Source organism: Suncus etruscus, chromosome 1, assembly GCF_024139225.1.
Source record: "Suncus etruscus isolate mSunEtr1 chromosome 1, mSunEtr1.pri.cur, whole genome shotgun sequence".
NCBI lineage: Eukaryota > Metazoa > Chordata > Mammalia > Eulipotyphla > Soricidae > Suncus > Suncus etruscus.
In genome coordinates this window covers 167,407,226-167,551,404 of record NC_064848.1, presented here as the reverse complement: position 1 = coordinate 167,551,404, position 144,179 = coordinate 167,407,226, and the positions used below count along the sequence as shown (strand labels likewise).

The 144,179-nt window shown below is 39.1% G+C and overlaps 1 protein-coding gene, 1 non-coding gene and 1 pseudogene across 2 annotated transcripts; 1 reads left to right on the top strand and 2 right to left on the bottom strand.

The window, feature by feature from the left end:
• Window positions 1-8,581: 8,581 nt before the first annotated feature.
• Window positions 8,582-8,688, bottom strand: LOC125996054 (U6 spliceosomal RNA). Its single transcript, XR_007491207.1, has one exon. It is a non-coding gene; the product is annotated as a U6 spliceosomal RNA (small nuclear RNA).
• Window positions 8,689-33,568: 24,880 nt separating this feature from the next.
• On the bottom strand, window positions 33,569-104,848 carry CPD (carboxypeptidase D). Its single transcript, XM_049789691.1, has 21 exons — window positions 104,076-104,848; window positions 98,089-98,336; window positions 80,156-80,298; window positions 79,115-79,284; window positions 77,795-78,144; window positions 77,199-77,390; window positions 75,274-75,441; window positions 69,468-69,577; window positions 64,363-64,465; window positions 63,232-63,374; window positions 54,731-54,900; window positions 52,409-52,732; window positions 48,033-48,228; window positions 45,798-45,933; window positions 44,267-44,398; window positions 43,196-43,291; window positions 43,040-43,104; window positions 38,954-39,085; window positions 37,668-37,853; window positions 37,216-37,315; window positions 33,569-35,244 (listed from the first exon to the last, which is right to left on the bottom strand). The coding sequence occupies exons 1-21, from the start codon at window positions 104,846-104,848 to the stop codon at window positions 35,018-35,020; spliced, it is 4,164 nt and encodes a 1,387-aa protein (XP_049645648.1). The 3' UTR covers window positions 33,569-35,017.
• Window positions 104,849-105,004: 156 nt separating this feature from the next.
• Window positions 105,005-124,085, top strand: LOC126031395 (SNW domain-containing protein 1-like; annotated as a pseudogene).
• The last annotated feature ends 20,094 nt before the right edge of the window (window positions 124,086-144,179 follow it).

Below are 144,179 nucleotides of genomic sequence, written 5' to 3'. Positions count from 1 at the left end.
TTCCCTTAACACTGAGAAGACTTAACAACAACAACGACCTGCTTACAGGACAGGGCTTCCTGCATTACCCTTTAATTGTGAGGTGAAATGAGAGGACACTCCATGCCCCAACTTAAATGTAGGATATACAGATTCCAGGATCTTTAATACAGAAACATGATACCAACAACAGAGACTGTGTGAAAAATAAAAGTGTGTTGGCACTACAGACAATGTCTTGGATTGGACGATCTAGCTTGCCTGGAGCCTAGAGTTGGTCTTATGCCAGGAAACTTCAGGGGTAGGGTCTCTTTGTATTTAGGCCAAGGTTATTCCTTTCCATGCCCCTCATATTTTGGTGGGCCTATGCAAACAACAATTGCCACTCTAACACCGTTTTTACTGTGCTCCTTTGACTCTAATCCTTAAAAACAAAAAAAAACCACTTAAAATTTGAGGTTAACTTAAGCTAATATGCATGTACATGGAAATGTAAAAAATACTATGCCTCTAATGTTTAAGGAGTTACGTAAGTTTTATGGCTTTAGATTGCCTTGTGTGCTGTTAAGAAATATTATAATGTGTTACAATCTGGGGACTTGAGGGACAAAATAATTGTACATGGATTCTGTTTTATTTATCTTAATGTTCTTTGGCTGAAAGTTCAAAGTTAAGATGTCAGCAAGGGGACTTCTTCTGAGAATTATGTTATGGGTGATTGTCCTTCCACTGTAACTTTACCTTGTCCTCTTTCTTTGCATCTTTGTTCTCATAATTAAAAAGAAAAAAGAAAAAAAAAAGAAAAATTATAGCTTTACCTTAGAAATCATGTGGACTGTGACTCAGAGGATATAGAGTTTTGGATAGTGCTAAACAATGAGGGGGGTCATAGGTGCCTTCACCAATCCAGTGCAAGCCAGGAACACTTTCCAGAAAAACACATGATTGCATAAAAGTGGAAGACAGCCTTTTCAGAAGGATCCTGCAGCCTCGCCAAGGGTCACAGACAAGAATGCTGATAGAGTGTGATCTGTTCCAAGTTCCAAACCAGCAGACCCTTATAAGGAAGTTCTGGCCCCAGTTCTTTCCTATAAACAAATAATCTCAATGAATAGCATTTGAATCTATGAACATTCTAAGCCTCTCAAATTAAATCATGGTGGCTACATTTAAAAATAAAAATAATAACAAAAACTTAGAACTAAAAAATAATCTCAAAATACTTCCCCCAGATGTCAGGATTAGAGATTGATTTAATATTAATATTAAACATGGAAATAAGCAGGTTTCCTGCATTCCCTGCTTCTGTTTGGGGGAAAATGGAGATAGGGCCATGGGAAGAGGAAGTGATAAGGAGCAATATCTAGGGTGCTAACAAAGTGATTTTTAGGGGCCACATAAATTCTTTTGAAGAAAATATTCACTTCCAGTTGCAAAATGTGGCATGCCGAAAAAGGGAAACGTTAGTACCCAAAATAGTTTCAGCTGGGGTGGCTGGTGGAACCCCAGATTTCAAAGCCCTGACTCCAATCAAGGCTGCTCAAAAATTTACTGGAAATCAGAGTCCCGTGAGTGTGAATGAGAATGCAGATAACATGTCTAGGCTTACAGATAGCAAGTCTAGAAACTTGTTAAGAAAATGCAAGAATTGCAAGATGCAAGAATTAATTCTTATATTCAAGAATTAAAAAGCAAAGCTTGATCAAATTATTCTACTCCATAACTTATCATATAGTCAAGACAACAGCTGGGACAAATGGAGCAATGAGGAAAATGACCGATTTCTCCTGTCACTGGTTATACAGGGGAAGGAATGACAGGTAGGCAGACACACTCAAGGACAGTGCTTCTGCATCCCTACCACAAGCACATGTGAGGCTACACACACACACAAACACACACACACAAATGAATGCACACATACATGAATTAATTAGGGAGAAGAAGTCAGATATAGATAAGCCATGGATATACCAGCATTGAAAACAAGGCCTGCTTCACTTTTGGTGGGATAAAAAAAGAAATTGTCCAGATATTAGTAAATTTCTAAACCAAAGCAGATCAAATGTGTGTGTTTTGTATATTTTTTGTATAATTGTGTCAATTCTAGCAATATTTTTACTTCTTTTTATCTCTTGAGTGCTACTCTTTATTGAAAGTGCAGCCATCAGCAAGGCCCTCCTGGTGCCAGAGGAAGAAAGGCAAGAAGAAAGGGAAAGGAGGCCATCCTGAGTTGAGCTGGACACAGTGGATCAGGATAAAACCATTTGTGTTAGAATCAAGAAGCCTTGCAAGAGGTGAGGAATTATGGCCCTTTATTTGGAGTCCCAAGCCACTAGTGACTTTGGTAGTCTGAGGGGCTTCTGATTACATCAGTCCTTTGCTCTGTCTGGGACCTGAGAGATCAGGGGTAGTGTGAATGGAGCTGCTGTCTGGACTCTCCATTTAGATACAATCACTTAGTCTTGAGGACAAATGTACAGCATGTATAAAGATGTTGCAGCAATCTTGGGAGCCCTGGCCAAGACCAGATGTGGTACCATTAGTTCAAGATGATGCAGGGCCAGAGAATTGTACACACTTGAGAAGGCAGTGACAGCAATAATGGCAGCTCAGTACCTCATCTCCTAGCCACTGGGTTAGTTCATCCAACTCAAATTTTGCTTCACACAAAGAAACTGGACAGAGTAGATCCCAAATTTATTAAAAGGAGGAAGGATGGAGGTTCTTACGCACAATTTCTTAATTTCTTCTTAATCTGGACAATTTAAGTTTTTATGACTCACTGAGCATCCTAAAAGAGAGTTGAGATTTCTGTATCCAGAGTTGACATAAGGATTGTGTCAGATGCAGGCTTCGCTTGTTGTGGATGGAGATACATGGAGTGTGTGAGGATCTACTGTGCTCTACTCCTCTTCCAAAGTTCTTTGGAAGAGTTTCTGTGGCCCAACAACGGCAACTTGCCACATGACATTCTGATTTTATGACAAGGAAAAATGCTTGTTTTAAGCTTTCAAAGAATCCTTCCAGGACTTCTGTGCAGTGCATGAGAGATTAAAAAATTGCGGGCCATGGGGCCAGAGAGATAGCACAGCTGTAGGGCATTTGCCTTGCATGCAATCAACCTGGGATGGACCTGGATTTGATTCCCAGCATCTCATATGATCCCCTACTCTGTCAGATGAGATTTCTGAGCACAGAGCCAGGAGTAAACCTTGAACACAGCTGGTTGTGATCTAAAAACTAAAAAATAATTTAAAAAAATAAATAACTGGGTCAAAGATCATCCCACATTAATTGCTTATTGTGTGTTATGACTCACATAGACATGTGCTTTGAATAAGGTCATGGTCAGCACAGACTAGCTCTGCAGATGGGAAACGAATGTTTAGAACTTGACTCCCCAGTGAAAAGTCGAAGTGCTTGGAGGTCATTCAAGGGACCCTCCATCTGAGACCTTTCTTCTCTCTGGATGGGAGGTCCCAAGCAGTGCTGGGGAAGTATCAGGTGGCTAGGAATCACATCCAGCAATACCTGGACAACCGGATTCAAAGTGAGTTGTTCCTGGGTATGCAATGTTACTTGGACCCAGAGACTCTCATATTTGCTGTGGTGCTGGTGGGTGCCAGTGATGGGACTCTAGGTCTTACTGCTGTAACGTGCATGCTCCAGCCCTGGCACTGTCTCCTTAGTGCTCAAGACCCATTTTTGTTTTCTGGTTATTTGCTTTCCCCTTCATTCCCAAACTAGTCTTTCTACCTCATGTCTGTACACCATGCCAATCGAAAGACTCAGGAAGGAATTCAGGAAGAAACAGACACAGAGATATAATGACCTAAGAAGGTGGTTTTCTAATGTCCCTTTCAGATGAATTCATCATCCCAACAGTGCACCCCCCTCACGGTCACACTCTGGACTTTGTCATCTCCCTGAAATTCCTCATGTCATGGTATTCTAGTTAGTCATCATTTTTTTTTTTGACCATAGACTTCCTTCTGCTTTTTTTCCTTTCAGCAACTTTCTTCCTGCATCAGCCCTTAGAGATTCCTCAGTCCCTACCTTTCCATTCAGCCCAGTCCTGGATCACTCAGAATCTCCCCAGCTGACTAATTCCATGATTCTGTGTTCATATCTTCACTCAAATGGTGTTCCAATACAGCTCATTTTGATGGTTCGCTTCACTCTATCCCCTTTCCTGGCCACTCCTAGTCTATTAGACTTCCTGGAAGTCTCACTGTCCCCAGTGACCATGCTAACTATCATTTTTATAGCTTCAGTTAGTTTTTTCTGACTGACCAGTATGGTACTCAGAACCTGTACTCTTCCCTCCTGATTTCTCCAGGCTCAAACTTCAGGCCTCTCAGGAGACAGCATTCTCCCCAGTGAAGGAAGAAAGATGTGAAGTCAAAACCCTCTTGGCTGGTACCTGAACTTATTTCCAGTTGCACCTCTTTTCCACTGACTCACAAGAACTCATTCTGATAGAAACTAAAGGGAAATTGTCGGAGCAAAATTAGGGGTTATCACCCTAAAGGAAGTTGAATCATCTTGTATAGAATGTCTGGAGAGTGGTGCCTCCTGGATGGCATAGGCCCTGCTGGATCTGGACACTGGAAGAGAATTGTCTCAGCATCTTCTTCCCATCTTTTCAAGTCGAGCATTTTGGGAACAAATAAAGAACAAATAAAGAAATTATCACCCACCCTCCTTTGTTAAAATGGTGTAAGAGGAGAAAAGTTTATGCCTTTCTCTGGAATCTATCTTTAGGAAACCCCACCCTGAATTTATTACTGAAATGTATTACTTTCAGCCTTGGAAACCCCACCCTGAATTTATTACTGAAATGTATTACTTTCAGCTTTGATTGCTTAAAGGCAAGAATCTGAGTGCCTGCATCCTCTTCTCTCTTTTTTATAATTAATAAAGTTTTTATTAAATCATGAGATAAACAGAAAGTTGTTCATGATTGAGTTTCAGTCATACAATGTTCAAACACTCATTTTATTAGCATTGCACATTTTCCTCTACCGTGGCCCCAGTTTCCCTCCAGCTGCCCTCTTGTCTTTTGGAGGGAGGCCATACCTGATGATGCTCAGGGCATACTCCTGACTGCACTCAGGAATCACTTCAGGTGGGCTCAGGGACCAAAGGGAGGACTGGAATTAAATTAAATTAAATCCAGCTGGACCACATGTGAGATAAGTGCCTTATCTGCCCCATGAGTTCTATGCCTAATCTCATTCTTCAGGGATTTGCAGTCCTGGTGGCTCATGATGTGGCTCTCCTGCAGACTTTTTCTTTTTGTCCTCTAGTGATTAAAAACAAGTTGATGGCTTGCCCTTTGAATGGGAGGGATATTTCCCAGTTTGAAGTCTGGATATTTGATTTGATCTGGCAGAATCAAATGGGGAAACACTGAGCTTACAAGGCAACCAGCTGTACTTTGAAAGAAATATGCATGTAGGTTGGTGGGGGAATCCCCATCCCTCCCTCTTCCACATTGTCTCACTTCTCTATTATCCAAGTCATCTCCATTCATTCTCTGCATGGCCATAAAAGAGTGAAATTAGCTGTACATAGGTCTGGATTTTTTCTTATGTTCCTTCACGTTTAAAAGCTCGTACTTCAACTTATCACTCTTCAGATGGTCCTAGCTCTGTTTCTAGTCTTTGGTCCCAACATAGTCAGATTCCCTAACCAATGATGTACCTGTCTCCACACTCAAATGTCTCTTACTCAAGTTAGAGAGTAAAGCTCCATCTTTGCATTTTCCTCCCTATCTCCTTTACTATTCATCTGGTTACCCTGATCTGCCCATTACTCGTTTTCATCCCTCCCTCCTCTTTGTTTTTTGCCCATTATTCTTTTGAAGTGTCTCTTCATTCACTTCCTCTTCTTTGTTCCAAATAATCTGCTTCAGTTTGTGTTCTAGGAAAATCTTTTTTTGTGTGTATGTGAAGAGGGTAATGTGAGGCAAACCCATTAGTGCTCAGGGATTAGTCCTGGTTCTTCACTCAGGGATAACCTTTGGTAGGGCTCCGGAGACCATATTGGGTGCAAAGGATGGAACTCTGGTTACCAGAGTGCAAGGTAAGAAACCTTGCTTATGTGCAATCTTTCCAACTCTCAGGAGAACTTTTTAATGGGATTTCCTGCCAAGACATCTACATTCAGCTTATACTACAGATTGATGATAAATCTTTCTAGCTTTTAAGCTGACAGTTTCCTCTGTTAAAAATGTTTCATCACCTATTCACACCTCCTTGTTGAATAATAAAGCCTTATTAAATAATGAGATTTAATAAGCCTTAATAAAGCCATTCAGATACCCCCCCCCAGCCCCTGCACACATTTCAGGGCACATGTCCGGAATTACTTGGTTTAAAGACTTTGACTGAAGTGATATCAGTGAACTCCTCTTTACCTGTATTTGCTAGGACATGTAGCTACCTGGACCTTCTCCAAGAATTCTTTTCAAAATCTTTTATACATGCATTCTTTTGTTTCCATGTGGAAACATGATATGTTTATCATTATAACACCTGATTACTGGATCTCATTATAAAGGACATTTATATGTCTGTCTTCTATGTCACACAACAAGAAAAGCTTAGCAGGAATAACCTATTTTCTTTGATTCTACTCCATGACAGGGCCTAGCATTCACTTGTTCATTCATCAAGTTTCTCCATTCACCTAATAAGTAGCGATTAAATATGCAACCTTGGCTGGAAATGAACTCTTCACATCACTCTTTTGTAGGATGAGCAAATGGAGACCTTAGGGATGGTAGCACCCAGTTACATAAAAGGCTCATAATTATAGCCCAAAAATGTTCTTCCAAATTACTAACCTGAGCTTCTGGATTTGGGCTGTATTTAGACTTAGTCTGAGTTCTCCCAGGGTCCACCCAGAAGACTCATCTCTTGGCTGAGTGATTGACAATTTTATATTCTCCTCTGCAGAAGGGAAATGATAAATTTCTCCTTTTTTTTATCTCATCTGGACATTTATTTGCCTCATTAATTTTTCATTTCCTAAGAAAGAATGGAGATATATCTCACTTCTGTAAATTCCCCTGTAAATTCTGCTCCAGGCTCCTTCCTGGCCCCATGTAGCTTCAAACTTAAAACAACCTGCAATGTGAACAGGTCAGAAACTCTTGCAATATCATGCATAGGGAAAATCAGTTAATCATTCAAGGGCAAAATGGCAGTGGAATAGTATGAAAAGCAGGCCTTTTGCTAGTGTCAGCAGTCCACAGTGGATTCCTCAATCATGCTTTACCAGCCCTCTAGATGAAAAAGTGAACCTATATCCCTAAATCTAATAGTCTTACTCTGACATTATGGTCAAAACCACACATCCTTCTCATTCCAGATTCTCATTGCATTTTGCAATGAAATTCTTATCTTCCCTGCTTTGCCTAAATATCAAAATGCCAGTTCCCTTTTTAGTCATCAGCGTCTGCTGCTCATGCTCATTTTGTGCAAGATATTTTTTCCAGTTCCTCTTTTTTTCTTTCTCTCATTTTATTTTGATCTCCTCAAGAACTTGTCACCATCTGCACTGTGGTAGTTTTGGTTACAATGGACATGTTGAAGAATGGCATCACTTTTTCCAGGAGTAATATGAGTTCATAGTTCTAGGAAAAAGAAAAGCAGAAAAGCATTTTTTTTTCACCTCAAGTTGCACCTGGCCAGATGGGTCTCCCATTTTGCTGAAAGCTACTGGAGACTTAGATACTTGGTGTGGTGGGGAGTGGGGGACAGAAATCAAGAGACTCATCAGAATCAATATATCACCTTACCTTTGCTCTGATCTTTTCTCCAAGACCAGGCCAAGTCCAGAGCTATCAGGTTATGAGACAACTCTGCTGCGAGTGGGTGTAGTACAGGTGCATCAGTTGGTTGACTTGAGTATTACTTCTTTAGACTAAGCAAAGAAAGGCACCCAGGAGATCATGGCACTCAAACTAGATCATGCACTTAAACCAGGAGGAGATCAGGCACTTCAATCAAGTTTTTCAGATTAAAGTTCCCCAAACACAAGTAAGTAGTGACTTGCTAAAGGTCACACACCAAATTAATGAACAGGACTTGGGTGGAAGTTTTGGTCTTTGGCTTCATTTTTTGGGAAGGAGAATTTTCTCTATTCAAGGCTCTTGGGGCATTCAACATTTCCTCGGAGTATTTGAAAAATCACTGAACATGAGTTCTCTTATAATCCTCTCACTTGTCTCTCTTGTTTTTTATCTTATTTTTGGTTATTTGGGGACCACACCTGGCAGTACACAAGGTCGACTCCTGGTTCTTTGCTCAGGGATCACTCCTGCTGGTGCTTTAAAGGACTCTGGTGCTGAGGATCCAACTAGGATCATCCATATACAATGCAAGTGATCTTTCCACCAGCCCTTACCTTTGATCTTTAACCTGGAAGTAGTTACTTGCTCTTCAAGTCTATGTTCTTCCTGAAACACATCTTGCTTGCTTATCTCTGTTTCTTTGTTTTTCCCCACTCTGGAAAAGTCTGTGCTTTCTTTCGAAGACATTTCCCCTTTTCCTTTCTTTTCACATATTTCTTTTTTTTTTTTCAGCCACACAAAAATATGGAACACTTCACGAATTTGCATGTCATCCTTGCGCAGGGACCATGCTAATCTTCTCTGTATTGTTCCAATTTTAGTATATGTGCTGCCGAAGAGAGCACCTTTCACATCTTTCTAAGCAAATTTTGTGCAATAAAAACTACCTTGCTTCTCTATATAAATAAGTGAGCTGCAAGTGGGGAAGGTATCTTTACACTCTGACCTCTCATTACAGGTATAATTCCAACCATCTGAAAAACTGAGGCAGGAAACTCAGGCATGGACATATTAGCATTGGTCATTCTCTATTCCAAAACTGTGAGAACATGGGCCTATACTCATCCAGGTGAAAACTCTCTCTCTGAGGTCACCAAATGTTCAGTTCCCACTGAATATCACCTTGCCTGTTCTGATCACTGTAATAACAGTTATAATGCTTAGAGGCACATGTTTTATAGGTGACCAGGTTTATTTGCCTATTACCCTTCATTTCTCATCCCCACTCTTGAGCAAGAAATTGCTATCAGATTGCCATTCTATTTTCCCATTTTTACAGATGATAATTTATGTCTTTGAGATGTGAGACACATTCAGATAGCAAATGAGAAAACAGAACTCTGACTTCCCTATTTCTGATTTCCTCACACACATTCATAATTCTTCAGTTCTTGTGACTAGTCCCTCCAACCAAATTCCAGCAGTCTTGTACAGATGCCTCACTGAGGTCCCGTGATGAAGCGACTGAATCAATCCACAAATTCTGGTGGTTTCACTGCCTGGTCTTCCTCCAAGCCACAGGCATCAGTCCTATGAAGAAATTCTGATTGTGTCCCTGGGGAGCCCTACAGACAAATCATCAGGAGCAGATAGGAGAAGGGTCTTTCTTGTAAGAGCCATTGTCCATTTCCGAGCATCGTCACCCCCTGGGGCTTTGTCGTCCCCCCCCCCAAAGACATGCTGGGCTGGGAAATGAGCCAATGAGAGGCCCAGAGGAGAATGTATTACTACTCTATTCATGCTTTCACTGATCCTCTCATCCTTTCACAGAAACTTCTTTTGTCCTCTCCAGGTGCTAGAGAGGTCCATGACTTCCAGAAGCTGTATTCAGTTCATCTGGAAGTTATCCTGTATTCTTCTGGCAACCCATATGTAAGCCCCCTCTTCCTCATCCTCACTGGCATTCAATTTATTGGGGGTTCTTCAAATGTTTCTCATGGATATCCCAAGGCTGTAAGCTGGGATTTTACCCATCATTGTCAAAAACCATTCTCCATCTTGAGGACCAAAACCCAAGATGTCTGTCCAATTGTGTCTTTCACTCCAGCATCATCACGGTGTGTCTGAGCTCAAAACAAACTCCAAGCCTCTTGGCAGAATACTGGGGACTTAATTATGCTTCGCCCCTCCCCAGCATCAACTGTCCTCTCTATCCAAGAAACTCTGGCTCCAGAAAAGCCAAATTAGATGCATAGACCACCCTTCCCTTCTTCCACCTGGGACACATTTTGAGTTATTTACACAAGGTATTTCCTTTTCTGGTGTATCTTAACCTTTTCTACCAGATCAACTTTTACTCATCCTACAAAACCCATCTTCTGAGGTCTATTCTTCCTGGAAACTATGAAAGAAAAAGATCCCCTTCATACACATTGATTAAACCAAAATGAGTGTCTGTTTTATTGCATTAATTTTATTTATTGATTTATTCATATTGTTTGTTCCCCAAATTTATGTGTCAACTTTATAGTATATTGGTCCCTAATAATTAAAAAAACAAGAGAGTACTGACTAATTTTTAATAGGAAATTCCAAAAAGAGAATTTATGAATTCTCTACTTCTAAGCAGCTTCAATAATGCAGCCAATTGGCTCAGCTTCGTGGGTGGTTGGAACTCAGAAGAAAGGAATGTCTCTGAGTCTGATTTGTGAGTGAACAATAATATTCCTTTCAATCCCACAGATGCTACAGGATGCAAGAACATATGTTAGTCACAGTAATTGGGAAAATCCAAAACTGTAACTTTCACTCATAACATCTCTTTGTCTCTACTCTGTGGTCAGGTTTCAGCCCTGAGACTTGCTATGCTTTTCAAGAAGGTGCAAAGTGACATAGCTATAGCTAAGAGAACAGGCACAACATATAGGTGCCTTGCAGAATCCCAAATCTGGGTTCCACACACCTGACACCATTTTTTTTTTGCACTCTTGGTTTCCACTTTTATTTTATTTTTAGACATCAATTACTTAAAGACCATGTATTACATAATACATTTGTTCCCAGGTAAGTGGGGGCAAAAAATTTTTTTAAAAAATGAGAAAAGGGGGGCCGGGTGGTGGCGCTGGAGGTAAGGTGCCTGCCTTACCTGCACTAGCCTAGGAGACGGACCGTGGTTCGATCCCCCGGCGTCCCATATGGTCCCCCAAGCCAGGAGCGACTTCTGAGCGCATAGCCAGGAGTAACCCCTGAGTGTCACCGGGTGTGGCCCAAAAACCAAAAAAAAAAAAAAATGAGTAAAGGGCCTGGAGAGATACCACAGTGGCGTTTGCCTTGCAAGCAGCCGATTCAGGACCAAAGGTGGTTGGTTCGAATCCCGGTGTCCCATATGGTCCCCCGTGCCTGCCAGGAGCTATTTCTGAGCAGACAGCCAGGAGTAACCCCTGAGCAACGCCGGGTGTGGCCCAAAAACAAAAAACAATAAATAAATAAAATAAAAAAATAAATTAAAAATGAGAAAGACAAAAAAAGAAAGTTTGATTTATATTTCTTTCGAGAATCACACAACTTAATTAATGTTTACATCTCTTGGAATCCATAGAAAACACCAAATTTTTCAACCAGCTTCTGTTTCTGAATCTATGCCTGCCACACACTCACTTTCATTGAAGATACATTTGGGCAGAGCACTGGGACTCACAGTAGGTTAACTTTCTAGTTTTTTATCTATTAGTGCCTTCCAAGCAGTGATCATATATCCTGGAAACCACTCCTGATATTCAACCAAAACAGATAGTTCAGTACTAGGGGGTGTGCCCGGTGCTGGTTAGACCTAGGGATGAAACCTAGGGCCTTGTGGTTACAATACTCCAGACCTCTGAAATATCTCCTTGGTCCTGATCTACCCTTTTCAATACTCTACAACAAGAAGGTCATTTCTGCTAGATGCTGTACAATATTAACTCTGGATTATAAATTCAGTCTCTTATAGGGCTAATAGAGAGTGTGCAATAGCTCATTATGCAAGCAAGTCTTCTGCTTTGGGGAAGCTCACTTTAAATTTGTCTAATAGCCAAAAAACTCAGGGATATTTATCATCCATGCTTTTTTACAAATAAAATACTGAGGAGGTAAAGTGGCATGTTGGAAGCCACACACTCATCTGGAGTCAGCATTGAAGTTAGGATTGTAGGTTTCTTAGTGTCCGTGTGTGGTCTTCGTGATGCTCTATGGCCTTGCTTCTTCTACCTTATCACCATCTGGGTGCATCATACTGACTCAGACAAATCCCGTGTTGCGGAAGCAGCTGACAGCTGTGGTTCCAAGTCAGGCCCAAATGTGCCTTTAACATTGGCAGTTTTGTCTGCCAGTCTCTTCTCCATATCCCCAATCTCAGATCCCAAAGCCCAAACTTGGTGCTCATGGGACTTTCTGTTCAACTGGCTTTGGGTTTAGTTGATGAAAAAATGTGGGAACAGAAGAGAAAAGTAGTTTATCCATAGTTTATATCAGGCCCTCATAGCTGAGATTCTAAGATGAAAAGAAGAACTCTAGGATCCAAACCCCTCATTCACCAGCTCTTCTTCCTACCCTAGAATTCTCACAGCTGCACTTGTCTCTCAGCTAGAGTTCAACCCCAGGTTTCATGCTATCTTTGCAATTTGTCCCAAACCTTTGTCTATCATGCTGATATGTGCTTCATGGGTCTCTCTACAAAAATAGTTTACAACTGCTATACATTTGCAGCCACAGTGGCTTGCCATAAATATAATGAAAACAGACAGACATTCCTTTGGGCTAGAGAGATAGTCCAGGTGATAAGAGACTTCCTTTGTGTGCAACCAATCTGGGTTTGATCTCTGACAGGCCATATTGTCCCTGAGCTCTGCCAGGAATCATCCCTAACCACCCTCAGGTGTTGTCTAACACCCTCTTCTCCCCTCCTCTTCAAAAAAACAAAAACAAAAAACAAACAAACAAACAAAAAAACAGACACTGCTTTTCCATTTAAACTTGTTGGAAAGAGAAACATTTCAGGCATGTGGAAGGGAAGTTGGCAAGCATTGAGGCTTTCATTCTGATTGCACCCAGAAAGATGAAAAGTAAAGGTGAAATTTTATTCTACCAAGAAATCATTTCTATATGATTTACATTTATCAGCAGTGACATGACGGACCAACAGGGGCCCTTTGACTTGAGTCCCTACCAGTGAGGCCAGCTAAGGGCATACACATGTTTGTGCATTGAGGGCAGCTGGAGGAGGGCCAGAACACCCAGGATCCTGCCAAGTCTTGGGGAAGTATGTTGCAGACAAGTTCTCTCAGGGCCTGGTAAAGGGATGAGGAAGACCAGGGGTTGGCTCACCTTCAAGGTCAGCCCTTGAGGACCTGGGGGAGGGAGCTGACTGCTGCTCCCCTAGTGGAACCTGGGAGATGAGGCCTTATTGTAGACCCTCCTCTAAGAGGAACAACTGTCTGCCAAAGAGGAGGGATTCATCTCAGAAACCACGCACAAGCTGGGAAACTTGACTACATGGGCAAAACATATGTTTTGCATGTGGAAGGCACAGGCCAGTTCCCTGGAACTTCATGATTCTCTGGGCACCACCAGAGTGACCCCTGTCTGCCAAGTCAGAAGTAGGCCTTAAGCACTTCAGAGTGTAGCCCCAAAACCAAACTGGAAAAAAATAAAATCACCTAACCTGTGCTGATAGAATAAGGAAGTAGGAAAGGGCACTGTAAGTATTTTTGGGATCAGGGTCAGTATCTCAGATATGGAGAAGCAAAAGCAGCTTGTAGGGGTGGCCCCTGCACCCTCACCTTGCCATGAACAGAGGCAGAATGTGACATGTGTGAGCACCTATAAACATCATGACTGGGGGTGAAATTTGTGAGTTTCTTCACAATTTGGGGTATTGGGAGTTACAGCAGGACTGAAGGACTGCAGCCTTGTCTGACACCAATATAATTCTTTCCACAGTTCACATCTCAGTCTCCAATGCTGAGTAAATTGAAATAATTATTGTCAGCCCTTAAAGGTATTTTAGTGCTGATTTTTTGGAGTCACATTTAGTGGTATTTGGGGGTTACTTCTGGTGTATAGCTTTTCAGAATAGCCTAAAGGCTTTCTGCTCAGATAGATTTCTAGATGCCCCCATCAAGTGCTTCTCTCCAGAGGGTTGTGGCTGAAATAGTTATTGCGGGTGGGAGAATGTGTGCAGATTGTGCTTGTGATAAAATATTGAAGACAGATTGAGTTATTGAAGTTATAGGGGGGAACTCCATCCACAGTATATAGTCTTTGAATTCTGTAATACTGCAGATGAATCCTATCTAAATTCATAGCCCACTCCCATGGGGTAGGAGACAGCCTAAATCAGCATCTGAAATCCACCCAAAGAAATAAGAAGCCTTCTGGAAGCTCATCTGGACAAGGCTAATGACAACTATCCTTACATTCCCCTCAAGGCCTAAAGATATGCCCTCAGTTGACCCTCTTCCCAAAGCCTAACCCTAACTTTGTTCAGATCTATAAATAAGATAGAGCCTCTGTTGACCAGCCCAGGGGGGAATTTAGCTATCATTCTGGAATCCATTGGTCTTTAAGCCACATTCTTCTTTTTAAAAATGTTCTCCCTGTTTTCTTTCTCCATCAAAATCTCTTTTTGTTGTGGTACAGACAAAATAGTTCCTTTGCAGAAATGAGTCTATCAACTTCCAACCTGCCAGATTGTAATCAATAAAACTCTTTCTCATCTTCACTCTGTTTTTGATGGAATGGCCCTCCAGTGATCAAAGAACTGTACCTTTGCAGTCTTACAATAACAATCTATGATCTCTGACTTTCAAGTTGTCTATAGTTTGATAACTAAAATAAACAAAATGGTTGCTTTCATTTGGACAGAGCATTACAGTTTGTGTATTTGCTTTTTGGCTATTTACTCTACATATGGTATATCCGAGCCATGCAGTAGAATTATAAAAGGGAACCAAACAGACAAAGAGGCTTTTGTTATGGAATTTATGCTGGAGTTGGTTGGCACTATTGTAGTATATAGAATGGACTGTGTTTTCCTGGATGTTGATTATGTATCAGTTTGGGCTAGAGCTATAGTACAGCTTGTAGGGTACTCAATGGGCCTACCTGAATTCAGTACCCAGAATCCCATCTAGTTCCTTGAGTTCCACCAGAAAAGATTCCTGAGCAGAATGCCATAAGTATCACTGGGGTGGCCCAAAAACTGCCCCCCCTAATAACAAAAACATAAAAAAAAACCCTACATATAAGTTACTATGCTAGGCATAGGAACCCAACAATTTCTTGAAGTTGACACCTTTACCAGTCCTTTATCCAGATTGAGAAGCATCCATATGACTAAAATTCAGATGACTTTCGCTAGGAGGGTTAGATAGTTGTTGATGAGTCTAGAAAGAACCCAAATCCTTGGCTCTGAACTGTACATATCCTGATAAGCAGTTATGGGACTGAATCTTGACATCTGTGTAGGATATTGAAGACAAAAAATAGCATTTCAAGAATGCCTAAGAGAAAGAAAGGACTCAGTGCTGGAATTAGATGAAAATTGCCAGTGGGAAAAGATAGACATGAATTGTGGAAGCTTGAATGTAACACCCACAGGTGTTGTTGATAGAAAGGTAGGGTCAGGTGGGAAGAGAATTATATATGATACCAAAGATTCAATTCCTTCAGTGATAGGAAACTATCAACACATTAAAAAGTGATGAGGACCAATTAATATCTCTTCCACAGGAATGTGGGAATACCCCATATAGTCATATCCAAAGGGGAACATGTTTAGTAACATTTGGTAGATATAATGAGCAATGTAATAAATAAGATGAGAAAAAGACCAGAGAGATAGTACTGAGGCTTACCTGAGCCTTGTCCATGGCTCATCCTAGTTAGATCCTCTGTATCATATATGATCCATATGATCCCATAAGCACTTCCAGGAGATACCTGAACACAGAGAAAGTCTTGGGCACTGCTGGATTTGTCTCCCCCCTAAAAGGAAATAAAGGGGTGAGAAAATTTGTTAGAAGTCTATAGTCATTCCTGGCCTCATTCCCAAATGAATAGTTAATCAGACATAGCTTCTCAAACTTTATAGTTTTAGTTGAATCCTAGGAAACTGGCTAAGATGAAGATTCTGATGAAATTGGTCTGAAACCTGAGGTTCCTTTTTTTTATAACAAGATCCCAGGTGACAGAGATGGTGTTTCTCAGGGATCACACCATATGGTACAAGATGAGGATAAGAAAGACAAGGTACAGAAGTACTTATAGCTTCCTAACCAATAGACAAATTGGTTCACGGAAGAGTTGGCTCTTGTTCAAAGCCACAGACACATTTTAGTCATAGTATGTTTTATGCCAAATGAAACAAAAGACAGACAGAATGTCCATTCACTTGGCATACAATTTACCTTCTTCCTGATATGTCAGTTGCTTACCATGAGAAAGACTTGAACATTAGTCACATTCAGAAAGGAAGGAAAAGGCAGTTTTCCATTTTTACCTTATGACCAAGAGGACTTTTTTAAAGGAACAGGGTAGCAGGTGAAGAGGATGAGCCCAAGACCCTTCCAATGTGCCTCTTTAAGTGCTTGTGTTGGTGGCAGTACCTTGGTGCCCTGGGTATGGGAGAGGTGAGGGAGGTGGTATTGAAGAAAGACTTGCTGGCAAGGAGCCATTTGCTTCTTTGTGTAAATTCTCTACATTTAGACATGGCTGTAGCCCAGGAACATCTTATTTCTACTGAGGAGAGTATGGTATATCTTGGGGTGGGGAAGTAGGTTGAAGGAGTCTGCTATGTAATCCAGCAAGGCTCTGAATACATTGCAAAATCTGGCATTGCAACACTCAGTTCTGGGATTTCCCACTTTCTCTGGCCAAATATGAATAAAAGAAGGAAGAAATATTGAGGCTCTGGGCTTAAAAACCCCATGAGACCAGCAAGAAATAGAGACAAAGGGGGGCTCCCTCTGTCCCCCTTTCCTGTCAGAAAAGTCTTATTTGTCATACTTTGCTCTGGCTTGTCCAGGAAGTAAGCAATGTCAATTTAAACCACAGAGAACTAACCTGAGGGTCCCAGTAACTGGGATGTTAGTGCAGACTATTGTAGATAAATCTCTAAACTCAGAACCACCTGGTACTTCTTAAAGGCATCCAAACCTTACTCTGGACCTAGGAGATCAGATTTTGGAGTGTGATGGTGGATCTTCCTTTGTGGGGGTTCCCAAGTGTGCTCAGGAGGCCAGGGTCATTCCCAAAAATATTTGGGCAGTCAAGACAGTAATTAAGTTAGAATCAGATAATGGGATAATGTTCAGGCTCTAGAATACAAGGGACTAGGGACTAGTACTAGGGTCAGGGATATGAATCCATTGTCAGGTGACAATGGGTCCACAAGTGTCTGCTCCATATCAACTGTCCCACAAATACTTTGGATATAGCAAAGACTTTTTCAACTCTCAGTCTTGCCTCTTGTGGCTTTTCTGCCTGCTCAGCACACTGCAGTTGGTGTGTGGAAGTATATGAAGACAGGGAGAGAATTCGGATGATGTAACAGATTTATTCTCATTCTATTTGTCAATCAACAGGTTTCAAATAGATATGAAAATCAAGTCCTCAAAACTTGGGACATTTGCAAACTCTGACAAGTTATATCTGCCCCTTGAGACTAAAGATATAGTAGAGTGGATAGGGTGTTTCCCTTGTACATAATTGACCCAGGTTAAATACCTGGCAACCTTTATGTTCTTGGAGCTGTACCTGTCATGACCCCTGTGCATTCCTGGGTGCAAAAAAAGTCACATCTACCTATGTATGAGGAAAGTCTGGACCTTATACTCTATCATACAGGTTCAATCGGGAGGCCTCAAACATTCTCCCAATGTGCTATCACTAAGAGGAGAAGTGACCTTGGGCTCCATTATTAGAGAATTGAGTGAGTAATGGGTGAATGAGAAACACTTTTCTCTCTGAGTTGGTCTGAAGAATCTGAAGATCTTGCACTGAGTAAAAAGGTGGGAGGGAGCATACTTTACCTTCAAAGGAGTGGAAATTGAGTGGTCAAAAGAACTAAGATCATTCATTTGAAGAATTTTAGGGAATCAGGTGGTTAAGCCTAAATGAAAAGAGGTTGCCCAGTTTCAATACACAGCAAACTTAAAATATAAATCGAAGAAAATAAAGACTCAAAGAATGGAACTGGAAGGCATAGGTTAAACTGGACTTTGACACATTGGTTCAGAAGAGTTTTAGTGAGTCACCATCCCTAAAATCCAAGTACAGTGAAGTACTTAAGATCATCAACCCTCTAGCAGCCTTGCCATGCAAGCATGTCACCATTGTTTATACTACAGGATTTGGAAGTCCAGCTTCATATACTCTGTATATGAGTATATATGTCTCTCTGCACCTACACTAAAGTTTCAGTGCCCTAACATAGTCATAAAGATGCCTCCCTCATTCTTCCCATTCCTATCCATCCCCTTTGGTGGCCACTAAAGTTAGTTTTGACACAGCATGACAATTCATTTTCTCTGATTATTTCTATTATATTTTGTATTTACATTTATATGATTATACATGTGAGTGAAACTATAATTGTCTTTCACTTCCTGACTGATTTCATTCAGCACAATTGCGTCCAGCTCCATTCACATTGATGCAAAAGACACAACTTAATTTTCTTAATAGTAGAGTAGAATCACATTGAGTATATACACCCCAGTTTTTTCCTTCAGTCATGTGTCAATAGACATTTAGTTTGAGTCTATGCTTTGAATATTGTGAATAGAGCTATTGTGCATAAAGCTAGCTTGGAGTGTGAATTTCCTTTCAATGATGTTTGCATAATTTCTGGATAAATGCCTGGGCTAAGCGATTGTGTAATAATTTCAGTTTCAGTTTCTTGTTTTGTTTTTTTAAGGAATATTGATGGAGAATTTAATGGAAGCCACTGAACATCTGCAACTTGTTCTGCAGATTAAATCAGTTTATTAACATTTCACAAAACTAGATAGAATCTGAAGGACTCTGAATATGCTTATGGAAAGTCTGAAAACACCCTGAGTGCTCACTTTTTTCTGCCCTTCAGGCACGAAACAAACTGGCAGTGAAGACATAAATGTTGATGTTAAAAATGTGATGTTAAAAATGTCCTAAATGATGCTGAAGCTATGTACTAGCATATACTCAAGAAGTGGCATATTCTTGGCATGTACTAGGCCTAACTTTGGTCCCCAGACAACCTCTTTCATCAATCACCACTGAGTATACCTACTCCTTGTGACCTCTCAGTACTACCAGGGTTGAGAATGGCACCATCAGTCTCCACTGCAGGACTGACTGTGGGTGTAAATGACCTCAGGTTCCCAGAGCACTTGTGGTGTGTGGCCTCTATTGAATAAACAAGTTTTAAATAGTCAAAGATAAGGGAATCTAAATGATACATTAAATACTACTGCAAGAGAAGAAGAACCAGAAAATAAGAACCTAAGGAAAAAAAAAGCTTTAAATCCTATTTGATCAGTAATATATTAAATGTAAATTAATTGAGTGCTCCAATTGTAAGTCTAAGTTTGGGGATTTTATGTAATGCCTGGGAATCCATGTAGGGCAAACAGGGATGAGAAAAGTAAGCTCTTCACAAAAGATACACAAAGAAAAAAGCAAATGTCCAAAAGTCACATGGACAGAAGCTGAGCACCATTAGTCATTGAATAATGCAAATCTGAACCACAGTACCACAGTGTTCCAGCTTTACAAGAATGGCTATTAAGAAAAAGATGGGGGGCCAGTGAGTGGCACTAGAGGTAAGGTGTCTTCCTTGCAAGCGCTAGCCAAGGAAGGACCGCGACCACGGTTCGATCCCCCGGCGTCCCATATGGTCCCCCCAAGCCAGGGGCAACTTCTGAGCGCTTAGCCAGGAGTAACCCCTGAGCATCAAACGGGTGTGGCCCGAAAAACCAAAAAAAAAAAAAAAAAAAAAAAAAGAAAAAGATGGGTGGCATTGACAAGAACACGGAGAAATTGCACACACTGCTGATCAGAATGTAAAATGGTGCCATCAGGACAGGAACGGTTTGACTGCTTCTCCCATGTCAGACCCAAAGTGGCCCTATTACCCCACAATTCTCTTTGGGGCAGTTCTGTAAGAGAATTAGAAACATGTCCACAGAAAAAGGAATATACATGTGTATCTAGCTACAAAACTCATAATAACTCCCAAAGAAGTACAACTCCAAGACTCTCACTTGTTAGATGCATATGCTACATAATCATCCATACAGCAACTCTGCCTCTGTAGTGAACAAGCCCTGACTGAACTAGCAGTACTGAGGCAGAGATGCTCATCACAAGCACCACAGACAATCCCTGGAATGTCCAGAAGAGGAAAATTAGTAGAAATAGAAGTTAGGTTGGTGGATGCCAGGCCTGGAAACAGACAGGTTAGGAATAGACTGGACCAGACTAATTGATATTTTTATTAGTTAGATATTTGCATTTAATGGGTTAAATTTCACAGTGATAACACATCTTGGAATTAAAATAAAGATAAGAGTTGTACAAAGTTTTAAATGCTAAAATAATTAAGTTATATTATTTATGTATTTATTTATTTAGGGAGGTATGTTGGGCCACACTCTGTAGAGCTCAGAATTACTCCCCTCTCTGTGCTCTGTAGTCACTCTCAGCAGTGCTAGAGGAGCAGGTGTGCCAGGGATAAAATTGGGTCAGCTGCATGCAAAGCAAGTGCCTCAACCACTGTTTCTCCAGCCCAAGTTGCATAGTTTAAAGGGTTACTATTATGGTGTGAACTCTTAGTTTATCCAGAAGTCACTAGATAATAATATATGTAAATTTCATCAATATTGCCCTGTGTATGCATGGTGTTCAGTGAATATTTCTTTTCTTCCCCACCAAAGGTCCTAAATGACCTATTCAGACTTATTTGTGTCACAGATTTTGCATGCAGTGTCAATTTATTGAACTTGAGTCAGTTTTAATCTCAGTTGTCTAACAGTTTCCTATTGCTTTGGCCTCTGACTCACTTCTGTCATTTCATTGCAAATTTCAGACTATCAAACCTAGAAATCAGATAGTCTGTAATCTGATATCATATCAGAAACCAGAGATTCTATGACTTTTCTCTATCCATATATTATTAGTATGTTGGATCACAGCATCCAAACTAAGCAGACATGCCAAAATCAGACGCTGTCACATTTCTGCCTAGCTACCTCTGCTGAATTTCCTCTTCTACTTCCTGTGTGTCTGATCAGATGTGAGATGTCTAGGTGTAGTACATGCCTGAATATCCAAGGGAATCTGCATTTTTAAAATTTGTGCAGTGGTCCAAAAACAAAAATAAAACCCACAAAATCTAGCAAAAACTCCCCTGGAAATAGATCAACATCCTCCAGTTCCATGGAAAAGTAGGAAGCCTGCTCCATTGGGAAAGCCAGGCAGTCTCCATGGGCCAGACCTCTCTAGAAAGGAAGCAGCTCACAATGTAAGAATGTGGAAGGAAACTTCCCCACTTGGAGATGATGGACTCCAGAGACACTTTCTATTTCCTGTGATGAGTGTGAGCACAAGGGACAAACCCTGGGTGAACGAAAGAGGAGATCAGGGAGAGTCTCCATAATGTGGGAGTGCCATGGAGTCTAAGGTGAAAGTTGACCTCAGAATGGAAACTGACATTTAAACTTCTTTATTTCCGAGTGCTGTGGAGGGAACTCAACCATGTCCATGACGGGGCACATGTGGTGCCATGGAGTCACTTCCTCCAGCCGGGCCTTGAATTTCTAGATGTGATTGCTGAGTGCCCAGTGAAAAAAGGCCCAGCCCTAAGCTCTTCTTATCATGGAGAAACTGACTGGGCTAGAGGTCACACTTGGGGTACAGGAGAAAAAAGGAGAAGTGGTAGGAGATGATGAAAGCTCTGCCTCCTCCAGAAGTAGAAAAGCCACAGCCCTCTCCAGCTGGTCATTCTGGAGACTTCCTATTTTCTGCTGTGTGTGGGAGGGGAAGAATCCTGGGCCAGAGAAAGTCAGGGACACACACACTCACCTACACACACACACACACACACACACACACACACACACACACCTTTCACAGTATTGATGGTCATGTGAGAAGAATGAATCATTGGGAAAGAGGGTGTGGCAGGGAGGAGAGACATGTGTCAAAGTGGAGGGCTTGGCACCTGCTCTGGGAAGGATTATAGATTCTTCTGGGATGGCAGCAACTATATTGCAGTGAGATCTGCATCAGCAGACCTCAGGGAGCTAGATGCAATGACCCAGCATGAGGACCAGCTTGGGATGAGGGAGGCCTTCTAGGGCCTGGGCCAAGTGCTTACTCTGGAGAAAGACATAGTGAAGCTGCTCTAAGCACCAGAATGGACATGCTCTGCAGACATGTGGGGACTTGGAAGGATGGGGAAGGTGAAGGTCCATAGGCAGAAGGACCAGAGCCCAAAGAGTGGACAGAGTGCTAGAAAAAGGGGTAAGAAAAGAGTAATGGGGAGATGGGGTGGTCAGCCATTTGGAAGAGCTCAGTAACCGGGATAACAGAAGGTGGGAAAGGGGTAGCAGGGATCAGTCCTTCTGTGACGGGCTTTAAAGTCTAACACTTGCTCACCCACTGGCTCCTTTCCCACTAAGCCTCCTAATTCTGCAGCTTTTTTTGCCTTATAGCGGAGCTGAAGCAGTCTGCAGGTTGCAATTGTTTTTTGGGGTGTGACCCCCTTCCCACCACCCCACTTGAGGCTATGGCGGGTCAGTCTGGAGCAGAGCATAGCTCCAGGAGTTCTTGCCAAGTCTGCAGCCCTTCCTTAGCTGCATGGGAAAAGTTATGCTGGAGGAGCTTGTTCAAGGAGGGAGTGCTGTGCTGAGCCTGACATTGCAGAGTCCTAACTGTGCAAGGACTTTCTTTGGCAGAGGGAGGATGGAGGGATATTACCTAGGAACCCAAAAACACCATGCAAAAAACCCCTCTGAATTCTTATTTGTTGCAGCACTATTTTTAGTAGCCAAGATCTGGAAATAACCCAAGTGCCCCAGAACAGATGAGTGGCTAAAGAAGCTGGTACATTTACACGATGGAATACTATGCAGTTGTTAGGAAAAATGAAGTCATGAAATTTGCTTCTACCTGGATGTATATGGAGAGTATTATGCTGAGTAAAATGGTCAGTGAGAGGGGGATACACATAGATTAATCTCATTCATTTGTGGGATATAAAAGAAATAAAAGATAGCATGGTAATAATATCCAGAGACAATAGAGATGAGGGTCAGGAGGACCAGTCCATGGGAGGAAGCTTATCACAAAGACCAGTGAGTACAGTTAGGGTACAGAAGGGTCTATTCTGTCAATGATAGTTGGAATGAATCACTTTGGACAAGAACTGGGTGCTAAAAGTGGATAAAGTAAAATGCATGGTGCCCCTTCATTAACAATAGAGTAAAGCACAGTGTTAAAAAGGAAAAAAGGAAGAGCAAAAGAGAAGGTGGAGAGAGAAAAGTAAAATGTCTGCCCAAGAGACAGATGAGGGAGGGGTTGGGAGAGAAACTGGGAACACTGAGGGCAGAAATATTGCACTGGCAAAGCGTGGTGTACATTGTATGACTAAAACTCAATCATGAATTATTTTGTAACCATGATGCTTAAATAAATTATTCTTATAAAAAAAGAACTAGAACTGCCAAATATAGAAAATTATTTGAAGATCAAAATAATAAAAAGTGAAGAAGGATGCATGCAGAAGGACAGTGGTTCGAATACCGACATCCCATATGGTCCCCCGAGCTTGCCAGGAGCGATTTCTGAGCATAGAGCCAGGAGTAACCCCTGAGAGCTGCCGTATGTGACCCAAAAACCAAAATAACATAAAGCATTTTTAAAGGAGCTGATGCCCCTGGCCCTGAACATCCCTTTGCATTTCCCCTCCCCAGTCCCTGGACCACAGGTTTGGTAGAAGGAGGCCCCTTTCCTCCTTTAAGGGAAGATATGAAGACACTGAGCCCTGGCAATGTTGGAGCACATCTCTGATGGCTCTGTCTCTTGGGGGTAGGGAACCATCCTGGTTTCCATCAGCCCAGAAATGATCGTCCACCGCACCCCTGTTGTTATAGTCTCTGCATTTCACAAGTCATTGTGAATTCTAACAATAGGTTATTGTTAGAGTCCCGGGCCTCGTGTCTCCAACTATTGCTTGAGATTTTTGCATGGTTTTTGTGCTTGAGAAAGACTTGGAAAATGAGCTTTCATCTACCTTCTATGTTTTCAGACTACAGGATATTCTAGGCCCAGAGAAATATCCCTGAATATTATCCTCTCTAGGATATTCTAGGCCCAGAGAAATATCCCTGAATATTATCCTCTCTCTGAGATATCTAGGCAAGCTAGAAATATCCTCTCTCTGAGATATCTAGGCAAGCTAGAAATATCCTCTCTCTGAGATATCTAGGCAAGCTAGCAAAGTGGTTAGGGAAGGGAGCTTGGGATGGGGGACCTCAAGATTAGGTTTGTGGATTCAAACTCAAGCTTGATTGGACTTAGAGAATTTCAGAAACTCCCTTGGTCTTATGTGTCGGTTTCAAGTCATCTAGGAAATGTAACATTGACATCTGGAAGAGGTAAAAGGCCATAGTTCATGCTATGCACCAGGCATTGATCTCCTTCCTGTCCTCCAAAGACTTCTGGTCCCTTCCATCCATTTCTTCACACCTGCCTTGTCCTGCCCTGCCACTCTCTTTCCTCTTACCTCAACTGACTGAGTCGTCATCATCACTAGATATCAGTATCCAGTAAATAGGCCAGAATTAAGTGAAATAAAACTTTGTTTTCAATGGCTTTAATGATGTGTCTTTATTTGAAATATGTGAGGGGTTTCTGGGGGTGTGAGTTGGGCCACACCCAGAAATGCTTGGAACTTACTCCTGATTCTGTACTCAGTGGTCACCCATGGAAATGCTCAAATATGTGGTTCTGAGAATCAGACTTGGAGTTTGTAGCATGCAGGTAACAAGCACCTTAATCCCCATGCCATTCTCCAGTACCTGGAATATTATTTAATAGAGAAATTCTTTTCAAAAATAAATAAAAAGTATACATTAATCTATTTTTACTTTTTTGGGGGGGTCACACCCGGCAGCACTCAGGGGTTACTCCTGGCTCTACATTCAGAAATCACTCCTGGCAGGCTTGGGGGACCATATGGAATGCTGGGATTCGAACCACTATCTTTCTGCATGCAAGGCAAATGCCCTACCTCCATGCTATCTCTCCGGTCCCCATTAATCTTTTTTTTAATACATAACAAATACAAACATCTACTGAAAGCCCCCCATTGCCCTCCAGCCTTATGTCATCCAGGCCCCCAGGACTCCCCTCTGGTCTCACCTCTTTTTCTTCTTCCAAGTCAAAGCTATAAGCTTCCTCTTCCTCTCTCTCTCCAAGTCTTATATCCAAAGGCTTGAGTGGATGATCCCCTTATTCAGAATGTGCCCACCAACAGGCAGAGATTGGCACCATCGATGTGGGGAGAGGTCATATGTAGAATTCACTCTCTGTGCCTTTGGTTTTGCCCACTGTTGTATGGGCTACTCTGCTCAGCGGAGAGCTCAGTATGCGGACTTCGAGTGGACAGGAACATTCTGTGTCTGGTCTTCAGCAGGAACTCAATAAAATTTGCTTTGCCAGAGCTGGATCAATAGTAAAAGTAGGCAGGATGTTTGCCTTGCATGCAGCCAACTCAGATTCAGTCAATCCCCAGCTTCCCAGATGGTCTCCCAAGCACAGCCAGAAGTAGTTCCTAAACACAGAGCCAGGAATAAACCTAAACACCGCTGGGTGTGACACAAAAGCCAACAAGAAAAAAAAAGTTGCCTAGAAAGGCAGAAAGGGTTGAGTTTTAGGAGTCACTGAAGGGCTGGGGAGGATACCGGTGGTGATATCAAGAAGTCCTGCATGCATGCCTGGATTCCCTAGGAAGCATGGAGAAGGAGAAGCTCAAAGGACTGGGCATTTGAAAAGTGACCAGGAGAAAGAGATGACTCACTCTCTACAGCCAGTAGTCTCTCCACTCTACCACATTTGAAGTGGGCGTCAAGTACATAATGCTGGAAGTCAGGCGCAGAGGTCAGACCAATATCTAGTTTTTACAGGCAAAGAAAAGGCAAAAATGAGTGGACTGCAGACCAGAGACACCTGAAGTCCCTCATAGGCAAGCTCCATCCTATCTGCAAACCTAAATGAAAGAAGGGTAAGGCTTTGGGGAGGGAAACAAGCTGAAGATACACGTCTTAACCAGGCTTTGGGCCTAAATATTTGGCCAGTTTTGGACAAAATGCATGCAAAACAGCTCTAATGCGGCCTCAAAGAATTCTCAGCTGATTATTGACCCCATATGTTGATCATCTGGACCTGCGCATAAGTGGAAAGAAAGTTGAGACTTGGGACTGGAGCAATACATAGGACAGTGGGTAGGGAACACAGCTGACCGGGGTCAATTCCTCAGCATCCCATATTGGTCCCCGAGCCTACCAGGACTAATTTCTGAGTGCAAGAGCCAGAAGTAACCCCTGAATGCCACCGGGTGTGCCCCTCCCAAAAAAAAACCCCACAAATAGAAAATAAAGTTGAGACTCAAATTCCATATCTCTTATCACTCCCAGATAACTAAACAAAAAGAAAACTTATTCTCACTGAGACCAACTGTATATCTTTAGAATAAAGACAATCATGATCACTGTACAGGATTGAAGGTGAAATGAGATAATGGCTATGAAATATGGAGAACAGTGCTTGGGATATATGGGATATATACGTGTTCCCACCATTTAAGTCTCTCCTCTCTTCTTTGTCTCTCGCTGCCTCTTATGTCTATTTCTGCCAGTCAAATTGAAATCAATTTAAGTTGGCATGAGTTTGCTGCCACCTGCTGGATTTAATAGGCATTCTGCTGAGCCTCTGGTGCCACCTTATGGTTTGTGAAGGAAATGCTTATGACTTGAGACACTTGCCTGGTAGGTAAAGAATATACTACACCCTTTACTGAACCCAAGAAATACCCGAGAGAACCTGATTATTTTTAAAGATGGATTTGTTGGCATTTATTTTGTTTGATTGGGGGCCACACCTTATGGTGCTCAGGGTTTATTCCAGGCTCTGCATTCAGAAATTATTCCTGGCAATGCTGAGAAGACCATAAAGGATGTCAGGTATTGAACCTTTCTCAGCCACATGCAAGGAAGCTCCCCACCTGATGTACTGTTACTCTGGCTCCTATTTACCCTATTTGCATACGGAAAAAATTGATTCATTTTAAATCTACATCTGGATGAATTGGGTAAATGTATATAACTGTGGAACCACTGCCCCAAAGTCTACAGACACTTCACACAGCATGTTAAGTTTATACCACTTTAGTTACATCTCAGTCAAACCCCCATCTAATTTCAAGTCATAGTTGTCTGATTTTGTTTGGAGGGGAACACCCACACAGTTATTCTCAAGGCTTACTCCTGGCTCTGCACTGGAGAATTGTTCCTGGTGGTACTTGGGGAACCAGATAGGATGCTGGGGATCAAACTCAGGTTACCTGCTTGCAAATGAAGCACCCTATCCACTTTACTGTTTCTATGCCCCTCTGTTACGTTTTGTTTTTCCCCAGCACTTTATAAGAGAATGGTACAATAGGTACCCTTTTGGGGGGTCTTTTTTCTCTAACACAAAACCATGGAATTTATGTTGTTGTTGTTGTTGTTGTTTTGTCCATCAGGGGCACACCCAACTGTGTTCAGGGCTTAAAGTTGGTTAAGAGATTGTGAAGCAATCATCCACCTAGATGAGAAGGAAACCCTGCAGATTCCCAGATCCTCAGGTCCCAAATCAGGTCAGAATGCAGATCATGCTGATGCTCCTGCTGACAGTGGTGGCCCCGGGATGAATGGCTGGAATCAACACCCCCATTTGCTGTGAACTATACTTGGACTCTTAGCCTAAAAGTGGATGGAGGGTTTGTGGGTCAAACTGTCACCCCAGGATCCCTCTCCTAAACTTTTACTTATGCCATTTGTTTGGGGTTTCTCACTATGCTCCACTGATATAGACCGTTTTATTCAAACTCACATAAATGCAGTTAAGAAGATTGTGCTAAAATCCTAATATGTGCCAACAGATAGGGACAGAGTCAGAGGGATCTCAAGGAGAGTCAAAGATTTGACTCAGGTCCAAGAGAAGAGGAGGGAATGGGAAACCTAAAGCAGAAGAGACTCCATTTTGTCAATCTAAAGTTAAGTTTCTATTTAAGGCTAACAAGGCTGTTTCCATTTAAATGCTAGATTTCTATCCCAATAATGACTTGCAGACCCGAAGGCCTTATAAACCACAATGTACAACCCTAGATATTTAGTCATAAAAGACATGATGAAAAACTCTGGAAACACCCTAGACAATTGCCTAGACCCTAGACAACAGCCAATCAACTTAAAGGTCAACACTTCCTGCTTCAAAAACCCTGTATAACCTGGCTGTGACCCCTGGGTGGAGCACTGATTGATGTTTGTAGCTTGTTGGTAGACGAAATAAAACTTTAATAATAAATAATAAAACTTTGCTTTATTTCAATTGTGTGGTCTCATTCTTCAACTCCAGATCCTGGTGGTGTTCAAGGAACCGTAAAGGGTGCCAGGATCAAACTTAGGGTGGTTGAATTTAAGACAAGTACTCTTCCTGCTGTACTATCGCTGAACCCAATCACTATGTTTCTGAAATTCATCTAAGCTTTTGAATACATTGGTTTATTTTTTTATTATTAAATATATTCAAGCATCTAACTGTCTCCCTATCATGTTCATGCACTCCCTTGGTGACAGACCTTTGCGTTTTCCCCAGTTTTGTACTCAGGTGCAAAAGAATACAGGGATATTTGTGTTTATGCACATTGCACATGCCATTGTGTGGTCAAATGTTTTTATCTTGGGAAATTTTCTAGAAACAAGATTGCTCAATCATTGAGTGCTGCATGGTTAACTTTATGAGACAAAGACACACTTCCAGAGCAGAAACTTTCAATATAGTTATTTCATTTTATATTCTAAACATGAGAATTCTAGCTTGTCACTTGAGGTTCAAAGAAAGGGGTTTTTGTTGTTTTACTTTTAGTTGTTCTGAGGTATAGGAAGTTATATCACATTTTGGTTTCAATGTTTTCACATATAATATACTTAATGAAACTGAGCATCTTATATCTTTTTGAGAAGTGACTCGTTTATGCTTTTTTGTTTTTTTTTTTGTTTTTGTTTTTGGCTTTTGGGCGTACCTGGCAGCACTCAGGAATTACTCCTGGCTCTGCACTCAGAAATCATTCCTGGCAGGCTGGGGAACCATATGGGATGCCAGGATTCGAACTACCATCCATCCTGGGTTGGCTGCTTGCAAGGCAAACACCTTACCCCTGTGCTATCACTCCTGTTCCAGTTTATGCTTATTTTTATTGTTATGAGTTCCTTTGGTTTTGGATTTTTTAATGTCAGATTTCTATTTTCTCCATAATGTGACATGTTTTTTAAATTTCTTTATGTCAAAGGTTTCGACTGGTTCAATATAACAGCTCCTCCCTGCCTCCCTCTCTTCCTCCCTCCCTCCCTTCCTTCTTAGGAAAAACAAATATTGTATCAACAGCTCCTGGAGTGAATACTGTTGTGCTGATATGCACTGTTACTGAGAAGAGGAGGCACCAGGCTAGTTTCCTGAAGTCCTGCCCATAATTCTTTGCATCCCAAATTGTAAAGACACCCAACATTTTGTCCCATCTGGGCGGCTTTTGACTTTGGACCTTTCAGTAGGAATGTCAGTGTGTCAGACCCCTACAGCCTACAGCTGGTGCCTCTGGGTCTGGAAACTTTGTCCACAGTAGTGGGGGAAGGTACCTTGATTGGGTCTCTTGGCTTCATTCCTGGGGCCCTGCAAGGATGCCTCCTCCATGCTTTTTGGATAGGAAAAAAATATTTTTCATCCCCATCTCCTTGGTTTGTTGCATTGGACCTACTTGCTAATGGTGCTGGGGGACTGATTCCAGGCAAGGATGCCTGATGCAATCCAGCCTATAACTCCACATACACCAAATTGTGAGGAAAACCTAAAATTTCACCTCCAGAACAGTGATAGTACCTTTTCTCTGGTCAGTTAATTGTAAGGACTATGGGGCAGGTGGCCAGCTGCCTGCACTTAGTGTCTTTGGTCTGGAAGCTGCTTGGCAGACTGGGGCAGGCTATACTCCCTCTTTCTCTCCCTTCCTTCCTCCCTGCCTCCACCATTCTGTTATTTCCTTTTTTTCTTTCTCTCCTTCTCTCCTCACCCTCCCTTTCCTTCCCTACTGGAGACCACATGCAGTGCAGGAGATCAAATTGGGATCAGCTCTGTGCAGAGCAAATGCCCAATTCCTTTACTCTCTCTGGTTTATTTTCATTTATTTCTCTGTTCTGCATGAGTCACTGTCAACAAAGTCTGTGCTTCTTAGATAACTTGTCCCCAATTCCTACTAAAGCATCATCATCAAATTCTTGCTATTTGAAAAGGGTCTGTTGAATTTATCCCTACTATGTGTAAAAGTGCAGGACTATTACTCTAACTAGCCTAACCTCAGTAAAAAGACCAGTTTTACCATTTTTACAAGTTTGAAATTAGTTCAGAATTCTTTCCAAAGCCATTGTTGTGTGAAATAAATGGATGCACACTAGTATAGCTGAGCTGTGAAAACTGACTACCATATAACATTATTTCAAAATACAGCTTTCTTTTGAGTCGATTTATGAAGACAAGAACATAGCCTGGTACTATTTTTGACCTTAGGATAAATAAAACACCAAATGCATTAACTCTCACAATGAAACAATAACATTGCTCTGATCTATTTCTGGCCTAATTTTCTTAAAAAAAAATTGAGACAAAACACAAAGACAAACATCATAAAATAACTTTTATACAGGATTAGATCTGTTTACATATAAAAAAACCAGAAAGGACTTAATTACAGTTAAGATTTCACATAAATTACACAGATTGACTTTTTAAAACTACTATTCAACTTCATTTAGTCCCTTTTAGAAATTCATTTGAAGGCACAGTGCATGAAATAAACCAGACCGAAGCACTTGAGATGAATCAGTTCAGGGCACCTCATTTATAGAGAGCTATAGATTGTTCTGGAGCTGGGTAATACCATTCTGGAAAAAATAATGGATTGCTGAAATGTTGATTTTAAATCATAGCACACAAAAACACAGCATGTCACACCATCTCCAGAAAATCTGCAGCATGGCCAGCACAGAATGCAGCTTGTATATTCGAGTTATGTCATTTAAATTCATAATCGTAATATTTACATAATCTATATCCAATTTCTTCAAATGGTAGGGCTACTACCAGATTTCATAAACTTTCAAAAAAATCATCTAGGGCAATGTTCTGAAAGTCAGGTGGAGTATTGATTATTGCTAAAAATAAGAGAAATGGGTATTTCCTCATGAACTAGAAATCCAAATTCAGATGACATTAACCCAGAGACCTAAACAGCTCCCTCTCCCAAAGTCCTCTTTAATTAAAACAAATTAGAAACCCAGAACTATAAAATAGTTGCTAGATATAAACCACTGAACATCAATCATAGTGGAATCTTTCTATAATTATAAGATTTGATGCTACTAAAAACAATTCCACCAGAGAACCATAAGAGGGCATAATTACAGCATTCCATAGCCAAATAAATTTTAATACAGCAGGGATAAAATCTGGCATACGAGCACTTCTGGCAACAAAAAGACAGAATGAACTACTGCTGAATGAAGACAAAATGAATACTTACTGCTGAGAAAAAAATGGAAATGGAGGAGCAGGTCATGGTCACTGAGTAACCTGGTATGTTAGCTCAGAAACCAGTAAGCTCAAGCAGAGCATTACCTTTTATTGGTAGGCGCATAATTAGTTTTAAGCTCTTAATCCACTAATTCAATAAGTCTCATTCAGGTGAAAGTTACCAAAGATGAATTCAAATATACATTATGTTTCAATTATGGAGGATGACAGATTTCCAAAGTGGATCCCTTCACTAACATCCAAGCACTCTTCAACTGGATGGGGTCCCAGCCACTACTCAAAGTGTTCAGTAACATACATGAAAACCAAAGGTCTTCTTTCTGAAGTTAACTGTTGTTCAGTTTACTGAATGCATAATCACTACACTTGTACAAGCAGACACTTAAAACATTATCTACTCAATCACTTTTGATTTTATGAAGGAGCTGGGAGGAGAAAAGGCTTACAAACTGTTCACCAAAAAAAAATAAATAAATAAAATAACCCACCAGCATGCCTTTTGAGTAAAGATATAGACACAACTCAAGAGTTGGGCAAATATCTTAACACTGTGATTCTTATGTACCTCCAACACTCTAGGGAAATTACAACATCTTTAGGAGAAACACTGAAGAATTGCATTCCCCCTCCCCTATGGCTTCAATGCCTTAAGCAGTGAATGTGGTCTAAGATTAGAGCCACAAATAAAAGACAAAGCAGGGCTGAGAACACAGTAGTCATGATCCTATATGTACATTCATTTTAATAGTTAACACAAGTGGAAAAGGCCTTGCTTGACAGCACAACACATTGTTTAGAAGTTCATTAAAGATTAAAGATGTATAGCAGAATTTGGCTTTCCCTTCAGCAAAAAATTACTGAGTTATTGTTTATCTATTTAAAAATATACATGCTTAAAAGGCATGACCTCCAGTCACTGATGTACAGCGAAGGATATGGTCAATTGAAGGGAGAATTGAATTTAAAAGGCATCCTATAGTGAAGACAGATGTTAATAAAGTAGAACATTATCACATTAACTATTTCATTTCTACCATCAGTATCCCAAACAAGGCCAGTCATGCACAGACACCATTTTCACTCTGCATTCTTAAAAAATAAAGCTGTAAAAAAATACCACCAAAGCATCCTCTAAAAGAATTATTAGAATCATAAATAGCATATGTGTATGGTATAAACATCCCACAAAATCTCCTTTGCGTGTCTGGTAAAATGAAAGTGGGGTACCATGGGTTCAAAACTTAAGTTGTTACTAACAGGATAAATAAAAGAATAGCTTGACTTTCAACCATCCAGATTTATCACACAAATTAACTAATGATTTCATTTATTCCTGCTAAGCCAATTTTTGGTTTTGGTTTTGTCCTGGAGTCATACACAGTGATGCTCTGGGAGTTACTCCTGGCTCTGCACTCAGGATTTACTCCTAGTAGTGCTTAGGGGACCATCTGAGATGCCAGAGATCGAACCTGGGTCAGCCGAGGATACAAGGCAAGAGCCTTACCTACTGCATTATCACTCCAGCCCTAAACCAATGATTTTTGTTCCTGTTTCAGTGACACCCCCGGCAATGCTCAGGGGCTATTTCCGGCTCTGTGCTCAGAGGATCATAAGTGGTACTGAGTATTTGCTCCAGGGTTGTGGCCATGGAAACCACATGAAAGCAAATGATTCACCTCATGCACCATCTCTCTGGCCCCTAAGCCAAATCTTTTTATGAAGATATTTTAGGTACATTCTTCACAAAGCTGACTTGCATAATCTCCCTGGGTGGTAAACCAACCATTCCCCAGGATGGCTTTGGGATGACTAATAGCAATGGATACCCAATGGATACAGAATACAATTTGAGATGATGAGAGCAAGTGTTTTGATCCCCTGATTTAATACAAGTTCAGCAGCAGCTTGGCCATTAAAACATTCAAAGATATTTAGCCATTTTCATTGGTAACACTTATTATACTTACAAAAAGCATAGTTTCCATTGAAAAGTATGATACAACAGACACAAGAAAATGTAAATCTTCAGGTCTTTGTAGTAACCTGACTGGCAGTGAAAATCACACTCACACCTATGTCCTATCACACAGCAGTCCACAGTCTGCATTTTATTTAATGGAGGGAGCCATATTTCAATGTTTTCAACTCAACACCTAACAAAATGGCTGACCAAAAAGAGACCATCAAATGAAATATTAGGACCAAGAACCCAATCACTTTAGAGGCCTACTATTAATAAGACTGGCCAAGCTATTTTGAAATCAATATGCTACTACTAGGCATAGACTTGGGCTGAAGCAAGAACTGTAGATATTTTTGTGTCCAAAATGTAGGCTAAAATATACAAGTATGTCTCTTCCACATTTAATATCTTTTCAGTAGAATTCAGATCTTGCAGATTGCTGGGTCATATGTGTACGGCACAGGAAAAGGTTCAAATTTAGCAAATCTGAAAGAATTAGGCTTTTCTGCAATAAACTAATGCTTCACAGATAAAAGCAGCAGCACCGGTGGGTTTTTACCGAGTTAAAAGATAGGCAGCATGAATTTTGCCAGGTCTCTCGAGAGCTCCACTCAAATGGACTTTTAGATCTTTTACAACAAAGTCAGTAAGTTCTCCCTTAAAATGGGGATAATTAGAACTTTGCTAAACCTTAGAAGAGAGGTAGTGAAATCCTGCTTGGAGCACAGCTCATCAGTTCTGATCAAGCCCTAGAACAGGCAAAAGCCAAGTGCAAAAGCCCATTTTTTAATTTTCTAACATTCTATACATATATATTTGAAAATCAATTCAGCCTTCATTAAACCTGAATAGCAAGAGAAACTCCAGCTTTTTTAATAATTAGAAAAAAGTACTCTTCAGTAGGTTGAGAAAACCTAGAGTTTTTAAAGCTATATGTCAGATTCTGACTGCTGTCCCTGCCTTAATGTTCATGGATTCTTTTGGCCATTGAAAATAAAAAGCTAAAGTCACTAGTAAACGCCCGATGTGCAAAATACAACATCCACTAGTTGGCTTTATGCAGTTATAACATAAGCTGCAAACAGCTCATCTTAAATTAAAAAAGAAAAATAAATTGGCTGTTCCATCTCCACTGCATAAATAGAAAGCAGATTTTTTTTTAAAGGTTAGAACATTTTAAGGAAGGGAAGTTCAAAACTGCCAGCCAAATTCACAGAGAATAGAAATTTAGCAAGGTAACTTCCCAAAGCTCTTAGAAGAAGCAAGACAGTCCATCTTCTTAACTGTACTGTCTCCCAAAAAGAACTGTAGTTTTGCTTGATACTGTAGTTGGGAGATATGCAAGGTTTGATTCAATGTTTGCTAGAATATAATGTTTCTTCTTCAGTGTCCGTTTCATCCTGGAACTCATGGCTTAAGAGGGATTTCTTGGAGCCAGTTGACATTAGGCGGATTTCATCTTCATATTCATCATGATGTTGCCTGAGGCGATGGAAGCCATCCTTGTGTCTGTTGGACTTGATTGAGCAGATGCACCAAATAATGCAAGCTGTTAAGATCAATGCCGACATAGTGGCACCTGCCAACCAAAACCAGCAAGTGAGTCATAATCTACTTTAAGACTATAAATAATCAGCTCCCTACAATGGCACTTTTTATAGTCTATTTTTTTCTTGCACTTAAAACAAAAAAAACCCTTGCAATCATTATAAAAGCAGTATGTGTACTTTGTGTAAAATTAGAAAGATATAGATAAGCAAAAATACCAATAAACCAGCCCCTAAATCCTTGCATTTCCTTTAAACAACGATTATTTTTAAGGGGCCATCTATCAGGGGCCATGTAGGGCCAGGTTCAAACTCAGAGTCCCACACAAGACATGTGTTCTACCATTTGAGCTAAATCCCTGACTCTAGAAATAATACTTAATAATCCTAGTGCATATTTTCTCAGGTACTTCTTTGTACATATGTATATGCATTTTTGTTTTATCACAATAAGATCAAAGTGTGCTATTATCTGCTTTTTAATCAATGACTTCTACTTTTTCTTTTCAGTAAATTTTCATCTCCTCCAAGTATAATTATTGTGTAAAATATTTATATGTAAGATTGTCTGAATAAGAATCTTAGTTCCGGGGACAGGGAGAGTGTAGAGGGATTGTGTTGCTTTGAACACAGCCAACTTAGATTCAAGCCCTAAACACTATAATCCCTAAACACCTTAAACTAAATAAAAAAATCTTCATTACAGATAATAATGAGAATACAAATTATATAAGTTGACTTGACAACAAATACATGGAGTCAGATTTAAACTATGGCTAAATCGTGCACTTGTGTTCCTAACTTCTTAGTGATTCACTTTTATTTATTTGAGGTTTTGGGAGACACACTCAGTGAGCTCAGGTCTTACTCCTGACTCTGCACTCAGGTATCACTCCTGGCATTTCTCAGAGAAATCTATGTAATGCTATAGACCAAATCCAGGTAGGCTGTGTGTAAGGCAACAGTCCTACCTGCTATACTTTCATTCCAGGCCCCTGATGCACTTTTATTCAGTCCAAGCTAAGATCACTTTACAACACTACAACAGATTCTAAGATGTGAACTATATTTCTTTTTTTTTTTTTTTTTTTGAGGCGGGGAGGGTGCCACACCCGGTGACGCTCAGGGGCTACTCCTGGCTGTGCTCACAGAAATCGCTACTGTCTTGGAGTTTTTTTTTTTTACGTGCAAGAAAAAAATTTACCAGGTCCGTCCTAGGTTAGCGTGTGCAAGGCAAATGCCCTACTGCTTGCACCACTGCTCTGGACCCCTATATTTCTAATATAACAAATCATCTATCCTACACACTAATAAAACTTATTTTATATTGAGTGCCAAATTTCATATGGACATAAACCAAGGTTTACTGTGTCAAAAGATACAATAAATAATTCTATTACATAATCCTATAATTCAATAATATAATATAATATCCTATAATACAGTAAATAATTCTATCACAAAATCCTAATCTTTCAGGAATTCACGTAATATAAGCACCAATTCTAAAGAAAATGATTTCTTTAATCCTTTAGAATCTTGAAGAAAAGAACTTTAAAAGTCAAAAGTCATCTTCCTATAAGACAAATCATTCATTCAACCCACAACTTTTAAGTAAATTCATGGTTATATATGCTTGGAGACGGAGAAAAACTTGTTCTCTCAGAGTTTACACTTCAATGGAAAAAGATGAAATAGCAAAAATTAAATATATACTGTACTGTCACATATAGTTAAGTCCCAGTATATAAAATATACATTACTATTTGGTTTGATATTCAGACCTTTCTGTCAAGGTACTGTTTGAATACAAATCTGAATATGTGAGAGATGAGCATAAGAAAGTCAGAGCAAGCAAGGGTGGAGTCCAGGAAAATTATATTTAGATAAGTGGTGAAAAAGAAAGTGCTGCACTTTCGAGGATAAGGAAAATTTTCTTCTCTCAGTTTGAAATGTCAGTACCGGCTTTAATTAACATCTGCAGAAAATCTAAATTTCTTTACCTGATACAGTTACCACAAGCTCCCGTGGCAAACCAAATATCCGATTATCCGTGTCAAAGACTATTACCACAGAACTAGCTGCATCATGATGCACAAAAACCTGGATGGAGAAGGGGCATGGATTAGGGAAAGGTTTACCAAGGCATAGTAAGTACATTCCTGCTCTATTTCCAGGATCTCTACACTAAACAAAGGAGATGACTACTGTCATGTAAAGCAGTGGTTTTCAACTACCAATCGACAGGCTGGTGAGTCTGCAGGTATAAAATGGTTGAATTCCATTGAACTAATTGTATATAAAAGTGTTCTAAAATTTTTCTTTTGTTATCAAAGAACAGAAGGATAACAAGATATCATACCAAAGAGATGAGCATGTTTTTATTTTGTTCCCTGAAAATTTACTATCAAGATTAAAAAATAGTAAATCGAAAGAATTTACATGAGCTTCTTACCTGTGAATGTTGTTGCTGATACCCATCAGCTATGGCATTGATGTTATGGACCCCTGGGGCTAAAAGAATATGGAAATAACCTCCTTCTTTTGTGTGTACTTTTATACCTTCATTCAGTACAATGACTGCGTTAGAGATTGGTTTTCCCATCTTATCTTTAACAAATCCATGAACTCCCTTGTGAACCTGAAAAAACATTTACTATAAGTAATCAATGTCTTCATAATGCTAGATTGCCCTGAGCCAAGAGTTTGAGACACAACAAAACAAATTCCCCCACAACTGCCCACAAGACTTATTGTTTTTATGATTTTGTTTATTTTTTACTTTTTTATTTAAAGAACCATGATTTACAAAGTTATTGATAGTTGCAATTTAGTTATATAAAATTTCAACACCAATCCCACCAGCTACGTCAACTCCATCACCAGTTTCCATATTCCATCATCCTCTACCCTGCTGTCTGTCACCCTGAGGGACAATTTTCAAAGTTTGGTGGTTTCAACTTAAAATCTCAAACTATGAAACTGCAAGGAACAATGAAATTATACAATTGGTTACAACCTGGTTGGAACTAGAAGATGTCATGTTGAGTGAAGTAAGCCAGAAGAAGAAAGACAAACAGCACGATTTCATTTATCTGTGGTATATAGAATAACTGAAGGAGGAAATGTAACTTAGCAAAGGAGGTATGCACATATCAACCTTGGCCCCAGAGATTACGGAGGACACAGAGGAAAAGAAATCAAGGCAAGAAGGAAAAAGATGAAAAAAGGATAGAAATGGAGGGGGGTGGGGGAGGGTCAGGGTTTCTGTTATATTAGTGATGTGGAGAAGTGATAACTCTCTCCCAACTATAAACCCAAGAGTGGCTTATTACTCTTCCTTCTCCATCAACTTTGACTTTGCTATTTCATTATAGCTTTATTCCCACCACCAATGAGGCAAAGAGACAGACAAATGAGAAAAAAGACTCCTGGTATAGCTATGTCCTAAAAGGGTTAGAACCCAAATGCCTGGAATGGTTTACTTTCCATGACAGCACATTTGCCTCCACTAACTGCAATTTTCAAATAATAGTCCCTGCAACAGCTTCACAAAGTTAAATGACTTTAGTCAGAGCAGATTCCAGATTAGTGAACAAACAGCATCAACTCACACCAACATATATGAACAAACCTCTTCTCCCTTTCTGGTTATGTTTGAAATGACAATACAGAATTTTGGTAAAATATGAAAGAAAATTCAAATTCTTGGACACATGTTTTCATTTAATAAAGACTCACCTCTACCAGCATGCTAAGGAGAGACTTCTTATTTTCTGCCCACAAGGAAGGGAGTTGTGCAGCACTGGGGAAGTAGCAGCAGCTGGTGTAGACTGTGATTTCTGGACAGTGGCCATAGGTGACACTATAATCCTACAATATAAAATTTGAGAACAAATGTAGGAAAAGTAATACTTGTAATAATGAGATTTCTTAATGCAACAAATGAAAAGAAAAACCTGATCTGAACTAGAAATGGCAACATTTTATTCAAATATGAGTGAACCAGCAGGTATTATAATAGTCACCAGCATAGACATGTCTATTTGCCCTTGAGCCTGGGAGAGTATGTATAATTCATTTTTTTTGTACCACAGCTGTTTGTACTTGGGGCCTACTCTCAGTTTTGTACTCAGCATTTACTCTTGGCAGAGCTTAGGATACCAAGAACCAGGGATCAAACCTGGGCCTTTTGAATTCTTTAGTCCCCATAATTCATTTTTGAATCTTCAGTAGGTTGTGTAATACCTAGCAGATAAATGTCATTAGGGCTTATTGAATAAATAGATAAACAAGTACATGCAGAGGTCTGGATGCCCTCTAAACCCTGGCATTTCCCCATAGTTCTCGGGGGTCTGGATGGCGCATACAGGCTGATCCCTAAACTGCAGGCACTTTCAAGCCTGTTGGTGACATTAGCCACTGCTTGCAGTACAACATTTATCCAGGAACGATTCAAGACCCAACTTACCACCCTTTCCCTAATTCAGAACTCATTTTCTTTTTTCTTTCTTGGACCTTGCAAATAGTGTTCAGGAGGCCCAGTGGCCCTGTCTATGATTCCCACAGTGCAACTGGTACATCAATAGAGACTATGAAGTACTGGGGACCAAAACACAGGCCAGACAACACACACTACACTTGCACCCTTATTGACGTACTATCTCCTGGTCCCAACTCATTTTGTTTTTTGTTTTATTTGATGGGGCAACACCTGATGATGTCCGGGGGTCATTCCTGGCTCTACATTCAGAAGTTATTCCTGGCAGGATTGGGGAGCCATATGGGATGCCAGGGATCAAATGGCAAGTGTCTTATCTACTGTATTATTGCTCCAAACCCTCATTAAAAAAAAATCACCATAAGATACAAAGTTATTCATGATTGAGTTTCAGTTATACAATGAACACCCAGCCCTTTACCAGTTCCCTGCTCAGCCTGCCTCTATGCAGTTTTCCATTTTTTTCTTTTTAGGCACTGTGGTTTGTAATAGGGTTATTACTGCGTATCACTTTATCTGCTTTCAGCATTCACTTCTTTTCCAGAGTGATCACTTCTCACTCTCATTGTTATCCCAATTCATTGTTTTAAAGGAATTTTCTTATTGTTGACTCCTTTTGCCTGATATTATCTATAATTAGCCAAATGTAGTCAATTTCACTACATAATTATTTCTGAAACTTTATCCCTGACCCTACTCTCTTGGCCTCTGTCCTATTTAAGCTTTCAGGGTTTTTGGTTTTTATTTGTTACTTTTTATTATCCAGGCTGCTCTGAATCAGGGGCATAGCATTTCTCTTTCCAAACTTTATTACCCACAGTTGAGATGAATTTTTCTGTGGTACTACTCAGATGATGTCACTCAATTCTTTCTCCAAATCTAGAAACTTCCTATTTTAAATCACTAAAGTCCCAATCTCTTTTTACTCTCCTCTTCTATTATATTCCCATAATCTAAACAGACTGTTGACTTCTGCCCATACTACTTCCTCTTTCCACAATGTCATCCCAAATAATACCTAAGTATTACCTTTAATTTATTAATTTTGGTAGTTTTAAACTTTTTTCCACATCTGGTGGTGCTTGTGGACTACTTCCAGTTTCATGTTCAGGGTCTATATGATTCCAGGGCCTACAAATTAAATTTGGGGCTTCCAAATGCAAAGCAGTGTTTCAGACTTTTGAATTATCCCCCCAGCCCAGTAATTACCCTTTCCACTTTTAATTTCTCATGATACAAAGTTGTTTTCATTTGAATAAAATGAATACTATAACACAATTACAGAGTTTACACAACAGGACAGAGAATGTTATTTATCATTAAAACAATAAAATTCCTCACATGCACTAAGTTCTTAATAAATAAAGGCAGTGGGGCCGGAGAGATAGCATGAAGGTAAGGCTTTTTTGCCTTGCATGCAGAAGGTCGGTGGTTCGAATCCCGGCATCCCATATGGTCCCCTGAGCCTGACAGGAGCGATTTCTGAGCATAGAGAATAGAGCCAGCATAGAGCCTGAGCGCTGCCGGGTATGACTCAAAAACCATAAATAAATAAATAAATAAATAAATAAATAAATAAATAAATAAATAAATAAATAAATAAATAAATAAATGAGGTAATGCAGCAGAAATGTTAAGGAATTTAATTTTAAGGCTGTACATGCAAACGGAATGATGATCTAATGATTTCACATCCTAATGTGAAAAAAGTAATAACTAAGTATAATGCTATTAAAATTAAATTAAATACCTGAGTAAACAGAAAAAGAAAACAATCTATGGAGAGAAAAAGAAAACTGTTAAGAAATTAGCACATACATGCATGTGCGCGCACACACACACACACACACACACACACACACACACACACACACACACGCATGCACGCACGCCGGGGATGTGGCTCAATGGCAGAGAATATGTCTGTCTCACATGCCTTGGTTCAATCCATGGCAACACACACACACACACACACACCATTGATGGGATTATTAATCAATTCAGTGTCTGCAAAGAAAACAGTAATGTATATGTCTCAAATATTAAAAAAAATAGATCTATCATGTGAGCTAGGAACTTACACTATTGTGTATCTATCCAAAGAAAATAACATCTCAATTCAAAAATAAATTATAAACCTAAGTTTATTGCTGTAAAAAAATATATAGCTATGGATAGAACTCAACTATGCAACAACAAATGAATAGAAAAAGAAAAACAAAGGCCTGGGATGTAATCCTAACACCACATTATCATCTAAGCACTGCTGGCAAAGACCCCTGGGCAAAAAGCTGAGAGTAGCTACAGAGCACAGCCAGGTATCCTCCACCCAAAAAGTAAAAAGAAGAAAGAAAAACAACCCTTTATTGGTCTGGTGTTTACTACAATTCTTGATAACATCATTTCCCTTGTGTTTAATTTAATCTCTTGCTTTTTATTTTATTTCAGAGCTACATCTAGTAGAGCTCAGTAGCTGCTCCAGGCTCTGTTCCAGTGAGTTTGTGTTCTAATCTTCTGACCTATTTACTCAACTCTGAGTCTAATGCTTCCTAGCAATCAAGGGAACTAAAAAAATTTGAGATGGGATATATATATATGTATATATATATATATATATATATATCAGATATGAAATATTATTTCAGATATGGGGACTGCTTTAATAACATCTGGATTCTAGACAAGACACAGAAGCACATTCTACCAAGTGACAATGACTGAAGAGAAAAAACTACTACTGAAAGAGCTGAGCTGAAGACAATACTGAATTTCTCACTACCTCTGGGTGCTTGAACAAGTAAATGATTACTGTCATTAATTAATGCAAAGGTGACTGTTGATATAAAAGTAGTTGCAAATATTTTATAAACTATATATAGGTTGTGGGAAAAAATTACTTGTCAGAGTAGATCATCTATATGAATGAACCTCTGTATTCTCAAAGCAGAATACCTATGCTCAAAGGTATTCCTACCATTAAGGAGCTAAATCAGTATTACGTTTCAAAACTTGTAATGGCAGTGCAGCCTGGAAGCAAAATGGTAACTATAAATTAAACTCTTTTATCTAGTACAGTGAAAAGAACCTCCACAGTTGGTCACCAAACACATCTACAAGTACAAACTGCCAGTCTCTGCAGAAATAGAAATAAATGATAGATAACCCAACTCTTTCTTTTTTTGCTTTGTTTTGCTTTGCTTTGCTTTGGGGCTACACCCCAAAGGTGCTCAGTGTTTACTCCTGGCTCTGCACTCAGAAATTACTCCTGGCAGGCTGGGAAACCATATGAAATTGCTGGGAATTGAACCCACTGCTATAAAGCATACCTTCATGCTGCCCAGGTGACTGTGCCATTCTGCTCCACGCATTACTCCTCCTGGAATGTTCTCATCTATGAGCACACAGAGCAAGGTTAGGACCAAAAAAACTGACCAACAAAAGCAGCAATATAAACAGTAACAAATGGTAGGAAACATACCCACCTGATTTATTTGGACAGCTGGGCTGACCCATGTGCATAGAGGGATGGTTATTTGCATAAAGAGATGCCAAATGCTTCAGAGTCTCTTTGTTTTCCACTAGAGTAAGAACAAACAAATCAGTAGAGAAATCCAAAAGATTTTTATCCAAGTTCAAATTCACAAATACAAAAGTCCTCTTCCATTGCCCATAAAACGTACAGCCCAATAAGTTTATTTGGGCGTTTTTATAATTAGTTGCATAGTTCTGTTTAGACAAAGTTAATCGGGTGAAGAACAAAAAACATCATTCTTAAACTAAAAGATACTAATAGTGCCTTCACACAACTGACTATACCACACTAAAACACAAATTTGTCTTTATGTTTTAGCTACTTTGGAACAACAATGGACTGATTCAGACTCTTTATGAGATGCTATGCAAACTACACAAACTATTTTCATGTACAGTGGCCCAAGGAAGATGCCACATGCAACAGTTTAAATTATGAGAGATAGTCAGTCAAGAATTTAAGGCAGGGGAAGCAATTCTAAATAACTAATAATTGGTTATATGAGTTTCATGTAAGTTTCATGATTTTCAGATGAGGCAGAATTTGTCTTATTGTTCACTATTGTATTTCCAGTATTATCACAGGCATAATCATTATTTAAGAAATGCTTATGGACTACCTTGAATAGGTATGGTAAGAAAAGTTTATTCAATAGAGCTGGGTCACCACTAAATTTGATCTTCTTCTAAGTAACTATTTGAACTAGTGTGTGTGTGTGTTTGTGTGTGTGTGTGTATATATATATATATATATATATATATATATATAAAACCTACTGTTATACATATATATGTATATATATGTATAACAGTAGGTTTTATATATATATATACATATATATACATATATATACATATATACATATATATACATATATATGTATAACAGTAGGTTGATAATTTGCTCATGGAGTATGCTTAAATGCTCACTATTTGGAAAAAAATATTGAGAGAGACAATATCTAACAGGACTCTCCTATCTAAGCTGAAATAGTATAAATATAAAGTGTCATTCCACATACCTGTTTGTACTGGTTTGTCATATGGGTATGTGACCAACACAGAACCACCATCTAAAGCAACAGAAAGACTGAAGTCCTGTTTTTGAATCAAGTTTTCAACGATGGCTTTAGTCTCTGGCTGGGACGCATTACCTAAAAATAAGAAGTCAATTAAAAAACATAAACTTCAATTTTTTTTTAGCATGAGTGGCTAAGAAAGTATTCCCTACTTGAACTAAAAGGCAGACTTATACAATCTACAGATAGTCTAAATTTTATTATGCCCTAAACTACTTTTTCAAGCAAAAAAGGCGCATTCCAGAAGGTAGTTTATTTTCAGCTTTACATACTTCAAGATAATGTGTAAAGGTTAAAAGCAAATTTTTAAAAACCTAATGAAGAAAAAAAGGATGGTCATTTTCTCCTCTATAATTTAGGGAGTTTAGATAGCAGAGGATTAAAGGTACTGACCTTGGTTCAATCCTCAACATCCTATTTGTTCTCCTGAGCACTGCCAGGAGTAAACCCTGAGCACAGAATCAGAAATAATCCCTGAGGACTACAAGGTGTGGCCCCCAAAAAAAGGTAAAATAAAATTTAAGGAATATCTTGAAAATAAAACAAGATTTTCAGAAAGTAGGGTGTTTTCATATTTGCAAGAACAAAATATTAGAAATAAATTAAATGCCCACGAGTAGAAAAATGGTTGAAGACTTTTGGCATATGTGAATATTATTTTATTTTATTTTTGGTTTTTGGGTCACACCCGGCAGCGCTCAGGGGTTACTCCTGGCTCTACACTCAGAAATCTCTCCTGGCAGTCTCGGGGACCATATGGGAGCCGGGATTCGAACCACCATCCTTCTGAATGCAAGGCAAATGCCTTACCTCCATGCGATCTCTCCGGCCCCAACATGTGTGAATATTAAACTAATTTACCATATATTAAGAATGTTATAAATCTGTAAATACCTATTTGGAAAGATATCAGTGCTTATTTAATAAAAGTTTTACAGAAGAGATATCTATATGATTATTCTATTTGAGTAAGGAACAGACCCCTCTAAAATAATATACACATATAGATAACATGGATGGGAGAGAGTAGAGAGAAACATACATTTCATATATCTAGTAAAGACCCTTCAAATATTATTTCTAAGAAATTTTAATTTGCGAATTAAATTTGAATTATTTTTACAAGTTAAAAGAAGTAATATCCAAAAATTCTGATAGATATCTGTGCTTATTTATATGTTATACCCATAATTTAAATAAGAAAATACTCCTTGGGTGCCGGAGCCTTGCATGTGGCTAACTCAGGTTCGATCCCTGGCATCCCATCTGGTCCCCAGAGCCTGCCAGGAGTAATCAATTTCTAAACACAGAGCCCGGAGTAATCCCTGAGAGCCGCTGGGTGTGGCCCAAAAACAAAAACAACAAAGAAGAAAATACCTCTTTACTCATCTATATAATAGAAACAACCATTCTCCTAACAAAAGGAAACAAACTACCTGCAAAGCATTTTAATGGTCTGAAAAACAAAGCTCACTTGTGAAGTCTGTGTCCAGGTCTTTGCCACGAGCATTTGTTTGCCCCGTCTTAGAACTACAATCTTTCTCTTGTGCTCTCTCTCGCCCATCTGGATTTAGAGAAGGGACAATCACAATTCTAGTCCGGTCAACCAACTAGAACAAAAACAAAGTAATGAGTTTATCACCTCTATGCAGATTCAAAAGGAATCATTCTCCAGTTCCCAGACAATTTTTTTCATTTGTATTAAGCACAGATTTAAAGGCAGAAATAAAATAAATACATAAAGTTCTCTCTTGTTCCAGGTAGGTTAAAAACATAAAAACTATACAACTGACGTTCCCAGAGACTCTGAAATAATTGTGAGCCTTAGATCAAAGCAAAAGCAATCAAGGACAAGCCCAAATAGACCAATGAGGAAAATCCTGATGTGCTTGTTTTAAAATTCCTAGTTGGGGGGCCGGAGAGATAGCATGGAGGTAAGGTGTTTGCCTTGCATGCAGAAGGACATCCCAGCATCCCATATGGTCCCCAGAGCCTGCCAGGAGTGATTTCTGAGTGTAGAGCCAGGAGTAACCCCTGAGCAGGACCAAAAACCAAAAAGAAAAAAAAAATTCCTAGTTGGGTATTTTTTCTAGAATATAGATAGTCTTGAACAATGATATATATATATATATATATATATGGCTAACTATTTGACTAATGTATGGCACTTTTAAAGGAATATTGTTGTTTCTGGGGTGAGTTTCACAAAATGATATTTTAAAATAAACCACAGAGATGCTTCCAAAGTGTAGCCAAAATTGATAAATACAGTCTAAGTTACTCTCACTTTAAAATAGAACCCCTAAAATGTCTTTGAGAAATATCTTTGTTCTCAGGGAAAAGTCAATGGAATTTCCTTTACTGAATACTAAAATAACCTTTAGTTAAGGCTGATTTAAATCAATTTCATTCAACCCTTCTGTTTAGGTCCTGTCTGATCTTAATTATGATCACAATTCTTTCCAAATTATTTTGTATAGGCAGTACTGTATAATGAACAGCATAAATATTTTTTGTTTTGTGTCGCACCCAGTGTCTCTCAGGGGTTACTCCTTGCTCTGTGCTCAGAAATTGATCCTAGCAGACACAGGGGACTATATGGGATGCCGAGATTCGAACCACCATTCGTCCAGAATTGGCTGCATGCAAGGCAAACGCCCTACCGCTATGCTATCTCTCCGGCCCAAGCATAACATTTTTTGAGTAAAACACACTTGGGTTTAAATCCTAGTTTTACCACTTACTAGTTGTATGAGTTCCTATAATTTCAAATATCTTTTCCTCCAGTTTTACAACTGGAGGAATGGAGATAATAAAATAATGGGACTGAGGGTTACATTTATAAAGTGTTGTTGTTATTAAGCAAATATTATTATTTTTTATTAAATAAGTATTATAAACTTTTCCAAGTTGTTTACAGATGATCCCATTTAGTTTCTAGGTAGATACACACTTCTTCCTTTCTCTAGGACAACATAGAGAAGTAGATGTTGCTCTAATTATAAGTCTTTGGATCAGTTTTTTCCTGCAGTCATGAACAGCTGAAGTAGAAACACTTTAGCAAGGAGCAGCTCTGGGCTGCTAAGAGATTGTATTTATTTCATAAAAAATATTACTTGTCTTCTTCCTCTTTTTTCTATGTAGTATCTTACTGAATTATAAGTCACTGGAAGAAGAATGTATAGAACTATGAGTAGGGGCCAGAACAGATAGGGCATTTGCCTTGCATGCAGCCAACAAGGATTCAATCCTTGGCAACCCATATGGCCCCCCAGAACACCTCCAAAATAATTTCTAAGTACAGAGCGAAGAGTGACCACTGAGCATCACTGTGTGGCCTCCAAACCAAAACCAGAAAAAAAAATTGAGATTATACAGCAGCTAAGGTGCTTGCCTTATATGCACACGACTCAACTTCTATCCCCAGAATCCCATATGGTCCACCAAGAACTACCTAAGTGTAGAGCCAGGAGTAACCCCAGAACATTACTGGTGAATGCAATCCTTAGATTCTTCTTCTTTATGTATAAAAATATAACAGGAACACACTATTAAATATATACAAATATGGCCCATTTTTAAGAAGTTTATAATGCACTAAAAGTGTTTTATGAAAAATCTAACAAGAATGAAATATTGAATGATTTAATACTGAAATTTCACTGAGCTTTTTTCATGTAAAACAGGTTAAAATAAGCCTATCTCTTACTTGGGTAACAGCTGGGTTCTTTTTGTAGTTTAAGCAAAGAAATTCTGCCAAAGCCAAAAGCAGTTCAGTTCCAACAGGAGCATTTCCATGGATACCAGCCACAAAACGAATCTTTGGTTCTTCAGGCTCAGATATGTTGGGTTTGTTGGAGATTTCAAGAGACCATATATGACGATATTCAGCACTCTGTCCCAAACTTTCAAAAACCAACAGAAAGTCAGCAAATAATCAAGCACTATTGTTAATGCTAACTAAGAGTTTTAAGAGATAACAAAACATAAAAAGCTTTGAAAAGGCTTTAAAGAGTGAATCATTGTGATAAAAAAGAAAATCAGCTTTTCTTGACCAAAAAGAAAGTCACATAAAGTCTCAATTTTAGTCTCAAATTTACTTTAGCATTTGCCCAAATTCAGTCATTACAACATTATTACCCTAATAGTCTATCCTATTTTCTCTAATTGGTATTAATTAGTTAAAGTATATCCTTAAAATGAACTCATTCAATTCTTTCCTTCTGGGTGAGAGGATTTGGAAGGATCACACCTGGCAGTGCTCAAAGTTTGCTCCTGGCTCTGTGCTCAGCGATTACTCCTGGCAGTGCTCAAGGAGACCTTATGTGCAGGGAACCTTATGTGGTCCTGGAGATTGAACAGAAGTTGACCTGATAGAAGGCAAGTGCCTTACCTCATATCATCTCTCTCCCTCACTTTCAATTCTTATCCTAGAAAAAAATTTAAATGCAGAGAATATAGAAAAGCTTACTTAAAATATTTTGAGCTAATGTAAATTAGACACTTTTTACTTTATTATAAATGCTATGCCATTATTATAGTAAAAATCATTTTAGGGTACAGGCACTGAATTTGATCCCTGACAACAATTCTGTTCCTAGAGTAATAATATAACATTAATTGCTTGGCCAAGAACTCTGAGCTTAATGCCTACTTTCTTTTTTTGATAAATGGGGAGATTTATAATAGAAACAAAAAAACTAAGTTAGTTTTGAGAAAAATTAATAAAGAAAAATATAGCTTTCTCATGATGATATTTTATATTAAATGTCTGTAATGGTAGAATATTAAAACTGCCCTGTGTTCCATCATTGGCAGCTGTTGCACATATATATGCATATAAAATTATATTACAGTGATTAGTGGCACTGCTAATATTAATGTTTCAAGATTACAAAGTTGCCACACCACATCTATCACAATTTCAGCTTCCCCCCACTATCTCTAGACCCTGTCTTATCCTCTGGCCCCACACTTAGTGAACTCAGTTCTATTTCTTTTCAAGGTCTGTCATCACCATCTTACTATGTTTATCCTTACTGTTTCTTTATTTTTCATTTATGAGGTGATTTGGTATTTGTTCTCCTTTTGACTCATCACTTTTACTCAACTTGATAACCTGCAATTCCATCTAAATAGCAGTAAATTACAACTTTTTCTAGTACCTATGTAGTAATCAATTGTGCATATAAGCATAACTTTATCAACTTATTTGATCTTGGTTACTCAGTTGTTTCCCCAGATCTTGGCTACTGTTAACAATGTTAAATAAACATCGGCATGCAAGTATGTTTTTGAGTGAATTTTTTGTGCTTATGGGGTAAACATCCAGAAGTTGGATCATATGAAGTCCCCAGGCTGTTTTCCATATTAGTTGAATCAAATGGCATTCCCATGAACAGTGGGGCGAACATTCATTTTTCCTCACGTACCTGACAGCACTGGCTGTTTCTACTCTTTTTTGGGGGGAGAGAGGTGCACAACCAGTGTTGCTCAGGAGTTACTCCTGGCTTTATCCTCAGAAATCATTCCTGGCGGTGTTCAGGGAACATATGGGATGCCAGGATTCATATATGATTAGCTGTGTACAGGGCAAATGCCTAACCTATTGCTTTAGCCCCTTATTTGATTATTTTTGCTTCTACTTTCTTCACTAATGGTATGACTCACTGACAATGTTGACTGACAAGTCAACATAATGAATTAAACCTATGTTTACCTCAAAATGTTTAATGAATTTAGGTAAATATCAAGGCCTTTAATTAATTTTGAATTAATTTTTGTGTATGGTATTAGATAGGGGTCTAGATTAATTTTGCACTGGCTAATCACTTTTTTCAACATCATTTGTTATCGAAAAGAGGCTTTCCTTATTCCACTTCATCCACCTATCTCCTGTATTGAAAATTATCCAGCCATATATCTGAGCATCTGTCTCTGGGCTCTAGTTTTATAATATGTTTTAAAGTCAAAGGGAGAGAAGCTTCCCATTTTCTTTTTTTCTCAGGTATTGCATATTTGGAAATATTTCATGAAGAAATGATTTGTGAATTGGAAGGCTTAAAAAACCTAAGTAAATGGATAGAAAAATAAATCCATTTTTCATTTATTTTTAAATAAATATGTCTATACATTCTATATAGCACCAAGATGCACAATATTAAAACATGAACTGGACAGAAATATCAGAAAATTAGCTATGAAGGCCAGGAAGATAGTATGTTTTATAAACTGGATTCCTGGGTTTGATCTCCAGTATCTCATGGTCCCCTGCATATTATTGAGTGTGGTCCAGATTAAATTAAAAACAAAAAAATTAATCAATTAAAAAAGATAGGTAATTGATACTGTCAAATTAAATATGACTCTTTCCATTATGGACATTATAAACAAGTATTCAAAGAGTTGAATTGACTGTCAAAATGAAAAGACCATGGGGCCGGGGAGATAGCATGAAGGTAAGGTGTTTGCCTTGCATGCAGAAGGATGGTGGTTCGAATCCCGGCATCCCATATGGTCCCCTGAGCCTGCCAGGAACCATTTCTGAGCATAGAGCCAGGAGTAACCCCTGAGTGCTGCCGGGTATGACCCAAAAACCATTAAAAAAAATTTTTTAAAAAGACCAATGAAGACAATAAAAGAAAGGCTAGTAAGTATTACTTAGGTGTGAAGTAGCATGAGTCTTCTTAAACTTTTCACCTGAAAAACTTTGACAAGACACTAGGTATTTAAGTATATAAAGTGTATAAAGGGGTTGGAGTGGTGGCACAAGCGGTAAGGCGCTTTATATATAAATCAAACATTAACTGAATATAATCATAAAATTATTTTGAACTATTTTTTGTTTTGGGCCACAGCTGATGGTGCTCAGAGCTTATTCCTGGCTCTACACTCAAGGATTTCTCCTGACAAAGCTCAGGGGACCATATGGGATACTGGGCATCAAACCTGGGAGAGTGCAAAGCAAGCACCCTTCCCACCATCACTCCTATACCATTGCTCCAGTTCTGAAATATTTTATGTACCCCAATACTCAGTCAGTTATGATCCACAGTTTAGGAATATGTTCATATTTACATTCACATTCACATATGCGTGAAATGTAAAGGTTCTCCAAAAAGGAAAAAATAGAAATCAAGTCATTTGACTGTAATTTGATAGTAATAAGAACTAAAGAGGACTTAAAATAGTGAAAGGAAGGCATAAAAGCCCTTAGAAAATAAGGTAAAAGCTGTCTTAGTGATCAGTTTTATGTTAGTCAATACCAAGTGTTTTCCCATGACCTTCAACCACACTGGTTCCAAAAGCTCGTGAAACACAGCCTTAACAGAACAGAGAATTAACTGGAACCAGATTTCAACTTCTTTTTATTTTAGGGTGTGGGCTTCCATGTGCTGCTCAGAAGACCTGGAGACTTCAGGGACAATTCTTTGCCAATCTAGCTTGTGGTTCAATATAGGACCCAAAGATGCAATGCTACTCAGGTCCTGTGGTGCAGTGCCTGGGATGCCCCTGCTACCTTTACCTGGGATGTGCTGAGGACCTCCCAGAACTCTTACCAGGCAATGTCTGAGAGAACCAGGTGGTGCTTAGACCAGAACTCAGGTGAATGGCAGGCTAAACACATGCCTTAATTGCTGTACTATCTCCCAGCCCCCCAAATTTCATTTCCAATTAAAAAAAAGGTTATCTAATATCTTCTAAGTGAATGCCTAGCTCCAAATTCTCCCATTACACACAATAAGCAAAGCAATCTTAAATAAGAATATGAATTTACAACTGAGAAGTGGAAATGGTGGTTTTGAAATCAGCAAGGGAAATCACTAGTAAACGTAATTTTACATTTCATGGAGACTTGGGTCATACACTGCTTATTTAACAATTAATTCTCCCTTTGTGGTCCTTGTAAATGTTTCCAAAACTTAATATGTTAGGTTTCCAAGCAAAGATGTTTCAAAATAAAGTTCATTCCTCTATACATTCAATTTCCAGTATTTCTAAAAACTATAAAGATTACTCAGTACAGCTAAAGCTAAGTACAACATTTAAGAACAGGGAGAGAGTAAAAAAAAGACAAAAACTTACCTGGTAAGATTTGTAATATGTGGATAGTTCATCACCAGTCCTCTCAGAAACTCTGATAAATCTTTGTATGAATGGTATCGGTAGAGCGCCAGATTTGAGGAGGAGTGTAACATGAGAGTTTCCAAGCCATTCTCAGCTGAAAGATCTTTTATTAAAGTTTCAAACTCTTTAGTATTTGGATCACTGGCATCAACACTGTGGGTGCTTTCCCCCTTTCCTTTCTTTGATTCATTGTTTGCATCTGTTGAAGATCGCACAAGTGTGAAGTTGACCTGAATGGCACCTTCACTCTTGACAGTCACATTCTTGGTAAATGGATTATACCTGTAATAAAGGAAACAGGTCAGCCACACTTCTTCAGCCAGAGATCCTAGGCACTGGAGGAAAAGAGGTGTGCAGATATGTGTGAGTCCGTGAGAAAAGTAGCCCATATTTTGGTGTAACATTTTAAATTTATGATAACTGAATGTGATCTTATTCTATCAAATTTTCTTGCCACACTAGTTTTTCTCAAACTCCTCCAAAATCAGAAACATAGAGAAAATCAGAACAGACACACCATTACTCACTGATATGATTTTCTACTATATCCTCTTATCAGGGGTCTCAAACTCGCGGCCCATGGGCTATTTGCGGCCCGCCATACAACATTTTGTGGCCTGTGGCCAGTTTTCAAATATCGCAGTATTCGCGATTATTCACTTACCGAATAATCACAATAAAAATCGCATTAGTAAGAAAAAAATCGCATTAAACATTCGCATACCCCGAGCAGTTCTGTTCGGGGTATGCAAATGTTTAATGCGATTTTTTGCGATTTTTTTTGTTACTAATGCAATTTTTTATTGCGAATATTCGGTAAGCGAAGTCCCTTATGTGGCCCTGCCTCACCCCGACTTTGCCTCCTGCGGCCCCCAGGTAAATTGAGTTTGAGACCCCTGCTCTTATGAATCACAAAATAACTAAAATTCACTTTTTTTAAAAGATAACAATAAGTTTGTTCATGTACATTACCTTACTTAAATAAATTCAAACTAACTCTTGAAAAATAATGTGCTAATGAAAGGAGGAAAACAACCTATAGTAAATTAAACTTATCAAAACATAAAAAAAGAAACAAAAGCAATGAGTTTCAGATTATACCTTCAGATGGTTCAATTCTAAGCTCTTTACAAAGGAGAAATAAATTCATTTGTTCCCCTAAGGAAATTCTATTTTTCCTTTTTTAATAAATCTCTGTGAAAATAAAATTTATTTTATTGATTTTTTTGAGGCACACCCACCAAAAGAGCCACACCTAGCTCTGTACGCAGAGACCATTCCTGGAAAGAATCAGGGGATCACACACGTTGGGTACCAGAAATTGCTTTTGAATTGGCCACAAACAAGGTAAGTACCCTACCCACAATCATATCACTATGACCTCCATACATTTTTTTATTTTAATATGGAAAATTTTAAATAGAAACAAAAATAAATATTTCACTTATGTGACAAGGCAAACAGAGTATCAGTTTATGAACAAACTTAAAGGCTTGTAAAAGGATGAGCATGTGCAACAGCATTTATGGGTCAAGACTAGAAGTACACAAACTAGGAGTCTTTATTTTCAAACTAATCGGGGACTTCTCAGAGTTATTATTCATAAGAAAATAATATGGTGGGGCCCGAGAGATAGCATAAAAGTAGGATGTTTGCATTGCATGCAGAAGGATGGTGGTTCGAAACCCGGCATCCCATATGGTTCCCGAGCCTGCCACGGGCGATTTCTGAGTGTAGAGCCAGGAGGAACCCCTGAGTGCTGCTGGGTGTGACGAAAGGAAGGGAGGGAGGGAGGGAAGGAGGGTGGGAGGGAGGGAGGGAGGGAGGGAGGGAGGGAGGGAGGGAGGGAGGGAGGGAGGGAGGGAGGGAGGGAGGGAAGGAAGGAAGGAAGGAAGGAAGGAAGGAAGGAAGGAAGGAAGGAAGGAAGGAAGGAAGGAAGGAAGGAAGGAAGGAAGGAAGGAAGGAAGGAAGGAAGGAAGGAAGGAAGGAAGGAAGGAAGGAAGGAAGGAAGGAAATAATATGGTCAGAGATGTCTTTACATCTGCCAGGAGATCTGAAGGAAGAGGGTACAAGAGACTACTGTCCAAACTGTGTAATTTTATATTTCTTCCATCTAAACATTCATTAACATGCCACTAAGGGTGAGTCCGGTGTGTCTCTAGCATTTATTTAATTCAAGGTTGCTTAGCAACTCTTTAGGGCTTTTTGACAATCATCTTCCAAAGGAACTACATTTGTCTTATCACCAGTACATGATTTTGACTGTACTGAATAACTCACCCTCGAGCAGATGCTGTGATTTTATAAGTTCCTGGAACCAAAAGACGCCAGTAATCTCCTGCCTTGTAAGTTGTCACCGGATGGTTAATTTCAGCAACGCTAATGGTGGCATTTAATATACCCCTGCCATCAGTGGCATCCAAAACAAATCCTTTCACACCTTGATGAACCTGAAAAAGTAAAAGGGCACCCAGATTTCAATAGGAAAGTTCATTTAATTGTTTTAAATGTTACCTGTTTGTAAAAAAAAAAAAGTTAGAAATTATAGACATATCTAAAGAGTATTCAGTTGAACATCTGCTAATTTAAATAGTTGTATCAGTTGCAGATCTCTTTGGAGTATAAAAAAATATATGCTGCTGAAGATTTTACATTATTTGAATTGGAGATTTCTGAAACTTCTTGATCACCAAATTTAAACCAATGTTGCCTTGTATTTTTATAACAGTCTGGGGTAATGACTTTTCCATTTCACCATATTGGTTAAAAAAAGAGAATTAAGTTGTATTTTTGGCATTGTTCTTTGTGTTCATAATGTAAACCTTCATTAATCAAGGTTTTCTAAAGAAAAGTCTACATAGGTTTTTACATAGTTTTTTCACCTTGCCATCTTAGAAAAAGCATTTCAAGTGTATTAAGAGCACAGGTGATAATTTCCAATTTTCTGTCCTTTTTGAGGAATCGTGTTGTGTATTGCAGTGGCTGCAATATATTCTATTATTTCTCAGTTATCTTCTTTAAAAAACACTTTATGGCAACCTTGCAACATGCAATTATCTGTAGATGTCAAAGGTAAGGAGAAGAGAGTAAAGATCTCTGATGTCTGAGGTTCTTGGTGGCAGATGAGGCATTAAATTGTACATTTTACCTGGCTTTGAAAAAGTGTAGCAATTATAGACTCAAACTGCTTGTGTCTCTGTCAAGCTTATTATATGGCTTTTAAGTTAACCAGACGATCACTATTTTCCTCTATATGTCTAGTAAGTCTATCATCTTTATTTAAGTCCTGATGAAGATCATCCATTAAGAATAGAACTAGTTCATGTGGATCCTATTGACTATCCTGCAAACTGGTCATTTATCTTCCCAATGGTCATCTTAGTCTTTTGGATTTATATACATGTGTTGTCCTGATCACAAGACTTTTATAATCTTAGCAAACTCTTCTGCCACTTTTTCTTTATATCCTAAACTTGCAGGGGTCCTCAAACTTTTTAAACAGGGGGCCAGTTCACTGTCCCTCAGACCATTGGAGGGTCTGACTATAGTAAAAACAAAACTTATGAACGAATTCTTATGCACACTGCATATATCTTATTTTGCAATGAAGAAACAACAGATACAAATGCAATATGTGGCCCGCGGGCCATAGTTTGAGGACCACTGTCCTAAAGGATTTGACCTGTTAATGTCATCCTTCTAATGGTTCTGGTAAAAGTGATCAATCAAACTTGGAATTATACAGGCATTGTAGTACTGAGTTCATTTAACAAGTGTTTCCTAAATTATGAAGTCTGGTGAGAGCAGGACCAATTACCTCATCTATAGAACTGATATTCTGGTCATTTCCACTCCTGATAATGTCTACCTCATTGTGTGATGTAAGGTTATTGACCTGGTTACCTGTTGAGGTCGCAGTTTGTTTCCTGCTCTCATCCTTTAGAGTAATCTGTGTTGGTTCTGAAAGGGGGTTGCAGTATTATCAGTCTTATCATGCATTTGTGTCTGAGTTTATTCATTTGTGAGAAACTGGCTTCTGACAAGACATAGTGGAACCCAGAGTTTCTATCAGGGTTGTCATTTGTAGTAATATAAGCATATCCTTTTCTTCAAAAGAGATTACCAGCTTTATTATCATTATCCATTTTTACTCTAAGAGGTGAATTGTTGGTTTTTTGGGTTTTTTTTTTTTTTTTTTTTTTTTTTGGTCCAGAGCATCTTCTTTAAAGTGTTTTTCTGCAGCTATATAAGGCTCTCCTTGTGGTAACTTTAAGAAATTTAGTAAAAATGTAAAGAGAAAATGTCCGTGGGTGGCATTTCCCTTTTCCTCTATTTTGATAATTCAGTTTTGAGGGTTCTGTGAGCTCTTTCAACTATGGCTTGTCCCTGTGGGTTACAGGGGATTCCAGAGATACGTTTAATTTGCCATTCTTTGCAAAATGATTGAAACGTTTATCTCGTGTAGGCAGGGCCACTGTCCATCTTTATGGATTGTGGGATTGTTTTCAAAGAAAAAACATTGTAGCATGAAGGTGCAAACAGCTTTAGCTTGTTCAGAAGTCACTGGAACTCCCCCTGTGAAATGGGAATAAATATCCACCACTAACCATCACCCCTTCTTTGGAAAGTCAACATGTATAATATCCATTTCCCATAATTCAATAGTCTGTAATCCTGGGGGTTGGCCCCAGCTACATTCTTCTTTTATTCAAGGGCTCTAAAATGGTACATGTATCAACTATTTGGCTTGCCTCCATGGAATATAATAGTTCACATGCAAATGGTGAGTGTTGTATCATTGCATGTTCTTCTGCAGGTAACTTAAATATTGGCATGGCCGGGGCCGGGAAGGTGGCGCTAGAGGTAAGGTGTCTGCCTTACAAGCGCTAGCCAAGGAACGGACCGCGGTTCGATCCCCCGGCGTCCCATATGGTCCCCCCAAGCCAGGGGCGATTTCTGAGCACATAGCCAGGAGTAACCCCTGAGCGTCAAACGGGTGTGGCCCAAAAACCAAAAAAAAAAAAAAAAAAAAAAAAAAAATATTGGCATGGCCATACAATCAGCAGTTTCATTCGCAAAAGCCATCAGCGCTGGGAGGCCAGAGTGGGCTTTTATGTGAGTAATAAAAATTGGCTTAGAACATTTTTGCAGAAGGGCTTGTAATTGCTGCAGCAAGCTTGAACAACCTAGTTATGAGCATTTAAAGAGGCTGTTACTTTAACTGGGAACAATTCTACTACATAAGCTAAATCGTTTACTACGTTGCATGGCTCTGAAACATGTGATAGTAATTTAAAGTAGCAAGTTCCACTTGTTGAGCAGACTAGTAATTAGTATATACTGTTTTGGTCAGTGAAGGGCCAGTGATACTGCCTTTTCCTGATGATGACCCGTCAATGTAAAACACAGGGGCATTAGGTATAGGGGAGGAGCAAATAAAAGAGGAAATCACAAAGTGTGTCCTTTAAAAATATCCCAGGCCTTTCCAGTAGGATAATGGGAGGAAATTTCTACTGAAAAATCAGGGCTCGTTGAAAGGGGTCACTGAGAAGTAGTTTGCATTCTATTTCCTTTTTTGGAATTGACAGGACAATTATTTCAGGATCAATACAAAATAAAAAAAAAAGAAAAGAAATTACTCTGAGCCTTACTTTTGATGATAAGAGCAGCAATCAATTCCAAATAAGGTACAGCTAAGCAATATCACCATAGAAGAATGAGGGGTTGCGAAAATGAAAAGCCACACCTTCTCTCCAGGTATGAACCTGGAAAGAGGACTTTTGAAGTTAGTCCATGAAAAAATCCAATTCCTGTTGGGCCTTTTGAGTTAAACATGTATGGCTATTTAAATCTAAATTTCCCTCCGAAGGACTAAATAAATTTCTGAATTCTGAGTTTGGAATCCCAAGGGAGGGACAGATCCAATTTATATCGAACAAGAGTTTTTGAAAGTCATTAAGAATGCTTAGATTTTTTCCGATAAACAGAAATATTTTGGGACTGTAATAAAGTACACTCCAATACAAAACGCACATATTGAAATGGAGGCAAAGTCTAAATTTTTCTGTGGCTATTGTTAAACCAGCACCCTGCAAGCAGCTAACAACAAATTCATAAACACATTGTAATTCTCTATAAGTAGGGCTGGTCATTGAAATGTCATCCATGTAATGAATCAAATATGCCTGTAGAAAATTTTTACAAGCTGGACATAAAACTGCATCAACAAAACATTGACACATGATAGGTGAGTTCACCATGCCAAGGCAAAACTGTTCATTTAAACTGATGCATAGGGGCCCTACTGTTGAGAGAAGAAACAGAAAAAGCAAACCACTTTCTGTCTTTTGAGTGAATGGAAATGTTATAAAAACACTTTTAAGTCAATTTCTCTACTAAGTTTCTAAACACCTCTAGTTATAAGCTGTTGATGGGCCACAGGGGAATCCAGATTAGAAAATTGGACTTGCATTCGGTTGGGATGGGTTCTGGGCGCTTTAACCAAGTGGCCCCAATTAAAAAGGAAAACTCTGAGCTAGTGTGATGGCAAGGGTTTGGTTGAGGGATATTCAGCCCTCCATTACTTATGCAAATCACACCCCCATAGGTTCATTAAAACCAGAGCTATGTATAGTAAGAAAACAGTTTGTTGATTTTCCAGTCCTATATACTTCAGGAACCTAGCACTCTGGCTAACATAATTTGGAGATGGGATACCTCTTACTGTTTCAAAACTATAAGGAATGTCTTGCAATGCCAAGTTATGCAGCCAAAATTTTGATACAATTACTGAGACTTGGCCCCCCGAGTCAGACATCCCTTCAAACTTCCTGCCCTGAATTTCAAGGGTTAGCATTGGATTTTCTTCTTTAAGCTTAGCAGTAAAGGCTATAAATAGATTAGCAGAAGCCTCAGGGTTTGTTCTTCCAAAATCCCCTTCTTTGATGCTTCTAATTTGCAAGGCAAAACATAAGGAAGTTACAAAATTTGTTTTACCCTTTTAAAAGTCTAAACTAAAAGTCTCTCACCCACTGAAATCCCTTGCCACATCTTGGGCAAGGTCCAGGTGGTTTCCTCGGGTGAAAGTCACTGATCTGATTCCCTGGAGTTTGAATCTGAATAGCATATGTAGTTAAATGTGCAGTGACGGGGTTTGTGTGTGGGGGGGGGGGGGACAATAATTGTAAGGTCTGTAACATCTTCTCTCTGAAGGGACATATTATAGCCTGACAATTTCCATAGGCATTATCAAAGGCAAAGATTTTGTTCTGGAGTTTTTTGAACTCCTGTATTTTTAATCTGCCTTTTGATAGCATCTGTCAATTTTCCCAGAAAGACTGCATATGGCTTGATAGCGCCCTGAAAAAAATTTTATATAACTACCCTTGTAATTGGTGTCAGAGTCAATTTTTTCCCAATCCTTCAATGCAAGTTCCCTGACAAGTCTCAAAACAGGATGGGGTAGTCTTGCCTGCTTACTTATTTCTGTGAAATTCCCTTCTCCTATCAGTATATCTCATAAGAAGTGACTCCTGCAACCATTTTTCCAGAGTGATCTAGGCTATTAGTTTTATTCTTAGAACCATCAGGGAACCACATTTTGCACTGTAACCATTGAGAAGCACTCAAACAGGTTTTTTGCTACAGTGTAAAAATTCTGGTGGGTCCAAATTCACCATCACTCCAGATACCAAAAATTTCAACACAAAATGGAGAAAGAGTAACATACTTCAAGCATGCTTTCTTAAATCGACCACATTAATCCATATTTAAATCTTTGTAAGTTCAAATTTGATAGTTTTCCTGATGGGGGAATTTGTTTCTGATACTTGTTAGTGCAATTTCCCTAAGACTTAACCATTGTGGTTGATTGTTTTCTTGATGGGGAAGATTTATTTCCGATTCTGTATTAATGTCAATCTTCCAATAAGTAGCTGTTGAGCGGGGAGTGGATCCATTCCACACTCTCTAAAGAGCTGTGGGGGAGGGGGGGGAGAAATGGGTGATAACCTTTACATTTGCCTTCTAATTCAGCTTCTGATTGGGCCATTTTAATATTGTTTTTTAAATTTGATTCACTTTGTAAGCCAATATCTTTGGGTGAAGCAACTAGAGGTTCTTCTGGCCTATCACTGAAGGCAGAATATCAACCTTGGGGTTCTTGGCTTGACCATGAGTAATAACCAAATATGCCTTTCTATTTTTCAGTTTTATAGGCTTTTTAGAAACAATAGAAAGTGCTTCAGAAACTTTTAATGCTAAGTTAGAGTATTCAGCCCACAATTTTCACATCTCATGAAACATATGAACATAGTACTAGAACCACCAATGCATAAATTACTACATCAGTATGTTTTATCTTGACTGTTGGAAGAAAGAAAGCAATTTTCATGAGAAAAGGCCAGGGTCCCTCAACCAAAAACCAAGCCATTGTCACAACTTTGAACCAAATAGACACAAGCTGAAAAGCCCACATCAGTGAAATCCACTTAAAAAGCCACAGAATTAACATCTCACCAGTAATTGGCTGAGGCCCCTGTTCAAGCGCCAACTGTGATGGAAGCCTTGTATTACAAGGCCAGGACACTGAAGACACAAGGGTTTGGAAGCAAACGCCGATGCAGGAAATAATCCACACACACTGAAGGGGGTGAAACAGGTTCAGGAATTCCAACACACAAGCTTTCTGCTCCTAAGAAGCAGATAGCTCAGTGGTGGAAAGCCAGAAACGCAAGAGAGCATTTTCCTAAGACCTGGGACTTTTTTTTATTAGAAAGAATCCATACCACACCCTGGAGTGGATAATAGGGAGGGACCTGGGGTGGAGAATAGGGAGGAACCTGGTTAATCCAACAAGTTGTCAATAATGTAAACATATGGAACAAATAGAAATTCTAAATATTAAAGATAGCTAAATGAAACGTGTCTAATAAAAATTTCAGTTTCTGAAAGGCTAGTTTTCAGAGGAAAGGTTTGTGTTTAGAATGAGGAATATAAGTAACACTTTAAACTTTACACATTGGACAAGTTCAAATTACAGAATGTTCTACAATAAAACTGTCCTGGTTTCTTTTTCTTTTTCTCTTGTTGGTTTTTGGGTTATACCCAGCAGCGCTCAGAGGTTACTCCTGTCTCTGCACTTAGAAATCAGTTATGGCAGGCTCAGGGGACCAAATGGGATGCTGGGATTTAAACCATCCTGGGTCGGCTGCATGCAAGGCAAACGTCCTACCACTGTGCTATCTCTGGCCCCTGTCCTAGTTTCTTTTAAAAGGAAATGTCATTTAAATAAAACTAGAAAGACTAGTCTAAATAAAATGAGCAAAAAAGATATAATAATCAAATGCAATATATGAACCCTCATTAGATCTTGGTTCTAAATCATAGCTACACCAAACATTTTGGGGACATAAAGGGAAAATTTGTTATGTTTTGTTTTAAAGAATTTTAATGCTGTGCAAAGTTTTATTTAAAGAATCAAAGTATCTGGACACAGAGATGACTGCTGTCTTGCAACCAGAAATTGGGCTCTTACTTAGAAGTCAAAAAGCAAATGACTTATTATCTTCTACTAAGCAGGGTAAAGGGTATCAAAAGCAAGGGAATGATACTGGTGCTCCATCTCTTCCACCAGAGCCTCTGGCAGATCCCATTTCATCCTCATCATAAGTAAGAAATTTGAGTATGTACTAGATACTAGAAAATATTAGCAAATTATAGTTAATTTTCTTAGATGAGATCTTAATATCTGGACATGACTTGTATAAAAATGTTCTTATTTTCAGAAGAGCCATTCTAAAGTATTTGTCAGGATAACACCTAGAATTTGTATTGAAATAGTTTAGCAAAAAATATCTTTGCATGTATAATTCATATAGAAATAAAGCAAATTTAGCAAAATTTTAAGAATTATCAAATATAGATGAACAATAACTATTTACTTTTTTTCTATTTATTAAAATTTTTAGGAATAAAATTTTTGTTTTTTTATATTAATATCTTTATTTAAACACCTTGATTACAAATGATTGTAGTTGGGTTTCAGTCATGTAAAGAACACCCCCCTTCACCGGTGCAACATTCCCATGGAATAAAATTTTTAATAAAATTTTTTAATTAGTATAAAAACTCACTGGCTTATGTCATTTCACTCAATAAAAAAAGAATGAAGATAAATTCTGACACAAAGCATTAGATTATTCTAATAACCATATTAGCTATGCTAATCAAATACTATGTTTCTCATAGTATACTAATTGGTTACCATGTACATGTACACATGTAAACTGTACATCCAGTTTATGTTAACTTTTTTTATAAAAATAGGGTAAAAGTGATCAGTAGCCACTCAGAAAACATTAGCACATTACTTAATCATTTCCAACTCTTTCCCACACATTGAAATACTCATTTTCATCAATGAACTTTCTATATCAGTACATTAAAACCTTAACAGACCAAATTAAAATTCAAAACTGTGGGGCCAGAGTGGTAACACAGTGGCAGGGTATTTGCCTTGCAAACAGCCGTTCCAGCACAGGCAATGTTTCAAATCCTGGCATCCCATACGGTCCCCTGAGCCTGCCAGGGCAATTTCTGATCTCAGAACCAGGAGTAACCCCTGAGTGCTGCCAGGTGTGGCCCAAAAACCAAATAAATAAATAAATAAATAAATAAATAATAAAATTCAAAACTGTATTCTAAAATCATCCCATAAAACCGCATGTACAGATAAATCTTGTCCTTGGAAAAATTACTACATGTCACTTCTGAATAAGTACCTGCTTCATAAATTGGAGTAGAGATCTTCTATTCTGTTCCCAATATTTTGGCAAATCTTTCTCAAATGGGTATTTCACACAACCTAGTTCAATTGTCACTTCAAAACAATTTGTTTGTAAATAATTCCAGTCTTGCATACCACCTAAAAGATAAAGCAATTAAAATCAATAGCACTGAAAAAGTTTTAATTAGCCCAGACCTCAAAGGTAAATAGCAATCCTAATAAAAAAGATTTTATCTTCTCTCAGTACTGTTAGAAAAGCAATTAATATGAGCACTCTTTGATTTCTATGATAAAAGCAAATCACCTGCTGAAGAAAAACAACAAAAGAACCAGAGAGATAATAGAGTGGGTAGGGTACTTGCCTTGCACACAGTAAAACCCAGGTTCAACTCCCCCAGTACCCATTAGATCCCCAAGTCCCACCAAGAGTCATTCCTGAGCTCAGAGCCAGGAATAAGACCTAACCACTGCTAGGTATGGCCCCAAACAAACAAAAAGAAAAATTCAAGTATAACTTACACTTTTCATATTAACACACCTGAAGTGTTTTGCAATAGCCTAAAGTCAGATGTGATACTTCCATCAAATATGAATACATGATTTTTAATAATCAAAGTGCATTAAAAATAGGAGAGTTAAAATGACTCAAACAATGTATTTAAGGTGTGATTTTTTCTCAAGCATTGCCATTCAAGAGGGCAGAAAAAAAAAATCGAGCAAGTTATTTGGCCTTAATTTAAAAAATAGTAGTTTTTAAATTAACAGTAGTTAAGGAGCAATAGTACAGTGAGTTAGGCATCTACTTTGCACAAATCAACTTGGGTTTGATTCCTGCATATCATATTGTCTCCACACCTGCCAGGAGTGATTCCTGAAGCACAGAGCCCAGAGTAATCCCTGAACACTGATGGATATGGCTGTAAAACAAATTTAAAAAACAACAAACAAACAAACAACAACAAAAATAGCTCATGGGTCTGGAACTTGCCCAGCACTCAGTCTATCCAGATTTGATCCCCAGCACCACAGATGATCCTCTCAAGCCCCAATCTGGGCACAGACCCAGGAGTAAGCACTGACCCCTGCCTATTATATCCCCAAACCAAATCCAAAAAACAGTATTTACCTGGGACACTATACCAACTAGCTCCATTTGTTATCCCATGAGGAAAATATTCATTAGGGTACATATTGTTGCAAGGTCTACCTTGGTACATCTGGGAATTTTCCTAAAAAAAAAAAAAAAAACAAAGAATACTACTTGCATTAATCTGTATATATATCAGAAAACATAAAAGAATAAGGGAAATAATAAAAGCATCTAATAATAGGGACTGTGAAATGGTGGCAATGAGGTTGATGCAGCCATGAAAAGCAACAAGATTCTTCAAAGTATAATTTTCTATGCTGAGTTTATTAATTTGTTTTGGTAGCAGGGATCAAACCCAGGCCCTTCCACACAAAGCTGCATTCTACGTTTTGATTTTTTTATTGTAGAATTTATTACCTACTTTTAAAATCAAAATTAAATATGCTCTGTAAAAGAAATATCAAAGCCTTCATTTATTTTTCAAAATTATAAAACCAACCCTCTTCAAAAAGGTTTATCTTCATAGCTCATATTTTTAACTTTAAAGTCAAGAGAATATAGTTTGCATACAGTGTGGAGTAAGCACTTTGTCCTCTAACTTCAGGTGGTGGGGAACACAGACTGTACCTGTGTACTCTCTCCACAAGGTATAATCCTCTTACAACTGGCAGCATCCTTTCTCTCCTAAGAATAATGCACAATGCAATGTCCCTCATAACTCTGTGTCCATAACATGTGTGCCCATACCATGTGCTCAAAGGAGATAAAAAAAAAAAAAACTGCCAGGGAGGCTCATATATACCCTATTATTAAATCTAGAAAGATTACTTGTGAGTAGCATCTAGGACAGGGTTCTCAAACTCGCAGCCTGCGGCCGTTTGCGGCCCTCTGTACAACATTTTGTGGCCCTGCCCTAGAGGAATCTTTTTTTTGTTTTGTTTTGTTTTAGTTGTTTGGGTCACACCCCCCAATGTTCAAGGCTTACTACTGACTTTGCACTCAAGGATCACCCTGACTTTGCCTCCTGCGGCCCCCAGGTAAATTGAGTTTGAGACCCCTGATCTAGGAGAAATTTTCTAAAAAATTTAAACTTTGAGGGACCAGGGAAACAGTCCAGGGATTAAAGTGCTTATCTAGGTTCAAATCCAGCACCACATAAAGTCCCCTGAGCACTGCCAGGAGTAATTCCTGAACATAGAGCCATGAGCAAGGCCTAACACTACTGATATATCTCTCCAAATCAAAATTAAACAAATAAATAAATCTATGGAATATAGACAAAATAGTATCACTGTTTTATACACAGAGGTGAAAATATTAAATAAAAAATTAAAAATAGCAATTTTCTACTTCCTATAAAGAATCAGAATTTATATTCTTCTGACAAATTAATTTAAAAAACAACATCTTCCATAAATTTTAAATATCAACCATTCTCTCATCAAATGAAAAATATTTTGTATTATTAAAATTATTGCATATGTACTCTTTTGCTTTATTTTTATTACTTTATTTAAGCACCATGGTTTCAAAATTGTTCATGATTGAGTTTCAAACAACATACACCGCCCTTAATCAATGCACGTTTCTCATCTCCAATTTCCCTCTCGCCCTCCTAATTTTTTTCCACTCGGGATTTGCATGTAGCTTTTATGTCTCCACCTCTTCTTACATCAATACCTCTATCAGCTTAATTATCATATATTGTATAGATAGATTATGTTCTAGAACACTATATATCACAAACTTGCAAAACAGTTTATAAGCTTCAAGTATAAAATAGACATTTTAAATATATTTTCTACTACATTTTCCTACATCTAAAAGGATAAGTATGAATCCAATAAAAGACACCATAATTCTATAAAGTCACTATTAACATTTTGACTTTATTCTTCAGAGTGCTAAAAATCAATGAAGATAACAGAAGAAAAGTTGGTAGAAGATATATTCATTGTCCTAGGAAGTTTATTCTAATAACTAGGTCAAAAATGGACCAAAGCCAGTAAGAATCCTCAGAGTGCTGCTAGAAATACCCAGTTAGGAGATGAGCACCTAGGAGACTGTGGTAATTTGACTTTATCAAATTGATATGCTTTATCATCTCCTTTAATTCTCACTACTCTGGTCATTTTTAAGACCTATTAAAAATTTCAAGCAAGGGGCCGGCACGGTGGCGCTAGAGGTAAGGTGTCTGCCTTGCCAGCACTAGCCTAGGATGGACCGAGGTTTGATCCCCCGGCGTCCCATATGGTCCCCCAAGCCAGGAGTGACTTCTGAGCGCATAGCCAGGAGTAACCCCTGAGCTTCACCGGGTGTGGCCCAAAAATAAATAAATAAATAAATAAGAAAAAAAATTTCAAGCAAGAGGTCATATACATATAGTAGGGAATTGCCATGACTGTGTGACATTGAGATAGTGATCATTACTGAAGACTTTCATGACAGGTATGTCAGAGGCCATTAAAGGTCCTGTGAGAGCATCACAGAAATGTATGTCTTTGGGTTGAAGCCGAGAAGAATGTAAATCAGATCAAAATTAAATAAAATGAAAAGAGACTAAAAAACTAGAGATTACGATGAGAATGAAAAGCAGCAGAACTGTAATGGATAGAAGTGCAAAATTAGACTGCTTAATTTTTAACTTGTTGATTCTAAAAAAATGGTGTGCCCAGACAGATTACTATTCCTTAGAGTTAAATAATAGATGTATCCCCCTGTTAGAAACTCTAAACCATCACACATGATCCACATGTAAGGAATAAAGGGGAGGGACAAGTTGAAGCAATGAAAACCATGTCTGGTGAGCAATTATTCTGTGTTTACAACTAAAAGAGTCAATAGTAAAAGCAAAATCTGAAATAACAAGTTTAGTTCCCAAGACTCAAACTCAGTGTTTTCTGAAGACAATTTTAAATTACATTTTCAAATTAACATACACATACAGAAACAGAAAAACTTTTATTTTATTTTAAATGTATATTCATTATAGTAACAGACCTAAATTAGTATGTTTTCCCCTGCCATTTTTTACTATAGGTTCTCAAATACATAGATGGCTTGGAGTAAAAAGCTGATACTATTTATTAATAAATAGTAAAAAAAAATTTTTTTTTGGTTTTTGGGCCATACCTGGTGACACTCAGGGATCACTCCTGGCTATGTGCTCAGAAATCGCTCCTGGCTTAGGGGACCATATGGGAAACCAGAGGATCGAACTGCGGTCTGTCCTAGGCTATGTGGGCAAGTCAGACGCCTTACTGTTGGGAGCCAGTGCTTCCTTGTAGAAGCTTGACATGAGCACAGCCATTTTAGACTACAGCAGCCATTATGCTGCAAGCCTGTCCTCTAGTTGAACTGTAACTTGAATACATGTCAGATGGCCATAAAATAATGCAGACCACTAATTGCAAGCCTGAGAAATTCGCTGATGGCATCTAGGTACTCCCTAATGGGATGATCTGGACAACTTCAACACAGGAGCTGTTATGGTTGCACTAGGTACGGGCTAACATGGAATGTTTGGAAAGAATGCAAAGCATTGTACACGTGACCCTCCCTTTGTGATTTCTTACTATATAAGCTTTGTTAGTTCTGAAAATAAATGCCACCTTGATCAGAATTTTTGCCTTGGTGGTCCCTCTTTCTCTCCCATTCTCTTCATACTTGAAGGCCCTTTCCACGACCCGCGAATAAACTGAAGCCATGGGTTGGCTCACCTTACCACTTGTGCCACTGCTCCAGCCCCAATATATAGTAAAATTTTAATTCTTTATAGTCTTAGCAGTGCCTCTTACAACTAACTCTGCTCACTACATCTGCTGAGATGAGTCTATCATTTCCCTCCTTTCAATCTCTTCATTCCTTTGCAGCTATTACTATTATAATGACTGGGGGCGTTAGATACTGATGGTTATGTTGTTCCCCAACTCAGCCAAAGTGGTCACACTCATGTAGTTGTGGTGCCAGCACACATTCTGGTTGTAATGCTGGTTCAGGAATTGCTCATTCTCCCCAGGGAGGGAGGGTAAAGGGTGGACTCCAGACCATAGTACTCACCCATTTATTCATTGTGGTGCTCATGTATCTCTCACTTTCTCACACACACTCTCTTATACACACACACACACACACACACACACACACACACACACACAGATATATTAGTCCAGCATTAGTCGATGAGTTTATTAGAGAGAGAGAGAGAGAGAGAGAGAGAGAGAGAGAGAGAGAGAGAGAGAGAGAGAGAGAGAGAGAGAGAGAGAGAGAGAGAGATTTATTAGTCCAGCATTAGTCCATGAGTTTATTCCCTGGAGTTGGCAGAATACGTGGCACACTGCTGTGGCACCAGGGATTTCAGAAGCAGAGCTGCTGGAACCTGTCTCTGTTATGTGGCCAACTCCAGGAAATAAACTCATGGACTAATGCTTTTGAGGCAGGCATGTTAGCCCGGGTCAGCTTTCCTGGCACCCAGCATTGTTCTTTCTTTGGTCTGTTAATATGCTGAGCTACACTGATTCCTTTTCAAATATTCAAACAGAAAGCAGCCATGGATGATAAGTACATAAATCAATGTGGCTAGGTGTCAACAGGCAGTCAATAAAAAAGGTCATAGGCTAGATGTGGACCCAGGTAGATCTCAGGAAGAGTTCGTCAACCTGGGACAATCTACTTTAATAACTTAAATAAATATCAACTAAAATAAATAAGGTTTTTTTTTAAATAGTTGTCTATTTGCCATGTACAGTGATAAAAATTCTAGAAGAAAAGACGTCTCTTGAGCTTATAGGCTAAAGAGGATAGACCTGTAGTATGTTTAAAAATGAGGTGCATTCACAGAAGGAAAAGAGAAAGGCTACCTAAAAGGAATAATGAAAAGTTTAGCCAGGAAGAAAGCACATGACCTGAATACTGCAGAAAATAATTTGGGGATGGGAAGAAAACTGGGGTCTTGGTCAAGGGAAGGGGTCTCTGGAGAAGAGATTGGGCCTCAATAACTCAATCATAAATAATTTTGTCATTTGATAATTCATGGTGATTAAATAAGTTTAAAAAACCATTTAACAATATTAAAAATAATTTAAGTGCAAAAATAAGAGAGAAGTAATTTTACAATATCCTATGAATAAACACAAGCCTACCTTTGAATAAGCAAGTGCTATCTGTTGAAACACGGCATCATCTGGTGACCTACTGTACATGGCAATCCCTTGTTCATCATCATCAAAAGGGTAGTTGACGACTAAAGAACCTTTAAATTTAGGAAAAGAAAAATGAATTATCATGTTACTTGTCTTTAGGTGTTTCAATAACATAAAGATTTTCACAATATTGCCAGAGACAGAAAACTGAAACAATTTTCCCAAGGCCAAATTATTTTAATTAACTTTATTTACATGATTTACAAAGGTGTTGATAAAAGAGTTTTAGATATTCAATATTCCAACTCGAAACCCACCACAGTGCCTATGTCCCTCAACTCCAGCTTTCCTTCTCTCTACTCACCCTGCCTTCTGAACAAGCTCTTTTTAAAAAAAATTTTTTTACTTAATATAGTTTGGGTTTCATGATTAGACTTTTTATCTATTTTGTTTTATCTATTTTGTTTGGGGGCAACATCCAGAGATGCTCAGGGCTTACTCCTGGCTCTGAACTCAGAGATCTGATCCCCGCGTAGATGGGGTAGTGGGATCAAACCAAGGTCAGTTGCATGCAAAGCAAGTGCACAGCCTGTTATATTATCTCTTTGGCCACAACTTGTAAGTTTATTCATACAAGTTTGATGTACATAGTTATCTCACTTCTACATCACCGAAATGTTCAGGAACCACAGTTTTGTTATTGTCAATTCTCTTTCTCATTGTCTGCCCCCACTTCCCTGCCTCCCAAAATTAATTTTTTTTAAATCTTTGTTTTGTTTTTTGGTTTGGGGTCCACACCTGGTGTTCAGGGCTTAATTCCTGCTGATGATCAGGGAACCATATGGGGTGCCAGGGACAGGGAACAAATCCTGGTGGATCACTTCCAAGGCAAGCATACCTGCTGTAACATCACTCTGGCCTCCCAATGGTAATTCTTACAACAGAAAAATCAAAGTGGGTAGATAAGTGAGAATGCAAAGCAATATAAATTACCTATGAGGTGACTTAAATGTTAAGGACTTAAGAATTTACCTGAATTTATAAGATATAATTTTTTTTTTTTTGGTTTTTGGGCCACACCTGGCGGTGCTCAGGGGTTACTCCTGGCTGTCTGCTCAGAAATACCTCCTGGCAGGCACAGGGGACCATATGGGACACCAGGATTCGAACCAACTACCTTTGGTCCTGGATCAGCTGCTTGCAAGGCAAACACCGCTATCTCTCTGAGCCCTATAAGATATAATTTAAGTCAGAAATAAAACTAAAAGTATACTGACTTCCTTGGAACATAAATTATTATTTTTATCATTTATATAAATTTATATTTATATGTATTTATATGTATTAATATGTATATATTAAATTTTATATTTATATTGCATTATTTATATAATTTGTTCAAATAAATTATTTATTTAATAAAATTCAGACAATCATAAGGTCATGGAATTTGGGGGGTGGGTGGATGCTTGGAGCCACACTCAGCAATGTCCAGGGGTTATTCCTGATTCTATATCCATTAGTGACTTCTGCTAGTGCTTAGGTGCTTAGAGGACCATATTTAATGCTGACAATCTCATAGAGGTCAGCTAATAAGAAGGGACTCTTAGAGTACAATAAACTCTCCTCTGAATGTGATATCTAAAGCAGAGATGTTAAATAACTTATAGATAGTAGTCAGTCCTGACCTACACTCAGAAAAAAATACTAAAAATTTCTTCTAGGTCTGGTAATGTAGCTTAGTGGTAGAATACAATGCTTTGTGTATATAAAGCCCTGGGCTCTATTTCTAGGAACTACGACCTCCACTGAAGTATTGGGGATTAGAGTGATAGTCCCCAGGACTGGAGCAGATGCCTAGCATAGTGAGATTCTACAATCTATTCCTGGCACCACATACCTTTCCCAAAAGAATGGCTAGGTATAGTTCTGGTATAGACCCTAAACATCTGTGAAAAAGCCCCACAAAATATAAAAAAAAAAGATACAAATATATAAATAAAAATATCTTATGTTCATATCAGAAATGAATCAATTGGAGTTACTTGGCCTCAGATAGAAAGATGCTTTAAGGGGCCAGAGAGATAGCATGGAGGTAAGGCATTTGCCTTGCATGCAGAAGGACGATGGTTCAAATCCCAGCATCCCATATGGTCCCCCGAGCCTGCCAGGAGCAATTTTTGAGCATAAAGCCAGGAGTAGCCCCTGAGTGCTGCCGGGTATGACCAAAAACAAAAACAAAGACAAAAAAAAAAAAGATGCTTTAAAAACATATGCTTAGAGCCCTATGCCATTCTCTTTATGATCCCCAGAGGCTATAAAACAGAGAGGATGCTTTCCAGGCAATACCCCTGAGCTACACAGGCTCATTTCTCTACCAGGTGATCAAATCTTTTATTTTCCTGTTAGTTATATTGTTTATATTTGTCTACCTGTACATTTATTCTTTGCCCTTTTTTTTGTTTGTTTGTTTTTTGTTTTTTGTTTTGTTTTTGGGTCATACCCAGCGGTGCTCAGGGGTTACTCTTGGCTGCCTGCTCAGAAATAGCTCCTGGCAGGCACGGGGGACCATATGGGACACCGGGATTCGAACCAACCACCTTTGGTCCTGGATCGGCTGCTTGCAAGGCAAACACCTCTGTGCTATCTCTCCGGGCCCATTCTTTGCCTTTTTATCATACCAATTTGTGGGCATTCAAATGAAGGAATTCAACTTGAATTCAGATGAAGAATCCCGTGATAACAAGAAGTGACAAGTATTTGCTTTTTTAAAAAATGCCTTTAAGAAACAAATATGAGGAACTATGATTATGCTAGTCCCTAAAATAGTTCTAACAAAAACAAGAGTGCTTCAACATATCATCACAATTTCTAAAAAAAAATTTCATTTAACCCAGAATCTATGACCCACATCTCAAATTTTAATAAGAAAATAATCAGTGGGCCCGGAGAGACAGCACAGCGGCGTTTGCCTTGCAAGCAGCCGATCCGGGGCCAAAGGTGGTTGGTTTGAATCCCGGTGTCCCATATGGTCCCCCGTGCCTGCCAGGAGCTATTTCTGAGCAGGCAGCCAGAGTAACCCCTGAGCACCACCGGGTGCGATCCAAAAAAAAAGAAAGAAAGAAAATAATCCACATCAGCTTGCTCTTCTGCCTATGTTCCCTTGAACATATATCTCATTTACTCATCTATGTTTCATTGCTTGCTTGATTCCATTCTTAGAAGCCCATGTTTTCTCTTGAACACATACTTTAATCTCTCCCCTCCCATCTTTCTAAATAGGCTTCAATAAAAATTATCTTGTTTCACACACACATCAACTTCTATGAATATTAGCAACAAAAGTAAAAATAAAGATAAATGTAATCATTAAATTTTAAAACTTTTCTATATCTGTTATTTATAAAGTTAAAATAAAGCCTATAAACAGGAGCTAAGAAAAGGAATATGGAACAAATTTTCTTGGGGTCAGAAAAATGTTTTGAAACTTAATGGAAATGGTGGTTACATAATATTGTGAACACATTAAACATCACTGAATTTTTCATTAACATGATTACTTTTACCTTATATGAAGTTCATCTCAAAATAAGCACCAGTACTAAAATTTATAAAGGTTATCCTGTATTTTCCTATTGTCTTTAAAAATTCTTCAAAATTGTTGAAGGCAAAGACAAGGAAGGTCCTCTGAATTTCTTTGCCAATGTTTTAAAATTAAATTAAATGCTTTTGGATGAAGGGAGAAAATTATACTATGGAAAGGAACATTTACAGTAGTAAATATGCCTATCTTCCATCATGTGAAAATCTGTACATTATTTTAGCTGAAATGGTACTTATAATACATTTTCAGATTTTGCCAATTTGACATATGACTTATTCTAACACTAAATTTACAAACAGTTTTGTTGATGGGGCGAGTTGGGAAAAGACTGACTACGCTGAAGACCCATAAGAATAATTTTAAAAGCTAAAAGAATTCTATCAAATATTATGCAAAATACAAAAATATTTTAAAAGAAATTTAAAGTTGCCAATCAAGCTGTAATCTCATAGTTCTCATCTGAATCTTTAAGAATCAATCACCCACAGAAATATTTTTTCTATTATTGGGAAACTTTCCAAGTAAAGTTTTTGGAGAATTTCAATTTTACTACTTTTTTTGGGTGAGGGGCTACAACTATAGTGCTCAGAGCTTACTTCTGGTTCTGAGCTCAGGTACCACTCCAGTCAGTGCTCAAGGACTAGATATGGTACCAGGGATTGAACCCAGGAAGGTGCATGCAAGGCAAGCATTCTAGCCACTGTACTAGCTCTCCAGTCCTCACTTTCCTTCCTAAATTTAAACATTCCTAAAAGTGTACTGTTCTTCTTAAATAGCAGGTTTATTTATTTTCCATCATATTTTAACACTGAAGTTTAATTTGAGCATTCCAACAAATATTGACATGAAATTCTTTCCTCACAGCAGCCAGTCCCCACTCATCTCCACCTCTCTCCACTCCAGTCCAAAACATTCACTAGTTTGCTCTCTAAAATTTTATATTTACCTATTCTAAGTATTTCATATAATTCTACAATATATAATCTTACAACTAGTTTCTATCACAGCATAGTATTTCCCAAGTTCACCTGTAGAGCATACATTAGTACTTTATTCTTCTTTATTAACAGCACTTCTTACATAGCTAGGCCACATTTTATTTATACCTCAGTCAGTAGATGGATGTTTGGGTTGTTTGTATTTCTGGTTAGAATAAATAATGTTACTATGAATATTCAAATGCAAGTTTACAAGTGGCTATGTGTTCAATTCCTTTAGATGCTGACATCTTCAGTCTTAATCACACTAGAATTATGTTGGACACTGATGATTCTTAATCTCGACCTATTCAACCATCCTTTCTCACTAAATAAGACAGGTAAGTAATTTCACAAGTACATGGGAATAAAGACACTGTACTGTAAGTAAAGATACAATATTTTAAAACTAAATCTACAGAAGATTTTGGTAAAATAATTACTCAACATTTGGATCTGTTAGTGTTCCATTTCTATGAGTGACAAAGGGGGCACCAAACTCTCAGTGAAAGATACAAATATGTAATACTTGAAGAAATGAGAGAAAGAAAGAGTGCGAGAAAAAGAGTCAGACTGGTGAAAGGATGGATTTTGGAACATTGTATGACTGAAATTCAATCATAAACAACTTTGTAATTATATATTTCATGGTAATTAAATTTTAAAAATTATTAACTTGCCTTGCACACAGCCAACCCAGGTTTGATCCCTGACATCCATATAGTCAGTTCCCTTAGCCTGCCAAGAGTAATTTCTGAATGCAGAGCCAGGAGTAACCCGAGTGCCACTGGGTTTGGCCAAAAAAAAAATTAAAGATCTTTTAAAAATAAGAATGTCAGAGAGGGGGCTGGAGAGATAGCATGGAGGTAAAGCGTTTGCCTTTCATGCAGGAGGTCATCGGTTCGAATCCCGGCGTTCCATATGGTCCCCCGTGCCTGTCAGGAGCAATTTCTGAGCCTGGAGCCAGGAATAACCCCTGAGCACTGCTGGGTGTGACCCAAAAACCAAAAACCAAAAAAAAAAAAAAAAGAATGTCAGAGAGAACAGGGAAACAGTAGGAAAAGGGAAAACAGTCTAAAAGCCATGAGAAAAAACTCTTTGTTGGCCATAAAAAGCAATAAAGTAACAATTTTAAGAAGGCCTAAAATCAGAAACATAAAATTGCACCATAATTTTCAAATGCTCTCAATATTAATTGATTAGTAGCATATCAAGATTCTATTACCTCCGTGAAGATTTGCTGACAATACAAATGGAAATGACTTCATCCAGCTCATCACAGCAATAGTCTCTGGTTGGGTAGGATCTGTAATCTGAATGAACTGATCTGGGAAATTCCGGTTCAGGTCAAAGTTGTTGCTGTTGTTTCTGCCAATTACACTTAATGAATCCCCTGTTTGATAAAAAAAGATTCTAAGTTATGTTTTACTTATATTTTAATCCAGCATACCACTTCAGATATATTAAAAGATATCAGGTTTCACAATGATCAATCACATGATAAATTGGGTAGGGGTGGCTCCAAACCCAGCAGTGCTCAGGAGCTTTTCCTAGCTCTGTGCTCACGAGTGACCCCTGCTTGTTACCCATACAAAAGATTCAAGGCAAAATGCCTCACCTTCTGTTTAGATCTCTGACCCTCATACAATCAAAATGCATCTTTCTTACACTGTGCATTTACAAAAGATACCTGTTATTGTTATTTGTTTGGGGGGCACAACTGGCGATGTTGAGGGGTTACTCCTGGCTCTGCCCTCGTGAATCATTCCTGCTAGTGCTCAGGAGACCATATGGGATGCAGGAATCAAACCCAAGTCCATCCTGGGTCAGCCATGTGCAAGGCAAACACGCTACTACTGTACTATCTCTCTAGCCCCGGCCCTTAAAATTTTATTTTCTAGATACATTCCAAATTTCTGAAGGTCCCAAGACTACTCCCTGAAATACTCATTCAATTCTTTGAGCCTGAAATATTCATCATCCAAATGCTGCTTAGGAACCACCAGGCATGTATTGAGCCCTGAAATCTTTTGAACAGAAGATAAAATCATTGTCCTTGCCCAAAGTTTTCAAAAATTCAAACTATATTAAAGTATTACTTAATTGTAATAATAAACATATAACACGATCACAATGTTGAGTGGGTATTATTGATACAAAAAGAGGACTCCATATTGTAGTAGTACACAATAAGGTATCATAATAAAACTAATGAAATGAAAATTGTCATATGTCAAAAAATAAAGTTAGTCAAAACATAAGCTGGAAGTTTAACCTAATGGAGAACAGTGTAATTTAAAATTATTCCAATTTAATATAGAGTAGAAATTTATGAGGGTTCATAATATAAATTTACAAAGAAAGAAGAATAATACTCAGGCCACTAATGGTAAACAGTCCCACTTTTCAGAAAGGTCTATGAAATAATATGGGAGATTTGTTAGGGTGACCAAAAATTAGGTCTTAAGATAAATATTTTAACATATGTGAGTAAATTAAACCCAACATATATTACTAGATTCTGTCAGTGAGAACTTTGTTAGTAATCCATGTAACTTCATATTTGCATAAAAGTACATAGTCTACTCACTGCCACAACTGCCTTGAAGAATTAAGGAATTAAAAAGACTGATTCTCTCTCTACAAAGATTCTGGCATAAGGTGACCTAAAGGTTACTCTTCCTGCCATCACTCAGGAAAAATGGGCTTTCCCAGAGGAGGTAGAAGAACAGGAAGTCAAAAACTTAGCAGATTTAGAATATATGTGAAGATAAGGTGGGAGTCAAACAATTACTAGTTTCAAAATCTTTTTGGTTATTTTTCACTTATGAGATTAAGTGTTTCCTCCACCCCAGAGCAGTATCTCACAAGTAACTTAATAAATTAGTAAATAAGTTAATATGATTACTGTTAAATGGAATAATATGTAAAACAAATTATTTTTAGCAAATAGGAGCCATCATTAAAGTGAAAACTCCGTTAAATATAAACTTGATCACATCATTGAATGAACTAATCTAACAAAAGCTAGAACCAATTAAAAATTATAAGAAAAAAAGAAATTCCAAGAAAATAATTCTCTTTTATCTTTAAATAATCAAACCACCTGATATTTTTAAAAAATCTTAAACATTAATAGTTATTACTTACCTTCCTGGGCCTTTTCATATCCATCAGGATTCATGGATGGCATGAGGTGAATTCTAGTACTACGAACCAAATCTGTTACTTCGGGGTCTGTTCCAAAATTCTTACAAAGATATTCTATGAGGTTTAATAACAATTCTCTTCCAACCACTTCATTTCCATGCATATTCCCAATGTACTTAAATTCAGGTTCACCTGAAAACAAAATTAGCACAGGAAACTTTTTTTTTCTTTCTTTACAGTGATCATGGGCTCTATTTTTCACCCAATATATATTTATACTCTGAACCAAAGATATAAGGAAAAAGAGATTCTACAAAAAAGCTGGGAAAACATACTGTAAAGTGGCATCCTTACTAATAGAAATGTCTGAACAGACATACATTTGTACAAAATATTATATGAAAATAAAATTACTACCAGAATCTAACCTATGCAATATATTATACAATATGGGTTATCAAATTTTTATTTTCCTTTTCTTAAAAAATACTGGGCTTCAGTTCTAGTTATACATATTAAAAGTGACCTTTTGAGGTGAAATACATTCATATAGTACACAACTGAGGCACATTACTGAAAGGTGCCACATCAATTACCTGGTTCATGTACACCTGGGTTGTCAGATATCTCCATTACGTAAAGTTCTCTTGATTCTACTGATTTTCCCAATGAATAAAGCCGGGTGATGTTAGGATATTCATTAGCAAACCTTCTCAAGAAGATTTCCATATCAGGGAAATGGTGGTGGTGAAAGTCCTTTGGCTGAATTGGCTCAGGGGAGGATTTTGTTCCAGGAGGAATATTCAGTATCGTAACTGTGCTAGCAGTTGTTACAGTCTCTGTTGTGTCATGAATCATTGGAGTCACGGTTGGCCGAAGGGAAAAATTCACTTTTGTGGCTGGTCCTTCTTTCACTATTATATTATTAACAGTCAGTGGCATATATCTAAAAATTATTTTTTAAAAAAGATGTGCTGGGTTAAAACACACAATGACGTAACAGTATATACATCTTTTTATTCTTTTAAACTTAGTGACCTATCAAAACTCAAATGAAATAAAGTAGAGGAAAACATGCAAGACTTTTAGAATATTATATTGAATTCCATATTAAATCTTTAGATAACTATTTTTATTACTATCTTCTCAGGTTTTACAACATTCAAAAATTCTAATCAAAGAATAAAATGCAGCCAGTGGGTAAGGAAAAAAAAAGAGGTGGAGAGAATTAACAAGGACATTGGTGGAGGATACTGAACCCTTTGGGGTGATACAGTGACTGTGTACATTAAAACCAAAAATATATGACCTGAACTATAATAATTTTTTAAAGTAAAACAACAAAATGGAGGAGAGAACACAATGAAAGATGGAAGCCATCAATCTATGGTAGCAGCTGCTACAATAGTCAAAGGAGAGATAAATTATCTAATACTTTGCAATATATTATATTAATCTGATATTCCAACTACTTTACTTCATAAAAAAAAGTTCCAATTTATATTAAAATTATGTAAAACTTATCAAAGTTAGCTTTTAGGGAGGGTTTCAAAAGTGGCAAGTTATTCATTTAATACAGCAGAAAATTGGTAGCAGCACCTCAAAATGTCTTTTATAGAGACTTACTACTCTGTTCAATTAGCTTTAGGGCAATGCACTATACAGCTAACCATCTTTTCAAGGCTTTGATATTTTTTAAATTATGCTTAATATCCTGTCTGTATTACTAGACTATGAGAAAAAGTACTCAGAAGTATTTCTTCATTATAAATAGTGGGGAGGAATCAGAAAACAAAAGGAAAGGTAGGAAGTGCTAAGTAATATGTTTTAAACTATAAATATAATCTATGTCTTAGATTACAAAGTCTTTTATAAACATAGGTTTGATGTTTTAAGAGTCTAATTTAAATTCTTACCCAGTTAAAACTGCTGTAACATTGTAGGTTCCAGGAACAAGCAATCTATGGAAATCACCAAATCTGCCTGTTGTGATATTATGATTAATACCAGCCACTGAGATGGTTGCATTCTCTAAGCCAGATCCTGTTATTGAATCTTTAACAAAGCCTTCCACTCCAATGTGGACCTAAATGAACAAAAATCAAATTAGACTGCTCAGAGACGATCATTTTGGAAGGCAAGAGACCACAACTTTTCTTCATTGATTCTAGAATTTAAAAAAAAAAAAAGGTTACTCCTTCAATCTGAAACATCTTTCAATTCCTTCAAGTTAAAATACAGATAAAAGGACTGAAGAAATAGCACAGGAGGTAAGTATTTGCCTTACATGCAGCCAACCCCAGGTCAAATCCCCAGCACCACAAATAGTCTCCCAAACAGTGGGAGGAGGGATCCCTGAGTAGAAAGCCAGGAATAGCCCCTGAGCACCACCAGACATGACACTAAAACTAGATTGAGATAGATAGATAGACAGATGGGATATAGATAAAGAATACTAAACTATACAATTAAATTTAACTCATGTGTCTAAAATTGAGATTACTGATCATTTTGAAAGTCCTTCTCCTCAAAGACATACCACCAATTTCCTCCATATGATATACACAATAACTTCTGATATATACAAAAAGCATACTAGCCTATCTAATAATTATATTAAATTTATGCCCATAGTTCATATAGGGATGTAAAGGCAAATGTGTTGATGACTTTGTTAGATACCATACTGGCAGTATAAATTTTGTTAATTATTTCAGTTCATAAAAGTTGTAATACAGTAAAGGGAAGCCTTCTGGAGGAAAAGAATTGGAAGGGAGATAACAAGGGAGACAGACCTAGAATATATTCTAATATATTCTGATATACTTCTAGAATAATCTAGTATATAAAATAACAAAAAAAACAAAATTAAGTGTATTTTGTTATTCATTTGCCCAAGTCCTCCCATATTTAATCCATTATTTCCATACCCCCACTTTCCAATGAGCTACTTTTACCTTTTCAATCAATGTGATCAAAGACTCACGATTATTCTCCCACTCCTGTTGGAGCTGTGAAGCAGGTGGGTACTTGCAACAAGACAGTTCTAATGTAATCTCAAAACAGTTGGCCCAGACATAATTGTAATCTTGCATACCGCCTGTAACATGAAGGAAAATATAAATTTACTCTTGGAATTCAACTCTCAGAAACCAAAGAAACTAAATCAGCCATCTCTGCACATGAATAGTTGCTTTCACTGAGAAGGCTGGAATTACAGAAAAGCTAAAAGAAAATACATACAGAAAGTATTTGACTAACAAGATGAACAGTTGTGAAGGGCTTAAATATATCCACTAATAACAACAGCAATAATAACTCCTCTAAATTTGAGTTTACCATCTACCAGTTCTATGAGCTTTATATCTGGTAACAGAAAATATATTAGGTAGGTGTTGTTTTACTCAAAACATATGTGAGAAGTGAGACATAGAAAAATTAAGATTTGGGGGACTGGGTATATATGGTTCAGTTGAAAAACATTTGCCTTGCACATATGAAATCTATATAGTAATTCCTGGCACAAGGAAGGGAGGCAAGAAGGGAGGGAGGGAGGGAGGGCGGGAGAGAGGGAGGGAGGGCGGGAGGGAGGGAAGGAAGGAAGGAAGGAAGGAAGGAAGGGAGGGAGGGAGGGAGGGAGGGAGGGAGGGAGGGAGGGAGGGAGGGAGGGAGGGAGGGAGGGAGGGAGGGAGGGAGGGAGGTTGAAGAGAGGGTGAAGGGGGAAAAGATGGAGTATTAAGATAGTTGACAGAATGAGGTAGCTGGGTACACAAAATTTTAACACTGTGAAGACTATCATGCCAAAGTATTAGGTGGCTACCAATCCAAATGTACTCTTCTTTACTAAGGAAGTAGCAAGAGAAAAAGGAGAAGCTCTGCCTAAGGTGGAACTGGTACCTTAATGAAAGATGGTGCACAATATATTGGGAGTGCCGAATAAATGTTTTCAAATTTTGTTTAATGGAGTGAGGAAGTGAAAAGGAAATAAGCATCCACAGTCAACTTCATCATTTCTACATGCATGCATACACACACACTATACTTAGAAAGACTTATTTTTCTTGTCATGTGATTTAAGACTATTAACATTGGGCTCATAAAATAATTAAGCAGAAAGTACAAATTTTATATATACACTCCCTGTCCTGACATGTAGTCTTCTTGATTATCAACACGCATACATAACCACCAGCAAAGTGGTATTTTTTGATTGATAAACCTACATTAACACATCATTACTCCCAATATCCTTTGTCACTCTTGGTGTTGTATATACTGACTTGTATACACTACATGCTTCTACCATTACAGTATCTCATAATTCACTGCCCTAAAAATCCTCTTCCCCTACTTAACACCTGGCAACCATATTTCTTTTTTTAAACTATGTCCCATATGATTTTGCCTTTTCTAGAATGTCATATAGTAATAGGTAATTAAGGTTCCTCCATGTCTTTTTTTAACTGCTGTCACACCTTTTGTAAATAGGAGCCACCAGGGTCATACCTGGCAGTGCTGTGGGTTGACAGTGAGGTCTGGTGTGACATATAAAGTTTTACAATTGAACTCAAGAGTTTTGCACATGCCAGGCATATGCTTTACTGTTTGAGCCATATTCCAGTTCCTCTGTGACTTTTCATGGCTTGATAGCTAATTTCTGAATAATATGCTGTTGTCTAGAACTATAACAGTATATTATCCATTCGCCTACTGAGAAATATCTTAATTAGTTCCAAGCTTTGAAAATTATGAATAAAGCTGTTATAAAAATACCTAGGTATAGTTTTGTGTAGACACATTTTCATTTCCTTTGAGTAAATATTAAAGAGTATGTTTAGTGTTGTAAGAAAGCACCAAGCTATCTTTAAAGTGGTGGTACCATGTTGTATTTTCACCAACAATGAGAGTTCTTGTTGTTCTGTATCTTCACCAATACATGCTCTGGATTTTGGTCATTTTGATAAGATGTAGCAATAACCCATTTAAATGTGCATTTCCTTGATGACATGTTATAGAGCATCTCTTCATGATTATTTTCCATCTGTTTATTTTCTCTAATGAAGTGTCTTTGAAGTCTTTGGCTCATTTTTTTTTAATTGGCTAATTGTTTCTTACTGTTGAATCTTAAGAAATCTTCACATACTTTGAAAAACAGTCCTTTTTTTTTTTTTTTTGGTTTTTGGGCCACACCCGGTAACGCTCAGGGGTTACTCCTGGCTATGCGCTCAGAAGTCGTTCCTGGCTTGGGGGACCATATGGGACGCCGGGGGATCGAACCGCGGTCCGTCTCCTAGGCTAGCGCAGGTAAGGCAGGCACCTTACCTCCAGCGCCACCGCCCGGCCCCGAAAAACAGTCCTTTATGTGATCTGATCTCCTTCTTTTAGAGCCTGACTAATATTCCACTATTGTTATTATTCTACAATGATGTCCTATTTCAGAAAACTTGAAAGCCAAAGACCTTACAGTGTCCTAAAACTCTACATAATTTGCCCTTCTACCATCCCCTTCTCCCTTTAACTTCCTTTCATATATCACTGACTCCAATACTGACCACCTTTTTGATCACTGGATAGACTCAGTTCCTCCTGACTTTGAGTCTTTGATCTATCTACCTGTTCTCTTTGCCAATGTGTTCTTCTCATAGATATCCATACTTAACTACTTTCTTCATCTCCATGTGTCCTCCAATTTCAACTCCTTACTACATATGAAGTTTAACGTAAAAATTAAATCATGGGGCCGGAGAGATAGCATGGAGGTAAGGCGTTTGCCTTTCATGCAGAAGGTCATTGGTTCAAATCCCGGCATCTCCTGAGCCTGACAGGAGCCATTTCTGAGCATAGAGCCAAGAGTAAACCTTAGCGCTGCTGGGTGTGACTCAAAAACAAACAAACAAAAAAATTAAACCACAAGCAAAACTAAATACCAAAACAAGTGTTTTATCACTCTCAGAATAAGAGAAAAGCCTATTTTTATATAAACCAAATATTTAAGGAAAAGAATGATATATTTAACTACCAAAATTCTTTTAAATCAAAAAAAATTTTAAGATGAAGGAAAATACACAAAAATAAAGGATTCTAGAATCATTACATGCTTTGCATAATAAGAACCCCAGATTAGATCTCAGCATTAATCCCCTGAGCACCACCAAATATAGCTCAAAACAAAACAAAAAGATGAATAGTTACAAGGATGATTAAACTAAAGTACAACTGGAAATAAAATGAATACCAAGAAATGATCACTTCAGTAATGGGCTACTATGCAACCATTTAAAGTGTTTTAAAGTTATCGTAACTTTATTTTTTGTTTTGTTTTGTTTTTTTCAGCCACACCCGTTTGATGCTCAGGAGTTACTCCTGGCTAAGCACTCAGAAATTGACCCTAGCTTGGGGGACCATATGGGATGCCGGGGGATCGAACCATGGTCTTTCCTTGGCTAGCGCTTGCAAGGCAGACACCTTACCTCTAGCGCCACCTCACTGGCCCCGAAGTTATCATAACTTTAAATTAAAGTTACTTACTGTCATATTTGCCAAATATTATTTTTAAAAACATACACCATGTCAAAGACCACTTTTTTACAAGACACTTTAAATATTATTATCTATAGAAGTATATCAATTCCCTTTTTTTCATCAAGTATGATGTAACTGAAAACAAATTTGACACTCTCTAATAAACATGCTACTTTACAGTTCTCCAAGTCAGGTTTATTGAGGGATAATTTGTATACTGAAAATCCATCCCTTTTAGTATACAATGCAACTTCTATGCCCTAGACAACCACTAAATATAATTTCTCTCCAGCCACTTAATATAATTTCTAAATATAATTTTTGTACTTTTGCTTCTTCAATATATCAAATTAAAAATTATGCAATATAGGGGCTAGAGCGGTGACACAAGCAGTAGGGCGTTTGCCCTGCATGTGGCTAGCATAGGATGGACCTTAGTTCAATCCCCCAGCGTCACATATGGTCCCCCAAGCCAGGAGCGATTTCTGGGCACAATGCCAGAGTAACTCCTGAGCGTCACCAAGTGTGGCCCAAAAACAAAAAAACAAAAAAAAAAGGCAACATATACTTTGTTTTGTATATAGACTGTATATACACTGTATATATATATTTATATTTATACTGTTTCCTTTAGCATAATGCTTCTGAGATTCATAGTGTTACAAATGTGAAATCTCATTACTATGTATCCATTAATAAACATAGAATTTGTTTATCCATTTACCATGGAATGTATTTGTTTTCAAGGGATGTGCATGACTTTGTGATGTATTTTCAGTTTTGAGCAATTATAAACAAAACTGCACAGATCTTAATGTGGACATATATTTTCCTGTATTTTGAGTAAATATTTAGAAAAGGCATAACTGGATCATATGATAATTGTAACTTACACTTCATAAGAAACTATTAAATTGTTTTCCAAAGTGACTGTACCATTTCACTTTCCTACCATCAATGAATCCAGTTGCTCTGCATTCTCACCTACTAAAATATGCAAACAACCACTCAGCCCTTTATTTTATATTTTTAGGCCCACACCCAGCAGCGTTTAGGACTAGCTCTGTGCTAAAAGGAATCCCTTCTGGTAGAGCTCAGGGGGCCTATGTGGTAATGTTATGTCGTGTCAGGACTGAACAGTGGGTCAAAGATGTGCAAGACAAGAGTTGTAACTCCTTTGCTAGCTCTCCAGTCCTGTTCAGCCTTTTATGTTTGATTTTTGGTTTTGGTTGTTTGCTTGTTTGTTTGGGGGGGGTGGGTATTCAGGGATTATTCCTGGCTCCACATTGGCGGTGCTCAGGGGACCATATGGGATGCCAAGGATCAAATCCAGGTTAGCTGAATGCAAGGCAAACACCCTCCCACTGTATTATCACTCCAGCCCCTTTTCTCAGCCTTTTAAAATGGAAAGTATCTAGTGGAAGAGTGAAAAGAACATACTGGAGTAAGCCACTTTCCTTGCATGTAACTGAACTTAGTTCTCAGAGCTGGAAGGGGCCCCCAGTACTACTGGATGAAAACGAAAAACGTAAAATAAATAAATTAAAATTAAAAAAATTAAAAGTATATATCTAATAGAGGGACAAAAGAGGTCAAAAATGGGAATGGAAATGGGGGAAGGAAGAGGAAAATGAAATAAAGGGAAAGTGTGTATGTCGAAAAAACTTTTAATATGACCTAACTATAAGCAATCTATAAGAAACCTAAAATTTAAGACTCTTGATAAGCCAAAATGAAAACGATATACCTTGTAAATACAAGTGAAAACAAAGATGGAGTGGATATATTAATATCACATAAAGTGGATTTCAGAGAAAGGCAGAGTGCCAAAGAGAGAGAATATAAGCATGATTAAAAGAGCAAGCTAACATAATCCCAAATGAGGCACCTGAACATTGCAGAACTGATGAAACTGAATTGAAGAGACAGTTCAGGGGATCAGACAACTGACTTACACACAGCTGCCCCGATTTAATCCCCAGCGCCTGAGCACTACCAGAATGATTCTTGAGCACAAAGCAGAAATAAGCCCTGATAATTTCTGGGTATGCCCCCACCCCAAAAGAAACATCATAGTAAAATGGCTATAGTAGACTTAACATTCTTCTTAAGTAATGATCAAAACAAACAAAATTATCAAAGGACATAGAATTAAACACCATCAATTAACAAGAAAATGACATTTACAGTCAGTCCCACCCACCAACATTTGGTAAGCTGAATTTCAGGATTTGTTTTCTTTCTTTTCCTTTTTCTTTTTTTCTGGCTATGTGCTCAGAAATCACTCCTGGCTCGGGGGACCATATGGGACACTGGGGATCGAACCCAGGTCCGTCCTGGGTCAGCCACATGCAAGGCAAACACCCTACCGCTGTGCTATCGCTCTGGATCCAGATTTGTTTTCATAAACCATTGTCTACTCCCTTATTTTGTTTCTATATACTCTGCATGAGTGATTTTGTCTTTATGACTCATTTCCCTTAGAATGAGTTCTTCCAGATCCATTCAAGTTGCAGAAAACTTCAAAATTTCAATCTTTCCTTAGAGCTGAGTAATGGTCCATAGTGTATCTGTACAATTTCTTTATCCACTCATTTGCTGTTAGGGTTGTTTCCAGATTTTGGCAACTATAAACAGCACTGTGATAAATGTAAGTGGGCATTGTCTTTTTAAATTAATGTTTCTATGTTCTTGGGATAGATATCCAAGAGTAGAATCACTGGGTTACATGAAAGATCCGTTTTTTTAATTTTTGAAAAGCCTCCATACTGTTTTTCTATAGTAACTGAACTAAAAATTACTTTTATTTTAAAAATATCTAAGACATTGAAAACAAATGAAATTATCAACTGTTATGAATAATTTTAAGAATATTTTCAAGATGCCACAAATAGGCATTCTTTGCCATCTGTGTTAAACCTAACGTTTATTTATTCCAATTCTAAATGTCAAAGATTACATAAGCTATCTTAACCAAGCAGCTGGTTAGGATTCATTGTCTTCATTTTTTTTCTTAAAGAAAAAATCTACATATGCAAAGTTAGATTTCACTACAAAAGAGAGTAGGTCTAACATTACTGACAGCTGCAGTTACTGCCAGATTCAGTAAAATCATGTTTATTTTAAGCTGGTTATGTCATATGTTCAGCACAGTCTGATGGATGAAGTTTCAGATTTCAGAACAATTATCTGTATTCAACCAAAAAAAAAATTTAATCCTCGGAGTAAAGGAATCATTAAAGGAATACCTCAAAGCAATAAGCACTTTATTCATAGATGTTATTAATTTTACTAACAACTGTAGATAAACAGGCCACTATTACCCACCAGTCTAAACCAATAAACTTTATACTTGATTTAAAGTAAAATAATTTTTTAAGTTATACATCACAAACTTTTAACTGGTATCTAAAGTTTTCATCTTAAATTTCTATAGTTGTAAACTTTGTACAATGTAAATTTTATATATACTACATATAAAATGTAAAACTATATATGTAATTTCTCTTTATAATTTATGTTACAAACTATAAATAAATTAATATATATTATTCCAAACATCAGGTTTTTTATATATATTTAGGGATAACTCAAATAACAGCTGGGAGTAAGTGGGATAGAAATAAAAGTTTGACATTGGTAGTGAGAATGCCCCTGATTCACTGTCACTATGTACCTTAAATATTACTGTGAAAGATTCAGTTATTTAAAGTTGTTATTTAGGCATAACTTCCAGGCAAGCAAATTCCAGGATATCTAGAAGCCCTCCCAACCATGATGTTTCACGCACTAGGGGAGAATCGCAGTGCAAGGACCCTGGGACACAATGCTGCTTGGATCTTGTGGTGGCTGTGATCTCCAGGCCACATCTGGAGTCCTTGGGGTCCTCCAGTGCTGCATCTGGAGATGGTTGTGTGACTCTGTGTGCCAGAAATAGAACCACGTAGGGGACATTCTAGGCATGTGCCCTAACTGCTATTCTCCCTGATTTGTTTTGGGTTTTAGGTGTTTTGAATTTTTTTTTTGTTTTTGTTTTTGCTCTACCCAGTGATACTCAGAATCACTCCTGACGGTTGCTGAGGATCAAATTTGGTTAGGGATCAAACCCAGGTCAGATACTTGCAAGGCAAGTGTCTTACCAGCAGGTAAATATGATCCTAAATCTTACTTTTAAATAAAATGTTTACATTATTATTTTAGATGTACCTAAATAAATAAAAGACTAGAAATTTTATTCCTATCTGAAACATAGATGAACATAAACTTCTTTAAACAGAAACTTTACATATTGCCATTTTCTCCTAAAATTTTTTTATTAATAATTTTTATTGTGACCAAAGTGAATTATAAATCTTTCACATACACACACCAACAGGAGTGATACCCACTGAAACCCTGCCAGAAAATAAAGCACTGACACTGGCTAAATATGGTTCCTTCACCCACCCCCCCAAAAAATACTACTTCAAAGAACAGTGAAAAGTTCTCACAACTTTAATGTTTATAAATAAGAGTCTGGAGTGATAGTATTTACTTTTCATGCAGGTTCTATCCCTGGCATCCCATATAGTCCCCAAAGGCTGCCAGGTTAAATTCCTGAACACAAAGCCAGGAGTAAACCCTAAGCATTGCTAGGTGTGACCCCCCAAAAAAATTAAACTAAAATGTTTGTTAATAATTTATTTACAGGAGCCAAGTGGTAGCACAGCAGTATGACGTTTGCCTGGCAAGCAGCTAACCCAGTACAGATGCAGGGTTCAATCCCCAGCATCCCATATAGTCCCCCAAGTCAGTGCGATTTCTGAGCGCAGAGCCAGGAATAACCCAAGTGTCTCCAGGTATGGCCCAAAATAATAAAAACAGAAACAAAATAACAACAATAATTTATTTACCAATGAGTTATTTATACTTCTTGGAGTATATCTAAAAACTACTGAGTATGATATTCATAAAAAAATTAAGTGGAAAATTGGAATCAAATTAATGGAAAAATAAAGAGAATATCCATGAGGGGCCAGAGAGATAGCATGGAGGTAGTACGTTTGCCTTTCATGCAGAAGGACAGTGGTTGGAATCCTGGCATCCCATATAGTCCCCCGAGCCTGCCAGGAACGATTTCTGAGCATAGAGCAAGGAGTAACCCCTGAGCGCTGCAGGGTGTGACCCAAAAACCAAAAAAAAAAAGGTGGGGGGGGAAAGGGGAGAGAGAATATCCATGAAAGAATTAACTTCCATATTCCTGACTTTTAAATTCAAGTTCAGTTTGACAAGTCTTAACTGAACTTATATTCTTTGGATTCTGATCAACTTATCTCAAAACCTATTTCCTTCACCACTCCCACTAAATATATATTTGCTAATGACATAGCTCTTCAAAGTTAAACTAAATTACACAGTCTTACATCTGTTTTCAGTTTGGTCTAACTTGGTCAACAGTATCATGCAACTCTTTAAGCTGCATTTTTCTTGCTTTTTGTTTTCAGTGGGATAGGGGTCTCCCAAGCAGTTCACTGGGGCCCTCAACACAATTCTTAGCCAACTGTGCCTGTGGTTCAATAAAAGGTTCAAAGGGGCAGTGCTACTCCAATTCTATGCTGGGGATTACCTGTACCACCCCAGTGGTGTTCAGAGGGCCTCCAGGGCTGAACCCAGAAATGTTCAAAACCATGTAATAACAGGAATTGAACTGGGGCTGACTATAGGCAGGCATGTTCTCTTCACCCTCTCTTATCAACTCACTCTCCAGCCTCTGCATTTGCCATGTTTTTAAAAACAAAAAATAAATAAATAAAACACCTACCTACTTTCCCATTCTCTATTATCTGAGTTTAGTAGGAAAGGAAAAAAGTACATTTAAGACAGAGTGATAGTACAGCATGTAGACGGTCCTCAGCACTCCGTATATTTCCCCAAGCCCCACCAGGAGTGATCCCTGAATGCAAAGAGAGAAGTTAAGTCCTAACTACTCAAGGTGTCCCCCCCCCAAAAAATGAACAAAAAAAGATATCAAATGTTTAGACACTGGACATTAAGACTGGATCTGAGGATTTAGGAACAAAATCCTAAAGTCGTTGGCAAATTTCATGTATGTCTGTTGTCACATTACAAAGTACACAACTGCACTGTTCCTAAAGGTCATATTTTATATTAGGCTATATTTCAGTATACTAAAGCAAACTTGTGACTCATGTGGAAGGAAATAGTCTGAGTGTTGTTTTATCTTTCTACTTTCCTTTAAAATTAGGTTGGCAGTACTAAAATTAAAAAAGAAAAAAAGAGATCTAACCAGCTTCTGTATGAGATCAAATAAAACAAAAGCACTTACTAAAACTTATTAACACATCTTATTACCAATACTACTCTTAAAACATTAGTAACAGACTGAAAATTCATATCTTAACTTTAAATTTAAAACCTTTTTTAATAAACCTAGTATAAAATGTGTGATACACATTTACTTTGGGGATGAAAAAGCACCCATCTACTCGTTTATATATATGAATGCATATGTGTGTGTGTTCTGGTTAGAGTTTTGGCTCCAAGCAATTAAATTACGCCAAGAAACAATATCAATTTCATTTTCAAAATCATGTACACTGCCATATGCTTTCCAAAATGTCTCTTATCTCCTAACTCTCCTATCTTGACATTTTTCCTAAGTTCTAGAAGCTATTTCCCAATCTCCAATTAGATACCTATGACTAGTATAACTAATACCACCTCCAATTTTCACACATTAACTCTATTCTCTCTCTCTCTTCTCTCTCTCTCTCTTTCTCTCTCTCTCTCCCCCTCCCTCCCCTTACTTAGATCTTTGGGTCCTTCTTATCATTGACACTCTGTTCTACATATAATTAGGTACCTATGACTAGTATATCTAGTACCACCTCCAATTTCACACATTAGCTCTTCACATGCACACGTACACACACACACACACACACACACACACACACACACACACCACTCTCTTTCTCTTTCTCTCTCACTCAAAACCTTACTTAGATCTTTGGTCCTTATCATTGGAATTCTGTTCTTTTTTTTTTTTTTGGTTTTTGGGCCACACCCGGTAACGCTCAGGGGTTACTCCTGGCTATGTGCTCAGAAGTTGCTCCTGGCTTGGGGGACCATATGGGACACCGGGGGATCGAACCACGGTCCGTCCAAGGCTAGCGCAGGCAAGGCAGGCACCTTACCTTTAGCGCCACCGCCCGGCCTGGAATTCTGTTCTACATGTAATTAAAGACTAACTGCAATTCTGTGAATTTTGTATAATTTCTGACATAGTTCATACTTCCTTTCACTCCTGTAAGGATCTTTCCTGATAAAAAGACTATCTTGAAAGCAAGTCCAATTCCAAAGAATTAGAAAAAACATCTCAAGTCTCCTTTCTCCTAGGACTCTTACAAAATGAATAGCACCACAATATACTTATTATCAAAGAATTTACAAGCTAATGGGGCCAGAGTAATAGTGGGTAGAGCACTTACTTGCCTTGCATACAACTGACATGGGTTTGATCCATAAGCCCACCAGGAATGATTCCTGAGTACAGTGACAGGAGTAAGCTCTGAGTACCACCTGGTGTAAACCAAAATCTAACACCTTCACCCCACTCAAAAAAAAAAAAATCACAAGCAAGCAAGAGAAAGGTAGAATTTAGTGAGATTATAAGACCTTCAGGGCCATGCTAATAAATTTAGATTTTATCCTGTTAAAAATGTAAAATAAGTAAAGATAGAAGTTCCTATGTGTTTTACAATAGTTTTGTTTTTACAGTGTAATTTTAAAAACCATTAACATATCAAAGGCAACAAAATCTGAGAACTGGTCTCCAGAACCAAGAACCAAGTTTACCATGCTTGGGAGAAGTAAAGAAGAGGAAAAAACTTGAGTGAGGGACATTATGGTGAAGGGTGTGGTACTGGACCATATGGTATGCATGAAACATTAACTGTATTGAAATCATGGTACCTAAAAGAAAACAAATTTCGAAATAAAGTAACATGATACAAATAAAACCCAAAACATCGTTCATAAGCACTGACAACTGGTAAACTACTCATCATATATACTTCAGATTATCAAAAAGATCTTGGGGCCAGAGCCATGATGCAGCAGTAGGGTATTTGCCTTGCACTCTGCTGACGAACTGTGGTTCGAACCCCCGGCATTTCATATGGTCCCCCAAGTCAGGGGCGATTTCTGAGCACAGAGCCAGAAGTAACCCCTGAGCATCACCCAGTGTGGCCCAAAAAGCAAAAAAAATAAAAAAATAAAAGAACCTGCAGGAAAATTAGATATGAAGGCAATAGTCTACACATGTTTTTAAAATATAGTATGTTCTCTAGATGTGATTCTATACATGTTCTTAAATAGGATAAAATTCAATATTAAGGCAATATTCTGTACACTTCAGATTAATTTATTTATTTTTATTATTTAAGTCTACTGTATCTTCACTAGTATTCTCAGAAATCGCCCCTGGCAGGCTCGGGGACCATATGAGATGCCGGGATTCAAATCACCGTCCTTCTGCATGCAAGGCAAATGCCCTACCTCCACGCTATCTCTCTGGCCCCTTTACTGGTATTCTTTTTTTTTTTTTTTTTTTTTTTTGGTTTTGGGGTCACACCCATTCTCACTCAGGGGTTACTCCTGGCTCTGTGCTCAGAAATCGCTCCTGGTAGGCATGGGGACCAAATGAATGCCAGATTCAAGCCACCATCCATCCTGGATCGGCTGCTTATAAGGCAAATGCCCTACTGCTGTGCTATATCACTGGCCCTTTACTGGTATTCTTACCTCCTTCATGATCAAATAATTTCTGAGGCATATTTTAATACTCCTACTGTATTTATGGATGTCTATTTCCTAATAACCAATATTTCACTGGTTGTACACTGTATATTTGATCCTTTTTATTTTCATTAGACTCCAACTTTCTGTAATGATATGAATTGATCTATAATGCTCTTGTTTATTCTTTGCTTTTTATTGTGCCATGGATGGAATCCTGGGTCTCACATATGCAAAGCAAGTGCTCTGATTCTAAGTACATTCCAAGCAACAATTCCCTGGTTTTATTTTTTTATTTTTGGTTTGGTTTGGTTTGGTGCCATCCCTGGGTCCGACGAAGGTTGGCTGCATGCAAGGCAAATGCCCTGCCACTGTGCTATCACTCCGGCCCCATAATGCCCTGTTTAATGACACAGGAAATGTTCTCCCAAATGACCCAAATAACCTCTTGGACTGTTCAAAATAATTTGGCAATCATTTTCCCTAACCTCTTCTCTTCTGTCAGCAATCTACTATGGTACTTCAAGCCAAGACACATCAATATTTAAAGCACATTAATGCAATTCAATGGGACCTCTACTTTATAAAGAGAATCCACATGATTAAAGGAATTCAAGTCAAACACACTAAAGGGAATTTATTACATTATATGTTATCTGGTGACATTTCATAACTTTCTGCCTGTATAAAGGGAAAAGAGAGATGAAAGCTAAATAAGAACATTTTCTTCTTCCAGAGAGATAAAGACTCAGCCCTAAGTGTATGCCTTAAAAAGACAAAGTCTTGTAACTACTGTCCTAACCAGCCACAGATTGCAGAGACACCTATGACCAACTTATGGCCTAACAACTAGGTTTCTGATCAACTTGTTATTTCAATATTCTTCCGAATGATAAAGAAGGTAATCTAAAAGAGGGTGACCTAGGAAAGACATGTATTCTCTGGAAAAATTGTAAATCAGGACAAAAGAAACAGCTAAATACATCCTAGGTCCTCTTTAATGTGGGTTCACTTTCTGTGGTTTTCAATGATATAACAAATATATTTATAAAAAAAAAAAAAACAGTAAATAAGTACCAGGTAGTACAGGGGTTAAAGTCAATACCTTGCAGATGGCCAACCTAACTGGAACCCCAGTACCATCTGGTCCCCTGAACACCACCAGGTGCAGCCTTGGAGGCCTCCACCCTCTCTCTACCACTCCTAGATGTAGCCTCAGACACCCTGAGCCACAAGGGTAGTCCAGTTAATCCTGGGGCTCGGACCAAAATAGCATCATAGAGCTCTCACAGAGAACCAAAGAACAGGGTTCTTCAGGAAGGGACCCCAGTTTCCTGAGCACTTTTTGTTTTTTGTTTTGTTTTGTTTTTTATTTTGGGGCTTTTGGGCTACACTCAGCAGCACTCAGAGGCCACTCCAGGCTCTGCGCTCAGAAATGGCCCCTCCCTGGCACTCTTGGGGGACCATATGGGATGCCGGGAACCAAGCCCAGGTCCGCTCAGAGTCAGCTGTGTGCAAGGCAAACGCTCCACCGCTGTGTTATATATCTCCAGCCCCAACCTGAGCACTTTTTGGTAGGTTCTCCCCACCTCAAAAATAAAAAACAGTGAAGGTAAGATTTGGTACTATAGCTGGCCTTGAGTATGGAGCAGGTCATGGAACATTTCCTATGTACATCTCCCGTAAGGTGCTTTTTTTTCTACCTACAATTTGAAAATAAATCATCTCTACCATAGAGTAACCAAAACTAGTATTTTATTGAAATGCAAGACATAACCCATTAGTATACACTAAACTACATTAGTGAATTCAGGCAAACTACTTTTGTTTAAGGAAACAGAAGACACTAAAATAAGATTTACTGGAATACATTATAAAGGTAAGTTCTGTTTCATGGAACTATTTTTATGTACATACAGATATGAAATGATTGAAAGGCATTTTATCTTGTAGGGCTAATAGAAAGCTTTAAAAAACCTAATCTAGGGGGCCGGAGAGATAGCATGGAGGTAAGGCGTTTGCCTTTCATGCAGAAGGTCATCAGTTCGAATCCCGGAGTCCCATATGGTCCCCCGTGCCTGCCAGGAGCAATTTCTGAGCCTGGAGCCAGGAATAACCCCTGAGCACTGCCGGATGTGACCCCAAAAAAAAAAAAAAAAAAAAACCTAATCTAGAATCTACCAGTAAGGCAAACATTTCCTCAGAGCAGGAACAAAATCAGAAGAAATATTTTCCAGTTTCTTTTTATTGGTGGTAGTGTTCTTTTTTTTTTTTTTTTTTTTTTTTGGTTTTTGGGTCACACCCAGCAGTGCTCAGGAGTTACTCCTGGCTCTATGTTCAGTAATTGCTCCTGGCAGGCTCAGGGGACCACATGGGATGCCGGGATTTGAACCACCAACCTTCTGCATGAGAGGCAAACGCCTTACCTCCAATGCTATCTCTCCGGCCCCTGATGGTGCTGTTCTTAAATTGAGTGACTAACGTCCCAATAACTGGAGGAGGATTTTTTTTTGGGGGGGGGGGTGGTTTTTGGGCCACACCTAGCAGAGATCAGAGGTTAATTCTGGCTCTGCGCTCAGAAATCACTCCTGGCAAGCTCAGGGGACCATATGGGATACTGGAGACTAAACCCTGTTCTGCCATGCAAAGCAAATGCCCTCCCTGCTGTTCTATTGCTCTGGACCCTAGAAAGATTTTTTAATAAATTTTTATTATCTAATCCAAATATCATCTAATATGTTAAATCTAAATTTAAAGTACCTAATACTTTAAATAACCACTCATTTTTCAGGTGCCAAGTTTCAAGAGACACTTCACCGTCTATATAGCAGGGAATGGTCTAATGTAAACTGAATAAAACAAAGTCCCTGCCCACAGGAAGTTAAAATTCTAGCAGAGATAACAGGACATAGTGTACAAGCTAGGCTAAATACTTTACTCTTGAGTTCATAATCCTATGATGGGAGTCTAGAGTTCTCTCCCTCCTTCCTCCCCCACTCTTCTTTTTTACCCCATCCCCTTCTCCTTCCCCTCCCCCCTCCATCTTTTTCCTCTCCCTCTCCTCTCCAGCACCTCTAAATTCAATTGCCTTCCACAATCCTTCTACTTGCAAGAAAATACAGTACAACCAAATTCTACCCAAAAGAACTCTAAATATCCATGTCTTTAATCATACCATATCAGTTATAGGTACTCGGGGATTTTTTTTTTTTTTGTCCTTTCTGCAAATCTCCTAAGTTGAAAGAAGGCAAGTCTTAAAGATGGTTTAGCAAAGTGGCAATGTACATGCCCCACATGGAGAGCCACCATGAAAACAATTCTACTTTGACCTAAAACTATTAGCTTCATAAATTTCTTTTGGGGATGGATATACTAAACTACAAGATTATTTTTATAATGACTTCAAAACTGTGAAAAAAATAAGACAAAAGGTACAAATTAGTTAATTGTTTAAAATCACAAAATAGATTAAGTTCTGCTTGAGCACTCTCAATAATGAGATTTTATTAGAGGGGCAGACTATTCATTGTCACTCCCTATTACAATATTCATTAGATATTCTAATTTCTATTATGAGAATAGTCATTCCCTAGATGGAATGTGCAGGTTTAGGAGTCACATAGTAAGAAACAAGGCAAAGCCTGGGTTCACACACTAAAAGCACTTATGCTGCCCTTTAGAGCCCTTTCATCCAGCCCTTTTCCATTCACTCTTAGTCAAGGCCTGTGCATAAAAACAAAAAAGTTAATTTCCAAAAAATATGAAAGTTAAAGTTCAGTTCTTAGCACTTAAAAAAAAAATGAAGAAAAAAAAGGAGGGACAGAGCGGTGGCGCAAGTGGTGTGCCTTGCACACTAGCCTAAGACAGACCTCGGTTCAACCCCCAGCCTCCCATATGGTCCCCCAAGCCAGGAGCGATTTCAGAGCGCATAGCCAGGAGTAATCCCTGAGCATCACCAGTTGTGGCCCAAAAACCAAAAGAAAAAAAAAAAAAAATAAGCACTTCAAATCTATTTTAACAATTCTTTTAAAGGTAGCATCATATGGGTAATGTAAACCCTTATATATTGCTAACAGGAAAGTAAATTTATATAGCCACTATAGTAAACAAGTCAGTGTTTCCTCAAACGGTAAACCCGTAATTACCATATGACCCAGATATCCTAACTCCTGAGTACAAATCCAAAAATTCTGAGAACAAGGAATCCAACGATGCATGTAGACAGTCACAGTAACATGATTCATAATTTCTAATAGATGATGGAACTAACTCAGTGCACAGCGACAGGTAAATGGATAAACAAAATCTACATGCATACAAGGGACTAATTCTCAGCCATAAAAAGAAATGAAGTTCTGATACAGGTGACAAAGTGCATGAACCCTGAAGACATCAAGTAAAATAACCCAGATGTAGAACCACAAATATTTAGATTCCAGCTATATGAAATAGCTACAATGGGCAAATTTACAGAAATCAAAAAAGTAAATCTGAGTATAATGATGGCTGTGTGCAAGATGGGGAGTTACTGCTTAATGGTTACAAAGTTTCTGTTTGGAGTGACTGAAAATTTTTGTAAAAATAAGTAATTGTAATTTTGTAATAATTTTGTAAAGGCAAATTCATAAAATACACAGCACACCCACACACAAAGGCATTCCAGCACACAAGGTATTCCATGATTACCCTTAGGGCCTAAACTAAAGGTTTAAAGCCAGAGTGATGAGCCTTTACAATTCAGAGATCTCAAACTTGCAGCCAGCGGGTCGTTTGCGGCCCTCTGTACAACATTTTGTGGCCCTGCCCTAGAGGAATCTCTTTTTGTTTTGTTTTGTTTTAGTTGTTTGGGTCACACCCCCCAATGTTCAAGGCTTACTACTGACTTTGCCTCCTGCAGCCCCCAGGTAAATTGAGTTTGAGACCCCTGCTACATGAAAGAAGAGAACGAGGGTCATTACATTAACCAAGATAGACAGCCTAACCACCTGAAGCTTGACTTTGTGTCTCCTGTATGTTGTGATGTGATGATGTAAAGTGATCTCTATGCAGTCCTGATGGAAAACTTAACCTGTATCTTCTCATTATGAATGTAACATATCTAGAACTAGATGTGTTCTGGAGGAAAAAGACTAAAAGGATATTTTGGAATAGTAGAGGAAATCTTGAGTTATGGACAGCATGTGGAATGACATTAATGATGATCAAATTACTATTGATTTCTCAGTTGATAATGGTATATGCTTAGACATACTCTCTATAGTTGGGAAACACATGCTAAAACACTTGCAAGTGAAGTGTTATGAAAACTGCAATCTACTATGAGATGGTGCTGCATCAGATAACGTATGGGTGAGGGGTGAGTGAAGGGGTACATTTGGGGTCAGATAATAGCTGCATGAATGAACATCAGAAGGTATTCATATACTCTTTCCAGATCATTGTGAGTTTGAAAATTTCAAACTAAAGAAAAAAATTTTAATTGAGTCCTTAAAATGCTGTTTCCCAATTGAGGTAAGAAAGCTAAAATAAAAAATATATATATATTTGGCACATTTCGAACTTTCCATACCTTCCACATCATACCAATGTGCACCATTTGTAATCCCATCTTTGAAAGTTTCATCCTCATCCCCTGGACAATGTGGAGCACCAGTTTTCATTATAGGGTGATTTGAAGCATAGGATTTTGCCAAGTATTTAAAGACTTCATCATCTGAGGTTTTACTATAGATTCCAGTGACCTCATGCTCTGGAGAATCATCAAAAGGATAGCTTGCAACCACTGAGCCACCATGCAGATTTCCAGAAAGCACAAACCTTTGAAAACATAAACAAATCGCAGACTAAGCAAAGGTTCGGAAAACACCATTTATCTAAAAATTCTATAAAAGCAAATGAAGTCGAATATATCTCCCGGAGACCTAAAAACAAATCTATTAAATGTTATAAGCATACCAACAATAATAGCATAAAGGAAAATGAAAGTATCATTAGTTTTACAAATTTCAAATTGATTTTACAATTCAAGTTAACTTCAAGTGTCTTTAAAGAATTTCCTATCAATGAAAAAACAGATAAATAACAGAACATCCGGGCATGTGTTACCTAGAAAATTCAAATTTATGTATCGGAGGTTGAATGATGTTAGTTTGCTGATATTTAACTATATTTTTACCTACAAAAGCAACTGTTTTATATAGCTTATGCCCTATAGTTGATCTATATTTCAGTCAAACTCACAGACATATACAGAAAGCATGACATGTTCAATACATAACTTAGTAAATTTCATGTCGTTTAAATTTACTATCAAAAATTTTGTAAGGACATCTAATTTAAAATAAATCTGTTTAGGCCCCATTCCATTTCCAATTTACGAAACTTTACATTTTCTAGAGATGCTACAATTGAGAAGACTGGGTAAGAAGGAAGGCACCTGATACAGGTAACTGCATTCAAACAAAATCAACACCACACAGAATACAAAAGTGCCACTACACCATTGTAGAAGCAGCTAATTTTTCTGGGCCCAGTTTCTGAATCAGCAATTCTAACGTATGTCAACACTGAAATAAAACTGCTTCCTATAATAGAAACTTGCACTTTCCTATTTTTAAGTGATCCTATTTACAACTGCCTAATCGATAGACAGTAAAGTATAAAAAGCTTTTTGGTGAATAGTAAAGGCAAAAATATACTGAAGTTCCATTTCTACATCTTTCCCTCATTACTATTCATATAGATTAAACATTTTTTTGTATTCAAAATTGGATTTTTCTGCTCTGTGTGTGTTGAAATGAACTGATCTACAGAAATTCTATGGAGGGAATGAACCATAACATTTATTTCAATATGCTTGAAAGAAATATAAACATATGTTATGTTTAATTTATAGGTTTTGTTTATCTTTGCCACACCTGATGGTAGGCAAGGTTTACTCCTGGCTGTGCTCAAGAACACCCTTGGTAGGGCTCATGGAATCATATGGGATGCCTGCCAGGAATCGAACCTGGGTCAGCTGCATGCTAGTCAAGCAATCCACCCACTGTACTACTTCACCAGCTCTGACAGATTATTTTAAGAGTAGCTGGTACCATCCCAGAGGAGATCAATAATGAAAATTACTTATAATACAGTCTATTCATAGAAGATAGAATTTAGCCAATAAAAACAAGAATTAAATACTAGACTATGAAGAGACTGCATTTAAATGAATATAATTATAATTAGCACTTTACAGACATCAGAGGAGAATGCCATTTGGCTCAGCAGCAATATAGCACAGGCTGTGGAGACAAGCAAATCTGGATAAGATTTGCTCTCCCAGACCTGTTGCTCGCCAGCAGTACTATCAGAGGATCAGAAGTTTCTGCAAATACACTAAACCCTGAATTCTTTCTCATCTATAATTAATTACAGTAGATATTAAAGCTATGTGCGTCCCAGGGTTGTCATAAGAATAATCTAAGAGACTATACTTATAACACCTTTGTGCCTAACTATGGTTTTATAATAACACTTGTTCAACAAACATTCATTCTTCTGGAGGTATCTAGCATTCTACTTACAGAAGTACTTACTGTTCCCCACTTCTACAATCAGCACCTGGGAGGTGGAATGATATAGAAATTAAAAGTTAAGTGCAGTTTCTAGAGGCCGAAGTGATAAGAGCAGGTGATAGGGCATTTATTTGCCTTGCTCAAAGTGACCCAGTTTGATCCCAGCATCCCATATGGTCTTCCAATCCTGCCAGGAGTAATTTCTGAGTTTATGGCGTAACTCCTGAGCGCTGCAAAGCATGGCCCAAAAACCAGAAGGAAAAATAAAAAACTAAGTGCAGATTCTAAAATCCTAACTCCACCTTTCTTATCACTCAGCTCTCACTCATTCACTCTCAAATTCTCTATTTCTAAATATTGTCTTTAGTCTTGACACTTCTGAGAACTCTTCTCAGAAATATCACTAATAGGGTCTGACCAGTGCTTTTAGAACAATGAAATATCTGAAATCTACTTAGTGATCAAGCTCAATCAATAGATTTCCTTACTCTTATTACATATAAAAGTAATACTGCCACTATTACAAGGATTTCAGGATAAAATGAAACCAAGTATGGTAGCTCTAAGATTACTGCTCTTAATCCTTTTCAAACCAACTGAGCTGTACATATCAATTCAATTGGGTGGCCACACTTCAGCTGTGCTCAGGGCTTACTCCTGACTCTGTGCTCAGGGATCACTCCTGGCAATGATCACAGCAGGTACTGGGGGTCAAACTGAAATAAGTCACCTGGGAGACAAATACCTAATCCCCTGTACTTTCTCTAGGTCATCAATTCAATTTTATTCAAAAGGCATTTTATGGTTTTCATGCATATCAATTTTATAATGCATAAATTCAGTGTCACAACTATTCCTCAACTAAGGTTTAAAGTAGCTGCTAAGGGGCCGGAGAGATAGCATGGAGGTAAGGCGTTTGCCTTTCATGCAGGAGGTCATCGGTTCGAATCCCGGCACCCCATATGGTCCCCCATGCCTGCCAGGAGCAATTTCTGAGCCTGGAGCCAGGAATAACCCCTGAGAACTGCCGGGTGTGACCCAAAAACCAAAAAATAATAAAAAACAATAAAGTAGCTGCTAAATAAAGCATGGTAAATAAACAAAAAATATATATTATATATTACCAAGTTGATCTCTGGATTAATTTTATCATACTTTCCATATAACCATGTCAATTGCTTTTAAAAATTAAAAGAACTAGATATTTGGAAAACAAACTTCCAAAAACGTAGGAAACTGGATACATACAAATTCCTTCCCCAAGTAGTCTGAAACCACCCCCAACAATATGGTATTTTTCACAAATGTACCAAGAAATAATTAACATGCTGCTCTAGTAAGGTCCAAAAAAAGATGCATTTAATTAATCTAGTGTGCCCAAAACGTAGGAGCCAAAAAACTATTTAGGGCTTGGGAGGTAGTTCAAGTATTACAGCACAAACACAGCATGTATGAGGCACTGAGTTTTATACCTAGCACCTCACGTCTAACCCCCAGCACCACCTCATATAGCTCTGGTGACACCCCTGAGCAACTGATCAAGTGGAACATGAGTGGGAGTGGTCCCAAACCCTCTATGGCACTGCTGGGTATGGCTTGTGTAAAAATAAATAAAATCAGGCCAAAGCATGTGCAAATACAAGAGGTAGGAAACTTGCCTTGCATGTGGCCAGCCTGGGTTTGATCCTTGGCCTCCCATATGGTCACCTGAGCATTGTCAGGAATGAATCCTGAGAGCAGAGCCAGGTGTGGTCCCAAAGCCAAAATAATTCATTAAAGTTAAATAAATAAAATCTCGTTTTCCTAAGTTTGTGTCTGAAATATCAATAACACAAAAAGCATCCATTGGATGAGGTACAAAGTGAAACAAACAAAAAATAATAATAAATTTCACTTCCTAAAGAAGGAATAGGTAAGGCTTAAACTCCTATTTCTAAAATAATAATATTGATATCAAATACAGCGAGGTGAATGGAATTTCACAATTTTTATTCCAATTATGTACTTATGTTGATAAAATACATCAAATAAAGGTAATTTCCCCAGATAGAATAATAGTTGCAGTTTTTAAATTTCCTATAAAATGAATCACCCTCAAATTCTGTGATTATTTTGGTTTTTTTTTTATTTTATTCAGTGTCCTTTGTTTTTTGACTATATAAGCATTAGAAGATGCTTATATTAATTTAATTAAAGAATTAAAGAATTTTGAAGAATGAGGATGGCTGGATGTCAACCTACTTTCAGCATAGTCTAAGGGAGACCTGGGTCATGACAGAGTTTATCTTTCTAGTCACAAAGAAAGAGGAAAGGAACTATTAAAGAGAAAAATCTAATCACAAAATTTATACCACTGCAAGAATGATGGTAAGATATGTATTATTTAGTTCATTTAATGTTTAGGACACACTCAGTACTGGGGACAATGCGGCCAGCAGTAGTGCTATCTCCCTAGCCCCAAAGAGGCATTTTTAGACTTGTCATTTAAGCAATGCAAACAGTGTGCTAGACACAATCATCTCAGAAAAGCCTTGGCCGTCACAGCTTCTGACATTAAGTAGTTCCATTTCCTAGGAAAATATCGTCTTGACACTGTATCTAAAAGAAATGTCTTCTCAGAAAGTTAGGCAAAATCATCTGTAAGGGCTCTTTAAAAGGATGAGTAACGTGAAAGGTGAGAGAGAATAGAATCTAGAGCTGCCAGAACACCCATAAATTTTCTCAGCCTGCTATATGACTGAAATCTCCTGGAAAAAAAATTAATCCAAAAGATCCACAAAGCAATTTCTTTGTCTATGACTACTTTTGCCTTACCTGTCAGAAATCTTCAAATCAAAATATAAAGATCAACTATTGCTTCACATGTCTTCTGAAGACACAAAACTGAGGCTATGCTGGCAAAGTGGCTAGGTGTGTAAAGAGGAAAGGGTAGACTCACTTCAAACATTTTAACACAGTTCTGGCAGCTCATGAAGAACTGGCTGCTGTGTGTGTTTCATTAGTGAGCAGTCTTTTACTTAGTAGTAAGCCACTCTTCCTTTGGTCCTCCCTTCTTCCTTTTTTACCTCTATACCATACCATCTCTCCAGCGTCAGTTCAAGTTCTACCTCCCTCATAGAAAAGCTCCTTATCATGATAGCAGCCCAAATATCCTTCCAGCAGAAACAATTCCTGTGACGCTTCACTGGGTAGGTACCAACGCACAGATCTTATACACCAATTTCTTGGGTCCTCGTGTTTCTGGTTCTAATACCCTTAATACTTAATTCTTAATACTGTGCATGTTACACATGATCATTTAACCCTGGTTAACAGATCTGTGCAAATTCTTTACCTCTACCCATAAGCTCCATAGCTAAGTCATTAAATGCAAAGGGTGGGAAAGAACCGGTTTCTTCTGTCAAATAACCAAGAGGGCCCCACCACGAGTCTTTTTTTTTTCTTTTTTCTTTTTTCTTTTTAATCTCCTTTCTTGAGACTCCTGTCTTCCTCCTAGCTGTGAAGGCTAAACTAACTAGAAATCAATCGGATTATCTGGAAGATCTCTGCTTCCCAGGCTGCTTCTCAGTCTGATCCTTCACTTCCCCCCAAAAAGATAGTGAGGTGGTCATCAGGTGGTCGTCAAGGTCAAGTGACCTAATGCGGGGCAAGGAGAGGGCTTAGCAAAGCGCCTAGAAGAGCCAACGAGCGCAGGGTTTAGGAAAATTAGGAAAAGAGAAGAGAAGACCTAATAGATTAGCTTTCAGGTTTCCTCCAATCATTCGCCCACCAGTCCAGCGAGACCAGAAAGCCAAGAAGGGAGTCTCCCCATCCGGCCCCCAAAGCTGACAGCGCCTTTAGGCAAGCAGCGCAGCACCAACTAGGACCGGAGGGACCCTGGGGCAGGACGACACTGAGTCCCCTTGAAGCTGCCCCTGAAGGCGGCTGTCTCCCTGCACCGTCTCCGCCCCATCTCCCCGTCTCTGACGGGGGCGGAGGCCGGAGCAGCGGGACTCACTTGTTCCTGCGGATCCACTCGATGAGCGCGCGCACCTCGGGCACGTCGTCCAAGGCGGGCGGCTCCCCGGTGCCGAACTGGTCGGGGAAGCTGCGGTTGAGGTCGCGGCCGCGGCTGTTGTCGCGGCCGCTGGCCCGGGAGGAGCCGTCGCCGTCGCCGCCGAGGCCGAGGCCGCAATCGCCTTCGCGGGCGCGCTCGAAGCCGTCGGGGTTGAGGCTGGGCAGCAGGTACACGTCGGTGGTGTTGAGCAGGCGGACGAGGCGCGGGTCGCCGCGGCGGTAGCCGGCCGCCAGCTCTTGGGCCAGGTAGACCAGCACCTGGCGCGACACCGTCTCGTCGCCGTGCATGTTGCCCACCAGCTTCACCTGCGGCCGGCCGGGCACCAGCGGCCCCGCCTCGGCCGCCTCCGCCGCGCCGGCCCCAGGGGCAGGGGCAGGGGCCGGGGCCGGGGGCGGCTCCAGGCCGGCCGTGAGGCGCAGCACCCACAGCGGCCGGCCCTCCACCGAGCGGCCGATGCTGAAGAGCCGCGCCAGGCCCGGCGGCCCCGCGGCCGCCGCCTCCCGCAGCGCCGAGCCCAGCTCCTCTTCGTGGTAGTAGCGGTCGAAGCGGCCCTCGGCGCTCGGCGCGCTCGTCTTGGTCGCTTCCGCCTTCTTGATGTGCGCCGCCTCCACGCGGCGCGGGCTCTGCAGCAGCAGCAGCAGCGGCAGCAGGCACAGCAACCGCGGCGGGAGGCGTGCGGAGCGCCCGGGCGACGAGAGGCGGCCGCTCGCCATCTTCCAGCACCGCCGCCGCCTCGCCTCTCACTCCACTCGGCCCCGGCGCGCCTCGTCTCAGCTCCCGGCGGGGCCGGGCCCGGGACCCGCCGGATCCCCTGCGCGCCTAGCAACGCTAGTCCCGCCCACCGCTCTCCACCAATCGCGAGCGCGCCTATGGGCGCGTCGGAGCCGAAGAGGCGGGGCTTCGCTTAAAGCGACCGTTTAAAGAGTCCTTGCGCTAGCTTCCCGTCCTGGTGGCGCGGAGGGAGTCGCTCCGTTAGCTTCCTTTCCTCCAGCTCGCTTTGCCCTCCTCCTTTTTCTTCTGTTTCCTTTCCCCTCCCTACCGCTTGCTTCCTTCGAAACGCGTCTGCCAGGGTTGTTTTCTTAACTTCTCACTCCTTTGGCTCTCCAGCTTGGTTGGAGCTTTTTTGGCCCGTTCCTTTTTTCAGCATTTTACTGACTTGACACTCGAGGGTTTCTTTCTAGATGCCCCTTCCCAGCCCTTTCTTTGCACCCCTCTCCAGGGTTCAACCTGTTGGGCAGCGCCCTGATTTGTGTTGGAAGAGAATGGAGAAGGGGGGCACAAGGTTCTTCTCTACTTCACAAGGCAGAAAGCCTTCCTGTTCCATTTTCGAGTTTTGGGGGTTGAGGAAAGAGCAATTCTGCTCACTTGAGCGGAAATTGCTTTGGTGCCAGGGCCTCTTTGGGTTCCTGTGGCTTATCTTGGGGCCTCCCTGGACACCGATGTGTTTCCCAATCTTTGGATCCCTATGGAAACTAATTGTTCTAGGCCACAAGCAAATGTCATTTCAGAATCCACCTTCCCCCTTCTCACACGTCGTCTGAGCGAGTTGTTTGCCCCAGTGGGGCCTCAGAATGACGTTTTAAAAGTTGCAGGTGTGACATTTCTGGAATCACTTGCCTGGCCAGGATAATTCTTGAACAAACCTGATAATCACCCGTGGAAAAGGCCGTTGAAACGAGTTTTTAAAATAGACTTTTACTTATTTAGCTTAAAGAAGCACAAAAGCTTAACAATCTTATTTCACGCATGAAAATCTACTTCTCGAATGTGATTGTAGTCGTTTTGGCCTTTCCTTTCCGAGCTAGGCATTTCAAGGTCCCTTTCTTGAGCTGTAATTGTGCCCCGATATGACTAGTAAATAAATGATCGGTTCCTTCATCAAACATTTATTGAGCAACTACAGGATGACAGGACTAAGCTCCTAAGCAATTCATTCTGCCCAGTTGGAGATTGCAAACAGATTATGATAAATGCTGCAAGAGAGCTTTGGGGACCCAGGGAAAGGTAAACTTGTCCAACCTGAAGCACAAGTAAGAGAGAGGAGGGTTGTGGTTGTGGGTGAGGGGATTCTGGGCACAAGAAGACAAATTCTGTCCAGGTTGGCACCGCATACAGTGGATTACTTATGTGAAGGAGCTCACAGGTGTCGAGTTAGGCTTACAGGGCACATGCCAGATTCACAGGACAAGAATTAGAAATAGAATCCGGGAAGGACTTAATGGAGAAGGCCTTGGAGAACCATTGGTGGGTTTTATTTTAATTTTGGCTTTTGGACCACACCCACACCACAGGTTTTACCATGTGCTCAAGGTTCACTCCTGGCAGGATTCAGGGGACCACCAGGTGCTGGGAATTGAACCTGGATCAGTTGCATGTACGCTAAGTACCTTACCCACTGTACTATCTCACCAGCTATTAATGAATTTTATATAAGCCCTTGTAAAGAAAACCTTATGGAGTGGATGGGTGCAGAGCTGAAAGTGTCAACCCTAACCAGATAAGACCCAGAAGACTTCAGGGAAATGATAATGGAGGAGAAAGAACTGGGCCCTTCGGAGAAAAAATGGAAAGTGCCTGGTGACATAGAGAGGATTTCAGGTTGAGTACAAAGAACAACATAAACCATCAGCAGGTACTTTAGCTAGACAGGAGAGGTGTTGGCTTCAGTGATGATGAGTGTAGCACAGTCACTTTGGTCTTGTGAGCTCTGCTCCTCTCGTAGTCCAGGCTGCATCCCCCATAACAGCTCCAGCTTATTAAAAGCAAAGCCCCTAACTCAGTACAAACACAGCCCACTCCCCACTGGTACTTAATTGCAGTCCTATAATTAAGTTTTTGCAATAATTAATTTTTACAATAATGCCCCCAGCTGACATTAATCACTCATCAATTTTTTTCTACCGTTTTTATGCTGTTTGAAACCTCTTCCGATGCCCTTCCTTTTGTGTCCTCCACTAGTGAGACAGGCTTTAAACAGTAAAACCAGCATGAGGTCAGTGATATAATATGACAACTTCCGCCTGAATTTATGAATTCTTATGAATTCATGAATTCTCTCAGGACTCCAGCTGGACATGTGCAGCCACTTTCTGGTCTGGAACCTTCATGATTAGTAGGTGCACCAGGCCATTGTTCAAAGTGAAATCCAAAGCTCCTGATGGCAGACCCTGATCAGTAAAGGGACATGTCCAGCAAAATACTTCCAGATGTCTCTGAGAAGTTTTTTTTTTTTGTTGTTGTTTTTTGTTTTTTGTTTTTTGTTTTTGGGCCACACCCGGCGATGCTCAGGGGTTACTCCTGGCTGTCTGCTCAGAAATAGCTCCTGGCAGGCACGGGGGACCATATGGGACACCGGGATTCGAAACAACCACCTTGGGTCCTGGATTGGCTGCTTGCAAGGCAAAACGCCGCTGTGCTATCTCTCCGGGCCCGTCTCTGAGAAGTTTTACAGCTTATGATAAGTATCTCTTTCCCTGGTACATTAAAGAAAATCAGTCTTAGCAAAGGAAGTTTGGGAAAAGCCCAATAATAAAATAAAAAAGGTTTCCTGCTTATGAAAACCAGGCGTTAGTGACCTGTATTTCTAAAAAGTGAGCAGAAGACTTGTATGTCATCAGTAACCGCGTTCTTTAAAAGGCTCATAATTGAAGTACAGTATAAATCACTAACTTGTAAATGTTTCATTGTCTGACACAAATGCCTACAGACACAGTTCAGTTTAACAAACGTTTGGGGCACACCCACTCCAGTGAATGGTCTGCTGAGCTGGGTGTTAGAGGATTGGAAGATGACTGAGAAAGTCTCTGTTCCCAAAAGGCAGTGTCTAGTGAGAGAGAATACAGAAGAATCTGTGTAGGGTCAGAGCTATGTTACTGGCACTGTGAGAGAGAACCTTGTATTAGCATATCTTACTCCCCACAACAATCCCAAGGGCAACATTCTTATCATTCCCATTTTCTTTTTCTTTCTTTTTGTTAGTTTTGGGGGCACAGCAGCAGTACTCAGAGCATACTCGTGGATCTGTGCTTGGGGATCACTTCTGGTGTGACTTGGGAAGACATGGGCTGCAGGGACTGAACCTGGGTCAGCTGCATGCAAGGCAACTGCCTTCCCAGCTGTGATATTTCTCTGGCCCCACATCATTCCTATTTCAAAGACAGAGATTGAAATTCAAGGACTTAAAGAAGCCACAGATTTAGTACTCAACCCCAGGGAGTCTGCTTTCAGAGTCTATGTGCTTAATTTTTCCAGTAAAACCATTTCTATGTAGTAAAGTGAAAAACATATTGGTATTCCAAGGAAAAAGCATTAGTTGTGGTGAAGAGAGGAACATTATGTTAAATCATCATGTTAGGTCATCAGCTTTGATATCCAAACTGAATTCAAATTCAAGATCAACGGTGTTATCACTGTTTTGAGAAAAGTATTTCATTTCTTTCTGAAAAATAAAGGAGCTGCCGCATACACAATGTTTCATGAAATACTCAACATATAGCAAGCTTTATATAAAAATAATTATTTTTTAAGGATAATATGAATTCTCAAACAGGTAAAAAAAAGTGCTCCAGGTAGAGGAAATAGCAAGCACAGAACTATAGTCATATAGTATAATGGTTGGTGGAATATAAAGTGTTTTAGGAAACAGTGACAGAAGTTGCACATACAAATGTAGGATGATGTCAGGTGATGAAAGGCATTGGAAACCATGCGGAGGAGTTTTTACATGGCTTTGTAATGTATAATTTATATATAATGTAAAACTTACAGGGTTATTTTAGGAGAGAAGTATCGTAGATCACATCTGGGTTTTTGCAAGACTTCCACAAGGAGTAAGAGAGATTTGCTAATATATTACAAGCAAAATAAATCTAATGAATTTTTTTAATGGAGCAAAGCCTGAAAATGGGCAAATGAAAGCTTTTTTTGTTTTGTTTTTGTTTTTGTCTTTGGGCCATACCCAGTGGCACTCTGAGGTTACTCCTGGCTCTGTGCTCAGAAATCACTCTTGGCAGGCATGGGGGGCTGTATGGGATGCCAAGAATCAAATCGAGGTCTGTTCTGAGTGCATGGCAAATGCCCTACCGCTGTGCTCTCTCTTCAGCCCCTATTTATTTACACGTGTGTGTGTGTGTGTGTGTGTGTGTGTGTGTGTGTGTGTGTGTGTGTGTGTAGCAGTGGTTAGGGATTACTTCTGGCTTGTCACTTGGGTCATCCCTGGCAGTGCTCTGGGGACTTTGCGCAGTAATGGAGACTGAATTTAAGTCTTCTGCATATAAAGCATCTGCTCTGGTCTATTGAGCCATCACTTGAACCATTTTTCAAGAGACACTTGAACAACATCACTACTAGCTAATTCTTCTCATTCCTACACAAATCTTCTTTATTGGCTAATGCATCTATTCCTTAGCTTCTACTACTTACACCTGCCGCCTCCTTGAGACGAGGCAAGAGTTACCGTATTTTTCATATCATAAGACGCACTTTTTTCCTCCCAAAAGATGGCGGGGGAGGGATGTCTGTGCGTCTTATGGAACAAATGCCACCTGGAGCTGAAGCCTGAGTATTAAAAAAAAAGTTGTTTTTTTTTTAATTTTCTGGTGTAAAAAAAAAAGGTAAATGTGTTTAACCAGCTGTGGACTAACGTATTGTAAATATACTTCAACCTCCAAGGCTAGTTGTTTCCAGCAGCTGTCTCCTGATGGAGTCTCATGTTTACACCATTTGCCTTAGAATATTTTTTTCTTGTTTTCCTCATCTAAAAACTAAGTGTGTCTTATGATCAGGTGTGTCTTATAGAGCAAAAAATACGGTACCTTGCCAGAAATTCCAACCAATTAGCTCACTGTCTCCCAAATTCAAAGTCTATTAGGCTCTTCATGGCCTCTGAATGGGACAAAAGCTGAAGCTATTTATGCTCCAGGGAGCTTTCTGTGGAACTGGATAGAGCTATGAATTCTTTCATCTTTATTTAGCGTCTTCCTCCCATGTCTTGCTTCCCTTAATCCCTTAGAGGTTTCTCCTAAGAACACTCCCTCAACAAGTCATTCATACAAGCATTACAGCCTCAGACTGTGCTTCCTGAGAACTCATCTGAAGATGTCCAGGCAGCAGAGCTCCCCAACACTACAATAACAATATAATCTCCAGGCCCTACCATTGAACTGTGGGGTGTGACCTGAGCACAGTGTAGAAGCTTCATCCCACCCCCTCTCCCTGTGCTTCTTGTACAATAAGGCAGGATGCAACTCCCACATTCTTACCGCTATGTGTTACTTGGCATTTATTGTGGGTTTTGTTTTTTTATGGTTTGTTTCTTCTTGTTGTTTTGGTTTTTTTTTAGATTACTCAGAGTCATTATCTTTCCAAGTCAAATCACATAACCATGTTTAAAATCTTCCCTCAAGGACTAAGGAGATAATTCAAAATGCTGATGCCTACCTACCATACATGGTACCCCAAGTTTGATTCCTGGCACAGCAGTACCATTCTCCAAATTGAGGCCAAACTGCAACATGTCTCAGGCCAAACTGCCAGGCACATCACTAGGAGAGCTCCCCTCTGGAAAAAGAAAACAAAAAAATCAAAATAAAAGTTGCTCTGGCATTTCTCTGAAGGCTATGAAAACACTAATGTGAAAGAATATATATATATATATATATATATATATATATATATTGGTTTTTGGGCCACACCCAGCAGTGCTAGGGGTTATTCCTGGCTATCTGCTCAGAAATAGCTCCTGGCAGGCACAGGGGACCATATGGGATGCCGGGATTCAAACCAACCACCTTTTGCATGGCAAACGCTGCTGTGCTATCTCTTCGGCCCCGTGAAAGGATATTTTTCTCTCCCTTTGTTTATAATAGCATTACTCACAAGAGCCAAACATTAACCTCTATAGAACATATCATTAAAAAGGGGGGGCAGAGTAATTGCACAGCAGGTAGGGTACAGCTGACTCAGGTTTGATCCTTAGCATACCATGTGCGCCCCCCACCCCACCCTCCCATGAGCCTGCCAGAGTAATCTTGAGCACAGAGCCAAGAGTAACTCCAGAGAGCTGCCTGGTATGATCTGCCCTTAAAAAAAAAAAAAAAAAAGTATGGGTGGGTCTTGATGAACTCAGGCATCTATGTATAAACAGAAAAAAAATTTTAATGTAAAAAAAATACAATTTGGGCCAGAGCAATATTATAGCAGGTAGAGTGTTTTCCTTGCATATGGCAAATCGGATTAGATCCCCAATAGTCTTCTTCCTGCCAAGAGCGATCCCCACATGCAGAGTCAGCAGTAACCCCTGAGTGTAGCATAAGGAAAATGAAATTGGCCCTTTTGAGACAAGATGGATAGAACATGAGGTGATGATGCAAAGAAAAACAAGTAAGGAGGGCCCGGAGAAATAGCACAGTGGTGTTTGCCTTGCAAGCAGCCGATCCAGGACCTAAGGTGGTTAGTTCGAATCCCGGTGTCCCATATGGTCCCCCGTTCTTGCCAGGAGCTATTTCTGAGCAGACAGCCAGGAGTAACTCCTGAGCACCGCCGGGTGTGGCCCAAAAACCAAAAAAAAAAAAAAAAAAAAAAAAAAAGAACAAGTAAGGAAATGGAAGACAATTTCACAATAAGTGATTTCACTCATGTGTTGGATATGAATATCGAAAGTAAACAAACACAAAAAAAGCAACAAAACTAACTTCTATGTTTGTCATTGCCAGTGAAAAGAGAGAGCAGGGCAGGGAGGATTGGACACGGAGGTCATGGTAGATAGATAGTACTATGGTGGTATGGTGAATCATACACAAGGAAAGCTCTGCCCTGAAATTTTTTAGCATTAGTAAGTTGACAATAACTCAAAAAAATAAATTATAAACTGGTCTTGATTAGGCAGATCTAGTCAACTTTAGATGTTACTTAGGACTGTTTATAAAACACAGCTCTGTGCTACTCAACATGACAGAGATTTGTTATATTTTTCCAAAATAATCACTATTAAGCGGCACCAAAAGACAGTAATTCTATTCTCATGAGGGAAGAAAGAAAGGAAGCAGGTATCAATTTGGTTGCACATATCAGAAAACCTGACTCATTCTAGCTTGAATAATAAATGGAATTTATTGGCTCATATAACCAAGTCCAACAGAGAAGTCTCCACAGAGAGCTTTATCCTGTGGCTCAGTGATCCACCAAGCACCTGTTTTGTTTTGTTCCTTGAGTCTTCATTCTACAATGTTCACTTTATTCTAAATCCAACTTCCCTTGTGGTCTCGAGAGGGCTGCCAGATGCTTCCAAAGTAACATGCTTGAGCATTCATACTCAGCAATAGACAGAGCATGCCCTTGTTCTCCAAATATTGCTGAGTTTCACTCAAATTGGATCAGCCTAGGGCCTTGGTCTACCCCTGTGCCTGTCACTCTCATTGGGGAGATGTAACATGCTGAGTGGCTTAGCAGAGGATCTAGATTTCATTGCAGGATTTCTAAAGAAAAAATCAAGGCATATGGCAAATGATAAAGAATGGAAGCCAAAAAGACAACGAACCTATCTTACCTACTTTTACCTGATGGGTAAAAGCAGTAGAATATTTTATTCACTCAATATCTATGAGGCTGGAGCCAGAGAGAGAGCACAGCTGTAGGGCATTTGCTTTGAATGCAACAAATTTCGGACAGACGGTGGTTCAAGTCCTGGCATTCCATATGGTCCCCTGTGCCCTGCCAGGAGCAATTCCTGGGTGCAGAGCCAGGAGTAACCCTTGAGCGCTGCCGGGTGTCACCCAAAATAAAAAAAAAAAATCTCTGAGGCTTATTAATATTTCATGTCCTGGGGGAAAAGGGGAAAAGGAATTAGGGGTGGTGTGAGCTTAGGTATGTAACAAGATAAATGAGAAAAACAAAGAGAGGTAGAAGGAAGAAGTTATGTAATACAGTGAAATAAATCTCAGTCTAGGCAAATTGCTAAGAATGAATACCTGCTTCATGCTTTAGAATTTATAGCATGCTTTTCACAGTCTATCTACGCATCCTCACAACTTAAAAAAAAAAAAAAAAGAACTTCTGTTTATGACTGAAACCCAACTACAATCATGTTTGTAATCATGGTGCTTAAATAAAGAATTTATATTAAAAAATAAAGAACATTTGTTGGTCCCTCAGACATGATACCAATGAATAAGGCACTTGTCTTCACACAGCCAACTAGGTTTCATCTCTGGCACCACATAGTGGTTCCTAAGTCCCATCAGGAGCAATTCTCTAGTGTAGTGCCTCAGCACTGCTAGATGTTCTTTTTTAATATTTGTTTGTTTCTGTTTTTAGCTTTTGTTCTAGGAACACAACTGGCAATGCTCAGGGGTTATTACTGGCTTTGCACTCAGAAATTATTCCTAGCAGTGCTGAGAGACAATATGGGATCAAACTCAGGTCAACCCTAACTCTGCTGGATATGCCCACTCTCGCAAGATAAAAAAAATTTTTTTAAATAGATTAGTTATTTTTATCTTTTAAGCAACTATGTAAGGTCCTTCCTTTTAGGGCTCCCTTGTCCTTGGGAGATTTGGTGGCAGGTGAGACCTCTCATACACAGGCTGAAAATGCCCCAGGTGTTTGCTCTCACGAGACATGTGCACAGAGCATGTGCAGATAAGCCATAACAGAATTTCAGTCAGGACCTACTGCCACACAAAACAGACTAAAGAGTTAAGAAGGCTGTGGTGGTGGGGGTGGCTGCAACAGGCAGTTTCTGGGGCAACAAAGCAACAAGGATAGCCTACTCCCAGCATCAGAGTGGGTGGCCACAGAATAGTCTAAGTACCTATGTATTCAATGACAATAGTGGCAATTTCCTAGGTTCTGCTGCCTTCTTCATAGGCATCATTTCTCTGTGTTTAGTCTCAGATTTTCTACACACACACACACATACACACACATCCCTTCCCTAGAAATTATGTGAGCCAACTGCTATCTCTTTAATAAATTAACTTTAGCTATTTATTTGACAATCAAAATTGATTAATAATTGATTTAATAACTAACAAATTTACTAAAATCTATTAACAAATTTTTTTCTTTTATTTTTTGGGGGGGTCACACCTGGCAGTGCTCAGGGATTACTCCTGGCTCTATGCTCAAAAATTGCTCCTGGCAGCTCAGGGGACCATATGGGATGCCAGGTTTTGAACCACTGTCTTTCTGCATGCAAGGCAAATTCCTACCTCCATGCTATCTCTCCGGTCCCAACAAATTTATTTTCAACAATTTAGAAGAAATTTTTGTAGCTGTAAATTTATTGAAACACAACCCTCTGAGGTCAGTACTATGCTTGTTTTGATTTTATCCCCCCTTTCTTTTTGGGTGTGTGTGTGGAGATATTCCCAGCATTGTCCAGGGGAACCTAGAACCTACTCCCAGTGATATATGATCTACCACAACACTCAGAAACAGTATCCTGGAATTTGTACTGGAGTCACTAGGGCGACTAGGGCCACACCAAGTTGGGAACCAACTTGGGTCCCTGTTCATGCAAACTATCTCTCCTTCCCCTCGTCCTCATATTTCAGGTGAGAATAAAGGTTTTGAGAGAATTACTAACTGGTGCCTAAGACCACACTGTCTCTCAACTTTAAGTTCATTTTTTTTCTTCAGCACCTTGTTCATAGATGCAGAAGAGATGAAGAAAGGCTCTTCACTTCCCAACTCCCTTCCTTCATCTCCCAATTTCCTGTGCCTCTGGGTGGGATAAAAGACTATCCTCTAGACCGGAAGACTTTTTCCTCATCTGAAATAAAGGCAAACACTTCAAAGATATTGAGATCCTATCAGCTGACTTCCAAGAAAAGGCTGGGAATGGTGAATTTCTTGCCTTTGCGACTTGACCAGCTGTAAAATCCTCCATGTATCTCCAACCCCAGGTGAACAAGTCTGAATCAGGATCATGCATGAAATAATCCAAACAGGCTGAGGGTGAAACACTTGTAGTCTGGCAGTCTTCTACCTCGTATGGAGAGCCAACTGCCTGCCAGAACTGCTATTTTTTTTTTACTGAATCAGAGACCTGCCTGGGTGGGGCAGTATGAATAGATAGCTCAGGCTATCCTGAGCCAGACCCATCCAGGTTTACAAATAAGACAATCTCTGTTTTGTGGTAAATTCAAGTTGTACACAAACATAGCAAGGAACCAGGGATTATTTTTGTTTTAGGTAAAATAAGGTGTAACCTAACAACCAGTTATATGAGAGCAAGGGCCCTCAGGTGCCAAAACAGTCCTGCAGGACAAGAAAAGGAAAGTGATACTTAAGGGGCAAAATTCAAATTGCCATTAGGCAAGCACCAGAAACAGAATTAACCTCTTTGTTTCTTTCTTTCCTTTTATCTTTTTCCCAGGAAGCCCTGCTTAGAAAGAAGTGAAGGCACTCCCAGAAATTCTTGTCAAGCTAGGTCTGTGGTTCAATGCAAGGACCTGAAGATGCAGTGTTTAGACACTTTATTGCTGGGGATCATTCAGGGAGTACCCTTGCCTCCACATTTCTCTTTTTTTTTTTTTTTTTTGGCATATTATATTTTTATTCCAACCCATACAGTAATGCTTATAATCAACTTTGCTTTATAGTTTAGGTTATTACAATAATTTTAAACTTCATTATATCAAGGGACAAAATTACTGCACCCTAAAGTACCCATGGCCCTCCACCACTGTCTCTGTGTCTTTTCTTTTTCTCCCTCCTTCCCCACTGCTTGATCACTGGTTTAGTAATTCAAGACCAAGGGTTTATCATTATTTTAAAATGCGTTTTCCCTTGTTTTGACTATTATGCACATTAGCGTGTTCATATAGTATTTTTCTTTTTTTTATATTTTTTTTTTATTATGAGATCAAAGATGCAAAGAAAGAGAACAAGGTAAAGTTACAGTGGGAAGACAATCACCCATAAACAGAATCCTCAGAAGAAATCCCCTTGCTGACACCTTAATTTTGAACTTTCAGCCAAAGAGCATTAAGAAAAATAAAACAAAACCCATGCACAATTACTTTGTCCCTCAAGTCCCCAGATGGTAGTACATTATAACATTTCTTAGCAGTACACAAAGCAATCTAAAGCCACAAAATTTATGTAATTCCTTTAACATTGAAGACATAGTATTTTTTTACAGTTCCATGCACATGCATAGTAGTTTAAATTAACCTCAATAGTTTAAGTGGTTTTTTAAGGATCAGAGTCAAAGGAGCACAGCTAAAACAGTGTTAGAGTGGCAATTGTTGTTTACATAGGCCCAGCAAAATATGGGGGACATGGAAAGGAAAAGCCTTGGCCTAAATACAAGGAGACCTTACACCTGAAGTTTTCTGGCATAAAACCAACTCTAGGTTCCAAGTATACTAGGTTGTCCAACCGAAGTCATTGTCTGTAGTGCCAACACACTTTTATTTTTCACACAGTCGCTGTTGTTGGTGTCAGGTTTTGTTGTGTATGTAAATATTTTGGGGGATTACTATGTTGCTCACCCTAATCTGATTAGGTGATTGTGCCCTACCCTAGGGTGTGACCTGGCATTCTGCCCCCACCCTAGGGTAGGACCTGATTCTGCTTCCACCATTGGTTGGTATCTGATCCCACCATTGGGTGGGACCTGACTCTGGACTATAAGAGCAAGGGCCTGTGGAAGGCGAGAGGCTTTTTGCTGGCTGGAACTGAATCGGAGTCTTTGGACTTCAGTTTTGTCCATCCGAATAAAGCAAATATTTCCACGAGCCTGATTGTCTGCGAGCTGTTTACCCGCCGTTTCACCTCAGAACCGTGGGCTAGACAGGGTGGCAGACACGTGCTCCGAGCTGGAAGAAAAGGGCCTCATTCTCCATCCCTCCATCAGTCAACCTCTTCAGGGGCTGTCCTGCTACAAGGTTTCTGTAGTTAAAGATCCTGGAATCGGTGCATATCTACATCAAAGTCAGGATGTTGTGGAGCATCTACATTTCTTTTTTTTTTTTTTTTTTTTTTGGTTTTTGGGCCACATCCTGCGGTGCTCAGGGGTTACTCCTGGCTGTCTGCTCAGAAATAGCTCCTGGCAGGCACGGGGGACCATATGGGACACCAGGATTTGAACCAACCACCTTTGGTCCTGGATCGGCTGCTTGCAAGGCAAACTCCACTGTGCTATCTCTCCGGGCCCGCATCTACATTTCTAAAGATGCTCTTTGACTTGATGCCTTAGGGTACCTGGCTGTAAAGTGATGTCATTAGGTGAGGCAGCCCAGGAAAGACTAGATAGACTATTTGAGATTAAGGTTCTCACCTCTGGTTACCTTTCAGCATCACCTGTTTTAAAAACAATCATGCAGGGGGAATGGGAATCACTGTAGATTGGTGCAGAGTTCCTTTGGAGCTGAATAGTGTGGTGCTAGATAGTTGCACATCCATCTAGCATGTAGCATATACATTACTAAGCATGTACTGAATAAATGCCATTGAATGATACATTTAAAATGAGTCAATTGGAGGGACAATACAAGGGTTCTGGTGTTTTCCTTCCTTGCTGTCAAGCCTGGTTCAATCCTCAGCACCATAAGTGGTTCACTGAGCTCCACTGGGAGTGACCCATGAGTGTGACCCCTAGATACTTCCAGTTGTAGCCCTTCAAAAATTAAACAAACAAACCACATCTCTGATGAAGTGTATGTTATATGAGTTTTACCTTAAATAAAGTACTCTTTAAATAATGAGCGTTCTTCAAGGAGAGAGGGCACTAAGGAGCACACTCACTTCAAAGAGGAAGGGACAATTAGGGGAAAGATCTTGAGAAGAGTAAAATTGAGACTATATTCTTTTTATTATTATTTATTTAAGCACCATGATTACATACATGATTATAGTTGGTTTTCACTTATAAAAAGAACACCATTGCAACTTTCCCACAACCAATGCCCCCATCTCTCTCCTTCTCCACCTGGATTCAAGACAGGCATTCTACTTCTCTCACTCATTAACATTGTCATGATAGTGTAGTCATTTCTTTAACTAAACTCACCACTCTATGTGGTGAGCTTCACATCGAGAGCCAGTCCTTCCAACCCTTATCTCTCTTGAGAGACTATATTCTTTAATGGTCTACAATTCTTTTAGATGTCTACCAGGTAAAAAGTGAATGCTCAAAGCACTGTACAGATTCAATGCAGTCCCTATAAGGATACTCATGGCATTTTCCAAACCACTTCTGAGTTTCATATGAAACAATATCACCATCCCTGCCCAAAGAGCTCTGAATAGTTTAAGCAATCCTCAGGAAAAAGAAGATGAGAGGCATCACTTTTCCCAATTTCAAACTGTACTACAAGCGGTAGTAATTAAAACAGCATGGTACAAGAATAAAAGCAGACTCTCAGATAAATAGAATAGAATAGAATTGAACATCCTGAGACAAGCTCTCATGTATATAATCAATTAATATTTGAAGAAGCAGGGGCTGGAGCGGTGGTGGAAGTGATAGGGCATTTGCCTTGCACACATTGACCTAGGACATTCTATCCTCTAGCGTCCCATATAGTCCCCCAAGGAGCGAGATATGAGTGCACATCTAGGAGTAACCCCTGAGCATCATCAGGTATGGCCCAAATATGAAAAAAATTTTTTTTGATAAAGCAGCAAAAAAATTAAATGGAACAAAGAAAACCTCTTCAAGTGTTTGTGAAACTGGTTAGCTACATGCAAAGATAGAACTAAACCTCTTTCTAATCCCAGGCACAAAAGACAAATCAAAATGGATAAAAGACCTTGGTATCAGACCTGGGTTCATAAAATACCTAAAGAAAATGTAGGCAGAACTCTCATGACATTGAAACTAAAGGCAGCTTCAAGGAAAAAAAACACCACTGACCATATAAGTAAAAGCATTAAATTAAATTAAATTAAGTAACTTCTACCCCTTAAAAGAAATTATTTCCAAGATAGAAAGACAGCCCATGGATTAGGGTAAATTATTTACCCACCAATTGTATGTACAGAATTACACATAATTGATTTATAAGGAACTTTATAAGAACTTTATATAGAACTTTATAAGGAAAAAACACCCTATTCCATCAAAAAATGGGGAGAAGATATGAACCAAAACTTTTTCAAAGAAGAAATAAATGGCCAAAAGGACATGAAAAATGCTCTGCATCTCTAATTGTCAGAGATATACAAAATAAAAACAGTAATGAGACATCTTTTCATACCATAGACACTGGCACACATCACAAAGAGCAAGAACAGCCAGCGCTAGTATGGGACTCTCATTCACTGCTAGTGAAAATATCGACTGGTTTAGCACTTTTGGAAAACAATAGAAATATTCTAAAATATCTAGGAATTGACCTTCCATTTGACCCAGAAACTCCACTTCTTTTTTTTTTTAATTTTTTATTTTTAATTATAGGAACAAAGATGCAAAGAAAGAGGACAAGGTAAAGTTACAGTGGAAGGACAATCACCCATAAACAGAATTCTCAGTAGTACCACTGCTGATATCTTAACTTTGAACTTTCAGCCAAAGAACATTAAGAAAAACTAAAACAGAACCCATGTATAATTACTTTGTCCCTCAAGTCCCCAGATTGTAATATATAATATTTCTTAGCAGCACACAAAGCAATCTAAAGCCATAAAACTTATGTAACTCCTTAAACATTGAAGGCAAAGTACTTTTTTACATTTCCATGCACATGCATATTAGTTTAAATTAACCTCAAAAGTTTAAGTGGGTTGCTTTTCTTAAGGATTAGAGTCAAAGGAGCACAGTAAAAACGGTGTTAGAGTGGCAATTATTGTTTGCATAGGCCCACCAAAATATGAGGGACATGGAAAGGAAAAGCCTTGGCCTAAATACAAGGAGATCCTACCCCTGAAGTTTCCTGGCATAAGACCAACTCTAGGCTCCAGGCAAACTAGTTTGTCCAATCCAAGTCATTGTCTGTAGTGCCAATACACTTTTATTTTCCACATAGTCTCTGTTGTTGGTATCATGTTTCTGTATTAAAGATCCTGGAATCTGCATATCCTACATTGCACTCAGGATGGTACAGAGCATCCTCTCATTTCACCTCACAATTAAAGGGCAATGCAGAGAGCCCTGTCCTGTAAGCAGGTCGTTGTTGTTGTCGTCAAGTCTTCTTAGTGTTAAGAGAAGTCTCTTTTAAGAAGGTCGATGTCAGAGCAGTGGTAGGGTCTTCCCTGGTAGAAGATTGATTCCAGGTGTTGTTATAAAAAACCTTGGATGCAGAAACTCCACTTCTTAGAACATTCCTGAAGGGCCCCAAAATAAAATGGAGAAATGATATTTACATCCCTATGTTCCTTGCAGCACTAACCACACAGCCAAATTTGGAAATAAACCAGGAATAGATATCTAGATAAAGAAACTATGATATACAATGGAATAACACTCAGCTATAAGAAAGGGTAGTCATGCAATTTGCTGCCACATGGAGGGACCTACAGAGTATCATGCTGAGTGAAATTAGAGGGAAAGAGATGGGTATAGAATGGTTTTTCTCATAGGCGAGTATAAAGAAAAATAATGCTAGAGTAACAAATGCCAAAGACCATGGAAACAAAGAATATGAGAACTGATACTCAGTGGGAAACATGACACTCGAGAGGGTTGATGAATAAGACAGAGAACAGGCTCTCCACTATGATGGAGAAAATCAATCAGGAAGAGGAGGTGGTGCTGAAAAGTGGTAAAATGTTATGTCTGAAACCCTATCAGCTCTAGTACTGTATATAACAGTGCAAAAACTTAAAAAAATAAAATGCCTCTCATAGAAACAGACTGTTATGTAGGAGGCAAACTGTTTGTCGGGGGGAGGGGGGACCAGGGAGGTGGGCATTGGTGGAAGGAAGTAGGCATGTGTGAAGGAATCGGTGTTGAAACATTGCATGCCTAAAACCTAATCACAAATAACTTTGTAATTTTACAGTCACTAAATGTATAAAAAAGACTAGCATATCAAGTGTAAAAAAAAAGTCTTTAGTGATTTACTATATATACACGTTTTGGGTCACAACCAGCAGTGAGCAGTAATCAGAATTACTCCTGATTCTGTTCAGGGATCACACCTGGCAGTGCTTGGGGGACAAACTGGGATGTCTAGGAATGAATCCAAGTCAGTTGCATGCAAGACAACCTACCTATTGTACTCTCTCTCTCTCTGACCCCAATTTATTGTCATTTTCAAGCTTTTATGGAAGTTGGATTTGGATTGCTTTAGAGATTCTCAGACAGGTCTAAGTGTAGCTTGGCTTTATATGGTTATGCCCTATAATATCTATTATACATGTTTTCCCAGGGCTGGCCCGTGATTCTAAAAACAAAGTCAAATGGGACAAAGTGATCTCTTGGCCAGATATAAGACATGTCTAGGTCTGAAAACATTCTCCAATAAAAACAGCAAGAAACCAAGGCTGTACACTCTTGCATTAAATCCCTAGAGCACATAGGAAAAAAAAAACTCAGTTACCATGGACATTCTGGCAGCCAGCAATTTAAGCCTTTAATTTTGATTAAAAATACTTGCCCAGACAAATTTGGCACAAACAAGGCATATTCACACCCAGCCAGCTGGACTCCATCTCAAGAGAACAAGATGAAGCTCCAGAAGGTGAAGAGATTGCTGCTATTTATGGGAACAATCTGCAGTCATCTCTTAGTTACAGGTCTGGATGAAATGGTACAAGAGAATTAAAGCACTAGAGAAAACAGCTACTGATTGCTGCAAGCCCATAAAAAAATCAGAGCTCTCTCAGAGATTGAGAATGCCAGTGACACAAACTGAGGCTTATGAAGCTCCTAAGAGGCCATTACTGGCTCATATGTTCCATCAAGAAGCAACAATTTTAGCAGCACCCAAAGAAAGAAAGAACAGACAATAAAGCCACGCAAAACATGATGAACTGATGCAACCAAGATAGTGCGTAATAAGTGGAAATTATAGCAAATCTCTAGGGGCACCAGAACAGATGTTTCAATCAGGTTCACAAATGCAGAAGTTTTCCCACCCCCACTACTCTCTTTATTCCCTTCCCAGCAAGATCTCTCATCCACTTGTAAATTTAACCAGCAAACCTCCACTAAGCACACTCTTTAGCCCATACCCAATCCGAGACTCTAGACATACACAAATGAGGAAGATAAAATGAATGCCAAGCTGAGAAGAGACTCTGTGGCTTTAAGTATGAAAGATATCAGGATATACCCTTCGAAGACATACAATTTTATTTTTCAAAATACAAATCTCACATATACACTAAAAATAAAATAGTGTCTTTTTAGATTTGATAAATATAAGATTCAGAATATGTTACTGAAAAATGAATCTTTCTCTCTCATTTTGGTGTTCCTACTTTGCTCACGTCTTAAGTTGTCTAGCTGTGAGCACTTTTCCTGCCCTTAAATAATACAACTTAAGATGGAGAATGGGATGTAGCTCAAGGGTAGAACACATGCTTCTCATATGGGTGACACTAGATTCACTACACACACACACACACATACACACACACACGCATGCATGTATACACGCACAGAGGAGGAGAGGACAGCAATAAAAGAAATACTACATTCTGTAACTTGAGTGCTGACAAAACCCACAAAATCATTGAGATTTTTTTTTTTATCAGAATGCTGATGGGTGAACTTTTGGTAGTTGTGTCTCGAGATGAGATATTTTGGATCCAAAAGTGATTGACACAAGGATGAAAGCACTTACCTTGCACACAGCTTACCCCACTTTGATTCACAGCACTGTGTATAGTTCCTTGAGCCCTGCAAAGAGTAATGCCTGAGCGCAGAGCCTAAGAACTTCTGGGTGTGGGCCAAATTTTTTTTTAATAAACAAAGAGAATGTGGAAGAGGCAGAATAAAATGGAGACCACTAGCTTTTTACTGACTTACTACTCAGCTATCACAGGAGCAGTTTGAGCTGAAGGAAAGGTGGGATCCAAACAATCACTTCAAACCTCACCGAGTTACTCCCCCCCCCCCAAAAAAAAACACCTGCTGATTGAGGTTCAAAATTAATAATAAAATTCCTCAGATACCACCTTCACTTCCATTACTTGTCTATCTTCTGTCCAGTATATTATGACTGAGGGAGCAACAAGAATGGAAGATGCCTCCTGGTATGCTATGGGTCAAACATTTCTATAGCCAAATATCTAACTGCTGATGAAAAGAGGACTGTAAGAATTTACATCAATAAAAATTTTGCCAAACTGAATGAAACACTATACATTGTGAAGCTGTGGAAATGCATGCTTAAATAGAAAGAAAGGTGATTCAAAAGGGAGTTGAAAACAGGAAAAGAAACTTTGAGAAGGAGTGAAGAGCTGGAAGTAAAACTCCTGTGGAGAAAAAGAATGGAGAGGCATGCGAGAGGGATAAAAAAAAAAAAAAACCCAGCAAGATATATGAAAAGAGAGACAACACAATCAGAATCTTTCCATGGAAGCTCCTGATAAGAGCATTAAACTGGGAAATTAAAGCAAGGTATCAGTGAAGTTGTTGAATTTGGTATACCCAACCCTCAGACTTCCAATGAGGTTCAATATGACCAGAAGTTCTTCAACTAAACAGTGGCTTTGCAGGTGAAGATGAAATTGTCAATGTTTATGAACAAGTGTGTAAAGATGATAAAGATATGGCCCAGAATATTTAGAGGCCCAGTAAAAATCTGGACAAGGAAATGTATGGTGATGACTTAGAAGCTAAAATAAAGACCAAAAGATTAGTTCCCAATAAGGAGTTTTCTTGTTAGATGGTAAGCAAAGAGGCTGAATAAGACCAGTTCATTTTGAAGAGGATCCTTTTAGTTTGGACAAGTTTTTTTTTTTTTTCGAAGAAGCCAATAACATGGTGGTTCTAAAAGATCTTCAGATAGCAGCTGCTCCAATGAAATGGAACATGGAGGCAAGAGAAAATAAATGCATTTCTCTTTGGAGTGAAGAAACTCAAGTGATACAAGTCATGTAAAGCAACACTTTAGAAAGTATTAGGATAAGGGCCCAGAGAGATAGCACAGTGGCGTTTGCCTTGCAAGCAGCCGATCCAGGACCAAAGGTGGTTGGTTCGAATCCCGGTGTCCCATATGGTCCCCGTGCCTGCCAGGAGCTATTTCTGAGCAGACAGCCAGGAGTAACCCCTGAGCACCGACGGGTGTGGCCCCCCTCCAAAAAAAAAAGAAAGAAAGAAAGTATTAGGATAAAAAACAAATCTGGATGTCTGAATTTTGTGTTGTTCTTTATTATGAGAAATGGGTGATGGAAAACTCTACTTTGACCTAGTTTTTTTTTTGTTTTTTTTTTTTTACTTTGACCTAGTTTTATTAAAAGAGTTGTTTGTGTTTGTCCTCTCACCTTTTAACTTTTATACTCTCTTCTATACTCTTCCCCACACATGAAATTAGCACCACTTTTTTATGTAGCATTAGTACTTTGGGGATAATATTTTGCACAAGAATTACTTATCAAGGGTCCAGAATGATAGTACAGAGGGTAGGATACTTCCCTTGCATGCTGCTAACCTGGATTCAATCCATGGCATTTCCTACAGTCTCCTGAGCATATCCAGGAGTAATCCCTAAGTACAGAGACAAGAGTAACCCCTGAACATCACTGGGTGTGATCTAAAACACACAAACAAAAATAATTACTTATTAATAGTTACCCCACCATAGTGAGAAAGAATGTCACATATTAGATCTGTTCTGTCAAATGATATTTATTGTTCTGTCTCAATTTGGATTGGAGAAAGTAAACTCTTGTTTGGTTCAACAATGTGTTCCAAATAAAATAATTTACACAAAAAAAATGTAGAAATGGGAGGGGAGTGCATTTGGGCCACACTTGATAGTGCTCAGGATCTGAGTTTAGGGATCACTCTTGAAAAGCTCTAGAAGAACCATATGGGATGCTGAGGATTGATCCTGGGTTAGCCACATACAAACAAGTGCCCTACTCACTGTACAATCTGTGACCTATCTACTTTGTTATTATCACCCTCCATATGGAGATGCTTTATTGGGGGGGGGGCACACCTGATGGTGCTCTGGAATTACCCCTGGCTCTGCTCTCAGAAATCGCTCCTGGCAGGCTCGGGGGACTATATGGTATGCTGGTGATTGAACCCGGCTCCGATCAGGGTCATCCTCATGCAAGGAAAATGCCCTACTGCTGTGCTACCACTTCAGCCCCTATTGAGATGCTTTTGAGAACCTCCAGCTATAATGGAAGTGAAGTAGCTTCCATTTTATTTTATTATTATTTATTTATTTATTTATTTTAGTTTTTGGGTCACACCTGGCAGCACTCAGGGGTTACTCCTGGCTCTATCCTCAGAAATCACTCTTGGCAGGCTCGGGGACCATATAGGATGCCGGGATTTGAACCACTGTCCTTTTGCATGCAATGCAAATGCCCTACCTTCATTCTATCTCTCCAGTCCCATGTCAACATGTTTAATAGCAAAGTTTTGTTAATAAATCTGCTATGGAAATAGATACATTAAGTCCAACAGAATGATCTCCAGATGGCACTCCTCTAGTTTCTAATAAATTATCCTAAGTAGCCATAGCAGCCAAAGCCTAAATATAACAAGTACATTAATACTTGTACAAGCTCATAGCTGAGACATGTAAATGAATTAAGTGAGATTAGAAGTATATGGTTTCTATTTATGATTGTAATTGTATACTAATAGAAGCATAAGGCTTACAAGTCTTTTGGCTTTCATGAAAATTGGATGTTCTATTTAAACCAGGGTGAGAGACCAGAGAGATAATACAGGGATTAAGTGATTTACTTTCTGTGCAACTGATTCTAGTTCAATTCCTGGCATTCCATGTGGTCCCTTAAGAACTGACAGAAATGGGGCCAAAGGGACCAAAGCAGTGGTGTTTGCCTTGCAAGCGGCTGACCTAGGACAGACAACAATTACCCCAGCGTTCCATATGGTCCCCCAAGCTAGGAGCGATTTCTGAGTGCATAGTCAGGAGTAGCCCTTGAGCATCACTGGGTGTGGCCCAAAAAAAAGAAAAAAAAGAAAAAAGAAAGAAAGAAATAAAAGAAAAGAAATGGGGCCAGAGCGATAACAAAATGTGGCCAACCTGGGATTGATTCCCAGCATCCTATATGGTCCTCCAAGCCTGCCAGGAGAGATTTCTAAGGGCAGAGCCAGGAGTAATCCCTGAGTGCTGCTGGGTATGGCAAAACAAACAAACAAACAAATCTGCTAGAAGTGATTCCTGAGTAATTGACTAGGAATATGCTCTGATCACCTGTAAGTATGACTCAAAAATGCACCCTCCTCCCCACCACAACACAGACATAAATCACAGGTACACATGTATTTATTGTTTTACTATCCTGGATTAATGTTCTACTTTTTGGAAACTGCCTTTCTCCAAACATAATTATGGAGGGGCTACCCAGCAGTTTCTCCAGTCTTCAGATAAAGAGCAAGAATACAATCCAGACAGGTCACCACCCAACATGCTGACTTGGAGTGACATGTTTCCTCAACAAATGAATAAATTATCTATTGAACAGGCAGGATAGCACCTGTTTTGTCTAGATGAAAACCTAGACTTTCTTTTTTTTTTTTTTTTTTTTTTTGGTTTTTGGGCCACATCCAGTAACGCTCAGGGGTTACTCCTGACTATGCGCTCAGAAGTTGCTCCTGGTTTGGGGGACCATATGAGACACCAGGGGATCGAACCACGGTCCGTCCAAGGCTAGCGCAGGCAAGGCAGGCACCTTACCTCTAGCACCACCACCCAGCCCCGAAAACCTAGACTTTCTTGAATACAAAGTTCCAGTGTGATAGGAACAACCAAATATTTAGAATGGAGAGATAGAGACAGTTCAGTAGACGAAATGCAGGTTTTGATTTTGCTTTTTGTTTTGGTATGATTTGGTTTTCTTGGGAGTTAGGAGAAGGGGACCATGTAATACCCAGCTGTGCTTAGGGCTTGCTCCTGGTTCTGTGCTCAGTGATCACACCTGGAGGAGTTTGGGGGACCACATGGGATGCCAGGGATTGAAACTGGGTCAACCATGTGTAAGGCAAGAGTCTTACTGTATTACCTTTCTAACACATCTGAATAAAAGCTTTACATACAGAAGGCCGAGGTTCAATCACTAAGATAGCATGAGTCTCTGAGTCAGGAGAAGTCCCCAAGAAATGACAAAAGTGGTATCCAAATCAAAATAATAATAATAATAATAATAATAATAATAATAATAAACATTAACAAGAACAAATAGAAAGCAAAATGCTCAGAAAGGAGAGACTAGGGGCCGGGAAGGTGGCGCTAGAGGTAAGGTGTCTGCCTTGCAAGCGCTAGCCAAGGAAGGACCGCGGTTCGATCCCCCGGTGTCCCATATGGTCCCCCCAAGCCAGGGACGATTTCTGAGCGCATAGCCAGGAGTAACCCCTGAGTGTCAAACGGGTGTGGCCCAAAAACCAAAAAAAAAAAAAAAAGAAAGGAGAGACTATTTGGGAGAGTGATATAATATTTCAACTTCTCCCAAGGGCAGCTCACTTTTGGTCATAGGACTTAGTTGAAGAAACAGATTACATTCTTTTTTTTTTTTTTTTTTTGGTTTTTGGGCCACACCCGGTAACGCTCAGGGGTTACTCCTGGCTATGCGCTCAGAAGTCGCTCCTGGCTTGGGGGACCATATGGGACGCCGGGGGATCGAACCGCGGTCCGTCTCCTAGGCTAGCGCAGGTAAGGCAGGCACCTTACCTCCAGCGCCACCGCCCGGCCCCAACAGATTACATTCTGATTTCCACTTAACTAGTTTAAACTCTATTTCTCCTATTTTTCTCCAAAAAATTCTATCCCAAGTGCTCAATAGAAAAAGTCAGAAGGAGAAAGACAAATGCCAGGTGGTATTGCTCATACCTGAAAATAAAAGACCTATAGAAAGAGATCAGAAATAACTAAACAAAAGCAAACTCTCGCACACAGACCTTAGAGGTATAGTTTCCCAAGTGGGGTGGGGTAAACTTACGGGAAGAGGAAGCTTATGACTGAAACCCCACTACAAACATGCTTGTAATCATGGCGCTTAAATAAAGATTTATTAAAAAAAAAAAAAAGGAAGAGGAAGCAAAGGAACTGCAAAGAGGATGTTTGTGCTGGGGTGGTAGATGAGGTGTCTTTAACATAAACATGTTTTGAAAAGGTGTAAAACCACACCCCTAAGATATACACAGCCTTATAAACCAATTTTACCACAGTTAAAATAAAGGAAATGCAAACAAATAAGCAAATGACAGCAGCAGCAACAACAAAAACACAAAGAAGTCTACTTTAGGGCAGTATTTCCTGAAAATAATTTCCTAAGAAAATTTATAAAAAGTTGCACAAGTACTACAACATTACAATTAGAATGATAAAACTTCTTTAAACGTCAGTTTCAAAGAGTGAAAATGTGGAAAAGTTGTGACTCTCATACTCTGCTAGGAAGAGGTTGAGAATTTGAAATATAAAAATATTAAAATATAGGGGCCATGGACCAGAGCTATAGCACAGCAGGTAGGTTGCTTGCCTTGCACATGACTGACCCGGGTTCAATCTCCAGCATCCCATATGGTCCCCCGGGCCTGCCAGGAGCAATTTCTGAGTGCAGAGCCTGGAGAAACCCCTGAGCACCGCAAGATGTGGCCCAAAAACAAAAAAAAAAAACGGGGGGGTCCTGAGCAATAATATAACTTTTAGGGTGTTTGCCTTGCATGCAGCCCATCTGGGTTCAATCTCCAGCACATCCTGTGGTCCTTGAACCTGCCAAGAGTGATTCCTAAGCACAGAGTTAGTAATAATTCCCTGAGAATAGCCAGGTGTGACCCTAAAACAAAATAAAATAAAATAAAATACAGACCTAGAAAGTTAGTTTAGTGGCTAAAGCATATGCTTCCATGCAGAAATTCCTGATTTGATCCCAACACTGCATATGGTCCCCTAAGCACCTTCAAAAACAACAAGAATGGAGGTTGCAGTAGACACTGAGCACTGCTGAGTGTGGCTTAAGAAACAACAAAATATTAAAGTATATATATATATATATAAACTATTTGACATTTTTGATAAAGTTACATAGACTCCTCTCCTGTAAAAGTAATTCTACTCCTAGACCTTTGCACAAGAGAAGTGAAAATACATGTTCACAAGAATAGGGGGAAGAGAGCAATGGAAATCCATTGTTCAATAAGTAGAGTTTCAGTTTTGCAAGATGAAAAGAATTCTAGCATGGAGGAGGGTGAAGATTCCACAACAACATGAATGTACACAAAAACCACTGACCTGTACCCGAAAGTTAAAATGGCAAAATCTTAAGTTACATGTACTTTACAACAATTTTTAAAATAAATCGCACAGAAATTGATATATTGTCTACTTTTACACTGCCAAATAACTTGGAATAACTTGTCATCTATTTATCATCATATTTTATAAAAGGAGCAATATATTTTAAAATAAAAAAAACAGTTTCAGAATGAAAAATGGTTATTTCCCTCAAATGACATTTGAATCTGTGGTCCAAAATTATTCTTACTTTCTATTATGTTATAGTTTAATTTTTTATTTGTATTTTGTTCAGGGGCCATGCTTGGAAGCGCTCAGAGCTTACTCCTGGCTCAATGCTCAGGGATCACTCCTGAAGGGATTCAGAGAGCCATATGGGATGCTAGGAATCGAATTCAGGTCAGCAGTTTGCAAGGTAAACATCCAAACCATTGTACTATTGCTCCAGCCCCTATTACAGATTTAGTTTTTAAAATTCTTTTCCATACTGGTTGGAGATCAGAGTTTGAATTTTTACTTCTTCTAAAGTGGAAGCTAATGGCAGAAGTAAATACCCTTGCTCACTAGAAAACTATTCTGACCCAATATAAAATTTATTGTGTACTGAAAACATGTTTTCACTCATGTGTAGGAGAATATCATGCAAAATTATCCCAGCAACAGCTACTGAGATATAAATATTAAAGCTGCCTCTTTCTCATATTCTGACACTATGGACTGGAAAAACAATGTTCTCCCCTTGACACAATCAGATAGAGCCACTGTGGTTTGCCTGCAGGAGATTGGGTTCCGTTCTACTTTATGCGCCTTTCATACCATACTTGCTAAGCCTGCAATAGCTCTTGCAAACTACTTTACCCATCATTCAGGAAATGAAGCAATCCAACATTGATGAAGTCAGAGAACCTGAGTCTTTGTGTGGTGGGTGATGACAAGAAGAGGAGAAAATAAAACAAATATGAAACCACAAGGAAATTCACAGTTGACTCTGAAGAATGTGGATTTCCAGAAAATTCTGGAAGCCTTAACCACTGACTAAGTATCATATGTTTGCTTAGGAATAAGGTGAATGAACATTGTTAAGCATGGTGGTCAAGGGATTCTCAAAATCAATATGTAGTCTAACCCCTTATACTTTAACTGTCATTGAAACTTTTTAACAATACTTCTCAAAGTAATTCTGAATTAGAAAGGCAAGACACAGATGAGAGGAATAAGTATCTATGATTCATACAATTCAACCAGCTTCAGTATATATTTATACATATCTATATAGTTCCAATAGTACTTTACTTTTATAATATTTTCTCCTGTCTATAGCTATAATATCAGGGGAAATCTGGTATTTTAAGGCACATATAAAAATTTATCACACTTTCAGAAGAAAATAAAAATAAATACAAAACATATGGACACCTCTTTGATGGAGATTCTCTCTTAATCCTGCTCAAACTCTCACACCCTGTGCCAGTACTTCCTTGCTGCAGCCAGCCTCAAAATGATGAGTGCTACATCATTGTAGGTCACTACTGGACATTAACTCCTTCCTAGTTTTGTTTAGACTTAGACACTAAATGCGCCTTCTTGCCATTACTTCACACATGCAAACACTCATATCACCATGTATAGGCTCCAATTTCTTGCCTTCAAGCATCCCTTGAACACAGACACTCAAACTGTGCTGAACTTGCTTGAATGTTCTCCCTATACTGCTCATATTACAACAGTCCATCCTGTATCAGATAAAACTACTGCATAGATGGTCTCATTACTTGACTCTGTGACTCTTCTGCCTTATTCAGGCATACATGTCCCATCTTGTAATACCTCTGTTTTATCTTCTAGATTTACATGGATTTAGCTTCATACCTATTCCTATTAGATGATGTCATTCCCTAGATAATGTTTTCATTCTAAATGTCTTCTTCCTGGACTAAATTTTATCATCAGATAACTTTTCAAACAGTGTTTATATATGCCTGCCTAAGCTAAATGTTTGCATCTTTGAAACAATTTGTTGATTACCTTTGTTCCCTAGTAGACTTTTGGCTAGGTATAAAATTCTTGGGCAGTTCATTTCTCCTTGAAACTCTGTAAACTCATATCATCTTCAGGTATGAGTAAATTTGAACTATGAGTAAATATGAACCCAACTTGACCTCTTGCTATTACCAATAAACACCCCCCTACCCCATGTTTGCACAGGATTATTACTTAGCTCATAAAGTGTAATCACTATGAAATTGTGATTCTTTTTTTTTTTTTTTTGGGTTTTTGGGTCACACCCGGCAGAGCTCAGGGGTTACTCATGATTCTACACTCAGAAATCACTCCCAGTAGGCTCCAGGGACCATATAGGATGCTGGGATTCGAACCACTGTCCTTCTGCATGCAAAGATAACGCCCTCTCTGCTATCTCTCTGGCCCAAAATCATGATTTTTTTATGCTTCTGTGATAATTTTTTATATATATTTTAAATATTTTTATTTTATATTTTAGAATAAAACATTTTATCTCTATATAAGTGAAACTCACCATTTTACAAAAATAGTGGTTTAATAATTTGTGGTTCTGAGATTTACAATGCTTCTAAGTTTAGTTCGTCTGCCATCATAACTGAAGGATGTTCACAAAGTTACACAGTACCAAGTGTAGCAAACGAAATGACCAAATCTTCATATTCACTTCCATCCACTGGCTATACTAATTTTTATTAAAATTTAGCTAATATATTTGTGTTGTCAAAGAGGGATTTTTGCAAGATAATAGAAAGGTATTGTAAACCTATATCTAAAATATTAATAAGTTAGAAGATTATAATGCTAAATCAGCAGATATTAATGTTTTATAGGACATAATACAAATTTATATCAGTTTCTGGAACAAAATAATAATGGAAGCATTTCCATTGATATAAATGTTTTATAGGTAATGATAAAGTTACATCAATTTCAGGAGTAAAACTACAATGAAAACATTTTCAGATATTCATCTCTTAAATGCTGTCTCAATAAAAGATCTTTCTTTTCAAAATTTGGTACTGTTTAATTGCTTTTTTTTGTTTTTGTTTAATTGATTGTTAAGTAATATATTTTTCTTAGCTATTTCTAAATAATATATATATTTTTTGGTTTTTGGGTCACACCTGGCAGTGCTCAGGGGTTACTCCTGGCTCTATGCTCAGAAATCACCCCTGGCAGGCATGGGGGACCACGGTCCTTCTGCATGAAAGGCAAACGTCTTACCTCCATGCTATCTCTCCGGCCCTCTAAATAATATTTTAAAGATATTAAAAGGATATTTTATTATTTGCTAGATAGCACAAACATTGAAAGTGACTTGTCATACCAAAAAAGTTCAGAAACTTTTGAATATATAAAAAATATATAAATTGATAATTATTTTAAGCCTTTTATTATCAAATGACATGTGAATCTGTTTGGTACAATCAGTTTTTATTGTTACTTTCCATTTCATTATACATTATAAAGCTTCTGCTACTTGAGCCTTTTGCTTTTGTTTTTATACAGAGAGTTTTTTAAAAGAGGGAGAACAGAGAGCAAGTAATGTGAAAGGTATTTGTCTTATATGCAGCTGTCCCAGGTTCAACCCCCTGTCCAAATCCCATCAGGAGTGAATCCTGAGTTCAGAGCCAAGAGTAAACCCTGAGCACTGCTGAGAATTGGCCCAACCACCAAAAACAACACAAATTTGCAGCACATAAATTCTTCTCAGGATTCTTGTACTATTGATGACTCTTGACTCAGGTATAGATTAAGTGTAAATGCGAGCAACAATCCATATATTTTTAGGAACTGTCATTTACAAAGTGTTAATATGAAAATCTCAGAAATACAGTGTTGCCACACCCTTCTGGAATGCCAATGCCCCTCCATTATAATCTCCAGGTCCCCACTAACACATTGAGAAAACTCTGTTATATAGGCTAATTCTCAGATTGTTATATTTTTGCCCTTAAATTTTAACGAAAAGGAAATAGAAACATCATTTTTACCATTCTAGGGCAATATCTAACATGCCCTCAAGAGAGAATACATGCACACTCCCCCTTTGGATACTACATTTGGAAGCATTGTTTTAACACCCTGCCTATAGACCAACAACAATAACTCACCATACAGCTCAGAAGTTCTTTCTGCTGTACACAGTATAATCTGCATGTCTTCATTCCCAGTTTTGGTTTTTCTGACATATGTCTTCATTCCTCCGTGTTTCAATTTAATTTTCAGATGTAATTATCATCACTATAATAACCAATAACTGTTTTGCTCTTCGTACTTTATTTTTTTATTAATTTATTTAAAGAAAATGCATTACATAGTCGACATAACTGATAATAATACATTTTTAGGAAGACCAAAAGCAACATGATTTAAAAAAATAGAAAATTGAAAGAAAAACTAAAAAGATGGAAGAGAAAGGAAAGAATATTTTTTAAAAATTATTGAATCACAATGAATTCATTGAAGCATCAGCAGAAAGTTTAGTAATCTCTTTTAAAAAAGGATGAGTTGGGGGGCCGGAGAGATAGCATGGAGGTAAGGCATTTGCCTTTCATGCAGAAGGTCATCAGTTCAAATCCCGGCGTCCCATATGGTCCCCCGTGCCTGCCAGGAGCAATTTCTGAGCATGGAGCCAGGAGTAACCCCTGAGCACTGCCGGGTGTGACCCAAAAACCACAAAAAAAAAAAAAAAAAAAAAAAAAAAAAGGATGAGTTGGGCCCGGAGAGATAGCACAGTGGCGTTTGCCTTGCAAGCAGCCGATCCAGGACCAACAGTGGTTGGTTCGAATCCCGGTGTCCCATATGGTGCCCTGTGCCTGCCAGGAGCTATTTCTGAGCAGACAGCCAGGAGTAACCCCTGAGCACCGCTGGGTGGCCCAAAAACCAAAAAAAAAAAAAAAAAAAAAAAAGGATGAGTTAAAAAAAATACAGTAATAACGGTGTGAGAGTGGCAATTGTTGTTGTTTGCATAGGCCCAGCAAAATATGGGGAAAATGGAAGGAAAAATTAAAGCCTTGGCCTAAATACAAAGAGACCTTATCCCTGAAGTTTTCTGGCATAAGACTGACTCTGGGTTCCAAGCAAACTAGGAGTACTTTATTTTTTTTTTTTTTTTTTTTTTTTGGTTTTTGGGCCACACCCGGTGACGCTCAGGGGTTACTCCTGGCTATGCGCTCAGAAGTCGCTCCTGGCTTGGGGGACCATATGGGACGCCGGGGGATCGAACCGCGGTCCGTCTCCTAGGCTAGCGCAGGTAAGGCAGGCACCTTACCTCCAGCGCCACCGCCCGGCCCCGAGTACTTTATTTTTTAAATAAATGTCTTTATTTAAACACTGTGGTTTACAAAGTTGTTCATAATACAGTTTTCTTCTGGAATTCAATGTTTCAACACTAATCCCACCACCATTGTAACATTCCCTCGATCATTGTCCTGTTTCCCACCCTCCCCTGAGCATGCTTTGGCAGGTACAAATAATTTACTTAATATTTCTTGTTTCATTTGTTTGCCAAATGAAAATAAAGTTAGCCAAATGAATTAACAATCAAATGAAAAATAATATGCTAACTCTGTGAAGGCATTTTTTTCTCTTTTTCTTTCTCTCTCATTTATGTATTTATTTTGTCACACCTGGAAGTGCACCCAGTACAGTGCTCAGAGAAACAAGCAGTGCGGGGGGGGGGGGGGGCGGGATGAGGCCCAGGGCTCCCACATGCAAAACATGTGCTCCAGCTCCCAATTGTATTTCATATATATATATATATATATAATTTCTATTTTGACCATATTGACATCTTTCACAGTAGTATTTTAGGTACATATTAACATTGAATCAGGGGAATTTCCACCACCAAATTTGTCCTTCCTCCACCCCCGTTCCCATCCTGCATTCCATTTCCCCCACCCTTACCCCCTGGATTGCTAGAGTAAGTGGTCCTCTCTGTGTCTAGCTTACTACATAGTGATCATATATCTATTTAGTCCTGGTACCCTCCCTTATTTCCCCCTCTATTTGAGAGGCGGAACTAGATAGTTCAAGTTCTGTGGTTTTGTTTGAAGAAGAGAAAATCAATAAAGTGTGGCAAATATCAAATAAGCCGAAAATGGGTGTAGTCCTAGAGGCTCTCAACCTCAGTTTGAAAGAGGACAGGAAAAAATGAATTGAAAAACCACAACAATACAAAAAGAAATATCAAATAAATATCCAATGAGCACTACAGCACTGAAGGCAAGCATCACATAATTGTCTCGGTCCTGAAATAGAACCCTGCCAGAGCGCAAAAAGAAAGAGAAAGATAAAATAACATAAAATAGGGCCCGGAGAGATAGCACAGTGGCGTTTGCCTTGCAAGCAGCCTATCCAGGACCAAAGGTGATTGGTTCGAATCCCGGTGTCCCACATGGTCCCCCCGTGTCTGCCAGGAGCAATTTCTGAGCAGACAGCCAGGAGTAACACCTGAGCACCGCCGGGTGTGGCCCAAAAAAACAAAAAAATAAAATAAAATAAAATTGGAGACATCAACTTCATTATCTACACCAAAACAAAGAAGTCCCAAAAATTAAAATAAAAAATAAATATATAAATAGATTAAAAATTATTTTGTGCCTCCCCCCCCCCTGCATAGGCATAGTAAATATTGGGGGCATTTGGGAATTCCCTTGGCTTAGGACAGTGGTCGGCAACTGTGGCTCGAGAGCCACATTTGGCTCTTTACACTTTTAATTTGGCTCTTCTGTGTGCCAGGCGATCGCTCCAGGCATCAGGACTTTGCTGCTAGCCTCTGTCAGTGCACCCTGTGTGCAGCCCCTGAGCCTGCCAGGAGCGATTTCTGAGCATAGTATAGCCAGGAGTAACCCTGAGCGTTGCCAAAAAAAAAAAAAAAAATGTGGCTCTCAAAATAAATTTCAATCGTGGTTTTGGCGAGATTTGGCTCAGTTGAAAAAAAAAAAAGGTTGCCAACCACTGGCCTAGGAGATATAGGGTTTCTCCACCCTTGAAGTATAGTGTCATGGGATTGACTGTAGACTCCTTGTCTGTTCATTTACTCTCCCCTCTTTGTTTTTGTGGTGTATGGAAGACTTCTGCTTCGTCATGGGCGATAAAATCAGACCTCTGTAACTAGAGATCTTGGTAGCTGCACAGGTCAAAGAATGAAGCTTATGATGAAGTCTTTCTTTGTGGTTCTAGGAGTTCTGTTCCTTCCGTGTCGATTTAATCTGCCTTCTGTAGTTGGTGGTCATGGTCATTGTGCTGCTCCTAGGATGGAGTTGGGATAGTCTTTCATTATGTTTCCAAGGAGACCCGTTCAGTTGCGATTGTCTCAGTCAGATCTCTGGAATTAGAGATCTTGTTTGTTGTACATATTGTAGACCACAACCTAGGCTAGAGCTTTTTTATTGGTCCCAGGATGCATACTGTCCAGTATTTCTAATTCTTGAGCTGCTCAAGTCTGTTTGCAAAGGTGAATCACGGTGCTGATGCCTCCCCACCAAAAGAGGGTGTCTGCAAGTAAAAAAGACAAAAGTGGAAGTATTTTCACATCATCCTTCCTTCAACTTTGAGCTGAACTTGAACTTTGAACTGAACTGAACTTGGACTTTAAACAATTGAATTGAACTTCATACTAGAGAGATAGCACAGTAGGGAGCTGGGTTTTTGTTTTTGTTTTGTTTTGGGTCACAGCCGGCAGCGCTCAGGGGTTACTCCTGTGCTCAGAAATCGCTCCTGGCAGGTTCCTGGGACCATGTGGGATGCTGGGATTCGAACCGGGAGTTGTCCTGTGTTGGCCGCGTTCAAGGCAAAACCCTATCCACTGTGCTATCTCTGGACCCCGGGAGCTGGGTTTGATCCTTAGATTTGATCCCTGACTAGGGTTTGAGTCCCCAAACACCACCAGGAGAGTGATTCCTGAGCTCAGATCTAGAAGTCAGTTCTGAGTACAGCTTCATGTACCTCTTCTAAAGCCCCCCCCCCCCCCACTTGAGGAGGGAGATGGAGTGCATTGTTGATGGGAACATTGCACTGGTTAAGGGGGGGTGTTGTTTTTTTTAATATATATACCTAAAATCCAACTTCAAACATACTTGTAATAATGATGCTTAAATAAAGATATTTATAAAAAAAAAATAAACAGGGCAGGAGAGATAGCATGGAGGTAGGGTGTTTGCCTCGCATGCAGAAGGACAGTGGTTTGAATTCCGGCATCCCATATGGTCCCCTGAACCTGACAGGAGCGATTTCTGAGCATAGAGACAGGAGTAACCCCTGAGCACTGCCAGGTGTGACCCACTCCAAAATAAATAAATAAATAAAATAAAATAAAAAGAAAAAATATTTAAGGGGCCAGTGAGGTGGCGCTAGAGGTAAGGTGTCTGCCTTGCAAGCGCTAGCCAAGGAAGGACCGTGGTTCGATCCCCCGGCGTCCCATATGGTGCCCCCAAGCCAGGGGCAATTTCTGAGTGCTTAGCCAGGAGTAACCCCTGAGCATCAAATGGGTGTGGCCCAAAAAAACAAAAAAAAAATTTTTTTTAAAGAAAAAAATAAAGCTCCCCCACTTAAATAAGAGTCCAAGTGACCACTAAACATATGAAATAGATGGTTAATATGATTATTCATTAGGGAAATGCAAAGAAAAACCTCAATGAAATAGTTAATTGACATGGAGTTTCTTTAAAGGATGATAAACAGGGCCCAGAGAGATAGCACAGCGGCATTTGCCTTGCAAGCAGCCGATCCAGGACCAAAGGTGGTTAGTTCGAATCCCGGTGTCCCATATGGTCCCCCGTGCCTACCAGGAGCTATTTCTGAGCAGACAGCCAGGAGTAACCCCTGAGCGCTGCCAGGTGTGGTCCAAAAATAAAAACAAAACAAAACAAAAAAGGATGATAAACATCTTCTAAAACAGATTGTTGTTATGGTATTAAATTGTAACTGAAGAAAACTTCATTAACATGTTCACAGCTTATGGATGGATTGTATGCAGGTGACATAAATCAATAAACAAAACACCCCACAAATGTATGCCACTTCAACATTTTATTCTAATTGATGGTTGAAATAGAAAAGGCAGACAAACAGGTGATGATGAATATGCAGCAAAATTGCAACCTTCCTACATTGCCATTGCAAAATGATGCAGTTACTTTGGGAAATAGTTTGGCAGTTGTCTCAAAATGCTAAGCATAGTTATGTGTGACCCAGCAATTCCACTCATAGGTATATCCTAAGAGAAATAAAAACATATGTACACACAAAGTTGCTACTGAAGAGTAAGGGAGGTAGCTTGGTATTAGAGCACATGTCTCAAATGTGTAAGGCCCTAGGTTTGGTTCCCTAACACTGCAAAAATAGATGGATAGTCATTGTATCATTTTTATGATAGCTAAAATAAATGTAAATGATCAAATTGTCCATGAAGGGCTGAAGCAGTGGCGCAAGCGTAAGGCACCTGCCTTGCCTGCCCTAGCCTAGGACAGACCATGGTTTGATCCTCCGTGTCCCGTATGGCCCCCCACAAGCCAGGAGAAATTTCTGAGCGCATAGTCAGGAGTAACTCCTGAGCCTCACCGGGTGTAGCCAAAAAAAAAAAAAAGTCCATGAATTGATGAGTGGACAAGAAAAATGTAGTATTATAAGTCAGTAAGCAAAACAGAATCATATTAGTTGAGGAATGAAGTAAGGGGCTGGAGACTGCAGGGGTGAAGGCATTTGTCAGGCATGTCACAGTCTCAATTTAATTGTGACATGGCATATGATCATCCAACACTGCTAGAAGTGACACTTTAACATCGTTAGGAAAAGCCCAAGTACACCTCCCTCTGAAAACTCTCCAAGAAAGAAATGAGAGCTTGTTTGGAGGTTCTAGCACAGGAGCGCAGCTACTCCTATTCCTTCCACCGAAGAACAGTCCATCTCTATTCGGGGAAGGCCATCCTCTTCGACTGATCACGAAGCTTCGACCTAGAACCCAAGGTGGTTGGTAAATCTCAGCATCCCATATGGTCCCCTGTGCCTGCCAGGGGCTATTTCTGAGCAGATAGCCAGGAATAACCCCTGAGCACTACCGGGTTTGGCCCAAAAACCAAAACAAAACAAAACAAAAAACAAAAAGAAATGAAGTAATGATACATGCTAAAACATGGATCAATCCTGAAGACATGATAAATAAAAAAATACCAGAAAAAAGGGTCATGTACAGTGTGCTTATGTTTATAGGAAATGTTCAGAATAAGTAGATCCATAGAGACAAGAAATAGATTAGTAAATTTTACAGGGTAGAGAGAAAGGAGAAATAAAAACTAATGACTGAAAGGCACAGGGTTTCTTTTACTATTATTTTGCTTTGGTTAGTTCTAGGGGCCATAGCAGGTAGTGTGTGAAGGTAGGACCATCCCTGGAAGTGCTCAGGAGATCGTGTGATGCTAGAGATTCAAATCAGGACCCACACCTCGAATGTGTCAGGCATGTACTCTACCACTCTAACCACAGGGCTAATTTCTCCACTTTCCTCTTGGTGGGCTGGTTAGGAGATGGTGGTTGGGCTATAAACAGTGATGCTTAGGGACTATTTCTGGCAGTGTTCAGGGGACCATATATGGTACCAGAGATTGAACTGGGATCAGCAGTTTGCAAGCCAAACAACTTAAACCCTGTACTAACTCTCTGACCCACCCAGTTTCCTTTATTTCTTTTTGGTTTTGGTTTTGGGACCAGACCTGGTGGCACTCATGTGTTATTCCAGGAATTACTCCTGCCAGGCTCAGGGGACCATATGTGATGCTGGGGCTCCGAACCTGGATTAGCTGTGTGCAAGGCAAACACCCTACCCACTGTGCTATTGCTCCAGCCCTAATTTCCTTTTTAAAGGGATAAAAATATAATTAGACTGCAAATATAACTACAGAATTATATGAACATTCTGAAAAAAACAATGCACACTTTTAAAGGGAAATTTTAGGTGAATTATATTGCAATAACTATTTTTATTAAAATGTTTTAGTAAGAAGTATAGTTACGTGACTACCCCTTAGTCAAATTAGAATAATAAAAATTAAATCATTATATAGAACTCTAGTGAAAATAAAGCTTTACTCTATGATAATAGATGACCATGTGAAAATATGACTATTTTGCACAAGAAGTCAGAAATAACAGTGGAAATAATAAAGGTAATAATGCATATCTTAAAATTATACTTTATTAAACTAACATTTTACTCATCTCTATTATTCAGTGTATTTAGTCATATGAGCATGTTCCTATAAGAGCATAAAGCTACCTATGACTTTTCAAACAAAATAGTGATACCTCTATAAAGAAATAGTACAATGGGTAGAGCACTTTCTTTGCATGTGGCAGACCCAGGTTCTGACATCCTATTTGATCCCCTGAGAACTGCCAGAAGTAATTCATGAATGCAGGGACAGGAGGAATCTTTGAGTATTGGCCCAACCATCCCCCACCCCCAAATAACTCAGAATAAAAATAAAATAATATGGCTTAGGGCTGATGAAAATATCGAAATTACACCATCGTTTAAATCTACATTTCTCTAATTATAAAGGCTATAAATCACTTGATAGCCCCAAAAGGTATAACTACAATGATAAGCAAATGACACATTTTATGTTTGAAGAGAATGAAGGCAAAATGTCTTTATCTCGTGGCTTCTAGTGTGTTACAAAGCTTCAGCAGCACATAATTTGTAAAAGTGATCACTATTATGTGTGTGGAAAAATGCCTTCACTCAGGAAGGAAACGACTGGTGAACAAATAGCAATCTGCTCCTGGAATGTGCTTTTACATATATGATAAAGAAATGTTTAGAAATATTTTATTCTAGAGGGCTGGAGTGATAGCACAGTAGTAGAGCATTTACCTTGCATGAGGCCGACCCTGGATGGACCCAGGTTAGATCTCCAGCATCCCATATGGTCCCCAGAGCCTACCAGGGGCAATTTCTGAGCACAGAACCCCCTGAGCACTGCCGGGTGTGGCCCCAAAACAAAATAAAACCAAAAGAAATGTTTTATTCTATTTATAGACCCATGCTATGAGGAGGAGATTTTTCATCTAAAATAATTACTATTTGTTGAAAAAAATAAATGTTGGAGTCAATGCTGATGGGAACCCAACCATCTGTTCAACTTTGAAGGTTAGTATAGGGTAAAAAGGTACCCCAAACGTCAATCCCCATGCTGCTTCTTCTGCAGAGAGAAATGAGCAGAATCAGCACTGTTTATAACAAATGCCCTGGCCTTGAACTAGGGATGAAGGAGCGTGAGAATTAGAAATATAAACAGGCCATGGTCACTGAATGAATGTTACAGCATGTTGGAATAAGAGGTACTCAGGCGATTATGCAGTGCTCAGAATCAAACCTGTCCACCACTGGGTGAAGCTTGAGTTGAGTCCATTGAGCTATTTGGTTTTTAGTAAAGGAAGAGATGTATCATATTTCTTCATGATACTCATCATGCCATATAAATATTTTCCTGTTTTTAAGTGAAAAATTTCAGCTTTGTGTTCTCATTATTCATGACCTGAACTTATCAATCCAGGCCTAAGAAAGCAACATGTTTTAGAGATTTAAACTCTTGAGCAATATTTCTTAGGAAGTTATAAGTGATCGTTAGTTATTGCTGCATAATAAATTACTCCAAAAGTAGGCTTAAATAACATTTATGGTCTCACAGCTACTGTGAGGAATTTGTAACTTAGCTGGGTGACTCCAGCAAGCATTCTTCATAAGGCTATGCAGTTGATCTGTTAGTTTTGTGTCTGCAGTCATCTATGGATTTACATGGAGATTTAACTGGAGAAAGATTCAACTCTTAAAGCACACACTTCACTGTGAACAGATCTTGGCTATTCTTATTAATTAAAGACAGTAGTATTTTCTTGCCACTCTGTCTCTCTTAGGACATTATATGAGATGATAGTTGCCTTCCCTCTGAGCAAGTTAGTGAGAGAGAGAAAGAATACAAGCAAGAGGGAAGCCAAGTCATTTTGTAATCCAATGTTAGAGTGAGTTCTTCCTTGTTCCATATATATATTTGGTTCTTGGGTCACACCCGGCAGCGCTCAGGGGTTACTCCTGACTCTATGCTCAGAAATAGCTCCTGGCAGGCTCGGGGGACCATATGGGATGTCGGAATTTGAACCACCATTCTTCTGCATGCAAGGCAAATGCCCTATCTCCATGCTATCTCTCCGGCCCCCATATTCCATATTTTTAGAAATGACTCTATAAATCCAACTCATATCTAAAGAGAACCAATTTTGTGCCAATATGGAGAGAATGGGGCTGATTCATTGGGTTCTTGACTGTGCCTGCTACAGTGTTCATTTTCTTCCATGGATGTAGCTTTGTCAGGATAGGGGAACATTAAATACTCTAGTCTTAAGTCAGTAAAATTTTCTACCCCTTCACCTGGCAAGTCTTAATTATGTTCTGTAATGTGTAGGCAGAACTTGACCAGTCATTGCTAACTGTGAAGATGGGTACAAAGTTCAAATTCTAATTCAGAACTCTAGTAATCTTGTCAACACATCAGTCATGGTGCCCGTTTTTTCTCTACTCCATCCAACCACCCTCTCACTTTCTCTAGCAAGGTTCTTAGGTATGCAAGTCTAAGATATCACTCTTCAGCGGCATTTGCAAGCCAATCCGGGACCAAAGGTGGTTGGTTCGAATCCCGGTGTCCCATATGGTCCCCCGTGCCTGCCAGGAGCTATTTCTGAGCAGACAGCCAGGAGTAACCCCTGAGCACTGCCGGGTTTGGCCCAAAAACCGGTTTTTAATTAAAAAACCGGTTTAATTAAATTTAAATTAAATTAATATTTTCTCTTAAAACATTTCTAGATTTTTTTGTTACTCCTAACTAAGTGTAATCCTAATGATGTGGGTTTATTCAAGTGCAGATCCTGAACTTAGGCAATAAAAAAAAAAAAAGTCCAGTCTTACCATGACCTGTGCTTCCCTTTTGCCATTTAGGGACTTGCGAGGGAGGTGGCATATAGGGCAGATATTGTTTCTAAGCAGAACTTAAAAATTTGTAGCAAACTTGACCATATGAAGCCAAATTGATAATAAAACAGGTAGGTCATTTGCCTTGTATGCAGCCAGCCCAGGTTTGATCCTCAGCATCCCATATGGTCCCCAAAGTCTAGCAAGTTATTTCAAAGTTCAGAGCCAGGAGTAACTCCTGAGAACAGCTAGGCGTGGCCCTAAAATATAACAAACAAACAAAACCCATGACCAGCTTCCCTCTGATATTGAATGAAGATGTAGCTGTGCTGACTGGCAGTGCCCAGGGTAGAGGGCGCAGGCAAAGAAGGGGCTAGTGCTTGAGGTTTTCTTCAGGAAGCGAGACAGCAGGAGGCGCCCTGAGCCAAGTTCTGCCACCATTTGCCTTGTATGCTGTCTACATAAAACAAAGGCCTGCCAGGCTCAGGTCAAATGCTTACCTCAAAATGTAGAACCTGTAGGTACCTTTAAGAAACAGGGTAGGGGACGGAGTTATAGTAGTGCATTGGGGGTGGAGGTGGGGGAGGTCTAGTCCTGCAGGGTTTGACCACTTTGAAAAAAAAAAAAAGTAGGATAGAAGTCTTCAGGGACAAAGATAAAGGACAAATGAGACTGTCTTATGAAAGTAGTCAGGGAATAGATAAAAAAAAAAAT

Excerpts from the sequence above, each read along its gene's own strand:
- CPD (XM_049789691.1), bottom strand. The coding sequence starts at position 104,848 with ATGGCGAGCGGCCGCCTCTCGTCGCCCGGGCGCTCCGCACGCCTCCCG. Across the intron at positions 48,229-52,408 it reads CATATTACAAATCTTACCAG|TTTGGGACAGAGTGCTGAAT; the intron begins GTAAGTTTTTGT and ends GGTTTTTGAAAG. Across the intron at positions 37,854-38,953 it reads TCCTTAGCATGCTGGTAGAG|GTTCACAAGGGAGTTCATGG; the intron begins GTGAGTCTTTAT and ends ATGTTTTTTCAG.